Consider the following 144179-nt stretch of genomic DNA (forward strand, 5'->3'; position numbering starts at 1 on the left):
GGGCTGAGGAGTGGCAGATGGAGTTCAACCCTGCCAAGTGTGAAGTTGTCCATTTTGGAAGAACAAATAAGAATGCGGAATACAGGGTTAATGGTAGGGTTCTTGGTCAGGTGGAGGAACAGAGGGATCTTGGGGTCTATGTACATAGATCTTTGAAGGTTGCCACTCAGGTGGATAGAGTTTGTAAGAAGGCCTATGGAGTATTATCGTTCATTAGCAGAGGGATTGAATTCAAGAGTCGTGAGGTGATGTTGCAGCTGTACAGGACTTTGGTTAGGCCACATTTGGAGTACTGTGTGCAGTTCTGGTCGCCTCACTTTAGGAAAGATGTGGAAGCTTTGGAGAGGGTGCAGAGAAGATTTACCAGGATATTGCCTGGAATGGAGAGTAGGTCGTACGAGGATAGGTTGAGAGTTCTCGGCCTTTTCTCGTTGGAACGGCGAAGGATGAGGGGTGACTTGATAGAGGTTTATAAGATGATCAGAGGAATAGATAGAGTAGACAGTCAGAAACTTTTTCCCCGGGTACAACAGAGTGTTACAAGGGGACATAAATTTAAGGTGAAGGGTGGAAGGTATAGGGGAGATGTCAGGGGTGGGTTCTTCACCCAGAGAGTGGTGGGGGCATGGAATGCGCTGCCCGTGGGAGTGGTAGAGTCAGATTCATTGGCGACCTTTAAGCGGCATTTGGATAGGTACATGGATGGGTGCTTAATCTAGGATAGAAGTTCGGCACAACATCGTGGGCCGAAGGGCCTGTTCTGTGCTGTATTGTTCTATGTTCTATGTTCTATGTAATATAACACAAAATGCTACAGAACAGAGCCTGGATGGAAGATTGATTCAGACCATTGTTTCATTAAGCTTTCTGACCATGGAACGGATGAAGTGAGCTCACATTCATGGATTTGTTGCAGTTATGTGGAAAATTACATTTTCTGATACAACTGATATTTGTTTTATCTCCCTGTTGATATAATGTGAATTACTTGGACCTAGTATTTATAGAAAGGATGTTATCAAGCTGAATCAGATTCAGAAGAGCTTTACCTAGATGTTGCTGGGGATGGAAGGTTTGTGTTACACAAAGGCTTGGACCTTTTTCACTGGAGTGTAGGAGGTTGAGAAGCGACCCGATAGGAGTTTATAAAGTAATGAGAGGTACAGATAGAGTTAATGGTGGTTGTCTTTTCCCTAGGATGGGGGATGTCAAGAGGAGGGGGCATTTTTTTAAGGTGAGAGGAGACAGTTTTAAAAAAGACATGAGCAGCAATTTTTTTTACACAGGGTGATTCGCATGTGGAATGAACTGCCTGAGGAAGTGGTGGATGCAGGTACAGTTACAACATTTAAAATACATTTGGACAGATACATGAATAGAAAAGGTTTAGATGGATTAGTTCAGTTTGGGATTATATTGGGCATGGACTGGTTGGATCAAAGGGTCTGTTTCCGTGCTGTATGACTCTTTAGCTCTATAATATTATCACATGGAGAGCAGAACAAGGGTAAATTGTCCAACCTGTGTTCCTTTGCTCCCTCTCCCCTTAAATGTACATTTTGTGCCTCAGTATTTACTGGTTTCATTTTCCATGACTCAAAAAAAATACTATAATGTTTTGACTTTGAACTGGTAAAATCTCATTGCTTACTTATTTTGCATAACTTGACTGCTACATTAGCAGCAGAAAATCAGTATAAGGTCTACAAAACAACCATATTCATTCTGAAGCATCAAAGTTCATTTCCAAAGGCAAATTCTTCCTGTCAATAAAAACAATGAAACAATGCAGATTGCACAAAATCTGGTCAATACTTCTTCTATTCCCTCACCTCTAAAATTGAGTCAGTCTTTGTAATATGAAGTGATATTAACTTAATAGAAATGCACACAAAATATCTAAATATAGAGTGTACAATATTTTGCTGTAGTCATGTTATTAGCAACCACACCAATGGCTTCAGTCCTTGTGTGCTATAAGAGGAATGAAACATGTAGTAAACAAACCAGAACCCACTTTCTCTGGGATGTCTCCTTAGTATTTCTGTATGTTTTCAGTGTCAAGCTTACCTAGTACAGGTACACCACCCCAAATCCAACTGTCCATAAACCAGAATTGTCCAATAACTGGACTGCACAGTGGCTCAATGGCTGACACTACTGCCTCACAGCACCAGTGACCTTGGTTCATTTCCACCTTCAGGCAACTGGCTGTGTGGAGTTTGCAAGTCCTCCCTGTATCTGCATGGGTTTCCTCCCACAATCAAAAGATGTGCAGACTAGGTGGATTAGCCATGGAAAATGTGGAGTTACAGGGATATGGTAGTGGGGGTGAGTCTGGGTGGGATGCTCTTTGGACGTTCAGAGTGGACTGCATGGGCTGAATGGCCTGTTTCCACACTGGTAGATCTATTCTAAGACTTTCCCCTCGTGTATTGCTCAATATTTACAGCATTTATGATTTGCCCAGTCCAAACGTGTTCATCATTTGCATTTAGCACTTTTCATGATCCGATGCAGTCATGGAGTGGCAGATTGCACCTTTCACTGAAAACGCATGATTGTATACAGACTTAGAATCTATTGGGCATTTACACAAACTGGGTAATCCAAAATCTAGGAAAGTCCGAAATCTGGCACAGTATCAATGCTGAGTGATGTCGGATTTGAGACAGTGTACCTGTAGATTGTGTAGAATCCCAATAAAAATGGTACTTTCGTAAGTGCTGCAGGCTGAAATTTTAAATTCTTCATTAATGAAGCAAGGCAAGTAGAAAGCAGTCTGTTCATCACTCGTCAATTTGGTATTCCTTCATGTATAATGGAAGACAGCTGCAGACATAATAACTGAAGTAAAAGCCTGACTGGCAGTGCTTCACTTGAGTTCTGCAAGGCAATCTGTAGCACCTTTTATTTTGTAGGGGGAAAGAAAAAGAGAAAACAAAATTACACATTTTGCACAGGAGGCAAACATGTTCATAGAATACCTAGTGTGGAAGCAGGCCATTTGGTCCAACAGGTCCACACTGACCTTCTGAAGAGTAACGTCCCTACCTTATTACTCTACATTTACCCGTGACTAATACACCTAACCTACGTATCCCTGAACACTATGGGCAATTTAGTGTGGCCAATTCACCTAACCGCCACATCCTTAGACTGTGGGAGGAAACTGGAGTACCTGGAAGAAACCCACGCAGCTATCAGGAGAATGTGCAAACACCACACACTCAGTCACCTGAGGCTGGAATCAAACCTGGGTCCCAGCCAGCAGCACTAACCACTGAGCCACCATGCCACCTCATTCTTCAAGCCAATCCCTGGAATTAACTTGAGACTAAAATATTTGATCCCAATAATTTTAAATCTGTTCTTTTGATTTGTTTAAAATATAATTTTATCTACATGACCTGATTTTTCTCTCAATTATTCCCTTTTGCTGTCTCTATTATTACTTGTAGGCTATATCACCTATCCTTCATGTTTTGAAACTAAGCTTTCATGAAAATTGTTGTCTATAATTTTCTTTTGTGTAAAATTCTTCATAGATAGCAAAAGTGCACCTCTACTTTGGTGTAACTTGTGAACTTGTCATCACTAGTATTTATTGTCTGTCTGACTGAACCCATAGTTTAGAATAACTCACTTTATAAGAATACAGCAGACTGATCAGATTCTATGATACAGTAGCCTTGTATCTTTATAGCTAAATGATCAGGAGTATGCAGATCTGGGTGTTTGTATTAATGGAAAACACTGTAAATACATCTGTGCAAATCAGCTGTTTTAGTACCGCATTTTTAATCATCTTTGGAACTTAGATGCTTAAATGCATCATGTGGAAGGATTACAGCTGCCTAGCACTTCTGTTAGGGCACCCTCAAGATGGTGGCTGCTCCAGGACAGAGCATCAAGTGGACAAAATGACAATTAACCCTGGGTCTACTCTGGAGAAACTTGGAATTGGTATAATGGGTAACACTCTGTCTTTTGCACTTTGTCTCCCTAGCTTTCCTCAATGTTTACAATGTAATTAAATACATTACACCAAAATTATCTCCTTTCATGAGTGATCATCAGAAATCTTAAAATATGACTGCAATGGTAGCCATAGGGGAGGGAGGTTGATTTAGTGTAATTAATGCATCTTAAAAATGCTTTTGATTTGAAGCTTGCCCTTGAGAGCTAATTTCACAGGATATTGGGGTGATGAGAGATGAATTTTGGGTGAGATGACTGAACTAAACTACTGAAGTTAGTTTGATCATTTCAGTGAATGTTCATACTTACAACAAATGGTTCTGCTCCTAATACTGGTGTGTTTAAGTCAAAAAAAAGGTGAATTCAAGTTCCAGAACAGGACTTGAGCACAAATTAAGGTCAACACTCCAGTGTAATACTAAATGAGTGTTGCACTGTTGAAATGCCAACTTTCAAAGGAGACATAAAACTGAGACTCCATTTGCCCTATCAAAAATCCAAAGGCATTATTTCAAACAAGTGTAGAAAAGTTCCTCATGTTATCCTGGCTAATATTTCTCCTGGAATCAACATCAGAAAATCAGATGACCTAGTCTTCATTGCACTGTTGTTTGTGAAAGCTTTCTGTGTTCAAATTAGCTGCTGCATTACTGACATCCTGTTCACATTCACAATAAAGGTAGATAAATTAACAACATAAATTGTTGTAAATGAGTTCACCATTGGCCTCCAAACTGTACTGGTGAAGTAGGGGTGGCATTGAGCAGGAAATCAGAGATGTAGCAAAAGGTGCTACTGTCAACATGATGATTTTAAATATTTTATAGACAGGGTAAATCATGTTAGTGATAACACTGTGGCACATGAACCCCTGGATAGGGAAAAAATCGGTACATTGAGGAACCAACCCCAGGGTTAGGCTATCCTAGATTTGGTTACATGAAATGAGATGGAGTTAATTAATAGTCTTGTGGGAGATTATTTCAGAAAAAGTGACACTCACATGATAGAGTTCCTTATTGGATAGAATGTGAAATAGTCCAATCTAAAACCAATGTCCTAAATCTTAATAGAGGAATCTACAAAAGTATGAGGAGTAGGTTAGCTGCAAATATAATTAGTAATTTCATTAAAAACATGACAGTGGATAAGCAATGGTTAATATTTAAGGAACAAATGCATGTATCACAGCAGTTATATCTTCCGAGGTATCCTACATGCCAGGAAACTAAAGGAGTCGCCAAGGAAACAGTGGAGACATTGGTTGTCATCTTCCAGAATTTGGTAAATTCTGGAAAATGCCAAGAAAACCCAAATGTCACCCCACTGCTTAAAAAAGGAGGGAGGGAGGGAAAATGAGACCAGTTAGCCTGACTTCCGTAGTACAGAAAATGTTGGGATTTGTTATAAAGAATGTGGCAATGGTAGACTTAAAATATCAACAGTAGTACAGAAAATCAACATGGGTTTATGAAAGGGAAATCATGTTTGACAAACCTACTGGACTTTTTGTAGTAGTATGTAGTAGAATAGATGAAGAGAAACCAGTGGATGTGATATATTTGGATTTTCAGGAAGCTTTTGATGAAGTCCCACATATGTCTATTTTTCTAATCAACCTGTTCAGAGATGTCATCACACACCTGTGGAACAAGTGGAACTTAAACCTTGGCTTCTTGATCGAGGGATAGGGACTCTACAACTGCGCCACAGAGCTCCCTCTTGAAATCCCACATAAGAGATTAGTGTGCAAAGTACACATGAGATTTTGGTGGTGTTATAGTGACATGTATTCAGAATTGGTTAACAAACAGGAAAGACAGAGTAAGAATAAATGGGTTGCTTTTGGAGTGGAAGGTGGTGACAAGTGGGGTACTGCATGGGTGAGTGCTTGGGTCCAGCAGTTCACAATATATATCCACGATTTGGACAAGGAAATCAAGCATAATATTTCCAAGTGTGCTGATGACACAGAAATAGTATGAATGTGATTTGTGAGGAGGACATACAGAAGCTTCAGGTCAATTTAGACTAGTGGAGAAAGTGAGCAAATATATGGTAAATGCAGAATAATGTGGATCACTGGACTCGAGCGGTGAACTCTACTATGTTCCCACAGACACTGCCAGATCTGCAATTTCCATTCTTTTGTTTCAGATCTCCAGCATCTGCAGTTTATTGTTTTATACACAAGTGCAGCAGGTAGTTGGGAAGGCAAATGGTATATTGGCTTTCATTACAAAACAGTTTCAGTACAGGAGCAAGGAAGTCCTATGTGATCATATAGGGTCTTGGTAAGACCACACCTTGAGTATTATGTGCAGTTTTGGTCTGGTTACCAAGGAAATTATATTCTTGCTACAGATAAAGTGCAGTGAAGGTTCACAAGATTAATTCCTGTGATGGCAGGTTTGTTGTCAGTGAAGAAATTGGGCAAATCAGGCTTGTGTTGACTGCATTTTGAAGAAAAAGAGGGGATGTTATTGAAATATATAAAATTCTGAGAGGTCTGGACAGACTAAATGTAGAGGTGATATTTCCCCTGACTGGGTTGGGGGTCAGACTAAGGGTTCACAGTCTCAGAATATAGGGTAGGCCATTTCAGACTGAGAGGAGGAAAGATTTTTTCGCAAAGAAGGTGGTGAACCTGGGGAATTCTGTGCCATTGACAGCTGTGGAGGCCAAGTTAGTGAATATATTTAAGAAAGAAATAGACAGCTTTTTCAAAGCTAAGGGTATCATGTGGTGTGAGGTGGGAATGGAAATGTGACATTGAGATAAAGGATCAGGTATGATTGTGCAGATTGGCAGAGAAGGTTCAATAGGCCAGATGACCTATTCCCCCTCCTATTTTCTGTGTTTTAAATGTTTATTTTATTCTTCCTGGCTGCAATATGCTTTGAGATGTCTAGTGATTGTGAAATACATTATATAAAAACAAGGTTTTCATTCTGGTCAAGTTGACATGATTCGTTTGGTAAAATTCCATCACAAGGTCAGAACTAACAAAAAGTAGGGGAAAACCAGTGCTTAGTACCAGTTATGTCTCACATTTTGTGAAAGTGAGGACTGGTTTATTATGAATTAAGATATGAAAATGTGTTGCTGGAAAAGCGCAGCAGGTCAGGCAGCATCCAAGGAGCAGGAGAATCAACGTTTCGGGCATGAGCCCTTCTTCAGTTTCCTGAAGAAGGGCTCATGCCCGAAACGTCAATTCTCCTGCTCCTTGGACGCTGCCTAACCTGCTGCGCTTTTCCAGCAACACATTTTCAGCTCTAATCTCCAGCATCTGCAGTCCTCACTTTCTCCGATGAATTAAGATATATCAAGTTAATTTTCCAAATTACAGCTGATGCGAAAGGAAAAGGAAAATAAAATAAAAAATATGTTCTCCTGCTGCTATTTAACATATTTTATATTTTGGACAAGGTTGTACGAGAAGCTTTGTAATAATTCAAGATTGTTTAAAGTCATTCTGAAATATGGATTCTACGGGATACAATTTTTTTGTTTAATTATTATGCACTTTGCACTATCAGAATGTTCATTCATTCTGGCTAATTATAACAAGTTTAAAATATAATCAATCATGCATTGAAGGAGTGATTTCCCCATCCTCAAATTGTCCCAATGCATTTCTCAGCCAATGAACAGCTGTGCAGGCAAAATACAGCAGCCATGTTCTGAACAGCCAGTTTCAGATGTATTCAGTTTGTAAGGTGACAGGCACATATTGTTTAAAACTACCCGTTTAGGCTATTGTATAGCTAGATTTTGAGCAGTACTCAACAATTCTACAATGTAAGAGATGTGGGCTTCATTTATAGTGGTGACTGGTGCTTCTGAATCCAAGTAGGTATCTGGACCAGATTTGAAATTTATAAAGTTAAAAATCACACAACACCAGGTTATAGTCCAACAGGTTTAATTGGAAGCACTAACTTTTGGAGCACTACTCCTTCATCAAATGGTTGTCACAACCACCTGATGAAGGAGCAGCGCTCCGAAAGCTAGTGCTTCCGATTAAACCTGTTGGACTATAACCTGGTGTTGTGTGATTTTTAACTTTGTCCACCTCAGTCCAACACCAGCATCTCCAAATCATGAAATTTATAAAGCAGTGACACCCAGAATACATTCACTTAGTCAGAGAATTGTAAGGTCTGTCTGTAGTGCAGAAGCAAAATACATTTTTAAACAATGATGATTATTTCAGTAATTAAGTTTGGAATGAAAACTTAACATTCTGCCCATTTACGTTTGCTTTATTCAGACCTTCTCATGCACTGTTGCTTTCTCCCTCACTATATTAAGCACTATATGAGCTAACATATTCATATCGATTAGGCTGAGATTCTCTGACGCAGTGCTATGCTAAAAGATTTATCATCACCCCCCACTGATGCTCCTTTGTAAGGCAAATCCAATCAGCTGCTGCATAAAGATGTCAGTTGAGTGAAAATCCACTGTGTTTCTTGTTACATAAATGTTACATTGAAAGCAGGTAATACAGATTCGAACCAATGTGATAATGAAGAAATGGTTTGTTAAAATCTGATTACCTGCACGTCTGTGAATCAAACTTCTTCCCTTTGCGAAAGCACGAATGCACTGACTCTGTGCATTCACAGGTGCATTTGCTGCTGTTCAACGGTTGATTCTTTGGGCAGTTCTTGTTGCACACACACTCACAGGCTTCTTCATCCCATTCCTTTGGAGGCTCACAGACACCATGATGTTCTATGTTACTGCAAACACATTTGCAAGTACTTTCATCAAATTCTTTGTTGGGACCACAACTCGATACGGAAAGTCTGTTTGTGCACACACAGCTACATGTGTCTTCATCAAATACCATGTTGGGCCCACAAAAATCATCCATCTCACTTCCACCATCATCTGCTGAGTATGGAGAAGAAATGTCAGCAACATCCAATATCATGGTGTAAACAGCTTTACTTCCTTTTTCCTCCAATTCAATTTTATTTTTATTCTCTGTCAATTTCTGAACAATCCAGAGAGCTGACAATAGTCTACCCCCAGATTTCTACAAAAATCCTTCTTCAGCTGATAGGTCCATGCACTCCTCTAGCCTCTGTTCAGTGATTCTGCCTGTTGGATCTGACCTGCTGTGTTTTTCCAGCACTGCACTCTTGAATGCACAACTCTGAGTTTGGCAACTCAGAGCAATGCTGTCACATTCACTTATCATTTCCTCTATTAGATAGCACCTCACACACAGTTTTACCTATAAAGCCTCATTAACAGGATTCAAGAGGAAAACATCCTCTGCTCTTTTTGCACCATGCCTATATGATGCCTCTTTCACTTAATCATATGGATTGTAGAAGTGTGAGGAAAACCATGTAGATACTACAATGGATTTTCTCACTCATTGTTTAGTTTTAATATAACTTTAATCTTATATCTACAGCTATTTCAAGACAATAAATGACAAAGATACTTGAAGCTTTTCAATATTCTGATTAAGAATAATAATTGTAATGACTACCATAAACCTTATTCTGCTGATATGAAGTTTTGATCAATGGTGTGTTTTTGGGAAGTTTGCTACAATGCTCACTAGGTAACACTGCACTAATCCATTTCTTTTATTGATGCTTATCTTCATTCAATTTTGGGGCAGTAATATCAATGTGTTGCTCTCCTATTTTGACAAAACCTATGTAGTCTGCAAATGGATATACAACAGCTATAAAACAACAAACAGACAAAACTGACTCTATGGGTACAGTTATCTGAATGCTCTGCAAAATAAGCAATTGCAAATTAACATGTTACCCACTTTTCCTTTCCTTAAAGTATAGGTGGCTGATTAGCTCGCATCCCCATCGTTATGCTAACATAACTAACGCTCTCTTCTCTGAAGAATATTTTCATCTCCTATTTTAATAAGTCAGTAACACTACCCTGTGGAACACTACCAACAGAGTGAGCTCAGATCTTCTCCTCTCTTAGCGACACTCTAACAATCAGAAGTGTCCTTACAAATGTTTTCCAAGTAAAGGTTTACCAAAAATTAGAAGAGGTGAAAAGCAAATTGATAACCTGGTTCTGAATTGCTGGCTTCGAAGCTGAAGTCTTCCAGCTCGGTGACACATCTGCAGGACTGAGGATTCCAGGTGAGGCCATGTGGACATGTTTTGTTCTCCATAATGCATCTACAGAGAGGAATGTTTCAAAACTAGCTGTCAGGTCCATCTACTGAGCATCTGATCTCTGTTAGTTTTGCCAACTGTGGGAGCTTACGTTTTGTCCCTCTGCAGCAGCATGGATTCCCAGGCACAGGCACATTAACTTACTCATTATAGTCCAAGCATCTTCTGACTGTATCATTTGCCCATCTACCTTTTCAAGTATGCTACAGCTCCAGTCTCAGTAATTTAGGCGTGAAATTTACATTTTTAGTTACATCAAAATCCTCATTAAAATCAGAATCATCCTCCAAACTACAACATTTCCTTCTTTCTTTGCTGAAGTTTTTCTCTGGTGAAGGTGTAGTGGACAGCGAAGAAGGTTACCTCAGATGACAACGGGGTCTTGATCAGATGGCAAATGGGCTGAGAAGTGGCAGATGGAGTTTAATTTAGATAAATGCGAGGTGCTGCATTTTGGGAAAGCAAATCTTAGCAGGACTTATACACCTAATGGTAAGGTCCTCGGGAGTGTTGCTGAACAAAGAGAACTTGGAGTGCAGATTCATACCTCCTTGGAGTCATAGGTAGATAGGATAGTGAAGAAGGCGTTTGGTATGCTTTCCTTTGTTGGTCAAAGTATTGAGTACAGGAGTTGGGAGGTCACGTTGCAGCTGTACAGGACATTGGTTAGGCCATATTGTGTGCAATTCTGGTCTCCTTCCTATCGGAAAGATGTAGTGAAACTTGAAAGGGTTCAGAAAAGATTTACAAGGATGTTGTCAGGGTTGGAGGATTTGAGCTATAGGGAGAAGTTGAATAGACTCAAGCTGTTTTCCCTGGAGCGTAGGAGACTGAGGGGTAACCTTAGAGGTTTACAAAATCATGAGGGGTATGGATAGGATAAATAGTCAAAGTCTTTTGCCTGGGGTGGGGAAGTCCAGAACTAGAGGGCATAGGTTTAGGGTGAGAGGGGGAAGATATTAAAGAGACCTAAGAGACAACCTTTTCACTCAGAGGGTGGGTACGTGTGTGGAATGAACTGCCAGAGGATGTGGTGGAGGCTGGTAATTGCAACATTTAAGAGGCATTTGGATGGGTATATGAATAGGAAGGGTTTGGTGAGATATGGGCCAGGTGCTGGCAGGTGGGACTAGATTGGGTTGGAATATCTGGTCGGCATGGATGAGTTGGACCGAAGGGTCTCTTTCCGTGCTGTACATCTCTATGACTCTGTGACTCTATGTTGAGTTTTATTTTTGTTTAGTAAGTTAACGTGGTGTTTATTCACCAAAACATATTCGTACAAGGCTACAGATTTTTTTAAATGATGAAACAGAGATTCATTGCACAAAAAACAATTGAAGACAGCTAGCAACTTCTAAAACACACAGCAAAACAAAGTTTCAACATGATTCCCAACTCTATTACAGTGACTGTGCTCCAGGGAAATTATACCTTTGGTATGAACTCTTTAAGGTTCTACTTAACTGAGTCCTGACCATTTATTGGCCTTGGGCTGTGGAGCCAATTCAATGAGTCCTTTCCAAATCTGCCAAAGTGACCTTTTCCACAATTCTGAGTATCTAAACTTTCTCAATTCTAATAATCTGCACACTTCTAACAAAAATATCCTGCTTTAGAAGTTTTACAAACTAAATGCTTATGCTAAGGTAACAAAAACGTAATTTGCAGGAGAAACTTAGAGGTCTGCTTCATCTTATGTTTCTGATCCAGTGACATTTCTTCAGATCTAGGGGCTGAAAATGTATCACTAGACCTGAAACATCAACTCTGTTTCTCTCTCCACATAGGCTGCCAGACCTGCTGAGTTTCTGCAGGAGATTGTGTTTTGTTTAAAATTTCCAGCATCTGGAGTTCTTTGTTTTTAGCTTATGCCAGGTATGATTCTCTGGAAAGCTGTTTCTTGGAGAGAAACTTATCAGTGCTGTTTTCTATATTGATTTGTTTTGTTGAAAAGCTTAATTCAAACTAGATTCTCCTGAACGGAAATCAAAGCTGATGGCCTTACATGTTTACCCGACCTACACCAATAACTGGTGGTGTGGTTCAGAACTTAATATTGATACCACTATTCATCTCAATAAAAAAAGTAAGTTCAGTATTTCAGGCAATAACTTTTTTAAAACATATGAATAATGTACTAAATCAGACACTTGAACTGCACCAATACAAATTGCTATTCACACCTTTAAATAATGAAAATCAATCAAGGCCAGCGCTGTCATTTTGGAAATGTTGCTATTAAATCTGTTAGGTTAGGAGTACATTTATCAGTTAGGAGTAACCAAATGCTTCCAACATCTATATTTCTCAGCTTCTGTCTGTAATACTTAAAGCCTGCACAGCAACTTGGAGCTTCACCGGAAAGCAGGTTATCATGAGTCATCAGATTTATCATGGCATACTTGGCAGACTGGGAGCAACAAGTCAAAGTACTCTAATATACTTTTGTGACAATTTACAATTTGGTTGGACTTTGAACAAAAATCTAGTATGCAGGTGTAATACGTAATCAAGAAGGCCAATAGGACGCTCTTCTTTATTTTGAGAGGAATTGAACATGAAAAGAAAGATGCTACAATTCACTTACACAGGGTATTGGTGAAACCGGAGACTGTGTGGAGCTTTGGCCTTCTTATTTAAGGAAGGTTCACTGGATTGATACTTAGAATGAGTGATTGGTCTTATGATGACAGTTTAGACAGCCTGAGCTTGATTTCATCAGTGATTAGAAGAGTTGGGGTGACATGATTGAAGATTTAGATTTAGATTACTTACATTGTGGAAACAGGCCCTTCAGCCCAACAAGTCCACACTGACCCTCCAAAGAGCAATCCCCCCAGACCCATTCCCCTACATTTACCCCTTCACCTAACACTACAGGCAATTTAGCATGGCCAATTCACCTGACCTGCACATTTTTAGACTGTGGGAGGAAACTGGAGCACCCGGAGGAAACCCATACAGACACGGGGAGTACGTGCAAACTCCACACAGTCAGTCGCCTGAGGCGGGAATTGAACCCGGGTCTCTGGCACTGTGAGGCAGCAGTGCTAACCACTGTGCCACCGTGCCAAAGTACATGAGGTTTTGAATAGTCTTGACAAGGTGACATGGAAAGGAAAATTCCCCATGTGTACAAATCCAGAGCTAGGTGACAATGTTTTACAATAGGGGTTGCCCTTTCAGGGTAGAGATATGGAGGGATTCTCGCTCTCAAAATTATACAACTTTGGAACTCCCTAGCTCAGAAGGTGATGGAGGCAGGGTCATTAAGTTTTCCTAAGACTGAGATAGAGAGATTCCTGTTTGGCATGGATTCAAGGGTCATTGGTGTAGATGGGAATGTGGAATCTGAAGCAAAAACAGATCAGTATTGATTGTACTGAGTCATAAAATAGGCTTAAAAGGCCAATGGATCTACTTCTGCTCATATTTCACATGTTCTTATTTCAAAAACATGAAGGGAATTGCAGCAGCATAAAAGGGCAAGTAGCAAATCTTTGCTGAAGAGCTTGTAGATTTAACTAAAATCTTAGTCTTAAGTCATGTATTTTACATTTAAACACTGTAAAAGCCAAAAGATATGGAAGAGTTTGTGCGGTAGCGACTTCCTATTGAATAAGGTTGAGGTAGCTAAAAGTTCAGGTACTAAGTTAAAGTAGATAAATGTGCAGGTGGCTTTTTTTTCAAGCTGGAAGGTGGATTAAAAATGCAAGACTGGAGAAAGCTGCAGATGATGAGACTGTACAGCAATTTGTAAACCACGATCATTCCAAACATTGGAACAGAAAGACCCAATGTGGGTCAGTGAAGATGGAACTGATAAACAGATTAGCAGAAAAGATGGGAGTCTCTTCAATGCAAGTGAACATTAAGATGGATTCAATTGAAAAGCTGTGCCAAAGTTTTTGGCAAGTGCAGAGTACAATAATTTTAATCTTCTCAATGTTCAGTTAGAGAATGGAACTGATAAAAGATTAGCAGAAAAGATGGGAGTCTCTTCGATGTAAGTGAACATTAAGATGGATTCAATTGAAAACCTGTGCCAGAGTTCTTGGCAAGTGCAGAGTACAGAGTAACTTAAATCTTCTCAATGTTCAGTTAGAGGAAAGTTTGTATTAATAATCAGACAACTTTAGGGAGCACATTAATGCTGTTATGGAATACACTCATTGAGATCATATCGAAGATGAGAAGCTTTGTTATGAAAGGGGATTAGAAATACAAACATGAGTAGACAGTTCAATTCCTTGATCCTTGACTAACAAAACAAAAGGTACTATCTGACATCAGCCTTAAAGGCCCTGTCTTTAAGTTTAAATTATAAACTCCCATCAGAGGAGATAGTTTTTCACTATTTACCTCATCAAATTGTTCAGTTAAATAACCCCCTTAATCTTTCATATGCAAACATTAGCCTAATCTATGCAACCTATTCTGATAATTTAACGATTTACGGATCCAGTACAGAAACTAGGCTTTTTTTCCAGTGAAGTAAAAATGTTTTGGAGGTGAGCTCATTGCTTTGTGGCAATTCAAAAAATTTGAAGAATTAAATTGGGTAAAACTAATTTCAACTACTTATGCATCAATCACTAAGTAACCATTAAAATCATGATCAAAAGAGAGAAATGGAGGTTTAGAAAAATAATTCCGGTCTCTGAGAATAACTGAATTCAAAACCATGTTTAAAATGAAAGTCAACAAACTTTTGGAGAAACAGGTGGATGAAAATAAGGGAAATACTTAAATTAATAGTTCTATCCAGAGGCAGGCTGAGTCACATATTCTAAGCAACTATCGCAAAAGCTTATGGCTGAGAGACTTGGGCACGCTCCATTACCTGGACGCAATTTTCCAAGTTTTTTCAGATTATTGGATCTATGTAATGTTATATTTTTCCATTGTTTTACTTCAAAATAACTCTGAGAATGTGTTTAACAAGTAAACAGCATTTTAGCAGGACCTATTTGCAACAAATTGGCTCAGAACCATATCAGTTCCTGGTCTCTAAACATTCTAACATATTTATAATTCCAAAAGGGAGTTTCCATCAAGGAAACAATTGTATTAATAAATAGTATAATTAGAAGTAAGCACAGAATTCCATGACAATTAAGATTCACATAAGGTTAGAGTCAGAATAGAGAATTTGGACTGAACAAACACATTTAAAATCGATTCCACTGGCTTAACATGCAGGGCTTAGTCATTGATATCACTGCTGTCTTTTTTGAAGGTTTTAGTTTGGACATTGTCTTTTGAGCAAGCAATAAAGACATCTGTTAGAAAGCAGTGTGAGCCATGTGGGACCTGGAGGACCCCTCTTGCTTCTCCAGCCTGCTATGAAAACCACATCTCCATTCCCCGTCCAGTAAACCCAGGTTAAAATGACAAATAGTTACCCAGTTGGTCATGATTGACATATTTAAAGAAGAATTCCACTGGCTGCAGGTGGGAGGGTGTGGCACCTTTGAAAGGAGCAGGAAGGCTGCTGGGTAATTCTTCCACTCACTTCTTAGCTGCTCTCCCTCCCTCGTCTTTTGCAACAGAACTGCCAGTAATGAATCTACCGTTTTGTTACTCTGTCCAGTGTCACTTGGCACCAAAAAGTAAAAATTCCTAAGGATGAGATTTAACATTATTTTCCTCCTCCTAACTTCACTCCCCAACCCTCATATCCCATTAACCTTCGTCACATATAGAGGTTGATTCCCACAAAAGGAATAGCTTAGTTTGGATTTCACTCCCACCACTAGTGTAACTCCCTGAGTGGTTACTGCTCGAACTGAATTCCAGTCCAAGAGTTATTGTCCCTTGAATGTGAAATTCTGGAACTTGACCGGGACAGGATGTGAGCATACTGATTCTTACCCGGTTTGTGAAATGTGAAAAGAACGTCTGATAATCGAGTGGGACTGTCCAAAGGTATCTCGCTTGGTCTGACACGTACATGCAGTATGATTGATGAAGCTGATCATGACTAGTTTGGAGAATCCAACTCGTGGTAGTGTGATCTCGAACAACTGGAAAAATAAAACACAAACTGCTTCTATATGATGAAATCAATTTTAATACAGAAAACAGCTAAGTAGTACAAAGAATTTGGTAAAACAACTGCATTTGTACTGATGAAAGGAGGGTAATGCTGTAAATTTCTCTGGATGAGCTCCGTACGGCTGAGATCTTTGTGCAGATTTGCAATTTTCTGTTTGTCCCTTGTCCTTTCTCATGCTCCTGCCATGCCTTTCATTGCCCAGAAGTTTTCTTTCTAACTCACAATTTGCATGGGTGAATTCTCATTTTTAAAGAAATCAACTGAACATTTGCATAGCACTTTTCATGATCAGACAATTAGCAATTTTTTGAAGTGTAGTCATTGTTGTAGTGTGGGAAAAAATATCTCCCTCTTTGTTTGCTTCAATCTCCATATCCTGTATTCCTTGATTACTTTGATTTGTTGACCTTATGTCTAGCTTTCTTTCAATTTGCTCACAGTTCTGTATCTCTAATGTTGATCCTTATCATACTGTGACACTTGCATTACTATTTAACAATAAATCTATGTATTGTCTGTCCCATATATCTTTCATTCCTATATTTCTGTGCATTTGTCATTTGATACATGTATTTAAGCCATAGCTATTGCTTCAGCTCCATTGCAATGTTTATGTTTTTGAATGTTTTACCCAGCTGAACATGGTACTTCTCCCCCATAGGCCGATTTCTCTCTTCCCTCATCTGCCTTCCAATATCTCCATCTCTTTCCTATCAAGTGCAATACTTCTGTAAATGCAGGTTGAGCACATTGGGAAAGGCTGAAAACAAAATGGTACTTTCAGGATTGATTGAATGAGAAGGATAATTATCAATCATTCAAGGAATGTGTATGTCGGTGGCCTGGCCAGCATTTATTGTCATCCCTAATTCACCTGGAAAAGGTGATGATGAGCTGACTTACTCAAACTTATTCACAAACGTTGAAGCGTAGGAACACCACAATGCTGTTAGGCAGGGAGCTCTAGGATTTTGAGCCAGCAACAGTGAAGGAATGGAATATTGCTCCAATTAAATGGTTGTGTTGCCTGGGGTGCGGGTGTGCTTGCAGTTGTTCCCATGTATTTATTGCCCTTGCCCTTTTCGATGGTCTAGGTTGTGGTTTGGAAGGTGTTACAGGAGCCATGGTGGTTGATACAGAACAGGGAGAGGTGTAGTTGAAAGGATTACTGATCCACCTTCATTGCTTCCCAAGAGGCATCACAGATACAAGTCTTCAATCAATTTGATTCACTCCATGTGATATATAATTCAACTCAGTGTTAATGACGAATGCAATGGGCCTGACAATAATAATACTGAAGATTCATGCTTCTGAAACAGCCAAGCTGCTGGCCAGGTTGTACCAGTACAATTACAACACTGGCACCTACCTGGAAATATGGAAGATTATCCAGCAAAAGAAATACAATCTGGCCACTTATTGCCTCATCAATCTATTTTCAAGCTATGATCAACTCTGCTCTTAAGTTGCACGAATTCAGCAATAACCTCCTCCCTGATACTCTGTTTGGGTTCAGCAAGGCCATTCATCATTACAGCTTTGGTCCATACAAAGACAAAAGGGCTGAATTCCAGAGGTGAAGTGTAAGTCATTACCTTTGACATCAAGACAGCATTTGGTCCAAGTGTGACATAAAGGAGCCCGAACAAAAATGATGTCGATGGGAATCAAAGTGAAACCTCTCTACTGGTTGGAGTCATATCTAAAACAATGGAAGTTGGTTGTCAATGTTTGAGACCATAGGTTTTAAGTTGTGAGACATTGCAGGAGGAGTTCCTTGGGATAGTGCCCTAGATACAATCATCAATTAACTTCTCTCCAACATAAGATTAGATTCTGCGATGTGCACTGATGATCGCACCGTGTTCAGTACCATTTGCAATTTGTTGGATGTTGAAGCAGCCCATGTCTGAGATAATATTCAACTTAGGTTGATAAGTGGCAAGTACAAAAGGTACTGGTATTGGCCATCTCTAACAGCAGCGAATTTAATTATCTCCCATTGACATTGGATGACATGAACACCAGTGTACCATTACCATCAACCTCTTAGGGTTATAACTGAGCAGAAACTGAACAGGACCCGCCATATAAACAAAATGGCGACAGAAGCAGGTCAGAGGCTGGGAATTCTACTCCAGGTAATTTACCTCTTGATTCCCCAGAGTCTGCTGAACACCCACAAGGCAAAAATCTGGACTGTGGTGGAGTTCTCTCCATTTGGCTGGATGGATGCAAGTTCAACAACAGTGAAGAAGCCTAGCTCCATTTAAGGCAAAAGAACTCTTTTGATTGACACGCCATCCGCAACCTTAAATATTCACTTGTTCCACTGCAGTTGCACATTAGCAGCAGTGTTTATCGTATACAAGTAGCACCGTAGCAACTTGCCAAGTTTCCTTCAACAGCACCATCCAAACCTAGGGTCTCTGTCATCTGGAAGGAAAAGATGTAAGACACATGGAAGTACCATCACGTGCAAGTTCTCCTCCATGCTACACATCATCCTGAGTTGAAACAATATAATTTCTTCACAGTCACTGGATTAAAGTCTCTAAACTCTCTTCTGAACAGCAGTGTGGGTGCACCTACCTATATGGGATGCAAAATTGAATAAGATGGATCAGCACCTCTTTCTCGAGGGCAATGAGGATTGGTCAATAACTATTGCCCTTGACCTTGACAGTCATCTTCGAAGAAGAAATTGTATAAAACATGTGTGTGACTGGAGGTTGCCAACATCATTGGTTTGATTGCTGCATCTCTCACACGTCAACAGAGAATAAAAATTTCAGACAAGCAAGTCGAGCTAGACGAGATTTCAAAGTGAATTGATAGGAAAAATTACTTACTGTCTTACTCACGTATGAAGTGCTGATGTTAACACACTGTAGTCCCTCCCTATTGCAGCAGCCTCCACATCTGTGGATAGACACACAGGGAGGTTTGTAGAACTTGTTTGTGGCAGTCCCAAGCTCTTTCCCCACATCCAAGCACACTTCTCTAGGCTTACACTGAGTCTTTTCCCATTCAAGTTCAACATCTGTCAAATGATTTGGTTTAGTTATTAGTAGCTTATTATGAAACATGTATTTAAATAAACTACTTAGAACAGTTTGCAGGATTTTTCACAGGGAAAGGCAAAGGCTATGAGTCAGGCCTTTATGTCTCATCTCTAAAAGAAGTGATTTTAAAGTAATCCCTTCCTACTATTGCAAGTTATTTCAATTTATATGCAAATTCTGACACCAGATGCCATTTCCTTCGGAAAGGGTAGAGAGGTGATTTGGAAGTAGCTATTCTCATCATCATCTTTCCATTAGAAATGCTCTAGATAATTAGTGTGTCTCTGCTGATGGTTTCAGAGAAAGCAACTTGCATTTATACAGCTCCTGCCAGCATGACTTGCACATAAGCTGCTGTGTGAGGAACTGACAGCAGTGGGAAGGACATGAATCACACTATGTGAAGGTGAATATTGACACTGTGTACAAATAGGAGTTGGCCATTTCCCCCCACCTTAAGCTTGTTTCAGCATTCATTAAGATCATAACTGATTTGCAGACAGATTCCAAAACCTTTGCTACACGGATTGGGACACTTAAAGTCGGATGCCAGATGAGTAGGGGGCCACGTGTGTAGGATGACAAGCAGTAAGTGGGTAACTGTGCAGAGTGGTGAGGTGCCAGGATGTAAGATAAGCAGTGCATTGTTTAAGGCAAGTCAGGGAAGATGGCAAAAATTGGGTCCAGTGGCGTGGGGGTTAAATGCTGGGTGTTGGACCTGGAGAGTTTGGGTCCAGAGGTTGTCAGGTCAGGTCCAACGTTTGGGGAGATGAAAGGGCTGGGGTGGGAAAAAACGTTGAGTCATGGACCATGTGTTACATGTGGTTGGGTGGAGATGTAGCTGGAACTGGACTGTTAAACCAATGTTCTGGGAACTGTGTTTGAATCCTGCTACGGCAGATGGTGGAATTTGAATTCAATAAAAATCTGCAATTAAGAGTCGAGTTATGACGATGAATCCAATGTCGATTGTCAGAAAAGCTCAGCTGGCTCACTCAGGTCCTTTAGGGAAGGAAAATGCCATCATTATCTGGTCTGGCCTACATATGATTCCAGACCCACAACAATACAGAAGGCTCTTAACTGCCTTCTGGGAAATTAGGGATGGGCAATAAATGCTGGCCTTGCCAGTGACACCCTCATCCCATGAATGAATTTTAAAAATTCAGAGGTTAGACTCTATACTTAATAGTCTAATTTTTCCAAAGTAATTATTTTACTTAAGTTCATCAAAACTATCCAAAGTCTTCAATTTAAATGAGGCCTTTGGAAGATGCCAGGCACAGGGCAATGACCCAGAAGTCACAGCTTCTTTGGTAATGCCTTTGACTGTGCTACAATGGGGATTCCGCAGGGTCCCTGTTTGCAACTCCCATTTATCTTGAAATAGTGACCGCCTGGCCTTCGGAACATCTGGGCCCTTCTCTATATTTCAACAGTGTCGGTGCTGCAAAAGTATTTTAATGACTACTTCTGGGAGATCCTGAGTTTGATAAAGGCCATATAAAAGTGCAAAACATGCAACAAATTTGCTCAGGTTTTTTTTTTGTTCACCACCCAACAACAAATGAAGCATTAATGTGGCTCACTTTTTATGTCCTCATCTTGCCATGACAGTGTAAACGCTGCTGCCTCCTTCCATTCTTTTTCCTCAGCCTCTGACATTGCCCGCTGGACTACGTGAACTCTCCTTTGCAGACATTCATGAATCTTCCTGTATTCTGGATAGAAAATGTCCATCAGCTCCGTGACGCTTGAGGCAGACCTCAGTTGGTCCTCCAATTCGCTGCTAGCCTGGCCCTGGAATGAGAAGAATTCAATGAATCTACCACAGCGAACAGGAAGCACAGAGTCAGCAGCCTGCTCAGTTGGGAACCAACTGATCAACCTTGGGATAATACTGTCACTGTCAAGACAACCCTTCCTGCGCCACTGAAGCCTTTCAATCGCAAACAAGTTCACAAGAAGCATTTCACTTCCAACAAGAAAAACAAAAACACCATCAGCCCAGAAGATATTATTAGGGGACAGAGTTCAGGCAAAGTTGAAAAGGAAACATGTGAAATGAAACATTAGACGGTTAAGTGATGATTAAATGGTACTGGCATATTAGAATGAAAGAGTCAGGGTAAGATGAATATTTAAGTATTAGTCAAAAAGGGTGAATGAATAGCTATCAGGGCATCAAGGATCACAGGGAAAAGACAGGAGAATGGGGCTGAGAAACATATCGGCCATGATAAAATGGCAGACCAAAACAATGGGCCGAATAGCCTAATTCTGCTCCTACATCTTATGGTCTTACCTGTAATGAACAGGATATAGAATCATACACTGTGGAAACGGGCCATTTGGTCCAAACTTACCCTCCAAAAAGCATCCCACCCAGACCCAACCACCCTACCCTACACCTGTAACCCAGGGCAAATTCACCTAGCCTGCACACCCTTGGACACTCTGGGCAATTTACCTGCAAACCTTTGGACTGTGGGAGGAAACTGGAGCACCCAGAGGAAATCCATGCAGACACGGGGAGAATGTGCAAACTCCAGACAGACAAGTGGAATTAAACACAGATCCCTGGTGCTATGCAGTGACAACCACTGAGCCATTGTGCCACCCTAAGGTAGGGAGAATAACTAACACAGGGAACTTATCAAAAAAATAATGTTAACCTCACAGTGTTTTTGCACCTTTTATTCTGTCTCAAAGAGCTTTTCAATGATGTGGCAGATATAAGAGGAAGAACAGTGGATTGGGGCCAACTGGACAGGCCTTCTGAAGAGCTGGCACAGGCAGAATGGGCCAGATGGCCTCCTTCCATGCTGTAATACACTGTGATTTTTCGATGGCTGACCTGCAGAAATATTTTTAATGTTGATCAGGGAACAAAATTTCATTTGATGGTTTTCTAGTCTCTATGGAAGGACAGCCCTAATATACGGTTACCATGGTTATACAATTCTGTTAATTTGTGACTAATTGTGCACATAATTATGTGTCTCTAAGGCTGTGTGACTGACACCACAGTTGGGCATCTCTATTTGTGTATGAACAACTGCTATATGATGATGCATCTCTATTCATTTGATTGATTGTTCCTTGATTGTGCCCTGTGACTGTATAGTCAATTGTCCCATTTTGATGCACCCTCTAGTTTCTGTCTTAATCCTTTTACACTACTGCAGCCAATGTAGCTAATTGACAGATATGATGGTGCTATCCTTTAAGTTGTGGCTGACTAATAGTAGGATGGGTACTTATATCACTGAGTGACTGGCTAACATTGCAGTTCTACTCCTATTGGGCTAACTGATATGAGATTACAGCAGCACTGGGTTTTAGGGTCATATATCGGGTAAGTCACTTCCCTACGGTGGATGTTAACCAAAATGCAATTCTCATGAATGGGTATCATTGTCAGAATTGGATATTACGTAATGTGTGTGGGTGCTTAAATCAGAATCTCTCCCCCCATTTTAGAATCTCCTATGAAGAAGCAATTGAGTTGGTTTAAAAAGAAATGGAATTACAGTATTTGTTGCCCTCCACATTATTTGGATATTGGATAGAAGATGGTTTGGGAACCATTTGGCATCACCAATAAGAAATAGAGGGGACAGTGGTCATTCATGTTTGTAGCTGTGATGGAGCTCATGTTCAACAGCATAATCCCAGTGCCAAACGGATTCCCAGCCTGCACTCCCGATGCTCACTTTGATGATCTGATCGCAAGTGGGCCACTCTCTTTCCATTCCACCTTTCTTAAGGTGCCAACAAAATGTAAACTCCAATCTCTTGTTTCCAGCCCTATCACTGTTTGACTAACTGACACCATAACAGTTTGTTTTTTTGACCAGATGCTTTTGGAAATTGTAATTGATAGAAAAAAGTGGTACTGCTTTATTTAACCACATTTTGTAACTATTTATGAAATGATCCCACTATCATCAATCAGTTTGATTCAGTTATTTATCACCTCTGAAGAGAAAACGTAAGTGGCACAGGAGTGCTGTGTTATCTGACTTGCTGTCTCACGGATAAACCAACCTCAAGTGCCAAGTGCCAATTAATGATTACACACATTTATTCCATTGTTTTTAACTGCAGCTTGCTTATGTACAAATTGTTTGCTATGTACCCTGTATAGCAACAGTGAATGCACTTCTACTCACTAGAAGTATAGGGCAATAGGAGTATATGGAGCAGGGAAACCAGGAGGGCAAAAAGGGGACATGAGATAGCTTTGGCAATTAAGGCTAAGGAGAATACAAAGAGATTCTACAGATTCATTAAGGACAAAAGAGTAACCAGGGAGAAAACAGGGTCCCTTAAAGATCAACAAGGCCATCTATGGGTGAAAATACAGGTTTGGGTGAAATGCTAAATGGATGTTTCGTGTCAGTATTTACTGTGAAGAAGGGCATGGAAGCTAGAGAACCTGGGGAAATAAATAATGATGTTTTGAAAAGTGTCTATATTACAGTAAAGGTGGTGCTGGAGATCTGAAAATGCATAAAGGTAGATAAATCCCCACGTCCTGATGAAGTGTACCCCAGAACTTTGTGGGAAGCTAAGGAAGAGACTGCTGGGTCCCTTGCTGAGATTTTTTTTCATCATTGACAGCCACAGTGTCAGAAGGTGCCAGAAAGCTGGAAGGTGGCTAATGTGCTGCCCTTATTTAGGACAGGTGTTAAGGAGAAGCCAGGGAATTATAGACTGGTCAGTCTGATGTCAGTGGTGGATACGTTGTTGGGGATTCTGAGGGACAGGATTTAGATGCATTTGGAAAGGCAAGAACTGGTTATAAATAGTCCATATGGCTTTGCGTTTGGGGCATTGTGTCTCACAAACTTAACTAAGTTTTTTGAAGTGACAAAGAAAATTCATGAAGGCAGGGCAGTGGACGGAGTCTATCTCGACTTCAGCAAGGTGTTCAACAAGGTAGACTGGTTGCCAAGTTTAGATCAAATGGAATCCAGAGGGAGCTAGTGAAGCAAACACAAAATGGCTTGAAGGTAGGAGACTGAGGGTGGTGGTAGTGCGTTGTGTTTCAGACTGAAGGCTTGTGACCAGCAGTGTGCCACAAGGATTGGTGCTGGGTCACTTTTTAGTAATACAAATCATATGGATGCGAATATAAGAGGTATGGTTAGTAAGTTTACAGATGACACCAAAATTGATGTAGTGGACAATGAAGTAGGTTATCTCAGAGTACAATGGGACCTTGATCAGATGGGCCAATGGGCCAAGGAGTGGCAGATGGTTTAGATAAATGTGAAGTGCTGCATTTTGGTATAGCAAACCAGGGCAGGATTTATACACTTAATGGCAGGGCCCTGGGGAGTACTGCTGAACAAAGAGACCTAGGGGTGCAGGTACACTGTTCTTTTAAAGTACAGTTGCAGGCAGATAGGGTGGTGAAGAAGGAATTTGACAGGCTTGCCTTCATTGATCAGTGCATTGAATATAGGAGGTAGTAAGTCATGTTGTGGCTGTACATGACATTGGTGGTCACTTTTAGAATACACTGTTTAATTATGGTTTCACTGCTATAGGAAGATTGTTGTTAAACTTGAAAGGGTTCATAAAAGATTTACAAGGATGATGCCAAGGTTGCTATCAGGAAAGGTTGAATAAGCTGGGGTTATTTTCTCTGTGGCTTTGGTGGCTGAGGGGTGACCTTATAGAGGTTTATAGAATCGTGAGGGGTATGGATAACGTGAATAGTCAAGGTCTTTTTCCCCCAGCATTGTGAATTCCAAAACTAGAGGGCATAGATTAAAGGTGAGAGGGCAAAGAGTTAAAAAGGGACCTGAAGGGTTAGGAAGAGGGTGGTGAGTGAATGGAATGAACTGCCAGAGCAAGTGGAGGAGGCTGGTACAATATCAACATTTAAAAGGTATCTGGATGGGTTTATGAATAGGAATGGGTTAAATGCATATTAGCCAAGTGCTGGCAAAGGGGATTAGATCAGTTTTGGATATCTGGTTGGCATGGACAAGTCAGACAAAAAGATCTGTTTCTGTCCTGTATAACTGAATAATTTTATAAATGTACTTCACTGGAATGTAAAGCATTTTGAGACATACTGAGAAAAGCATAAGACCAATGTAAGATTATTCTTTCTTTATCAAGCTCAAATCTTTTGGTTAAGTCAATAATAACTTGTCAAGGTATGAAAAGTGCAGTCAAGGCAATTTTAGCTTCAACTAAAAAGTTTAGTTGGGTGGAGATGAAATGCCGAAATAGTCCTGTCAACATAATCATTAAACCTAATTTCTTGATTACTGGGCCTCTTGCTGAGATACTTGCATCATTGATAGTCACAGGTGAGGTACCGGAAGACTGGAGGTTGGCTAATGTGGTGCCACTGTTTAAGAAAGGTGGTAAGGAGAAGCCAGGGAACTATAGACCAATCAGGCTCACATCGATGCTGGGCAAGTTATTGGAGGGAATCCTGAGGGACAGAATATACATGTATTTGGAAAGGCAAGGACTGATTAGGGATAGTCAACATGACTTTGTGCGTGGGAAATCATGTCTCACAAACTTGAGTGAGTGTTTTGAAGAAGTAACAAAGAGGATTGATGAGTGAAGAGCCATGGTCGTGATCCAAATGGACTTCAGTAAGGTGTTTGACAAAGTTTCCATTGGGAAATTGGTTAGCAACGTTAGATCTAATGGAATACAGGGAGAACATTTGGATACAGAACTGGCTCAAAGATAGAAGACAAGAGGGTGGTGGTGGAGGGATGTTTTTTAGATTGGAGGCCTATGACCAGTGGAGTGCTACAAGGATCAGTGCTGGGTCCACTACTTTTCATCATTTATATAAATGATTTGGATGTGAGCATAAAAGGTATAATTAGTAAGTTTGCAGATGACACCAAAATTAGTGGACAGTGAAGAATGTTAACTCAGATTACAATGGGATCTTGATCAGATGGGCCAATGGACTGAGGAGTGGCAGATGGAGTTCAATTCAGATAAATGTGAAGTGCTGCATTTTGGGAAAACAATTCTTAGCAGGACTTATACAATTAATGGTAAGGTCCTAAGGAGTGTTGCTGAGCAAAGAGACCTTGGAGTGCAGGTTCATAGCTCCTTGAAATTGGAGTCGTAGATAGATAGGATAGTGAAGAGGGCATTTGGTATGCTGTCCCTTATTGGTCAGAGTACTAAGTACAGGAGTTGGGTAGTCATGTTGCGGCTGTATAGGACATTAGTTAGGCCACTTTTGGAATATTGCATGCAATTCTGGTCGCCTTCCTATCCGAAGGACGGTGTGAAACTTGAAAGGGTTGAGAAAATATTTACAAGGATATTGCCAGAGTTGGAGGATTTGAGCTATATGGAGAGGTTGAATAGGCTGGGGCTGTTTTCCCTGCAGTGTCAGAGGCTGAGGGGTGACGTTGTAGAGGTTTACAAAATCATGAAGGGCATGGATAGGATAAATAGACAAAGTCTTTTCCCTGGGGTGGGGGAATCCAGAATAAAAAGGCATAGGTTTAGGGTGAGAAGGGAAAGGTATAAAAGAGACTTTATGGGCAAAGTTTCCATGCAGAGGGTGCTGTGTGTATGGAATGGGCTGCCAGAGGAAGTGGTGGAGGCTCGTACAATTGTAACATTTAAAAGGCATGTGGATGGCTATATGAATAGGAAGGGTTTGGAGGGAATATGGGCCGGGTGCTGGCAGGTGGGACTAGATTGGGGTGGGGTCGGCATGGATGAGTTGGACCAAAGGGTCTGTTTCTGTGCCATACATCTGTACGACTCTATGACTTTAAAGTGTTATTTTGTGTGCATGGTGGTGATGTGACATCTCTCCTTTTTAATAGGCTAAACATAAACAGAGAGACCTATTCTGTCAGGCAGCAGATACAGAAATTTGAACACATGCACCAACAGGCTGAAGAACAGCTTTCTCCCTGCCGTTATTTGACTGATGAATGCACTCTCTAAATTCAAATAATGTTGATTTTGCCTTGTGCACCTCCTGTGCAGGGTAACCTGTATGCCTCACTCTAAGCACCCTATGATCTGTGTGTCCTTGTTGCTATGATCTGCTGTGCTGCTCACAAAACAAAGCTTTTCACTATACTTAGGTACATATGACTACAATAAATCAAACTAAATCAAATAAGGTGACCAAGAACATGAACAGCAAAGGCAGCAGCGAGGTATCAGTGTCGAAAAGTGTGGCATTGGAAAAGCACAACAGGTCAGACAGCATCCAAGGAGCAGGCAAGACAGTGTCGCGGGTGTACACCCTTCAGCTTATGCCCAAAACACTGTCTCTCCTGTTCCTCAGATGCTGCCTGACTTGCTGTGCTTTCAACTCTTGATCTCCAACATCTGCAGTTCTCACTTTCTCCCAGCAGCGAGGCATCAAACAGTTTGCCTTGAAACACAGAAAAAGATATTCAGTACTGAAGTAGAAGTGAAATGAACACCAAAAGCTCTCTACTGACTCATGTAATCCCAATGCTGCAGCAGTGCATTTGATTAAATTGCACAATATCTGTCTGAAAGCGGAAAGCAGGACATGAAAATTTATAGTGTATTTCACAACCTCAGACTATCCAAAAACATCTTCCAACTAATGAAATACTTTTGAATGTAGGTTTAATACAAGAAACACAACTAGCAAACGTCTCTGATCGTCATTTCCGGGTCCTTAAGGGGGAGGAGGAGCAGCCCAAAGTCGTAGTCCACATTGGCACCAACGACATAGGTAGGAAGAGGGCTGAGGATGTTAGGCAGGCTTTCAGGGAGCTAGGTTGGAAGCTCAGAGTTAGAACAAACAGAGTTGTTGTCTCTGGTTTGTTACCCGTGCCACGTGATAGAGAGTCGAGGAATAGGGAGAGAGAACAGTTAAATGCGTGGCTACAGGGATGGTGCAGGAGGGAGGGATTCCAGTATCTGGATAACTGGGGTTCTTTCTGGGGAAAGTGGGACCTCTATAAACAGGATGGTCTACACCTGAACCTGAGGGGCACCAGTATCCTTGGGGGGAGGTTTCCTAGTGCTCTTTGGGGGGGGTTAAACTAACTCTGCAGGGGCATGGGAACCTAGACTGTAGCTCTAGGGTGCAGGACCTGGAGTGTAGGGAGGTTAGGAACATGGCATCAATCTCAAAGGAGGGTGCCTGTAAACAGGAAAGTGGCTTGAAGTGTGTATACTTCAATGCAAGAAGTATACGAAATAAGGTAGGTGAACTTGCAGCGTGGGTTGGTACCTGGGATTTCGATGTTGTGGCTATTACGGAGACATGGGTAGAACAGGGACAGGATTGGCTGTTGCAGGTTCCAGGGTTTAAATGTTTTAGTAGGGTCAGAGGTGGGGGTAAAAGAGGGGGAGGTGTGGCATTGCTTGTCAAAGATAGTATTACAGCGGTGGAAAGGACGATGGATGAAGACTCGCTTTCTGAGGTAGTTTGGGCTGAGGTTAGAAATAGGAAAGGTGAGGTCACCCTGTTAGGAGTTTTCTACAGGCCTCCTAATAGTCCTAGAGATGTAGAAGAAAGGATTTAGAGGTTGATTCAGGAGAAGAGTGAAAGTAATAGGGTGGTTGTTATGGGGGCTTTAACTTTCCAGATATTGACTGGGAAAGCTATAGCTCGAGTGCGTATGGGTTGGTGTTTGTCCAATGTGTGCAGGAGGGTTTCCTGACACAATATGTAGACAGGCCAACAAGAGGTGAGGCCATACTGGATTTGGTTCTAGGTAACGAACCAGGCCAGGTGTTAGAATTGGAGGTAGGTGAGCACTTTGGGGACAGTGACCACAATTCGATGACTTTTACTCTAGTGATGGAGAGGGATAAGTGTGCACTGCAGGGCAAGAGTTATAGCTGGGGTCAGGGAAATTATGATGCGGTGAGGCATGACTTAAGATGCGTGGCTATGAAAAGTAGGCTTCAAGGGAATGGCGCAATCGATATGTGGAGCTTGTTCAAGGAGCAACTATTGAGTGTCCTTGATAAGAATGTACCTGTCAGGCAGGGAGGAAAGGGTCGTGTGAGGGAGCCGTGGTTTAATAAGGAATTGGAATCCCTTGTTAAAGGGAAGATGGCGGCCTATGTAAAGATGAGGTGTGAAGTTTCAATTGGGGTGATTGAGAGTTATAAGGTAGCCAGGAAGGATCTGAAGAGAGAACTAAGAGCAGCAAGGAGGGGACATGAAAAGTCCTTAGTTGGTAGGACTAGGGAAAACCCAAAGGCTTTCTATCGGTATGTCAGGAATAAAAGAATGACTAGGGTAGGAATAGGTCCAGTCAAGGATAATAGTGGGAAGTTGCGTGTGGAGGCTGAAAAGATTGGGGAGACACTGAATGAATACTTTTCTTCAGTATTCACTCAGGAACAGGACATTGTTGCCGATGTGAACATCGAGTCACAATTAATTAGAATGGATGGGCTTTGAGGTATGTAGGGAAGAGGTGTTGGAAATTCTGGAAAGGATGAAAATAGATAAGTCCCCTGGGCCTGATGGCATTTATCCTAGGATTCTCTGGGAAGCAAGGGAGGAGATTGCAGAGCCATTGGCCTTGATTTTTATGTCCTCGTTGTCTACAGAAATAGTGCTAGAAGACTGGAGGATAGCAAATGCGGTTCCCTTGTTCAAGAAGGGGAGTAGGGATAACCCTAGTAACTATAGGCCGGTGAGTCTCACTTCTGTTGTGGGCAAAGTCTTAGAGAGAATTGTAAGGGATAGGATTTATCAACATCTGCATAGGAATAATGTGATCAAGGATAGTCAGCATGTTTTGGGAAGGGCAGGTCATGCCTCACAAACCTTATTGAATTCTTTGAGAAGGTGACTAAGGAGGTGGACGAGGGTAAAGTGGTAGATGTGGTGTATATGGATTTTAGTAAGGCGTTTGATAAGGTTCCCCATGGTAGGCTACTGCAAAAAATACGGAGGTATGGCATTGAGGGTGCATTAGAGATTTGGATTAGGAATTGGCTGGCTGGAAGAAGACAGAGGGTAGTAGTTGATGGTAAAGGTTCATCTTGGAGTGCAGTTACTAGCGGTGTTCCGCAAGGATCTGTTTTGGGACCATTGCTGTTTGTCATTTTTATAAATGACCTGGAGGAGGGGCTAGAAGTTGGGTCAGCAAGTTTGCGGATGATATGAAAATCGGTGGAGTTGTTGACAGTGAGGAAAGATGTGTCAGGTTACAGCGGGATATAGATAAGCTGCAGAGCTGGGCAGAAAGGTGGCAAATGGAGTTCAATGTAGCTAAGTGTGAAGTGATTCACTTTGGTAAGAGTAACAAGAAGATGGGGTGCTGGGCTAATGGTCGGATACTTGGTAGTGTGGATGAGCAGAGGGATCTTGGTGTCCATGTACATAGATCTCTGAAAGTTGCCACCCAGGTAAATAGTGCGGTGAAGAAGGCATATGGCGTACTGGCTTTTATTGGTAGAGGAATTGAGTTCCGGAGTCCTGAGGTCATGTTGCAGTTGTATATGACTCTGTTGTGGCCGTATCTGGAGTATTGTGTGCAGTTTTGGTCGCCATACTATAGGAGGGATGTGGAGGCACTGGAACGGGTGCAGAGGAGGTTTACCAGGATGTTGCCTGGTATGGTAGGAAGATCGTATGAGGAAAGGCTGAGGCACTTGGGGCTGTTTTCATTGGAGAAAAGAAGGTTTAGGGGTGACTTGATAGAGGTGTACAAGATGATTACAGGTTTTGATAGGGTTGCCCATGAGAACCTTTTTCCACGTACGGAGTCAGCTATTACGAGGGGTCACAAATTAAGGGGTGGTAGGTATAGGACAGATGTTAGGGGTAGATTTTTTACTCAGCGGGTTGTGAGTTCATGGAATGCCCTGCCAGTAGCAATGGTGGACTCTCCCTCTTTATGGGCATTTAAATGGGCATTGGATAGGCATATGGAGAATAGTGGGCTAGTGTAGGTTAGGTGGGCTTGGATCGGCGCAACATCGAGAGCCAAAGGGCCTGTACTGTGCTGTATTTTTCTACGTTCTATGACAACCCTGGTAATTATAGACCAGTGAGCCTTACTCCAGTTGTTGATAAAGTGTGGAAAAGGTTAGAAGAGATAAGATTTATAATCATCTAGAAAATAATAATTTGATTAGGGATAGTCAGCACAGTTTTGTGAAGGGTAGGTCGTGCCTCACAAACCTTATTGAGTTCTTTCAGAAGGTGACCAAACAGGTGGATGAGAGTAAACTGTTTGATGTGGTGTATATGGATTTCAGCACGGCATTTGATAATGTTCCCCACAGTAGGCTATTGTACAAAATACGGAGGAATGTGATTGTGAGAGATTTAGCAGTTTGGATCAGTAATTGGCTTGCTGAGAGAAGACAGAGGGTGGTGGTTGATGGGAAATGTTCATCCTGGAGTCCAGTTACCAGTGGTGTACCGCAAGGGTCGGTGTTGGGTCCACTGCTGTTCATCATTTTTATAAACGACCTGGATTAGGGCGTAGAAGGGTGGGTTAGTAAATTTGCAGACGACACTAAGGTCGGTGGATTTGTGGATAGTGATGAATGATGTTGTAGGTTACAGAGGGACTTAGATAAGCTGCAGCGCTGGGCTGAGAGGTGGCGAATGGAATTTAATGCAGACTAGTGTGAGGCGATTCACTTTGGTCAGAGTAACCGGAATGCAAAGTACTGGGCTAATGGTAAGTTTCTTGGTCGTGTAGATGAGCAGAGAGATCTCGGTGTCCAGGTGCACAAATCCTTGAAAGTTGTCACCCAGGTTGACAGGTGTGTTAAGAAGGCTTACAGTTTTCTAGCTTTTTTTAAAGAGAGGGATCAAGTTCCGGAACCATGAGGTTATGCTACAGCTGTACAAAACTCTGGTGCGACCGCACTTGGAGTATTGTGTACAGTTCTGGTCACCGCATTATAAGAAGGATGTGGAAGCTTTGGAAAGGAAATTTACTAGGATGTTGTCTGGTATGGAAGGAAGCTCTTACGAGGAAAGGCTGGTGGACTTGAGGCTGTTTTCGTTAGGGAGAAGAAGGTTGAGAGGTGACTTAATTGAGACATATAAGATAATCAGAGGATTAGATAGGGGGGACAGGGAGAGCATTTTTCCAAGTATGGTGACAGCAAGCACGAGGGGGCATAGCTTTAAATTGAGGGGTGATAGATACAGGAAAGATGTCTGAGGTAGTTTCTTTACTCAGAGAGTAGTAAGGGTATGGAATGCTTTGCCTGCAAGATAGCAGATTTGCCAACTTTAAGTACATTTAAGTCGTCATTGGACTAGCATATGGACGTACATGAAATAGTGTAGGTTAGATGGGCTTCAGATTAGTATGACAGGTTGGTGCAACATTGAGGGCCGAAGGACCTGTACTGCACTGTAATGTTCTATGTTCTACACTTAATTTAGCAACTGCCATGAAATTCTAATTTTTTTATTCACTTGTGGAATGAGAGCATCGCTGGCTGGCCAGCATTTATTGTCACACGCTAGTTGTCCATGAGAAGATGGTGGTGAGCTGCCTTCTTGAATTGTCTACATTCTGTAGGTTGACCCACTAAAAAAGGTCCTTAGGGAGGTAATTCCAGGTTTTTGAGCCAGCAACAGTGAAAGAACAGCGCTATATTTCCAAGTCAGGATGGTGAATGGTTCAGAGGGGAACTGGTAGATAGTGTTTCCACCCTTGATGCTGCCCTTGTTCTTCTAGATAGAAATGTTGTGGGTTTGGAAGGTGTTATCTGAGGATCTTCAGTGAATTTCTCCAATGCATCTTGTAGATAGAACACACTACTATCACTGAGTGTTAGTGATGCAGGGAGTGAATCTTGTGAATGTGGTGTCAATCAAGCGAGCTGCTTTGTATTGGATGGTGTCAAGCTTCTTGAGTATGTTGGAGGTGCACCCATCTAGGCAAGTGGGGAATATATCATCACACTCCTGACTTGTGCCTTGTACATGATAGACAGGCTTTAGTGAATCAGGAGGTAAGTTACTTGTCGCTATATTCCTAGCCACTGACTTGTCCTTGTAGCCACAGTGTTTGTGTGGCAAGTCTTGTTGATATTCTGGTCAATGGTAACCCCCAGAATGTTTATAGTGGGGAATTCAGTGATGGTAACACCATTGAATGTCAATTGGCGATGGTTAGTTTGGCTCTTATTGGGATGGTCATTGCCTGGCATTTGCGTTGCAAGTATGTTACTTGCCACTTGTCAGCCTAAGCCTGGATACTGTCCAGATCTTGTTGCATTTGGCCATGGACTGCTTCAGTATCTGAGGAGTTCTGAATTGTGCTGAGCATTATGCAATCATTGGCGAACATCCCCAATTTGGATCTCATGATGGAGAGAAGGTTACTGGTAAAGAAACTGTAGATGGTTAAGCCTCAGACACTACTGAAGGGATATCCTGGAGCTGAAATGACTGACCTCCAACAATCACAACCATCTTCCTATGTATCAGGTGTGACCAGCAGAGAGTTTGCCCCCCATGCCCATTGATTCCATATTTGCTAGGGCTCCTTGATGACACACTCAGTTGAATGTGGCCTTGATGTCACTCCCACCTCACCTCTGAATTTCAGCTCATTTGTCCATGTATGAATTAAGGCTGGAATGAGGTCAGGAACTGAGTGGTCCTGGTGGTACCCAAACTGGGCGTCACTGAGCAGGTAAGTGCTGAGCAGGGGCTGCTGGGTAGCATTATTAATTATATCTTCCATCACTTTACCGATGATCCAGAGAAACGGTGGGCCGGTAACTGGTTTTGTCCTGCTTTTTGTCTACAGGACAGATGTGGGCAATTTTCCACATTGTTACAAAGATGCCAGTGTTGTAAGTTTACTGGAGGAGCTTGGCTAAGGGAGGAGCAAGTTCTAGAGCACAATTCTTCTGTACTAATGTTGGAATATTGTCAAGGCGAAGAGCCTTTGCAGTATCCAGTGCCTCCAACCGTTCTTGATATCACACAGAGTGAATTGAATTGACTGAAGACATTATTACACATCTCTGGAGCAGGTGGAACTTGAACCCCAGCTTCCTGGCTCAGGAGGTAGGGATGTTACCATTACATTACAACAGCTCTCTGGTATCGATCTTGATGTATTCAATGGCACAGTGCAAATGACTGGGGCTGGTTGTTGAATCTCCAATCATTCCAAGAAGCCACAGCCATAAACGAATAGTTAATAATCATGAACATTCCCTACCACAATTTATTACAGAGATTTTGAATGGATTTCAGTGGCTAATAAGAGTAGATTATATTTCACTGAAAATTATTTTTGGTAACATATCGTAGTGACCAACATCTGGTCTCGCTTTATCACAGGAGTCTTCGAAAGAATGTGAGTAACTCAGCACGTGTGACTTTAGCCCTCAGATTTAATTTAAAGCATGAGGCCTGTTTGTGTCATTAATAGAACAAATCATCGCTGAACAGACCCACTTGCAACTCTAACTGCCAACAGATCCAGTAACATTAACTAAATGCAGACTTTTGGTTCATCATACAGCTCCTTTGGAACAAAACTCTTGCACACAGGATAACAAATGCAGGCAACAGAAATATCAAAAAAGCAACAGAGGTTGGAGGTTGCTCTTCTAATGCAGTTTTGATCAGACCAGAGGGACATTTAATTTATGGAGTATCTGATCTGAGAGTGTCTTAAGGACAAAAGAGCAGCTAGGGAGAGAATAGGGCCCCTTAAAGATCAATATGACAGTCTATGTATGGAACCACAGGAGATGGGTATTTTGCATCACTATTTACTATGGAGAAAGACATGGAAGCTAGGGAGCTTGGGGAAATAAATAGTGATATCTTGAAAAGAGTTCATATTAAAGAAGAGATAGTACTGGACATCTTAAAACGCACAAAGATAGATAAATCTCCAGGAGCTGATCATGTAATTCCCAGACATTTGTGAGAAGCTAGGGCTCCTTGCTGAGATATTTGTGTCATCAACAGCTACAGGTGAAGTGCTGAAAGACTGGCTAATATGGTAGATCATGTGACAAGGGCTGCAAGGAAAAGCAAGTGAACTATAGACCGGTGAGCCTGATGTCAGTGGTGGATAGGCTGTTGGAGGGATTTCTGAGGGACTGGATTTAGACACACTTGGAGAGGTAAGGACTGATTAAGGATAGTCAATATGGTTTTGCGCATGGCAAATCGTATCTCATTAACTTGAGATTTTTTGAAGAGGTAACAAAGGATATACATGAAAGCAGAGTGGTAGGTGTTGTCTGTATGGACTTCAGCAAAGCAATAGACAAGGTTGTGTAGTGTAGACTGGTTAGTAAGGTTAGATCACATGGGATCCAGGGGGATCAAGCCAATTAGATACAAAATTGACTTGAAAGTAGGAGACAGTGTGGTGGTAGAGGGTTGGTTTTTGGACTGGAGGCCTGTGACCAGTGGTGTACCATAAGGATCAGTACAGGGTTCATTGCTTTTGACAATTATACCAATGATTTGGATGGGAATATAGGAGGCATGGTGAGTAAGTTTGCAGATAACACCAAAATAGTTGGTGGAGTGGACAGTGAAGAAGGTTATCTCAGAGTACAACAGGACCTTGATCAATAAGCCAATGGGCCCAGGGGTGGCAGATCAAATTTAGATAAATGTGAGGTGTTACATTTTGGTACAAGACAGGGCAGAACTTACACACTTAAGGTAGGCTCCTGGGGACTGGTGCTGAACAAGAGACCTTGGGATGCAGGTGCACAGTTCCTTGAAAATGGAGTCACAGGTGGACAAAGATAGTGAAGAAAGCATTGGGTATGCTTGCCTTTATTGTTCAGTGCATTGAGTATAGCAGTGTACATGTTGTGGCTGTACAGGACACTGGTGAGGCCACTTTTCAGAATACTGTGTGCAATCTGGTCACCATTCTATCAGAAAGTTGTTGCTAAACTTGAGAGGGTTCTGAAAAACATTGAAAGGATGTTGCCAGGATTGGAGGGTTTGAGTTATAAGGAGAGGTTGAATAGGCTGAGGCTATTTTCCCTACAGTATTGGAAGCTGGGGGGAGAGGTGGTGACCATTATAGAATTTTATAAAATATGAGGGGCATGCATGGGGTAAATAGACAAAGTCTTTTTCCTAGGGTGGGGAGTCCAAAGCTAGAGGGCATAGGTTTAAGATGAGAGGGAAAGGATTTAAAAAGGACATGAGGGGTAACTTTCATGCAGAGGGTGTTGTGTGCATGGAACGAGCTGCCAAAGAAAGTAATGGCAGTGGGTAGTTACAAAATGGCAGTTACAAAATTTACATGGGTAATGGCAGTTACAAAATTTACATGGCTGGGAGAGTCGGCATGGACATGTTGGACCGAAGGTTCTGCTTCCATGATGTAATGACTTGATGATTTTTAACTTTTCATCAACATTACTTGTTTGGCATTGAAAAGACAGAAAATGCAAAGGAAGGAATTGGCGATATCACTAAGTCTCGCAATAACTGCAAAGTTACCAGTCGCCCCCTTGACTGTTCAGCACAACTGTAATGACAAAGCTATAACAGTTATTGAGGGTCCGAACTCCAGCATTATCAATTGTCTTATAACAACTTTCGAGAGCTGTGGGTCAACCCAGAGTAACCCCAAATGGTTGCAAGTTCTTTCAAGCCTTTTACTGCCTTTGATCTAACTCCAATTGACCCTAATGCTCAGAACTGTATTACATTCAAACCCATGTGTACGTTCTAGATGACTCTGTGTATTTTAGGCAACATGACAGACACCACGAACAGCCATTCTGGGAAATCAAAACGGACTTATAATGCAGGAAACACTCCAAGCCTAAACAAACAGTTGTATTGAGATTTGGGATTTAAATGAGATATAAAATCTCTGTTAATTGATTATGTGACTACTTTGTAAAGCATAAAATAGACAATCTAAGCAGCATAATACCAATAATACATATAAAAAACATTGCGTATTACAGAGAAAACTGAAGAAGGGAAGCACTGAATCATCCCTTAGACCAGATTGTTTTGCAGTAGATGTGTCAGCCACACCAGATGGCTGAAGGACAATCATTGTAAATTCTACATCAAGCTTGTTAAAGAATACCGAGCCTGGAGCCAATGTACCCTGCTTACAAATTTGACTGAGATTCATGGTGTGTATTGCTATCCATCCTATTGAATCAGGGGCTATCCACGCATGTCAGTCAGACCATACAGTGTGATCCAATTTCTCAGCCAAATTATACCTCTCCAACCAGTTCGCAACTGGATCCAAAAGAAAACCCAGACTCTCTGAGAAAGAATGTCTAGTTAGCCCTCAGGATGATGTAGCATTGCAAAGATCGCCTCCAGTATGAACATAAAGGTCAACACGCTGGATAGTTTTTGAAAATTAATCAGAACTTTACATGGGTGTTATTCCTGACTATGGGCCTTCTTGAGATTGAGAAAGAGTGAGTGATGTGTTTTCTATTTGAACAGCGAAAGTGAATGAGAAAAAATTGATCTGTTAGATGCATTGATCAGCACTCTGTTTAGATCCATACACATTTGATCTTTTCAATGAAAAATAATCTCTCCTTGCTCCTGATATTGACCTCTGTTAGCTACCTGGAATGAACTACTAATTAGCACATTTTAGTTTGTACACTTTTTTATAGTGCATTAACCATTTGGGGCTGCACAGTGGCTCAGTGGTTAGCACTGCTGCCTTACAGTGCTAGTGACCTGGGTTCAATTCCAGCCTTGGGCGACTGTCTTTTTGGAGTTTGTACGTTCTCTCTATGTCTGCGTGGGTTTTCTCCCACAATGCAAAGATGTGCAGTTTAGGTAAATCGGTCATTCTAAATTACCCATAGTGTTCAGGGATTTGTATTAATCAGAGGAAATATCAGTAAGAGGTCTGGGTGGGATGGTCTTTGGAGGGTCAGTGTGAACTTGTGGCCTGTTTCCATACTGTAGGGATTCTACAACAATGGAGATAATAAAGCCTTATAAATATTTTGCATTAACTTGCACCATCATAACATCCATACAATGCAGTAAGAGGCCATTTGGCCCATCAAGTCTGCACTGACCTTCTGAGGAACATTCCATCCAGATCCACTCCCCTGACCCATAAGCCCACATTTCCCGTGGTTAATCCACCTAGCCTGCACATCTCTGAATATTACAGGCAGTTTAGTGTGGTCACTCCATTTCACCTGCTCATCTTTGGACTGGGGGGAGGAAACTACAGCATCTGGCAGACACCCATGCGCAAGCTCCATACAGGCAGTCACCCAAGACTGAAATCAAGCCTGCATCCTTGGTACAGTAAGGCAGCAGTGCTAAGCACTGAGCCACAGTTCAGACTTCCTACTTTTTTAGTCAGAAGAACATGCAAGTTACTTGGTGTCTGGCCCTAGCTGTGTTGACAGACTCTTGTAAAAACTGACAAAACTGCAGATGCTGTAAATCAGAAATGAAAACAGAAATTGCAGGAAAAGCTCAGCAGGTCTGGCAGCATCTGTGGAGAGAAATCAGAGTTAACGTTTCAAGTCGAATGAGGAAGGGTCACTCAATCTGAAATGTTAACTCTGATTTCTCTCATCAGGTGGTGCCAGACCTGCTGAGCTTTTGCAGTAACTCTTGTATCACTTTTCAAAGAGATTAACTTCCATTTCCTTTGTATCCCCCACCATTTGGGGAGTGGTTAGGTAATGTCTGCCTGACATCTAGTCTCCCCAAAAACATGACCAAAACTCAAAATTCCCAGTGAAGGGAATTACTCATTTCTGTAGAGTGAGCAGTATTTTAGTACAAAGATGTCGCTGCCCAGTAATTTTGTAGAACAATTGTTTTAAGTATGTCTTTGTGTTTGACACATTGAATTAATTCTCAGGGCTTGAATTCAATTTTTGAAGTAAAATCCTTTATATAACTGGCAAAGCACGTAGAGCAAAAAGTTTTTTTTAACTATTGAATTATGATGATCGATGTAGTGTCTGAAAAGGTGATAGAGCAAGAATTGAACAGTAATTGGCAATAGATATAATCTTGAAAGAGACACATTTAAAGGGATTTGGTATTAGAATGGATGAGTGAGATAAATTGCATAGCTCTTTCAAAAGAGCCAGTACAGAAACGATAGATTTAAATACTGAGGACTTCTGAGTTCTGAGGAAGGGGCACTTGACCCAAAATGTTTACTCCGACTTCTCTCCACAGATGCTGCCAGACCTGCTGAACTGTTCCAGCAATTTTTGTTTTTGTTTCTGATTTACAGCATCCTCGGTTCTTTTGGTTTTTAGACTTAATACTTCCTCAATGTTGAATTGAGCAAGGTGCTCCAACTCTGCAGTTGCCTTGAATAAATAATTTACTCAAAAACAGAATATAGGGAGCGAGGTTGGAAGCAAGAAGGCAGGATGATCAGAGTAGTAATCTGAGGATTACTACAGGTACCACAGGCCAATGAGGCGAGGAACAGAGAGGGATTGCAGATAAAAATGTGGCTGCAGGGCTGGCATAGGATGGAGTGTTTCAGATATGTGGTTCATTGGGATACCTTCTGGGAAGGTGGGACCTGTACAAGGAGGACGGGTTGCACCTGAACTGGAGGGGCACCAATATCCTGGACGGGAGGTTTGCTGGAGCACTTTGGGAGGGTTTAAACCAGATTGACAGGGGATGGAGTAGGTAATGTACAGCCAGATACAGTGTCCAGAGAGTCTATGAGAAGGGATAGGCACTTGATAGGGCAAAGGTACAGTCAGTGTGATGGGTTGAAGTGTCTCTATTTTAATGCAACAAATATCAGGAAAAAGGTTGACGAACTCAGAGCATGAATCAATACTTGGAACTATGTGCTGTGGCCATTATGGATACATGGATATCACAGGGACAGGAATGGTTGTTGGATATTCCGAAGGTTTAAGATGTTTCAAAAGAAATTGTGGGGGAGAGGGGAGTAAAGGAAGTGGAGGAGTGGCATTGTTAATCAGGGATAGTATCACTGCTGCAGAAAGGGAGGTCATCAAGATCGGTCTGTCTAAAGAGTCAGTACGGGTGGAAGTCAGAAACAGGAAAAGAGCAGGTCACATTATTGGAAGGTTTCTACAGATCCCCCAATAGTAATGGAGACCCAGAGGAACAGATTAGGAAGCAGTTTTTGGAAAGGTGAAGAAGTAACAGGGTTGTTGTCATAGATGACTTCTACTTCCCTAATATTGATTGGAACCGCCTTGGTTCAAGTAGTTTGGATGGAGCAGTTTTTGTCAGGTGAGTCTAGGAAGGCTTCTTGACTCAATATGTTGATAGACCAACTAAGACAGAGGGCATATTGGATTTGGTGCTTGGCAACGAACCATGTCAGGTGTCAGATCTCTCAGTGGGAGAGCAATTCGGTGAGCAATCACAATTCCCTGATCTTTACTATAGTCATGGAGAGGGGTAGTATTTAATGGGGGGGCGGGGGGGGGGGGGGAGGGGAAATTATAATGCTATGAGACAGGAACTGGGGCGCTTAAATTGGGAACAGATGTTCTCAAGAAAACACGGACAGAAATGTGGAGATTGTTTAGGAAGCACATCCTGATAGTGCTGGACAGATCTGTCCCACTGAGGCAAGGAAAGGATGGTAGATTGAAAGAATCATGGGGGATAAGACATGTGGAACATCTAGTCATGAGGAAGAGGAAGCTTACTTAAGGTTGAGGAGGCAAGGATCAGACAGGGCTTTAGACGGTTACAAGGTAGCCAGGAAGGAACTGAAGAATTGGCTTAGGAGAGCTAGAAGGGGGCACGAAAAAGCTTTAGTGGGTAGGATTAAGGAAAACCTTAAGGCATTCTACACTTATGTCAGGAAGAAGAGGATGGCCAGACTGAGGATAGGGCTGATCAGGGTTAGTGGAGGCAACTTGTACCTGGAGTCAAAGCAGGTAGGGGAGGTCCTTAATGAATATTTTGCTTCAGTATTTACTACTAAGAGGGACCTTGACATTTCTGAGGATGGCATGCAACTGACTGATATGCTCAAACAGGTTAATGTTAAGAAGGAGGATGTGCTGCAAATTTTGAAAAACATAAGGATGAATAAATCCCTGGGCTATATATACGGGATATATCCAAGGTTACTACAGGAAGCAAGGGCAGAGATTGCTGTGCCTTTGGTGATGATTTTTGCATCCTCACTGTCCACTGGAGTAATGCCAGATGATTGGAGGGTGGCAAACATTATTTCCTTGTTCAAGAAAGGAAGTAGGGAAAATCCTGGGAACTACAGACCAGTCAGTCTTACGTCTGTGGTGGGAAAAGTATTGGAGAGGATTCTGTGAGACAGGATTTATGTTTACTAGGAAAACTATGGTTTGATTAGAGATAGTTAGCATGGCTTTGTGAAGCTTAGTTATGCCTCACAATCCTTATTGAATTCTTTGAGGATGTGACAAAACACATTGATGAAGGTAGAGCAGCGGACGTGGCATACATGGATTGTAGCAAGGCATTTGATAAGGTTGCCTGTGGTAGGCTAATTAAGAACGTAAGAAGGCATGGGATACAGGGAAATTCGGCTGTCTGGATGCAGAATTAGCTGGCCCATAGAAGACAGAGAGTGGTGGTAGATGGAAAATATTCAGCTGAGAGCTTGGTGACCAGTGGTGTTCTGAAGGGATCCGTTCTGGGACCTCTGCTCTTTGTGAGTTTTATAAACGACTTGGATGAGGAAGTGGAGGAGTGGGTTAATAAGTTTGCTGATGACATAAAGGTTGGTAGAGTTGTGAACAGTGTGGAGGACTGCTGTAGGTTGTAATGGGACATTGACAGGATGCAGAACTGGGCTGATAAGTGTCAGATGGAGTTCAACCTGGAAAAGTGCAAAGTGATTCACTTAGAAGGTCAAATTTGAATGAAGAAACGAGGGCTAAAGACAGGATTCTTGGCAGTGTGGAGGAACAGAGGGATCTTTGGGTCCATGTCCATAGATCCCTCAAAGTTATCATCCAGGTTGATGAAGTTGTTAAGAAGGCATATGGTGTGTTGGCTTTTATTAATAGGATTGAGTTTAAGAGCTACGAAGTTATGCTGCAGCTCGATAGATCCTTGGTTAGACCACACTTTGAATATTGTGTTCAGTTCTGGTTGCCTCATTATAAGAAAGATGTGGAAGCTTTAGAGAGGTTGCAGACGAGATTTACCCGGATGCTGCCTGGACTGGAGGACATGTGTTATGAAGGAATTTTGAGGGAGCTAGGGCTTTTCTCATTGGAGTGAAGAAGGACGAGAAGTGACTTGATAAAGGTGTACAAGATAGAAATACACATAGAGTGGGTAGCCAGAGAATTTTCCCATGGTGGAAATGTCTATCACAAGGGGGCATAATTTTGTGGCGATTGGAGGAAGGTTTAGGGTAGATGTCAGAGATAGGTTCTTTACTCGGAGAGTAGTGGGTGCATGAAATGCACTGCCAGCAGTGGCCGTAGAATCAGATACATTAGGGACATTTAATTGACTCTTGGACAGGCACATGGAAGATAGTACAATGAAGGGTATTTAGGTTAGTTTGATCTTAGAGTAGGATAAAAGGCTGGCACAACATTGAGGGCCGAAGGGCCTGTACTGTGCTGTACTTTCTATGTTCTAAATTATAATACTGTATACTCTTTAAAACAGACATGAATTTATGATTTGCACAGATTTTAAAAGGTATTCATGCATATGTGTAACATATCCACAGCTAATGAACATTACATATTTCATCTCTGTTTCTTGTGCTCTATGTTGTATTATTTTAATGATTTATTCATACATGTATTCTCATCACCACGAAAGAAACACTCCCACTGACACAGGACCTCACTCCATGCAATCATCCTAAATCCCATGGTGTCTACTGGCATGGGTTTCACAGCCTGCAATACCTCTCTAATGTCCTTTGCACAATGCTTTAGGATCTTTCCATCCACCAGAGACAGAACTGGGGCTGCAGTTTAACTTCTCACGTAACAGGGCAACAATTCCCTTGGTTCCACACTGAAACCTTCTTCAGGAAGAACGTAAAGAGACAACTTGTGACTGGGGGTTGAGGATCAGTTTTAGTTTTAGTGAAGCACCCAATTGTGGAATCAACTGTAATAATCAGGGAACTATTATGGTGCAGCAAGAGGCCATTCAGCCCATCATGCCCAAACCAGCATCATGACCTAATGCCATTCTCCTGACATTTCCCCATACATTTGTGTATTGTTTCTAGTCAAATAATCATCCAATGCTCTCTTGAATTCAATCTACCTCCATTATATTTCCAGGCAGTGCATTCAAAGACTCATGTCATCTCACTGTGTGAAGAAGTTCTTTTGTCTCACATCCGCTTCCTCTCTTTTTCAAATCAGTTTAAATCTGTCTAAGTGGGAATATTGTCTTCCCACCCACTCAAACTAAACCCCTCTGATTTTGAAAACCTCTATTAAAATCTACTTTCAGTGTGTTCCTCTCCAAGAAGAACAGTCCCATCTTCTCCAATCTATACTCGTGAAACAATCGTCATAAGTTTCTCATTCTGAAATCATCCTTATAAATTGCTTCTACACACTCCCTAATCCAGTCACATCCTTCCTACAAAAGATGGCGCCCAGAACTGTACACAGCATTCCAGCAGACCTCGAACAAGTGTCTTATATAATTTCAGCATCACCTCTTTGTTCTTGTACACTATGCCCCTAATAATAAAGCTTGTCCACCCACTCTATCAATGTCTTTTTGAAATGGTACACTGTTCTCTTCACAGTTTCCAGTGCTTCCAAGACTCATGTTATCTGCAAGCTTTGAAACTATCCCCTGCACACCAAGATCTAGATCATTTATAGCAGGAAACTCAAAGGGTCACAATGCTCAGGAACTCCAAACCAAATCATCCTCGAACCCAAAAAATATCCGTGGACCATAAAACAGGAAACGCTGGAGAAACTCAGCAGCTTATAGCAGGCTCGAAACATTAACTCTGTTTCTCTCTTCACAGATGCAACCAGACCTGCTGTGTTTCTACAACTGTTTGCTTCAGATTTCCAATATCCACAGTAGTTTGCCTTTATCCATGAAACATTACTCTGTTTCCTATCACTCAAGTCAATTTTCTATCCATGTTGCTACAAAGGCTCTTATTCCATGTGCTATAACTTTCCTCACAAATCTGTTGTGTGGCACTGTATTGAACACCTTTAGAAAGTCCTTGTAAATCTCACCAACAAATCTTTGTAAACCCCTCATCAAAACCAATTTCCAAAAATCTCCAGCAAGCTAGGTAAACACAATTTCCCCTTAGGGATCTAGGTTGGCTCTTTCTCATCAATCTTCTTTTTATCATGTGACTCCTAATTCTACCCTGAACAAAGAATCAAAATAGGTTGGGAAAGCTCATCAAGTCAAGCAACATCTGTAGGTAGAGACAGAGTTGGTGTCTTGTTTGATCAATTTGGTCATCAGGACTGAAAAGAAATAAAAGTATGAAAGTGTTTTTTGTCTCCAATGGATGGGGATAGGGGACAGGAAGAACATAGAAGATCAGTGTAGAGTCCAGACGACATTAAATACCAAATGATTTAATGATACCATAGCTAGAATAAAGTGGTCATTAACATAGTGAAAAAAGCTAAGCTTGTGTCGAAATGAGACACAAATTCATAAAAAGCAAATAGGAACCGAATAATCTCTTCAGAAATGAATCCACAATAGCCTCAGTGGCATGCAGCTTGCAGAAACAATAAACTTTGGGTCCTTTGCCAACTTTTATTCCAAATCCTATATTCTTAAACTGTGAACAAGTCTCAATGAGATTGCGCATTGTAATGACCATCAAGAATTCCTCCTTCTATATTTATATTAGTTGAATGCCTCAATTAGATTCTATTCCTTTAATTATTCCTGGATAGCCATGATTATGTAAACTATCTGAACATTACTTGACGCAACTGGGTGGAGTAGTTTGTAAATCAGACATTGTGAGAACTAAGGATAATACAGCTGATGGAACCATCTAGATCAATAACTGTTTCGAACTCCACAACAACCGTATTGAATTCCACTCTTTTCTCATGTGGTCAGCCTCAGAAAAGGTCCCAAGTAAATTTATCTTAGTGATATTAACTAGAACTTTACTGTTTAAAGGAAAATAACATAATAATGATTTGAGAATCAATCATTCTTTTTAAAATTCTATTTCTTTTCTTTTTTCCAGTACTACCCTAAATCATTGACACCTTCTGACTTTCTCTTGTGTTGATCTGTGGTCAGGCATTGGGAAAGGCACGATACTGGAGTAACACTTCCTTTGACTTGTTCTCAGTTTGACCACCCTTCAATGGGGTCAATTTTCATGTGGAACATGTAGGAAGAGAGTTGTTGGTTAGAGAGAGTTTGGTCCAAATGCCCGATGGTATGAGTGGGAGACCACACCAGGTTTTGTGCTTGTGCTCAAAGTAAAAACAATGGGTGCACCAGTCACACAGATTGTAGAACTCCCAGAATGATAGGACAGGAAATTGGTCAGGTGGTTGCCACAGGAATGTGGACAGAAGCTGTCTAAAGTTGTCAGCAAATGAGGAATTGTTGAAAATATAATGTAATTGTAATGTCATCCAGCCTTCCCCTCCTCCCCCACTTCTCCAGCACTGAACCATATGGTGTGCTTATGCAGCAAGTGAAGAACAGGGAATAAATGCTATTTCCCTCTGAATCTAGAAATCTTCTACTTCTTTGCCTTGATTAAGCTGACACATGGATAGGGACTTCAGTTGCATGACTAATGTCTTCTGGTCTGCTCTTTCACCGATCAATGTGAATGCTGAGCCAGAGCCCAGAACAGGGTCAGTTGTACAATGGGACAGTTTTCCAAATGGACAGTGTATTGAAACACTTACCCAGCCAAGAAATGCCCACCCTGAGGTCATATTGTTAGCAGGCCCCTACTGCCCTGGCAACCAATGAGTTGCTGCTGTTTACATCTCAAGAGATTCTGTCTGGGCTTAATCTAACAGCCATATTTGAAACCACATGGGGAACACTTCTCTTAGTATCGTTAAAAAGTTCCTAAGACAGATGCTATGGACAAGCTAAAAATGTCCACAGTACTTCAGGGTTCTGACCCATGGCAATGATACAGTTCATCAAAGTTCATCTGAATATCAGTTTCTGAAAGGATTCATAAAACAAGTGGGCCAGGAACAGCCCTTGTCCGAAACAGTCAAATTCTCACATGCTGTGTGGGATTATACAATGGGGAAATGAGGGATATAGCAATGTAGAAGTATCATTTGCACTTTCTGTAACATTCCAATATTCTGTAAAATTGGGCCCTTGAAGACAGAAACAGGGTAATATATTACGGGGAACAAAGAAATGGCAGAAGAATTGAATTGGTACTTCAGATCTGTGTTCACTGGGGAAGACACAAGCAATCTCCCAGAAGTAACAGTGGCTGAAGGACCTGAATTTAAGGGAATTTATATTTGCCAGGAATTGATGTTGGAGAGACTGTTAGGTCTGAAGGTTGATAAGTCCCTGGGGCCTGATGGTCTGCATCCCTGGGTACTGAAGGAGATGGCTCAAGAAACCGTGGATGCGTTGGTGATTATTTTCCAGAGTTCGATAGATTCGGGATCAGTTCCTACGGATTGGACGGTGGCTAATGCTGTACCACTTTTTAAGAAAGGAGCGAGAGAGAAAGCAGGAAATTATAGACCAGTTAGTCTGACCTCAGTGGTGGGAAAGATGCTGGAGTCTATTATAAAGGATGAAATTACGACACATCTGGATAGTAGTAACAGGATAGGTCAGAGTCAGCATGGCTTTATGAAGGGGAAATCATGCTTGACTAATCTTCTGGAATCTTTTGAGGATGTAACTCTGAGGATGGACAAGGGAGATCCAGTGGATGTAGTGTACCTGGACTTTCAGAAAGCTTTTGATAAAGTCCCACATAGGAGGTTAGTGAGCAAAATTAGGCGCATGGTATTGGGGGGCAAAGTACTAACTTGGAATGAAAGTTGGTTGGCTGACAGGAAACAAAGAGTAGTGATAAACGGCTCCATTTCGGAATGGCAGGCAGTAACCAGTGGGGTACCACAGGGATCAGTGCTGGGACCGCAGCTTTTTACAATACATATTAATGATATAGAAGATGGTATTAGTAATAACATTAGCAAATTTGCTGATGATACTAAACTGGGTGGCAGGGTGAAATGTGAGGAGGATGTTAGGAGATTACAGGGTGACCTGGACAGATTAGGTGAGTGGTCAGATACAGTTTAATGTGGATAAATGTATGGTTACCCACTTTGGTGGCAAGAACAGGAAGGCAGATTACTACCTAAATGGAATCAATTTAGGTAAAGGGGCAGTACAAAGAGATCTGGGTGTTCTTGTACACCAGTCAATGAAGGTAAGCATGCAGGTACAGCAGGTAGTGAAGAAGGCTAATAGCATGCTGGCCTTCATAACAAGAGGGATTGAGTATAGAAGCAAAGAGGTTCTTCTGCAGGTGTGCAGGGCCCTGGTGAGACCACACCTGGAGTACTGTGTGCAGTTCTGGTCTCCAAATTTGAGGAAAGACATTCTGGCTATTGAGGGAGTGCAGCGTAGGTTCACAAGGTCAATTCCTGGAATGGCGGGACTACCTTACGCTGAAAGACTGGAGCGACTGGGCTTGTATACCCTTGAGTTTAGAAGATTGAGAGGGGATCTGATTGAGACATATAAGATTATTAAAGGATTGGACACTCTGGAGGCAGGAAACATGTTTCCGCTGATGGGTGAGTGCCGAACCAGAGGACACAGCTTAAAAATACGGGGTAGGACAGAGATGAGGTGAAATTTCTTCACCCAGTGAGTGGTGGCTGTGTGGAATGCTCTGCCCCAGAGGGCAGTGGAGGCCCAGTCTCTGGATTCATTTAAGAAAGAGTTGGATAGAGCTCTCAAGGATAGTGGAATCAAGGGTTATGGAGATAAGGCAGGAACAGGATACTGAGTAAGGATGATCAGCCATGATCATATTGAATGGTCGTGCAGGCTTGAAGGGCAGAATGGCCAATTCTTGCCCCTATTGTCTATTGTCTATTGTTTTGCCCTCAGGCTGTTTGCCTGTAGTGAAAAATACTTTGTAAACATTAAGATATTACAATTATATCAAGGCACATTGGAACATCTTGTATGGCGACATACATGTTGAATTTTATTGCACTATGATTGTAAACTCCCTACTTTATAAATGTAGTTTTGCAAACTTTATGAAACAAATACATTTGTAAAAGCTAGAATTGTAAAGAGGTGCTATTAGTATGATGTGTATGCGAACAATGAGGCCCTGGACTTGGAGAAGTCTGCAATGTGCCAGCCCCAGGACTCTACCCTACTCCACAAACACCTGCTTATTAAAAGCATCAACTGCAGACTAACAAGCATTATTGATTTCCCTCCAACAGCACAGGGAAGTCGAAAGGAACTGCGACAATCAATTCAGTGCTACCTGATGCAGATCTTGGTGTCGTTGACAAACTTAGGCTCATCCTCCTCATGCAGTATTTTTTCAAGAACTGCAGGTACAGCAGTTCTCGGGAAATACCAGTGGAAGAAGAAACATTAAGAGAGCACACCTCAGTTTGCTAGTTTTTCCCCAGTGTTGCTCCTCCTCTTTATTGTTATATTACCAGAGCAGAACTGCTGGAAAGATTGTTGAACTGTGCTGTCGGAGAAACATAATTGTTCAGAACACTTTATATCCACAACCATCATTTTGACATTGTCTAAAAAAAACTACGAGCAAAGCATCTCATAAATCTTCATAGTGAGTTAGCAGAGAGCAACATTTACCTGTCCCCGAATAAAGCTGCCTTCTGATCTATACCAGCAGACTATGATGGCCTTGAAGACATACTGGGGAGAACTTGGGCAGAGGTAAGAATTACTAACTTGCTCCTGATTTCAGTACACTTATGAGGTGTGTTTCTGGTGCTTGGTCAGTCTGTCGAAACAGAGGCCTATCAGAAAATTGTAATAACTAATTTCCTTCTGCAATTCTGGTCCCACGTCCACCTAATTTTTTTAAACATACATATGTAATTTAAACAAGCATATGTAATTGCATATAAATTAGTCCCTTCAAAGTTATGACCATGAATACCACAACTTAGGCCTAAACTTTCAACAACTTCAGCAGAATGACGCCTTGAATGCAAAGGTCCCTCCCCGCCGATCCCAGCAGGCCCGGCCTTCACCAGGGGTGGAAAGGAGATGGGATGCTTTGCACATGTCAGTGAGAGGCAGCTGCACACTTCAACAGAGCAGTTGGCTTCAAACAGAAGCAATTTTCATCAGCCAGCTTCCTCAAATACAATTTTTAGGCTTAAGATATTTGAAGGAAATATCTACGTCTAGTAGAGTACTTTGGATCACTCCTTTGAAGAACTATGGTACTCCTTTTGGGAGAAATTGGATGGGGCAGGTACCCCTTACTTTTTGTTAACAGCATATGTACATAAAAAGTGGATGATGCATTAAGCTTTCATGTCATTTGAATGTTCTAAAAAACATCCTGCCAATCTGCAGTTGAAAACGAAATCAGCTTTTGTAATCTCGACAGTTACTTGCTGACATAAACCTGAAGGCTGTCATTTTAGGATTAGTGTCCCTTGACTACTTCCGCAACCTGCTCATTATAATGAGGAGCGGAAATGTTCACAGATTTATGGACAGCTCAGAGAGTTTATATAGTTAAAAAATCACACCACACCAGGTTATAGTCCAATGGGTTTATTTGGACACACTAGCTCTTGGAGCACAGCTCCTTCATTAGGTGGTTGTGGAGTATAAACTTGACAGTCCACAACCACCTGATGAAGGAGCAGCGCTCCGAAAGCTAGTGCTTCCAAATAAACCTGTTGAGACTATAACCTGATGTTGTGTGATTTTTAACTTTATCCACCCCAGTCCAATATCGGCACCTCCACATCAGAGTTTATATAGCATTAGCTGCCTTTGTTGTGAGGCGATGATTACAGTTGTTTGTATATTTTTCTCAATGACGGACTGAGTAAGCGATTTACATTTATTAAATTGACCTTAAATCGATGAGAGCTTTTATTTTAACATGGTGAAATTATAGAATCAATATTTAAGATTTTATTTGATTTCACCCATAATGGGTGGTAGCTGAGTTGACATTAAGGGTATAAAGTCAAGAGGTACTGTGGAGGGAAGATAGATTGGTATGAGTTGGCATCAAGTTGATATTGGATTATATAAAGGGCTCTGGGATGAGCCAGGGTGACTTGGTTTGGCATGACAGAACTAAGCTGTCATGGAAGGCATGCAGGCCTGGAAAGGTGGGTAGAGATACACTTATTAAATAGATGCAGGCTATTCAGCTACCATGTCCTTGTTGTTCAACAAAGATCTGATCACACTAATCCATTTTCCATTTCCTGTAGCCCCAGAAGCTATTGCAATGCAAACAGTGATCTAAATACTGCTTTAAATATTACGAGGCCTTGACTCAACCATCCTGTCAGGAAGTGACTTCCTGACTCCGACCACTATCTGGGTGAAAAAACATTCTCCTGAACTCTTAGCCTTCTACGTCTTATCTAAAATCTATGACCCTTCTACTAATGGAAAAAGCACCTGCCTCTCAATCTTATATGGCTCGATCTATTCCCCTCTTCAACCTTCACTGCTCCAAGAAAAACAAACCCAACTGATACCATCTATTTTCATTGCTAAGTTTCTCCAGTCCAGGCATTTTCCTGATAAGTCTCCTCAGCTTCTTTCCTTATGCAATCATATCCTTCCTCTAACGTGGTCACCAGAGTTGCATAATGTACTCCCATTGTAGCCTAACCTGTAATTTATACATGATATACCTCGGATTACAGACCTTTACTAATAAAAGCATATATCCCATATGCCTTTCTAACCACCTTCTCCACTTGCCTTGTTATCTTCAAAAATGTATGCACTTTAAAGTACCTCTGATCTTCAGTACTTTCCAGGATCTTGCTATTTATATTGTAATTCCTTACATTGTTTGCTCTTCCCAAGTGTATTACCTCACTTTTCTGGATTGAATTCTGTTGCCACTGTACTGCCCATCTGAGCACTCTGTTGATATTGTCTTGCAGTACAGCTACTCTCCTCATAACACACCACCCTAACATTTCTTGTGTCATTCGCAAACTTTTTCCCTCCATTCACACTTAAGTCTAAACTATTAATGAACAATAAAGGGCTCCAGCAACAAGTTCTGAGGAACCGCATTGGAATCAGACTTCCAATCATAGAAACATTCATCTGACATTACCCCCTGCTTCCTGCTTTTCTGACATTGTTGAATCCAATGTGCCTTGGATCCCATGGGCTTTTACTTGCTTGACCAACTTGCTGTGAGGGACCATATCAAAAGCCTTGCTAAAGGACAAGTCAACCACAATTAATTGCATTATCTTCATCAACCTATTCTCAAAAATATTCAATCTCATTTGCAAAACATCATCTTTTTACAAATTCATGCTAACTGTCCCTGATTAATTTTTGTCCTTCCAAGTGCAAATAGGTTGTGTCTACCAAAACTCTTTCTAATAAACTTCCCCACCGTTGAGGTTATAGGCTAACTGGCCTGAAACTTCCTAGTCTATCCTTTCCTCCATTTTCTGAAGAAGTACTCAATGCAGTGATTATCACAAGGTCAGCCAAGTGGTCCTCATAGAATATGAGTCCCTGATTAGGGCTGTTCATCTGGTCCAATCAGGGAGCCCTTCCTGACAGATATAATCTGGAGTGTCAGAGATTCTGTTCTGTCTGAGAGCTGGCTCTGAGGGAGCTGGATCAGCTACAATTCTCCACGAATAATAAAGGGAGACTTGGTGGCAGGATACCAGCCTCTGTGGAGTTATTTCACTCGGGAACCTCAACTGCTGTCAGAGAGGATTTGAAAATTGCTGTTAGAACCCTTGATATCGCCTCTCTTGCCTCCCTCTACAGCCCAAGATACATCTCATCTGCACCTGCAGCTTATCTACTTTTAAGGTTGCTAAACCAAAATACCTCTTGCCTCTCTCCATGTTAAACTCTACTAATACTTTACAGTCTTCGATCATGATGTTTAAACCTGTGTTATCACTTCCCATTTTGAAGACCAATACAAAATATGCACTGAGGACTGTGCCCATATATTTCTGGACCACACACAGATTACCTCCATGGTCTCCACTTTTCCCCGTGACATTCAGGACTTTAATCTGTCAGGAGAAGTTTCAAGCCTGGTAATAATTAGAGTCCTCTCATTTTGGAAAATAACATCATTCCTTTTCTGTGCACAGCAATAACAGAAGGATCAGTAACAATTCCAGTTTGCATATCAAAAGCATCAAGCAAAATCAAGGAATTGAATTTCAATTTTGTCATTGCCTTTTCAGCATGCCCCTCATTTATTGTAATTTAATCTCCCGGCAAGGCGGTAGTGAATTAAATTAAGGATTAAACTGATCTAAAAATCACAAAAAGTTAATTTACAACAGTAAGGACAATTCGTTCCATACTTTGGAGGTCAGCTGTCCAGCAGAAACCTGAAACGACTGTCTTTGTTGTACTTTAAAGCAGAAGATGGGGGCTGTCAAGGGTTCAGCTGGTTTTGGTCTCTCTCCTTGACAACAAGTCATTCTTCAATGAGCATGGCTTGCAAGTCCTTTTGACCGGAAATAATCACTATGTCAAAGGGACTGAATCAAAGCAGATGTCCACTCCAATGAGTGCCATTAGTCTCAGCAAACTGGGAAAATCTGATGATAAATAAAACAAAGCAAGTGCTCACTGGTGCTTATTTAGTTAATCTTCAATTCTGGCAATGATGAAAGACAATTGCTCTCCTATCGGACTTACAGGGAGCAAAGGGAGATCAAACTTTCATAAATGCACCTCTATCAGCAACATTGGCCGAGGCATCCAGGAGCATCTTTGCCATCTCCCCTGTTAAGTGGAAAATGAAACGTGGCACGCGGCAAACTAAAGGATAATCCAAACAAAGTGAAATAATTTGAAACACATCCAGAGAGTGAATTGTTACAACATCATACAAATATCCAAGAAATGCTAAAGGCACAAGCTAGGTCTCTATGGGGAGGCAGATGCACAATGTTTTTTGGATTGCTTCTAAAAGCTGCTTAAATGCAAGCAAATCTCTTGATTTGCTATAGTATCAGATTCCTGCTCATTGCTGTACTGCATTCAAAGAGGGAATTCAAAAGAGGAAATTCTTCCGATGGTGTCCTCTAACAGTCATTGGGTTACTTACAAAATAGATCTTTCTTCTTTAAACACTAAATTATTTTAATCTGGTAATGTTGATCATAGGATTAAAGATATCGATCTAGTTTATTAATTTCACAATTTTAAAAAATCCTTTCTAACTTAGGTTCAATTTTATATATCTAGAATGTGTTGCTAGAAAAGCACAGCAGGTCAGGCAGCATCCGAGGAGCAGGAGAGTCAACATTTCGGGCAAAAGCCCTTCTTCAGGAAATGTTGACAGTCCTGCTCCTCGGAGGCTGCCTGACCTGCTGTGCTTTTCCAGCACCACACTCTGGACCTTAATCTCCAGCATCTGCAGTCCTCACTTTCTTCAATGTTATATGTTTCAAGGCAAGAAATTTCTGCAATGGATATTTAATTGCTTGATTGTGCAGAACTTAAACCACTGTGTAAAGGCGACATGGTGTTCATATTTTGCTCATCAGGACGAGGATAGAAGCATAAAGAAAAAAACAAGCTAGAAACAGGAGTGTGCTATTCAGCCTTTCAGCCCACACAGAGATGGGGCCTTAACAAAATGGTTCAAATAGATAGGTTTGATTTCTTGCCTCTGTTTTCACCCTCAGCTACTTTCACAAGGGAAGGGGAGGTAGAGGGAGCATGGAGCCTTCATTATTAAGGAGGCAATTGACATAGTCTTATGGGATTATTGAGAGGTCACTCCAGGCAAGGCTTTTTTGAAACATTTTCATGGAAGTCTCTAGGTTCCCCAGCTGCATGGGAAAGTGAAGAGTTTAGATGTTAGGTGAAATAGGTTTTTATCCTTTATACAACTCTTCACGAAATGCTATAACAGGGGTTGGATCTCTGTCCAATGAGGCAAATTATGCCAGAAATAAAATGTAACTATCCGTTAAACAGTGTTTTTGCCAGATTGTTACTTCTTCCAATGGAAAGTTGTCAAGTAAATTATCAACATCGTAAACTTGAAAAAATCTTCAGAAGTTAAAGAAAATTCATATAATGGATAAAAACATTGAGTTAAATTCACACTATTAAAAGGTAGACTACTGTGACAACTGTCAGGAACCTAGCAGTTGCTATTACTGGATAAATCAGATCCCAGACTGTAATCCATTGCACAAAAATAAAAATTAGTTTTAACAAGATGCTCTTGTACTGCTGCAGATTTGGATTTAATGATAAAACAGATGTACATAATGCAGAAGAAATGAAGGTAACTTAGAATAAACTAAACTATTTGCAACTAACACAAGCTTAAAGATTTTGAAATACATTGTAAAACACTATTTCATTAATCCCAACAGCACTTCTTTAGAGAGAGGGAGAATTCCTTTCCCTAGAACATCTGTAGGGCTTAAATTAGCTGAATTAAATTTCAGTCCTAGTTTTAAGAATCTGGCAGCCTCTTTCTTGAGTTGTCATACAGCTGATCTTAGACTCTCTCAGATTTAAATAACCCTTTAAGGATTTTAGGCAAACACTTCTGGTCTGCAACTTTCAATCTCAAACACCTTACACTGAGAGAGCTTAAAATTGTTAAGAAATAGGTTAACCTACTTTCCTCAGAAGAAACTGCTTTACATACCAGCTTCAAACAGGATTTCTAAAAACTTAACTGAAACCAGATACAACAACACATTCTACATTGCATTACTAGGTGTAAGTGATTCATCTTTTCCAGTTGCTTGATGCATTCAGTCTAGACTTCTGTTCAATTTTAGTCTGTTTGTTTACTCGTGGAGTGTTATGGCATTTGGCTGAGGGCTCATAATATATTTACTATCAGTGAATGTCTGTTCTAAAGTGGAATAAAAAAATGTATTGTGGCTTTTAGTTCCTTAGAGGTCAGAAACTGACTTTGAACAGTGAGCTTAAAAAAAAGCATTTCCAAGACATCATGTGACCTTAGATAAGTGAACAGCAGCCGATATGGGAGCACTTGCTGGTGAGTTTGCTAACTCGAGTTTTACAACCCAGACAGACAGAGAAAGGGAATGAAAGAAAAGTTGACCCAGAAGTAGATTCATTCAGACAGAAGGTAGATTTGAGCAAAAGAGGTCCTTAACAGCAGGTATGATGTTATGAACTGCTCAAGCAGACAGGACTCGGGAGAAAGTCCTGAGTTATTTACAAGAATTCCATAAAGGCTGTGGAGTTGTCAGAGAGGAAGCAACAATGTGAGAGGTGGTGGTAAAAGGTTGTAAGTGGGTGAGGGGCTGGAATTGGTGGTGGGTGTGGGAAATTAAAATGGTCAGACGTTGCAATTGTATACAAATGAGTTGCTGCTTGACATTGGAGCAATAAGCCTGTGTTTTCTGGGAATGTTGGGCTTTTAATCTGACTGGTGAATTCAGCCTTCCTTCACTCTGGATGCAAGCCTGCCTTTCTTTCCATGGTGACAGGCCCACATCCAATCCTCAGGAAAGATCCTGCCTGTTGGAAGTCTCAAGATTGTTGAATCGCAGCAGGAGGTTTATTCCCACCTTGAACATGAAAATCTACCTCCCACAGTTTGATTCATAGACATACATCAAGGAATGTTGCAGTATATCACATATTAGACTGAAGCACTATTATGTTATGCAGAGATGTAATAAAGAGGCATCCAACTGATATCTTCATCAGTATCATTGCATTGATTTGGATTTTGGAATGCACAAAGTATTAGTCTTGGCTCAGTGACTGAAGTCTTAGCTGTGACTCAGAAATTTACATGTTCTAATCACATTCCAGTGATGTGAGCACAAAATCTAGATTGACATGTGAGTTCTGAGTGAGTGAGAGTGTTCCATCATTCTGATAAGACATGACCAGGCTCTAGAACATAGAAACATAGAACATAGAAAAAATACAGCGCAGTACAGGCCCTTTGGCCCTCGATGTTGTGCCGATCCAAGCCCACCTAACCTACACTAGCCCACTATCCTCCATATGCCTATCCAATGCCCGTTTAAATGCCCATAAAGAGGGAGAGTCCACCACTGCTACTGGCAGGGCATTCCATGAACTCACGACTCGCTGAGTATATCAGCTCCTGTGGTATGATTTAGAAGAAAATAAAATATTCAACCCTTATCCAATCTTACTATACAAAAAGATGGCCATTATCATCTTACCACTCATGAAACCAAGTCTGCCGAGTGATGTCTGTAATTCTTACAACAGTGACAACACAACGATTTGATTAGTTATAAGATACTTTGAAACATTACGAGGTTGTGAAGTGTACTACATAAATGCACTGAAAACAAAAAGTGGTAGAAATCACAGTGGGTCCGGCAGCATCTATGGAGAGAGAGCAAGCTAACGTTTCGAGTCTAGATGACTCTTCGTCAGAGCCGATGTGTTTACGATTCCGGCATCTGCAGTAATTTGCTCTTACATAAATGACTGTGTCTTCTGCTTTCTTTCCTTTTCCTCGATTACATTTACAGATAATGCCCCATTTAGTTTGTCAATGGCTGCATTTTTCATTCGTGTAATAGACTACACATGGAGCAGATCAAATCTTTTGGGAATGTGATCATTTCAAAATGGTACACATTTGCCAATGAATGAAGAGACAACTCTGAGAGAGGCAGGTTCTGCCTTAAGTGGTCCATATAAAGTGGTTTTGGAGGTGTCATTGTGGGTTGCTGATCTCACTGTTGCCACTTTTTTGCAGGCCACCTGAGCAACTAATTTGTCACGGTTGCACATGATGACCCAGAGGTGATATCACTATTTTCCTGTTGTTGGCTTGTGTCCTCCAGATGGGAAAATCAATATTTACAGTCTTCATGACATTCCTGTGAGCACCTTTTAAGTGATGTTTTCAGCATCTTACTGGTCCTTCTGGTTCCAGTTGCTGTGTCATGTACAATCCTTGATAATACATCTTCGTAAAATGGGCCCAAGCCAGGCAAGTTCCCTATTCATAGCAATAGTTGATAGAAGACTAATTTACTAATTAGTAACCTGGATTTCTCTCCCTTTATTGTGAATAGGTGAAAAAGTAATCCAGGTCTGTTTTAAGGTTTAAAGGAAGTATAGGTCTGTTTTAAGGTTTAAAGGAAGATTATCTTCATTGGAAAGTTAGGACAATAATTTTCTAGATGGATCCATCAGTATCCAGCACAGTGACATTATTAGTGCAGCAAGGTAACTGGAGGAGGACAGTGTTTAGTTTAGCGATGACAGGCGTAAGGCATTTTGCGTTTTTTAATTAACATTGTCATTACTAGCAGTTTAGATATTTCTTATCCATACGTATGATGTAGACATTGCTGACAAGGTCAACATTTACTGCTTCTTCCTAATTTCCCTAGAGAATGTGGTGTTGGGCTGAAGGGACACCCACAAGAAGGGAATTCCAGGATTTTCACCCAGTGACGGTGAAGTGATTATGGCTGACCTGATTGTAAAATCCAATCTCAACAGGGAGGCAACAAAAACAGGAACTGCTGGAAAAGCTCAGCAAGTCTGGCAGCACGTGTGGAGGGAGAAACAGTTTTAACACTTTGAGTCCAATGACCCTTCTTCAGAACTCTCTGAATTCCAGAATTCAGATTTCTTTGGTTTCTTTTGCCACATGGGGAGGCAATGGCCTCATGGTATTATCGCTGGGCTGTTAATCCAGAGACCCAGGTAATGTTCCGGGGACCTGGGCTCAAATCCTGCCATTGCAGATGGTGGAGTTTTAATTCAATAAACAATCTACAATTAAGAGTCTAATAATCACCACAAATCCATTGTCGATTGACTTAAAACCCATCTGATTTACTAATGTCTATTATGGTAAGAAACTGCTATCTTTAACTGGTCTGGCCTACATGTGACTCTAGACCCACAGCAATGTGGTTGATTCTTAACTGTTCTCTGGGCAATTAGGGGTGGACAATAAATGCTGGTCTGCCCAGCAATGAATAAAAAAAATCTGCCTACCACTGATAATTAATCTTCACCTTCACACACTCACACACATGCACTCTCTCTCCCTCCCTCTCTCTCAGACACATATAAATCTATGGGTGAAATTGCATTTACAGATTTGAATTTGCAGGTACATGCTATTTTGTTCAAAAAGCACACAATCCATAGTCAGTCCGTCAATGTGGCATATTATAAATTCCTACTTTGGAAATAAAACTAGTCTAGTTCCAGGATGAGAATGCAAACAGATTTGAGATATGGCCTCACACTGAAGGTGTCACCATTATTCTGATAAAACCTGAAGCTATCTTGGAATAGGGATTTACATATTAATCAATTGAAACTTGCACCTCCATTCTCACTGATTAAAGACTTAATAGCCATCTAGGTTTATTCAATACACTTGCATAAGTTGTATGACCCTTTGATCTTTTACTATAACTTCTGTGTCCGATGTATTCTCTCTCACTAACTGCCTGAGGAAGGAGTGAGGGCTCCGAAAGCTTGCGGTTTCAAATAAAACTGTTGGACTATAACCAACTATCGTATGGTTTTTGATTTTGTTCACCCCAGTCCAATAGTGGCACCTCCACGTCTTAAAAATATTCATAGAATTCTGCTTGCACTACATTTTTTAGAAAGAGAGTTGCAAAGACTCAACAGTCTGAGGGAAAAAAAACTCCTCATCTTTGTTGTAAATGGGCTTGTTTTTATACTTATCCCAAGTTCCAGAAGAAGAAATATCCTGTCCATACCTTTCAGGATCTTAGATAATCCAAACAAGTCACATCTAACTCTTTGAAACTCCAGCAGCTACAAACCAACCTCTCCAACATTTTCTCAGAAGAAAGATAATGGTTCAACTATTTAATACAGAGAAAGGAGGCATTTCTTCTCTCAAGGGGGGAGTGAATCTGTAGAATCCTTTGCTTCAGAGGGCTGTAAATGTTGGGTGGTCAAGTATATTCAAGACTGAGATGGACAAAATTTTAAGCAGTAAAGGAATTAATGATTATGGAGAAAAGGCAGGAAGTTGAAATTGAGATTTATCAGTTCAATCATGGTCTTACGGAGGGGTGAAGCAGCCTCTTGTGTCGATTTTCCTGCTTCTCGGATGCTGCCTGACCTGCTGTGCTTTTCCAGCACCACTCTAATCTAGACTCTGGTTTCTAGCATCTGCAGTCCTTGTTTTTACCGAACCAATGGCTGAATTGTCTACCTTTGTTCCTATGACTTCTGGTTTTACAAACTGCTTTCAACTCATTTGCATCCATCCTTAAATAAGATATCGTACTCGTTATTTCAGATGTGATCTCACCAATGCCCTGTATAACTGAAGCAAAATGTTTTTATTTTTGCACTCAATTCTACTCACCATAAACATTATATTCTATTACCTTTGGAGAAAGAAAAGAGTAAATAGCTCAAGCTTGTGATTCTTAAGATAGGGTAAGTGCTGAGAGAATGTTCCTCTCATGGAAGAGTCTTAGACCAGAGGGTATAGTCTCAGAGTAAAGGGAGACCAATTTAAGACTGAGATGAGGAAGAGTTTCTTTCTTCAGGGTGTTGAGAGTCTTTGGAACTCCTTGCCACAGAGAGCTGTGGGGGCAGGGTGCCTGTGTATCTTTAAAGTTGTGATAGATAGTCTTCATCAGGAGGTAAATCAAAGATTATGGAAAAGGACAGGAATGTGGACATGTGGAATGTCGGATCAGCCATGATCCTCACAAATGGTGAAGCAGGCATAAGCATGAGCAAGAAATGTTCCTATTTCTTACGGTCTTCCACCCTCAAGATTGACTGTAAAGTAGTCTGAGACACACCATTTATTCCAATAAACTGAATATAAAAAATTCAATCATTTTATGATTGCTGCTGCCTAAAGCTGCCTTGAATTGGAATGAGACTTGTAGTCATGGTTTTAGCAGGATGTTGCTTCTCTTGACCTTCTAGGGGATAGAGATTACTGGTTTGGGAGGAACTGTCAAAAAGAAACCTGGGTGAATTCCTGTGGTGTATATTAGATAAAGATCCTAAAGATCCAGCTTAAAATCACAAAGTCTGAACAAATTTCTTGGAATCTGTAATATATCAGCATTAGAGGTGGAGCATAGGAGCCTCAGCTTTGAACTCCTCCAACAGGTCTGAGATTCTTGCTCCCTGTGTGGATGAGGAAAAGGACTGCGGGGAGGATGAGCCAACTGATGATGGCACCATGGTGCAGAAGGCCATGCAAGAGTGGTAGTTATAGGTGATTCTATAATTAGGGGGACAGATAGTATCGTTTACAAGCCGGATCAGGAGTCCTGGATGGTGTTGTTGCCTGCCTGGTGCCAGGGGGCAGGACATCTCTAACCGGCTTGAAAGGAAACTGGAGCAGGAGGAGCAGGATCCAGTTGTTCTGGTCCATGTTGGGACTAACAACATAGGCAAGAGTAGGATGGAGGACCTAAGCACTAGGAACAAAATTAAGGAACAGGTCCCCAAGGGTCATAATCTCCGGATTACTGTCAGAGAGCCATGTGCAAATTGGCTTAGGGACAAGAAAAGTAAGGAAGAAAACAACAACATGGCCAATGGAATGGTGTGGGAAATAGGGGTTCTATTTCATGGGGCATTGGCATCAGTTTTGGAACCTGGGGGATCTGTATCGATGGGACGGTCTCCACCTGAAACAACCTGGAACCAGTGTTCTAGCGAAAAGGGTAAATAGGGTGGTCACTAGGACTTTGAACTTGTGAGTTGGGGGAAGGGAAAGGGAAGGCAACAGGAAGTATTGTGATAAATGGAGAGATAAGCAGCATGTTAGTATGTGTGGTGGAGGGTTTAAGTTCAAGGCAGACTATAAAAGAAGCAAAAATGGAAGGATAACTCAGCAGATATTAGAGATGTTCTGAATCATGATGGTAAGAAAGCTAGCATAAAGGCAATTTACCTGAATGCTTGTAGCATCCCTAACAAGGTTGATGAGTTAACAGCACAAATCATTGTGAATGAATATGGTTTTGATAACCATCACAAAGACATGGTTGCAGAATGGTCATACCTGGGAATTAAATACCCAGGAATACCAGACTATTTGGAAGGACAGACAGGAATGTAAGGGAGGTGGTGTAGCTCTGATATTCAAAGACAACATCACAGCCGTGCTGAGAGATGATATAGGTTCTATGGAGCATGAGGTTGAATCCATTTGGGTGAAAATTAGGAATTCCAAGAAGCAAAAGTCATTGATAGGCGTAGTCTATAGGCCACCAAATAATAACATCACATTGCAGTGGGCAACAAACAAGGAAATAACTAATGCCTGTAAAAATGGTACGGCTATTATCATGAGGGATTTTAATCTACATGTAGGTTGGTTGAACCAGTTTGGTCAGGGTAGCCTTGAGGAGGAGTTCATTGAAGGTATCTGTGGTAGTTTTCTTGAACAGCATGTAACGGAACCGACAAAGAAGCAAGCTATCTTAGATCTGGTCCTGTGTAATGAGACTGGAATAATTAATGACCTCATAGACAGGGATCCTCTTGGAAGGAGTGATTACTGTATGGTTGAATTTAAAATACAGCTGGATAGTGTGAACATAAAATCCAATACCAGGGTCCGATGCTTGAATAAGGGTTCTATGATAGAACGAGGGAGGACCTGGCTAAAGTAGATTGGAAACAGAGACTTTATGGTGTGACAGTTAATGAGCAGTGGAGGACCTTCAAAGAAATTTTTCAAAGTGCTCACAAAAGTATATTCCGGTGAGAAGGAAGGTCTGTCTAAGAGGAGGGATAATCTGCCATGTGTGACAAAGGAAATAAGGCAGGCTATCAAAGTGAAAGAAGGCATACAAAATAGCCAAAAACAGCAGGAATCTAGAAGACTGGGAAAACTTTAAAGGTCAACGGAAAGCCACAAGTAGAGCTAAAAAGAAAAATGAGATACAATATGAGAGAAAATCAGCACAGAATACAAAGACAGATAGCAAAGGTTTCTATAAATATATAAAATGAAGATGAGTAGCTAAAGTAAATGTTAGTCCTTTAGAGGATGAGAAGGGGCAATTAGTTATGGGGATATGATGAAATGGCTGAGGCAGTGAACAGGTACTTTGCATCGGTCTTCACAGCAGAGGATACTAATAACAGGCCAGGAAGTGACAAAGATAGGTGAGGACCTGGAAACAATTATTATTACGGAAGTGTTAGTGTTGGGTAAGCAAATGGAGGTAAGGATAGATAAGTCTCCTGGCCCTGATGGAATGCATCCCTGGGTACTAAAAAAGAGATGGCGAGAGAAAGAGCAAGTAGACTGGTGGTAATTTTCCAAAATTCACTGGACTCTGGAGCAGTCCCAGCAGATTGGAAAATGGCAAGTGTGATGCCACTGTTTAAAAAAAGGGAAGTAGACAAAATAAGGGGAATTGCAGACCAGTGAGCTTAACCTCAGTAATGGGGAGGATGCTAGAGTCTATTAGCAAGGAAGAAATAACACAGCATCTCAAAAGAAATTGTCCCATTGTACAGATGGAGCATGGGTTAATGATGGGCAGGTCATGCTTCACAAATCTTTTGGAATTCTATGAAGACATTTCAAGCGAGGTGGACAATGGGGACCCAGTGGATGTGGTGTACCTAGATTTCCAAAAGGCCTTTGACAAGGTGCCACACATGAGGCTGCTGCATAAGATAAGGATGCATGGTGTTAGGGGTATAATATTAGGATAGAGGATTGGTTGAGTGACAGGAAGCATACAGTGGGTTTAAATGGGTGCTATTCTGGTTGGCAATCAGTGACTAGTGGTGTGCCTCAGGGATCGGTGTTAGGATCACAATTACTTACAATTTAATTAGATGACTTGGAGTTAGGGACCACGTGTACGGTGTCAACATTTGCTGATGACACTAAGATCAGTGGCAAAGTGTGCAGAGGACTGTGAACCTTTGCAGAGGAACATAGATACTTTGAGTGAGTGGGCAAAGGTCTGGCAGATGGAATACAATGTTAGTAAATGTGAAGTCATACTTTTTGGTTGGAGTAACAGCAAAATAGATTATTATTTGAATGGTTAAAAAGTTGCAGCATGCTGATTTGCAGAGGGACCTCGGTGTCCTTGTGCATGAATCACAGATTGATCTGTAGATACAACAGGTAATTAGGAAGGCAAATGGAATTTTGCCCTTGATTGCTAAGGGGGTTGAGTTAAAAAGCAGAGAGGTAATGCTACAGTTGTACAAGGTGCTGGTGAGGCCACACCTGGAGTACTGAGTTCAGATTTGGTCTCCTCACTTAAGAAAGTGCAAGAGAAATTCAGCCCAATGAATCAGACCACAAAACGAGGATCGCGGTGAAATTGACAAGTGGTTTATTGAACAAAGTGATATCGCAGAAAAGAAATTGACCAGGCTGAAACAGAACTGACAGAAAAGGCAACTAGCATCAACGCTATCTATACTTTTCATTTATTTTAAATTTCTGTCAGGTCGCCTCTCAACTTCCTCAGCTCCAGTGAAAAAAGTTCCAGCTTTTCTTTATAACTCAAACTTTCTATACCTGGCAACATCCTGATAAATCTCTTTTAAACTTCTCCAGCTTGATAATACCCTTCCTAAGGTCACCATGCCTCAGATGCGGGGATAGTTTGGCAAGGTGGAACCTTCATGATAAGCCCAACCAGGATGGCAACTATGCCACGCTATTGGCCTTACGCTGCATCACAAATCAGTCATCTAACCAACTGAACTAGCCGACATCCATAACAATATGCAGGGACACAGGCTCAAACACAGTGGCTATTAACTGGTGAAAGTCCTTCCATATTTTCTCAAAATAACCTCAAGAGTTATTAAAGGAAATGAAGTGCTTTTGAAGTGGAAATATTAGTCTAAAGGGGCAATGCAACAAGCTATTTGCATATATTCGGCACATGAAATGTCAAATGAATAGGAAAATCTATTCTTGGTCATTTTGCTTGAAAATATTGCTAGGACATCAGTAGAATTTCTCCTCACTCTGCCTTTACTTTCAAACAGTGCCACATGATCTTTCACAGGCACCTCAGAGGGACTGATGAGGAATTAATGTAATATTTTATCAGAAAAGGCGGGAACCCCAAGAACGCAGCACTCCCTCAGTACTGCAATCTACTGTCAGCCTAGTTTATGATTTAAGCTTTTGGATAAGGCTTTGACTTTCTTACATAGGATACAGACTAACCTTGAGCCAACGGTGTCAAAATAATTACTGGGGCAGTATCTGGAATACTTTGTAGATAATGGCTCAATTAAACATCAATTCTGAGAAGGAGCATGACCATTTATAGAGTCATAGTTGATTCCCTCCAGTTTTGGGCTCCCCTACCTTTTGAAAAAGAATTTAGCTATTCACCCTATCCATGATCCCCAGGAGTTAATAAACCTCTAAAAGGTCACCCCTCAGCCTCTGATGCTCCAGAGAAAAAAGCCCCAGACAATTCAGCCTCTCCCTGTAACTCAAACCCGCCAGTCTCGGCAACTTCTTTGTATATCTTTTCTGCACCCTCTCAAGTTTAACAACACAGCCGTCAGTTGGAAATCAGACTATATGTCAGGAAGAGAGGAGGTGAAACTTTATGAGAGGAAGACAATTTTAAAAGCATCTTATGACTGAACTTGCTGATATTAATATAATGTAAACTGCCGAGTCAATTTATAAGGTCATGCTTATTTTATATCTGCTATTTAATATTTTAATTTATAGTTTATAACAAATTGCAAATGCGCCTAATGTACAAGTTGTTACAATTCTGGATATCACAATATACAATTTTTTCTTTGTGTTTGCTTTGCTTAAATCTTGTTAAGTGAATCTTCTTGTTTTAAATGTGGAATCTTCATTGTTTTAGTAATAACTGGAATTTTGATTTTTTTTAAAAAGATGGTCTTGATCTCAGAGAAGAAAAAAAACTGGAGCACAGAATGCTGCACGGGCAGTTAGACAGCAGCAATAACGACATGCATTCATATACTATTTTAAACAAAGTGAAATATCCTAGGTGCTTCAGCAGAGTATTATTAAGGAAAAATTGTCACTGAGTCACATGTGACCAGAAGCTTAGTCAAACAGCTAAGTGTTAAGAGAAATTTAAATGGAAATTTTAGCGTGAAATTGAGGGACAAGGAGGTTTAGAAAGACAATTCTAGAGCTTTGGATCTAGGCACCAAAGACACAATTCTAGATCCTGACAGGCAAAAGTTTTCTTTGGAAGGAATGGGTTCTATTGAATGAACTGCCTCTTTTTGTTCTCTGCATTCTTCTATTCTTAATTTTAAAAGGGTACTTAATAAGAATGGAGCCTGCAGGTTTCTGGCTATTTGTCACCATCTATCATTTAAAAAAAATCAAACAATATAAAAAAAAACTTTAACTCCATGAGAGAAAACACAAGGTATGTCAAGAATACTCAAAAAGTCTGAACATCATGAATCATTTACTTTAGGTGGCCAGTTTACAATTATTAAATGAAAATTGACATAGAATGATCATAAGTAATTAAAATTAACACACTTTAAAATATCAAAGGAGAAAAGATTCGAAAATGAATCAAATTAAAAAATAAGTTGGTAATTTGAAATGACAGCAAGATAAAAAGTATCAAGGAATATTGGAAACAATAAGAGTTGTGGGGGTGTTTTACTGTAGGTGGACTACTAAAGGAGTAAGAGAAGGAAATGAGAAGTTAAGAATTTTATGATTTTGTTCTCCATAGTTTTCTCTGTAGAAACGACCAGTGTTCCTTCTGGTAATTGAAAGAAACCAGATGCTTCAAATTCATGCAGGAAATGGAAGGCAGTAATGAAATGGTCACTCAAAAGTTAGCGTGCTGGAATATCAATAAGGCAAATGAGCCAAGTAAAACGCATCCAAGAATATTTTGGAGGGGAAAAATATCTTTGGCTAAAAGTCTTCTGCAGCTTGATAAACCCAGAGATAGTACTTCAAGATTGGATAGTAGCTCAAGTTATTCCAATATACTTTAAAGAAAAAGGTCATGACCATGTTCCAAGGAATGATGGGCTGGTTAACTTGACATTAGCATGCTAAAGCAAACAGTTCAAGTTCATTTAAAAGTAAAATATGGGTTCTACATTTAACAGATTGATCAGAATATTCTGAGGAGCAATGGAATCGAGGGGTGTTACATATCTGCCCCTTGAGAAGGCAATCAGTGAGGCAGGTGGGATACAGAATGAAGGTGTAAACTTAAAAGCAACTGATTACATAACAGGAGACAAAGAGTAATGACCACTAATAACGATTATAACATTAGACAGGCATAGCAAGCAAAGTAAGGCATAGACCAGTCGATGCAAATATTTCATCTCACTCCATGGGTTGAATTTTCTCCTCTCTAGAGGTGTGAGAAGGGGAAGTAACTGGGCAAGTTGGCCTTGGAGAGATAATTGTCCATTTCGCATTCCCTGTTTCCTCGTAGTTGGGAAAGGAGGTCAGTTTCCTGACTGGAATACCAGAGTGACCAGCCTACTGGTAATGGAGTCGCCAATTGCCAAAACTTTCTGCTATCAGAGGCAAGGATGGGAGACAAAGAGTGATCCCTGAAAGCCACCTACCTGTTTGTACCTCCAATCTCTCCACACTATCTCCCCACAATCCCACCCCACAATAAAGAAGAAAACAAATTACATATCCCACCTTTGGATCCCCAAAAGAGATGGTCTTGATTGATGGTCTTTAGGATCCAGAAACTGCTGGCCTTTGATTAGTAGCAGCTTCCAGCAATCTGGGACATTAATGTCAAGGCCCGAGAAACTGAGCTGAGCTCTGCCTGGCAGCTGTTACTGAGCTGATTGGTGGACAGTAGGTCAGGTAGCTCAGTGGTGGGGAATGTCATATTTGTCACCCCCACATGTCGTTGATAAAAAATAAAGTCACAATCTACTATCATGGAGAAATGTTTATTGAAAAACTTTATGCGTGACAATTTAAAGGTCTGAATTCTTGCAGACTTTCTCCTATCACAGGATGGTGATGATCTGCGGCCCCCTCAATGTATTCAAAAGTAAGACAACCAAATAAACTGTTTTTTGGTAGTCTGAGGGAGGAATGCAAGCTAGAATGCCTAAAAAGCCATCCATCTCTATTTGAAAAGGATCTTTAATGTCCTCCAGGACAGGTGCATAAGGCCTTCAGACATGAGAGCAGAATTGGGCCATTAGGCCCATCGAGTCTGCCCCGCATTCAATTATGGCTGATAGGTTTCTCAACCCTATTCTCTTGCCTTCTCCCAGTAATGCTTGATCCCTTTGGCAATCAAGAACCTATCTCTGACTTAAATACATTAAATGACTGCCCTCCACAGTCCTCTACAGCAATAAGTTCCACACATTCACCAACCTCTGGCTGGAAAAATTCCTCCTCATCTCAGTTCTAAAGGGTTGTCCCTTCACTCCAAGGATGTGCCCTCAGATCCTAGTCTCTCTGATTTGTGGAAACATCTTCTCCATGTCTAACCTAATGATGGCTCACAGTATTCTGTAAGTTTCAATAAGATCATCCCTCATCCTTCTAAACTCCATTGAGTACAAACCCAGAGTCCTCATCCACTCCTCATATGACAAGCCCTTCATTCTTGGATCATTCTTGTGTAATTCCTCTAACCCCTCCAATGCTAGCGCATCCTTCCTTGATCTGGGGCCCAAAACTTCTCACGATATTCCAGAGCCTTATACAGCCTCAGCAGTATGCCTCTGCTCCTGAAATGAATGTTAACATTGCCTATGCCTTCCTAACTGCCAACTGAACATGCATGTTAACCTTTGAGAGAATCCTAAACTAGGATTCTGAGTGCTTTTTATTTAGAAAATAGTCTCTGCCTCGATTCTTCCTACCAAAGTCATAAGCACACATTTTCCTATTTTGTATTCCAATTGCCCCTTTTGGCCCACTTCCTTAGCTTGTCCAAGTCCTTCTGCAACCTCCCCACTTCCTCAACATTACTTGTCCTACAGGCTCTCTTTGTGTCATTTGTAAATTTAGCAAGCTAGCAATTACTTCCTTCATCCAGGTCATTAACGTACAAGGTAAATATTATGGTCCCAATATTGACCTCTGCAGAACTCCACCAGTCACTGGTTTCATCATAAAAAAGAACATTTTCACTTATTCTTTGCCTTCTGCCAGTCAGCCAATCCTCTATCCATGCCAGTATTTTGCCCCTAACACTATGGAATCATCTTATTGAGCAGTCTCATGTGCCACACCTTGTCAAATATCTTCTGGAAATCTAAATAGTTCACACCCACTGGCTCTCCTTTGTCTAACTTGCTCTTTACCTCCTCAAGAATTCTAACAGTTTGTTAGGGATGGCCTCCCCTTGACTAAGCCACGCTGACTCAGTGCTATTTCACCATGCACTACCAAGTATTCCACAAATCTCATCCTTAATCACGGACTCTCAAAATCATACCAATGACCAAGGTCAGGCTAACTGGCCCATAGTTTCCTATCTTCTGCCTCCTTCGGTTCTTAAATAGGGATGTTACATTTGCCAATTTCCAGACCTTCTCTGACTCAAGAGACTTAATCCATCTCATCTGAAAGACAACTCCTCTAATAATGTTGGAAAACATAAAACAGGATAATGAGTAGTTAGACAGTAGGAACAACAATAACTTGCATTTACATAGCACATTTAGTTCAGTATTCTATCTGAAGGAGCTCCACAGAAGCTAATCGAGCAAAATTTGATACTAAGCAAAATAAGAAGAAGATATTGTAGGATAGATGACCAGATGCTTTCAACAGTATCAATCTGTAGTTTTAAATCCACAAGTATCTGATTCAGGGTCAAGGTGTTACCAAATAAGATTAATAAGAGTGCACACTACAACATTTGAAGAGTCAATGACATTCGTAATCTTTTGAAGACAAAATGAATATAAAATTAATACTTCTTCAAAAAGGGATTACAAGGCATTCACATAAATGTGAATAGAAGCCTCATGAGTAATTTTGAGGAGCTCACTTCACTAAAATGATGAAATACAAATAATCCTTGAAGTTGCTGTATAATATCATTTTAAGAATTGAGTCAAATTCCTCTCACTACCATCTTTCAAAAAAAATTAATCATTGGATTAATGGATCTGATGGTCTAACAGAGAAAGAAATTTGAAGACACAAAACATTTGAAAGACACAACCATTTCCAGATTTAAGCAGTTAAAAATCACACAACACCAGATTATAGTCCAGCAGGTTTATTTGGACTGTAACTTGGTGTTGTGCGAATTTTAACTTTGTACACCCCAGTCCAACACCAGCACCCCCAAATCAAATTTAAACAAAAATCACTTAGATTTCCATTTTATACCATTTTGTGACACAAATCACAGAAGCAACCTTAGAAATTAATACGCAATTTGGGAAATTAATATGCCAAACTATTTAGTGGGGTTATGCTAATCAGGGAAAACATGAGATATCTGTGTGCAAAATTAATCATTATGTCGAAGATATAGCACAGCTTCTTTCATTCTGTCACTAGGCAGGAGTTAACATACATATGCATACACAGAATGACAATCCTGTTCAAATTTCTAAGTCTGTCTGGCACTTTTGTTGAAATATGCTAAGGACATGACACTTGTGTCCTTATAGTTCACAATATGAACTATATATTATTCTTGATTATATAAGACACTACCTAAGCTTCACAATCACTGTAAAAATATCTTATATTCCATCTACTTTTCATTAGTGAAAATCGAGTGCAATATGATTCTGCTGCTTTCCAAAGAATAAGATATAGCAAAACTAATAGTTGAACAATGTTGCAGTTAGTTCCCTGGTTTATTCATGGGCATGCCACAAAATGTATTAACCAATAAGAACACATGGGTTTATCTATAACAATTGTCAGACAGGACTAAAGAAGCTCCAAGGAGAACTTTATTCTTTAATAAAATTATACTTGACGAAAATAATACATGCAAAAAAGAAAACACTCAAACATCACTAATTTAGATAAGCATTGAGTAATTAATCAAAACCAAAACAAAAGTCAAAGGCAAAGGCAGTAAACAGAATATTTGTTTCATACATCTTCGCAGCTATTGAAGATGGATTATAATGAAAATAATTGTTGGTGCACATTCTGATTGGACTTTTGATAATAGTCCTCTTGGCATTCTAAAGTATAAATCAATATATTTTGTACCCACACTAATAGTTTTTCATTGATTTAAACTGATTTAAAAGAGACAAAGATCATTATAATTACATGTCCCTGAAATAAAGTGCACTTTAGTGTGACCCCTTCTACTTGTAATCAAGAGTTGGACGCAAGATAAATTAAACATTTTTAGTAATGATATTTCCAGGTTTACAAAATACCCATCTGTCTCTGAAATCACCAAGAATCCCTACATGGTGAGCTTCTGACATTTGTGTTATTGCCTGCGCGAGACCAGAGACCAGGAAAAATGTAATGAATGTTATATCTAATACTTTATTGAACCTCAGAACAGTATAGTCAAGATACACGTGCTTAAAGATATTTCTTGCAATTTTCCTCACCACATAAGTTTCCATAACCAAAAGAGAAATTGCTGGAAAATCTCAGCAGGTCTGGCAGCATCTGTAAGGAGAGAAAAGAGCTGACGTTTTGAGTCGAACTGACCCTTTGTCAAAGCTGCAAATTTGCTTTTATACGTAAGTCTCCATTGCTGCTATGCATGTATCTTTCTCTAATTTGCCTTGCAACCTTAAATATTTTGCACTTTTCTGCTTTTTGGTGAAATTGGTAGGCAGCAGTTTTTCCTTTTGGAGTAGCATGAGTAATGAGGTGTTAATTTCTAGTGCATAACTTTGGCACCTGGTTTCACAGTGGAGGTATGGTGGCATACAAGAAACAAATGTCGATTACACATGCTGTCCCATACACAGTATAGGTGTTAGGAAAATGGTTGCAAAGATTTTAAGCAGAATATGGATGAAACCGATAAGTCAATCACAGCTCAGTTAGCATCCCTAAGCCAAAACGTTAGGGGTTCAAATATCTGAGTAATGTATTTAGGCCACACAATCTTTCAACTGGGTAACTAAATCAAACCATCCAGTTGCATGAACACAAAATATCCATGGCAAAGTTTGAACAAGAACTGAGGAGCTCGCCCAGTGTCTAGCCAAAGTTATTCCTCAACCAACAGCACATTTAAAAACTAAGAACATCTGGTCATCATCATGCTGCTGTTTGTTGAATCTTGTTGCACTCAAATTGGCTGTCACATTTCCTACATCAGTAAGTATTCATCAAAAATACTTAATTAGGTGTGAAATGCTTTTTGACATCCTGAGGTTGTGAAAAGCTTTACATGGAGGGGGGGAAAGAAAGTACATGAAACTTTGTATGAAATCAACCAACCTCTCCATTTATACTTAAAAATCCTGAAATTCTTTCCTTACATTATCTACTAGCAGCATGTAAATAGACAAAACAAATTTTACATACAAATTAACTGACACACAGAGGAAACTGAAGGATATGCACATGTTAAAAAGGCACAGTACTGTACATATATGGACAAGAAACATTATACAGTCAATCAAACTCCACAGATAGAATAGTTTAAAGCCTTAATGTTTTGAGCTAAAAATCACACAACACCAGGTTATAGTCCAATAGGTTTATTTGGAAGCACTAGCTTTCGGAGCGCTGCTCCTTCATAAGATGGTTGTGCAGTATAAGATCGTAAGACACAGAATTTATAGCGAAAAGTTTACATTGTGATGCAACTGAAATTATATATTGAAAAAGACCTGAATTGTTTGTTAAGTCTCTCATCTTTTAGAACGATCATGTTGGTTTCAGTTCTTTCATATGTAAATCCAAGAACTTTTTTAAAAGTTACATTCTCAAATGAACTTTATCAATAACTGCCATGTCAGCCCAGAAAATGCATTGAAGGTGCGAGGTGCCCTGTGTGAGGCAGTGTGTGCCCCAATGTTCAGACTAATTCTAATCGAAGAAAGGGATTTACAGAATCTCACATGGATTCATGCAGTTTTTGAGCAAAATAAAATGTAATTCTGCAAGTACAAACTCACTCCACAAACTTGTGTGTGTGTGTGTGTATGTGGGTTTATATGTGGAGGGCTATGAGTGTCTGTGAGAGAGTGTGTGTATGTATCTGAGTGTGAGTGTAAAGGGTTATAAGTCTGTGAGAGGGTGCGTGTGTGGGTGTCAGTGTGGTTGTATATGTGTGAGCGAATGAGAGAGAGCTTGTGTGTGCACAAGAGGGTCTTCGTGAATGTAAAAGTGTGTGTGTGTATATATAGTGCAGTGGAGTCACCTGTAGTGCGACATGATCCCAATGGGTACCGAATTTGGCTCCCAACCTTGCTCAGCCACTTTGGGTTGTTGCTTGTCCTGAAGTCTGCCTTGCAGGACTTTCACCCAAAGGTCCAAGGTCAAATGACCTGGACTACTAAAGTGTTCTCCGACTGGGAGATAACCCTCCTGTCTGGTGATTGTTGTGCGGTGTCCATTCATCCATTGCCGTAGCCTCGGCTCAGTCTCGCCAATGAACCATGCCTCAGGGCATCCTTGACTGCAGCGTATGAGATAGACAACATTGACTGAGTTGCATGAATACCTGCCGCATGCATGGTGGGTGCTGTCCCCACGTGTGATGGTAGTATCCATGTTGACATTCTGACACGTCTTGCAGCCGTGACAAGGTTGTATGGTGTCGTCCTGAAAGCCGGGCAGTTTGCTGCAATGATCTGTTCAAGGTTTGGTGGTTATTTAAAGGCAAGAAGTGGAGGCATAGGGAAGGTCTGGGTGAGGTGCTCATCCTCATTGATAATGTGTTGCAGGTCACGAAGAACATGGGGTAGTTTTTCAGCTCCTGGGAAGTACAGGACAACAAAGGGTACCCTGTCGGTCGCAGCTCATGTCTGTCTCCTGAGGAGTTCATTACAGTTTCTCACTGTGGCACATCGGAACTGGAGGTCGATGAGTTGAGCATCATACCCCATTCTTATGAGGACATTCTTGAGTACTTCCAAGTGCCCATCACATTCCTCCTCATCTGATCAGATCCGGTGTACGCATAGGGCTAATCCGTAAGGGATGGCTGTTTTAATATGTTTTGGGTGGAAGCTGGAGAAGTATAACATCATGAGATTATCCGTGGGTTTGCGGGAGAGTGTGGTGCTGAGGTGCCCATCCTTGATAGAGATGCATGTGTCCAAGAATGAGACAGATACTAGAGCATAGTGCATGGTGGGTTTGATGGTAGGATGAAACTCGCTGATATCACAGTGTAGATGTTTCACTGTTTCCTCGGCCTGCGTCCAGAGGAACAAAGAGGTGTTAATATACTTGATGTATAGTGTTAGTTGGAGGTCCTGCGTAAAGAAGAAGTCTTGTTCGAACATGAAAATGTTGGCATTTTGGGGTGCAAATTTGGTCCCCATGGCTGTTCAGTGTGTCTGAATGAAGAATTGGTTGTCAAAGGCGAAAACATTGTGGTCGAGGATGCAGCAAATGAGTTGTAGGATGGCAGTTGTTGGTGTTGAGTACTGAGGCTGTTGCTGCGATGCCATCATTGTGGGGGATGTTGGTATAGAGTGCTAAAAACATCCAATCTGACAAGGAATGTTCCCGGTTCGATTGGTCCATGGGTGCTGAGTTTCTGCAAGAAATCTGTAGTGTCGCGATAGAAGCTGGCGGTTTTCTGTACAATGCGTTTTAAGGTGCCCTCGACATAGCCAGAGAGGTCCTCACACAGGCTCCCACAGCCTGATATGATGGGACATCCTGGTGTGTTGGCTTTGTGCATCTTCAGAAGGCAGTAGAAGTCACCTACGCGAGAAGTACATGGGATGAAGACATGTAGGGATATCTGAAGGACTGGAATCCAATGTCCTGATCAATGTGTTTAGTTCACGGGTGTGCTCTTTGGTCGGATTGGCCAGTAGTTGCCTGTAGTGTTCCTGGTTGTTCAGTTGTCGGTACACTTCCTTGCAATAATTTATTCTATTCTGAAAGACGATGGCTACTCCTTTATCTGTTGGTTTGATGACAACATTATGATTGGTTTTGAGAGCATGGATGGCATTACATTGTGATTAGGTGATGTTCTGCTCTACCTTGTGAGTGCAGCTGATGAATCTGGCAGTTATATAGTTCCTGACGGTTTGAGCATACATGTCAGACCCAGGGCAGTAGCCTTCTAGTGGGGTCAAGTTGACTCCTTCTTTGGTTGTCCCTCGACGCACCCCTGTGATGACTATTCCAATTCCTCAGTGGGCTCACTGCTTGCATCTTGAAAGAATTCCCGGAGTCTCATTGGTCTGATGAATTCCTCTGTGTCTGCTGCAAGAACCATGGGGTCCATTTTGGTGGTGGGGCAGGAAATAAAACCCCTGCTAAGAACTTCAATCTCTTCTGGTTGAAGGGTGTGGTCCGATAAGTTGACGATCGACTTCCCCGTGGTGAAAATGCTTTCCACTGTGGTGCCAGGGTGCTTGGCTACTGCTGGTGGTGATGCCCAGTTACTCCACTTGTTTTTTTGTTCTTGTTGTGCATATACGTGGTGTAGTTTTGTTGCCTTATTTAACAATGTCCCGTAACTGTACTGCTATATCCTGAATGCAGGCTGAGAGTGTGGAGTCCATCTTAATTTCAAAGCTGTGGCACCTACTGTAGGGTTGGTCATTGAGATGATTGAGGAGTTTGCGAGAGGTGCATTGGGAAAGTTTCTTAGCGTAGTCTGTGTTGTAGGTCGGCTTGAATGGGTTCATGATTCGTAATCCTTTTTGGATCTTTCCTGCATTTTTGCAGAAACTTGATATCTGTGTCGATATGTGCGATCTTCACAGAATTCCTCTCCACTTTGAGCTGGCAATTAGTAGTGTCAATAGTAGTCATGATGTGGAGGTGCCAGTGTTGGACTGGGGTGGACAAAGTTAAAAATCACACAACACCAGGTTATAGTCCAGCAGGTTTATTCAGATGCACTAGCCTTCAAAGTGCTGCTCCACATCAGGTGGTTGTGTAGTATAAGATTGTCAGCTCACACATATACACCCACACTCACACTCAAACACATACACATACTCTCATTCCCCCCCCCCCCCCCCCCCCCCATCCCTCCCCCCACCGCCCGACACACACACACAAGTTTGTGGGGTGAATTTGTACTTGCAGAATTACATTTTATTTTGCTCAAAAACTGCATGAATCCATGTAAGATTCTGTAAATCCCTTTTTTTTTAGAAATAGAATTAGTCTGAACATTGGGGTACAGACAGCCTCACACAGGGCACCTCACTCCTTCAATGCACTATCTGGGCTGACATGGCACTTACTGTTAAAGTTCACTGGAGAATGTAACTTTTTTAAAAAGTTCTTGCATTTCCATATGAAAGAATTGAAACCAACATGGTCATTCTAAAAGATGAGGGACTTAACAAACAATCCAAGTCTTTTTCAATATATAATTTCAGTTGCATCACAATGTAAACTTTTGCTATGAACTCTGCGTCATACGATCTTATACTCCACAACCACTTGATGAAGGAGCAGCACTCTGAAAGCTAGTGCTTCCAAATAAACCTGTTGGACTATAACCTGGTGTTGCGTGATTTTTAAACTTTGTACACCCCAGTCCAACACCAGCATCTCCAAATCCTTAATGTTTTGAAGCAAGTTTATAAAGAAGAAATACTGCAATAGCCAAATAGCCATGTCCAAACAGGAAATGCAAATATAAAAATGATCAGTAATACGTAAATACCTTCCGAAGTAGAAAGAGACACAAAAATAGAATGAACCTGCATTAATAAAGCCCACTTATGACCTCAGTATACCACAAATTGCTTTGCCAATGGAGTACTGTTGGACAGTTACAATTGTAATGTCAGGAAGCATTAAATTAAAATAAAAGTTTTAAAAGGTTATATGAAGGATAATTACAGAAATAGAGCAAAAGCGAAGAAAACAGTAAGAACCAAAGTCAAATATGGAATGGAGGAAACAGAAAAGTATTTATCACCCAAGATTTTCCTGTATCACCCATTCTCCTTCATAGTATATAAAACAAGTACAGCTATCAAATCCAAAAATCAACATGCTACAAATTATTTAACCCAAAATCCTTCAGTTATAACTTTACAAATCATTCAGAAAAATTGAACTCTCAATTCTGTAAATGGCTACCTCTGTAACTCGGACATTTGACAGTTCATTTGAATGAAAAGTTGTTAAACTGGGTAAAGTTGGCAACATCCAATTGGATCTGAAAATAAATTGTATCTTATAATTTTAAATTTCTCTCTTATAAACATTCAAACACTTGCCCCTGTCTTCTGACTGCTGTGCACTATTTCCTGTTCAAAGCATGTTGACAATCTTCGGATGTCACTGAATTCTGCCAACACATATATTCCAGTTCAGTAAAAATCTTGCTCTTGCCTCCCAAAGGTAAATTGAAACTTTATTTGAACAGAACTCGAGAGAACTAAATTGCATACCAAGATTCAGACTCCACAATTTGGCCTCATACATTAAGTACACAAAGACACAATTGCAGACTGTGAAAAGGACTTGCAACTGTCCAAAAATGATAGACAGGAAAGTTTGGTCATTAGTCTATAAGCTTGTATCATACTGTCATGGAGAATATTAGTATCCACTAGGAGCCACATAATCTTTTAAGAGACAAAAACACAGAAAGAAATTTGTCCAGTTTAGGGCAGAACAATTTGAAAATTAGGATTTTGACCCCACAATGAATGGAAAACACAGTAAAGGCATCACTCAGTATCTCATCAACTTCTGTATACTGCAACAGACGCCACTGTTAAGGACACATCCAATTCCCTTTGGAATGCTTAAAATAAATCTTTTGACAAGTCTAAAACTTATGACAGTGATGAATGATCCTTTGTGAAAATAGAAACCTAGTTTTTGACGCAACTTTTCCCCACGTCTCGATTCCCTCTACTTTTTCCAATTTACTCAATTTGTAAAGATTACATTTAATATATTTAATACTTTCAAGACATTTGCCTGATGTCTACAACTTCCAAGAATAAAAATACATAGCTCTCTAAATTTATTCTGGGAATTAGTTTCAAATAAAGTGACAGTCTCCTCTGTACTTTCACTCGAGCATCTCTATTGGCCACAGTAGAAGTGGAAAAAACTGAAAATATTCCATAAATCTGTCAGCTGCTGTGGAGAGAGCCAGAGCTAACATTTTAGGTTGATGGCCTTTCAACAGATCAACTCTTACACTTGTCACACGAGGGGAACAAAAACTACCTGTGACCAAATTAAATTTTGACATTAGGACAGCATTTTGTTAGGTATTATCTTGTCTTAACAAACAGCTTTCGATGTAACTTCATAGCACTGACCATAAACCTTTAACAGTTCATGGACGCTTAAATCTTTTTCTACTTTTTGCTTTAAATTCAAATCCTGGATTTTGTACACGTTCCTAGCATTAGCCCAATTCAGCCACATAACCCTCCATTTAGTCATATTAAGTTACACATGTTAGACACAGGCTGATTTCCTGATTGTAATCTGGTTGTAATTTATTTTTCTCACAACAGGTCCTGACACCCACACAAATCTTTGTATCATTCATCAGCTTACATACAGTTCCTCCCAAGCCTTTATCCTGATCATTAGTACAGATTGTGAAGAGTTATAGCCTCAGACTAACTCTTGCTTATGCAACCCCTCCAAATCAACCCCATGTGTCACTACAATTAATAACATCCTTCCATGACGATGCATGGCCAATTCCCCCTTCAACCTAAAGTTGTACATTAATCCTGCAGGATTTTAATTTTATTTAATACCCTATTGTGTGTACCTTGACAAATTGGCCAAACAACGGATACTGATAACAATCCCACAGAGAACAAAATAGCTGATATGCTCATCTTTAGGTATTTTAATGAAAATAAAAATATCAAAATACAAATTGTGCAACACTATCAGAAATTCTTATTATTGCTTACTAATAACGCAATCTGTGTCATTCTAAACTTCCTCTGAAGCAGCAGATTAGATTACTTACAGTGTGGAAACAGGCTCTTCGGCCCAACAAATCCACACCAACCCGCAACCCACCCCTTCCCCTACATTTACCCCTTTACCCAACACTACGGGCAATTTAGCATGGCCAATTCACCTGACCTGCACATCTTTGGACTGTGGGAGGAAACCGGAGCACCCGGAGAAAACCCACACAGACACGGGGAGAATGTGCAAACTCCACACAGTCAGTCACCTGAGTCAGGAATTGAACCCAGGTCTCTGGCGCTGTTCCACTGTACTGCCAACGAAGCAATGCCGAATGTTTAATGATATTAAAAATGCAATACAAACGCAAGTTGTTATTGCTGTAGTTGTAAACCAGAGGTCCCAAGCATCAAATGCAAAGGGAGAATAAGAATGTAACATGAGAATCCTTGGACATTAAAATTCAAGTATATTGAAATAAATATTTCCATTAAGGATTGTTTTAGATTTCCTATGTTCCATTACTGTACCAGGACTAAAAGAAAGTTAGTAACAAATTTGGAAAGCGAGGACTGCAGATGCTGGAGATTAGAGTCTATAGTGCGGTGCTATAAAAACACAGCAGGACAGGCAGCATCTGAGGAACAGGAGAATCGACGTTTCAGGCAAAAGCCCCTCATCAGTCTTGAACTACCTGAACATTATGCAAGTTTGAGAAGGGAGCCAGCTAAAAATATGTACACAATCCAATGATACAATACTTATTTGAGGAAAACTGTAGGCTTGCCTAATCATCATTCTGACTGTTAAGTCTGCAATCTGTCACACAGCCTCCACACCATCAGGTAACTGTCAACTGGAGCCATTTTATCCCTGGTTATTCTTCAACAGGGTAGTCAGAGAATGGTTAGTGATTCCTGCATTTCTGTCCCAGTAGTGGGAATTTTGCTTCAGATTATCCAAATTGGGTATACATTTCCAGAAGAGATATTTGCAGGATTCACAAAGGAAGATTAGATGGAATAGGACAAATAGAATTAGTTTATTAAAGAGTGGCTGAAAGGTTTCTCTCTGGGCTTTGTGACTCTGCACGCAAGACAGGATGGAGAATGATGCCTCGGTTTTACTGTAGACAGGCAGGAGGCTGGAAGAACAGATCAAGCCAAGCGGCATCAGGAGGTGCAGAAGTCAATGTTTTGGGTGTAACCCTTCTTCAGGACTGGGGGTGGGTGTGGGGGGAGCTGCAGATAAAGGGGGATGCAAGGGCAGGGTGGTGAAGTAGGGACAGGTGACATCGTGTGGCCAAATTTGAGGGAGGCAGAGAACTACTTCAGAGTGGGCATCATTTGAAGAGACTTTGCAGTGAGACAAACTTGGTTAGAGATTGTGACAGTCAGCCCCCACAGCAGACAGACAGGTGGCGACAGAGCTGAGAATAGCCAAACCTACTATAATCACCGTGTATCTGTTAACGAAATCAATGCTTCAACCGCAGTTCTTAAACCTCTACCCAGTTGCAAAACAAAATCCTTCGGCGCCACGAGCAACATTATCTGAAGTTCTGCATAGACAGCGTCCTGAATAAACACAATTCCAGCAAGATACAAATTACAATTCCAGCCAGCTGGAAAGATGTCACGTCAAAATGTAATGGGCTTCACCTTTACCTCTCCTTCTTCCTCCTCCTGATACTGGTCATAGTAATCCTGGCTGGACTCGTAGGCAGAGTTGGGTCCCAACAGCAGGACCTGCATGAAGCACAGAGACACGAACAGCCGTGACAGGCTCCAAACTCGGCCAGATTTCTGACAACTCCGGAAAAGCAACTCGCTGCAGCAAACGTGCATTTTCCTTTTGTTTTGGCTTTGTTTTCCCTCTCTCAAAATAAAAGTTGCATGAACACAAAACTCTTTAACAAGTCGAAGACCAAACTTCCCAGTTTTCTGGAAATATGGAGAGAAAAGTCGTTGAGACAGCAAAACGTCCTTTTTGACTTTTTTGTAGTACCAATGCGCTTTCTGCTCCCTCAGCTCCCCGGGATCAAAAAAAGAACCCTGCGTCTTTTGAATGTGGAGCTACTTGAGGATGAGAGTGATCGCAGATTCGGAAGTGCAATTAAAAAGGTGGTTGATGCCTAGAGGCGGTCTCTCTACGCTCACTGCCTGTCAACATACTTTCCCCGACATAAAACAATAAGTTAAAGCATGTTGGTGCAGCGAGATATAAAACCGAAATCTGATCCCTGCCCTTCGCCAACTGCACGCCTACATTAACCCTTTCGACCCCTGCCACATCCCATGTCGACTAATTAAACAGAGGATAGGCCATTCAGCCCTTTATTTGACTCCTGATGCTGCGCGAAATGCTTTTAAACCTGGTGTTGAGGCGGGGAGGGGACAGGGGAAAAATTGACAGTGTTCATGACAGTGTGTGGGGGTTAGTAGTATCTTTGGCTGAGATCACTTTGTCACAAACTCCTGGATGGATTTCTCATGGCTGTTGGAGAATTTAGCCCAAATTAATCAGAGATCACAAACACACAGATCGGACTGAGAACTGACAAGGATTTATTTAACAAACATGGAAGAGACTTGACCCCACTGAAACAGTTACTGACAGGCTGTTAAGAAGGAACCACAGCTTCTTCCCCGAACAGAGAATACAGTGGAGATTTATACCCTTACAACAATGAAGGGTGAGTTATGAGAGAATGGTGTGAGTTGTACAACAACGAGAAATAAAGGTCATTCATTGAAAAGGTGCAAGTGTTCGGTGTCTGACAATGGGTTTCTTAGTTAACTCAGGGGTTTCCGATCCTTGGCTGGAGTAGGTGTTAGTAGGTTTCATCGTGGTATCAATGTGTTCGTATTGTTGAGGGGGCAAGTGAAATACCTTTGGTGTCAAGATTAGAGTGGTGCTGGAAAAGCACAGCAGGTCAGGCAGCTTCCGAGGAGCAGGAAAATCAACGTTTCGGGCCTTCATCATTCCGGATGAAGGGCTTTTGTCCAAAACGTCAATTTTCCTGCTCCTGGGAAACTGCCTGACCTGCTGTGCTTTTCCAGCACCACTCTAATCTTGACTTTGATCTCCAGCATTTGCAGTTCTCACTTTCACCAAGTACCTTTGGTGCCTCCTTGTCTGGGTATCCTTTGTATTGGTAAAAACAATGACTGCAGATGCTGGAAACCAGATTCTGGAGTAGAGTGGTGCTGGAAAAGCACAGCAGTTCAGGCAGCATCTGAGGAGCAGTAAAATCGATGTTTCGAGCAAAATCCCTTCATCAGGAATAGAGGCAGAGTGCCTGAAGGGTGGAGAGATAAATGAGACGAAGGTGGGGGTGGGGAGAAAGTAACATAGAGGACAATAGGTGAGTGGGGGTGGGGATGAAGGTGATAGGTCAGGGAGGAGGGTGAGGGAAGGTAACAAAGAGTACAATGGTTGTGTGGGGATGGGATGAAGGTGATAGGTCAGGGAGGAGGGTGGAGTGGATAGGTGAAAAAGGAGGTAGGCCGGTAGGACAGGTCATGGGGACGGTGCTGAGCTGGAAGTTTGGAACTGGGGTGAGATGGGGGAAGGGGAAATGAGGAAACTGTTGAAGTCCACATTGATGCCCTGGGGTTGAAGTGTTCCGAGGCGGAAGATGAGGCATTCTTCCTCCAGGCATCTGGTGGTGAGGGAGCGGCAGTGAAGGAGGCCCAGGACCTCCATGTCCTCAGCAGAGTGGGAGGGGGAGTTGAAATGTTGGGCCACAGGGCTGTGTGGTTGATTGGTGCGGGTGTCCCAGAGATGTTCCCTAAAGCGCTCTGCTAGGAGATGTCCAGTCTCCCCAATGTAGAGGAGACTGCATTGGGAGCAACAGATACAACAAATGATATTGGTGGATGTGCAGGTAAAACTTTGATGGATGTGGAAGGCTCCTTTAGGGCCTTGGATGGAGGTGAGGGAGGAGGTGTGGACGCAGGTTTTGCAATTCCTGTGGTGGCAGGGGAAGGATGGGAGGGTGGGTTGTAGGAGGGCATGGCCCTGACCAGGTAGTCACAGAGGGAACAGTCTTTGCGGAAGGCGGAAAGGGGTGGGGAGGGAAATATATCCCTGGTGGTGCGGTCTGTTTGGAGGTGGTGGAAATGTCAGCAGATGATTTGGTTTATGCGAAGGTTGGTAGGGTGGAAGGTGAGCACCAGGGGGTTCTGTCCTTGCTATGGTTGGAGGGGTGGGGTCTGAGGGCGGAGGTGCGAGATGTGGATGAGATGAGTTGGAGGGCATCTTTAATACCCTTTGTATAGGCTTGACTCCTAGTGGGAGCAGCTGTGCCCTAAGGACTGTGCTGGGCAACTGTGGAGTGTGAGACTCATTATCAGTTAATCTGAAGAAGTATATTCTCTTGGTCTGGGGCTGGATGAGTCTTCTCCTGAGGTATCTGTGATATCTGGGGCAGTTGGTTCAGCCAATTTGAGGCATTGTGGGTCGGCTAAGTGCAGACATTTTGTGTTGTCTGTTTTGTGGCCATGTTATGGGGAGGCCAGGGTATTTTTTCCCATAATGGCATAAAACTGACATTGCCCTAAATCACCCAGACGTCCTAGGCAAAAGCACAATTTACTCTTCCAACCAGGAATTGTTTACATGCCAACCATCTTTTATGCCAGAGGTTGCACCTTGCAAAACTTCAGCCTAACTCTTAGACAACTAATAACCTTAGCCTGGAATACTAACCCATAATTCCTTTTGCCCATGTTATGCCAATCAGGGCCATCTCTATTGTGTTATAAAATGCTGGAACTCTTCCCTTAGTAGCACTGTGGATGCACTCACAATGACTGCTGCAATTCAAGAAGCCAATTCACCACTGCCTTCTCAAGGACAGTTTGGGATGAGTAATAAATGTTAGACTTGCTGGAAATACCTGAATCCTATAGAATCCCTACAGTGTGGAAGTAGGCTATTAAGCCCATTGAGTCCACACCCACCCTCTGAAGAGCATTCCACCCAGATCTACTCCCCTACCCTTTCCTTGTAGCTCTGCATTTCCCCTGGCTAACACATCTAAGCCCCAAATCCCGAGAAATTACGAGGTAATTTAACATGGCCAACCCATCAAACTTGCTCATCTTTGGACTGTGGCAGGAAACCAGAGGCAATCACATAGGCACAAGGAGAATGTACAAACCCTACACAGGCAGTTGCCCAAGGGTGAAATTGAACCCAGGTCACTGACGCTGTGAGACAGCAGTGCTAATAAGTGAACCACCATGAATTTGAATTTGAATTGAATTTATTGTCACCTGTACCGAGGCACAGTGAAAAGCTTTGTCTTGTGAGCAATAAGGCAGATCACAAAGTTAAGTAGCATAGATAGTAAATAATGCATAAACAGTGGCAAAACAAAAAACACAGGTACAGGTGAATGTTAAGAGTTTGAGAGTTCATTCAGTATTCTAACAATAGTAGGGTAGAAACTGTTACAAAACCGGCTGGTGCGTGTGTTCAGGCTTCTGTACCTTCTCCCCATGCCACCCAGTGACAATATAGAACAATTTTTTTTAAAGAAAGAAGCATTTACTGTTAAAATGCACAATAGTCCAGAGGTAAAAATGATCTATTTGCAGCATTTCCCTGAGTGCAGCTAAAGAAATTGTGCTGGGAGCCCATTTCCGAACCCATGGGCTACAGACAGGTTGGGAAAGCAGAGCCAGACATGATCTAAAAGTACAGTTGCTGTCATTATTTAAATGAGTGTGTTTATCTCTACATTTTGTCACGAAATATGGAGTTGTGGGTTCTTGTTTGGGATTGGTTAGCTCAGTTAGCTGGACAGCTGGTTTGAAATGTAATTATACAAGCAACGTAGGTTCAATTCCTGTAAGTGGCTGAGGTTGCTGTGAAGTTCCCAACTTCTCAATCTCACCTGAGGTGTGATGACCCTCAGATTAAGCCACCTTTGCTGCTGTCTATCTCTAATAAGCAGACTTCTGAAACCACAGTGACTCTAGCTTTACTGATGTAGATCTGGGTACAGGTTGCTAAAGTTAATGTCTGTTTGAAAACCAAATCAAGTGAGCATTCTACTGTAAATCTTTCTTCTTAAGTATATTCAATCGCCACCTTTTATGAATGATAGTCACTGAATTACTCTTTTTATCAATCTCTAAGGCAATGCGTAATGCTAGTGTTCATGTGGCACACGCAGGAATAGGCTTGTTTCCATTATGGACAGTTTTCTTCAATATTACCTAAATCTTGAAAAATGGTTCCCACAACTTCCAAACATCAATTGCACAGATGAAGCAGTTAGTGTGGAAAAAAAACAATTTTTTTCTTGAAAAACAATAAATAAGAACAACTGAAAGGCAGGTAAATGTCAAGTTTGTAATTTAACCTGAAAGCTTGCTTTACATGTTTAAGCACACAATGCTTCACTCTTGCTACATGGTTTGAAACCCCCATTGAGTGGCAGTTTTCCCATCACTACCAACCACCCACTATTCTGTATTAATCACAAAGATGTTGCCACTAGATGGCTGACAAGTTACAGTCTATTTCAATGGAATCCCAAGACCTAAACAGAAATAATTGCATACATAATGCATGCCTGTGGCATAGAGAATCATATAACATGAACTGTTGGAGTCACAAAGCCTTTAGATCCTTTCCTGCGTAGGTTACCAATTTCAATGCCGTTCACCACTTCAGATGTTATCACAGCTGGGGTATGCTGTTTTCTATTCCTTCCCCATTCTGTCACACAATCCTCAGCTGAGTGGGTGGCAGGTGATGTTCTTGTGACCCTCCTTATAACATCACCTTTTGACCCGCTGCTGGGAGAATGACGGCTGCCTCAGCACGACCATACCTTGGATTCAACCTCCTTTGCTTTCTTTGGAGAAGCTGTCCACTGCTCACTGCTCTGAACCATCCATTGTAGTTTGGTTTAGATAAGGGATTTGCCGTCAGACACAAATCGCACGTACAATGTGTTAGGTAAACTGATGATCTGTGCTACAAAGGTTTCTCTCAGGAAAAGATATAGTAAGGGTGAATATGTGTATTCCAAATGTGAAACAATGTTCGACATAGGTAGGAAGAGGGGTGAGGATGTTAGACAGGCTTTCAGGGAGCTAGGTTGGAAGCTCAGAGCTAGAACGAAAAGAGTCGTTGTCTCTGGTTTGTTACCCGTGCCACGTGATAGAGAGTCGAGGAATAGGGAGAGAGAAGAGTTAAATGCGTGGCTACAGGGATGGTGCAGGAGGGAGGGATTCCGGTTTCTGGACAACTGGGGTTCTTTCTGGGGAAGGTGGGACCTCTATAAACAGGATGGTCTACACCTGAACCTGAGGGGCACCAGTATCCTTGGGGGGAGGTTTGCTAGTGCTCTTTGGGAGGGTTTAAACTAACTCTGCAGGGGCATGGGAACCTGGACTGTAGCTTTAGGGTACAGGACCTTGAGTGTAGGGAGGTTAGGAACATGGCATCGATCTCAAAAGAGGGTGCCTGTAAACAGGAAGGTGGCTTGAAGTGTGTATACTTCAATGCCAGAAGTATAAGAAATAAGGTAGGTTAGCTTGCAGCATGGGTTGGTACCTGGGACTTTGATGTTGTGGCCATTACAGAGACGTGGGTAGAACAGGGACAGGAATGGCTGTTGCAGGTTCCAGGGTTTAAATGTTTTAGTAGGGTCAGAGATGGCGGTGAAAGAGGGGGAGATGTGGCATTGCTTGTCAAGGATAGTATTACAGCAGTAGAAAGGGTGATGGAGGAAGACTTGCCATCTGAGGTAGTGTGGGCGGAGGTTAGAAATAGGAAAGGTGAGGTCACCCTGTTAGGAGTTTTCTACAGGCCTCCTAATAGTCCGAGGGAAGTAGAGGAAAGTATTGCGAGGATGATTCAGGAGAAGAGTGAAAGTAGCAGGGTGGTTGTTATGGGGGACTTTAACTTCCCAGATATTGACTGGGAAAGCTATAGCTCGAGTTCGTTAGATGGGTCGGTGTTTGTCCAATGTGTGCAGGAGGGTTTCCTGACACAATATGTAGACAGGCCAACAAGAGGTGAGGCTATACTAGATTTGGTTCTAGGTAATGAACCAGGCCAGGTGTTAGACTTGAAGGTAGGTGAGCACTTCGGGAGCAGTGACCACAACTCGGTGACTTTACTCTAGTGATGGAGAGGGATAAGTGTGCACTGCAGGGCAAGAGTTATAGCTGGGGGCAGGGAAATTATGATGCGGTGAGGCATGACTTAGGATGTGTGGATTGGAAAAATAGGCTTCAAGGGAAGAACACAAATGATATGTGGAGATTGTTCAAGGAACAGCTAATGGGTGTCCTTGATAAGTATGTACCAGTCAGGCAGGGAGTAAAGGGTCTTGTGAGGGAGCCGTGGTTTAATAAGGAATTGGAATCCCTTGTGAAAGGGAAAAGGGCGGCCTATGTAAAGATGAGGCGTGAAGGTTCAGTTGGGGCGATTGAGAGTTATAAGGTAGCCAGGAAGGATCTAAAGAGAGAGCTAAGAGCAGCGAGAAGGGGACATGAAAAATCCTTAGTTGGTAGGATTAGGGAAAACCCAAAGGCTTTCTATAGATACGTCAGGAATAAAAGGATGACTAGGGTAGGTATCGGTCCAGTCAAGGATAGTAGTGGGAAGTTGTGTGTGGAGGCGGAGGAGATCGGTGAGACACTAAATCAATACTTTTCGTCAGTATTCACTCAGGAACAGGACACTGTTGCTGATGTGAATATTGAGTCACAAGTGATTAGAATGGATGGCCTTGAGGTAAGTAGGGAAGAGGTCTGGGGAATACTGGAAAGGATGAAAATAGATAAGTCCCCTGGGCCTGATGGCATTTATCCTAGGATCCTCTGGGAAGCTAGGGAGGAGATTGCAGAGCCATTGGCCTTGATTTTTATGTCGTCGTTGTCTACGGGAATAGTGCCAGAAGACTGGAGGATAGCGAATGTGGTCCCCTTGTTCAAGAAGGGGAGCAGGGATAGCCCGAGTAACTGTAGGCCAGTGAGTCTCACTTCTGTTGTGGGCAAAGTCTTAGAGAGAATTGTAAGGGATAGGATTTATGAACATCTGGATAGGAATAATGTGATCAAGGATAGTCAGCATGGTTTTGTGAAGGGCAGGTCATGCCTCACAAACCTTATTGAATTCTTTGAGAAGGTGACCAAGGAAGTGGACGAGGGTAAAGCAGTAGATGTGGTCTATATGGATTTTAGCAAGGCGTTCGATAAGGTACCCCATGGTAGGCTACTGCAAAAATTACGGAGGTATGGCATTGAGGGTGCATGAGAGGTTTGGATTAGGAATTGGCTGGCTGGAAGGAGACAGAGGGTAGTAGTTGATGGTATAGGTTCATCTTGGAGCGCAGTTACTAGCGGTGTTCCACAAGGATCTGTTTTGGGACCATTGCTGTTTGTCATTTTTATAAATGACCTGGAGGAGGGTCTTGAAGGCTGGGTGAGCAAGTTTGCGGATGACATGAAAGTCGGTGGAGTTGTGGACAGCGAAGAAGGATGTGGCAGGTTACAGCGTGATATAGATAAGTTGCAGAGCTGGGCAGTAAGGTGGCAAATGGAATTCAATGTAGCTAAGTGTGAAGTCATTCACTTTGGTAGGAGTAACAAGAAGATGGATTACTGGGCTAATGGTAGACTACTTGGTAGTGTGGATGAGCAGAGGGATCTTGGTGTCCATGTACACAGATCTTTGAAAGTTGCCACCCACATAAATAGTGCTGTGAAGAAGGCATATTGTGTACTGGGCTTTATTGGTAGAGGAATTGAGTTCCGGAGTCCTGAGGTCATGTTGCAGTTGTATAAGACTCTGGTGCGGCCTCATCTGGAGTATTGTGTGCAGTTTTGGTCGCCATACTATAGGAAGGATGTGGAGGCATTGGAACGAGTGCAGAGGAGGTTTACCAGTATGTTGCCTGGCATGGTAGGAAGATCGTATGAGGAAAGGCTGAGGCACTTGGGACTTTTCTCATTGGAGAAAAGAAGGTTTAGGGGAGATTTGATAGAGGTGTACAAGATGATTAGGGGTTTAGATAGGGTTGACAGTGAGAACCTTTTTCCGCGTATGGAGTCAGCTGTTACTAGGGGACACAGCTTTAAATTAAGGGGTGGTAGGTATAGGACAGATGTTAGGGGTAGATTTTTTACTCAGCGGGTTGTGAGTTCATGGAATGCCCTGCCAGTAGCAGTGGTGGACTCTCCCTCTTTATGGTCATTTAAGCGGGCATTGGACAAGCATATGGAGGTTATTGGGCTAGTGTAGGTTAGGTTGGCTTCGGTCGGCGCAACATCAAGTGCCGAAGGGCCTGTACTGCGCTATATTTTTCTATGTTCTATGTTCAATAATCTAGGTATTTGGACGAGAAAAACAATAAATAGGTTTATAATTGGTGTTATTTACTAATCCTTGTTAATCTCTCTCTTCCTCCTCACTTGTAGCACTGAATCTAATGCTTTATCAGCCCTTCGGTATTCCATTATTTATTCTTCAAATGTAAGTCCAGACAATGATAGTGCATTGATTAAAATGGAATATCCTGCCATATTAGTCATAACTGAAACAAAACCCTAACTGGATTTCACAAACTTTGCGTAATAAGACCTTTAGAAAAGATGAAGCATGGGTAATGAATGGAAAGCTCTTAATTAGATAAAATATCATAGCCTCAAAAGGTTTGAATTAACACTAAGGAGTGGCCAAAATAAAAATACTTTGGGATTGAACTATTTTGACAATATTATTTTCTTCAATGTACAAATAGTACTGGAAAGAAAGAACTCAAAGACTGGAAAATAAATAAAACAAAATTAAGATTAATCCAGTTCTGATGAAGAGTTACTGGACTAGAAATGTTACTTCTGCTTTCTCCCCATAGAAGCTGCCAGACTGCTGAGTTTCACCAACATTTTCTGTTTTTCTCTCAGATCTCCAGCATCTGCAGTTCCTGTTTCATATTAAAATTAATCTTTCCCAGAATAAATAGAAGATAACATTGTCGTATTGAGTCTTGGAATTAAAACTATTAAAGGAGATAAAGGGTTTGGGTAAGGGCAGTGTACAACCAGAACTTTCTGTGTATTTTGGGGACAGGCTAGGAAATATTGGAGGAATGCTCGGTACCTTCCTGCAGCCAATGGCTGGAAAGATCTCAGGTGATTTGCCAATGGGGAGACTATTTGCACCAATGAAGAGGTCAATTGAGGGCCACTTGCTGCCTCCATTATACCCCCAACATGAGGTCCCACCATTGCATGGGAAAATGAAACCAATAGGTGAAAAAAGGCTGCAACTTTGAATATGAAGGGGCATTTGAAGTGGGAAGCAGAGGGGGGTCAGGTGCACTGAAGTGAGGAGCATAGGGTGTTTTTTTATGTGCACCACCTAGCAAACACCACCCTTGTGCACCATGACTGGGGCTCTGGATCCTACCTAATAATTGCCTGTTCATGGGAAAATGGTGCAGTCAGGCCTTGGACACCTCAGGTCGGGACTTGATTATGCCCTTATTGCCAAGGCTTCCTTACTCTTGCTGGAATAGTCAACTTCGAACATTTCTGAATTTGATGGAATATCTAAGAGGTCCCCAAAAAGACACAGAGTTGGTGAACAAGCTGCCTTATCCCATGAATGAGCTCCAGGGCAGAGCCGCCATAGCATGCTGAGCATCTACGGGCAAGGGAGTGTCTGAACATATGGAAGAGAACAGAGACGCAGCAAGTTCTGAAAGCAGAAAAACTTAAAGAGAAAGAAGCCGCTGCCCCTGCTGGAGGAGGAGTGGGTTTGGTTCACCAGCACCTTTGTTCTGACCTTCGCAGGAGAGCAGGGAACTTGCTTGATAGTACGGGAGGTGCTTCATCTCATTGAAGAGTTGCAGAAGCTAGGCACCTAAATGACAGAATGAGATAGGATGGGAATGCACCCACCTCAGAGGAATACAACAGATCAAGTTAGTACCTCTGAAATTCCACCATGTCTGTGACTATCACAAGCAAAATGCAAGTGCAAGTCAAACAGATTAAACACAGAGCCCTGCCAACCAATGAGCGTCTGCCAGAATGTGGATACCTCTGAGAGCAGCCAGGGGAAATCAATTGAGAAGGAGGAACTGGAGGTTTCCCCAGTTCCAGGCTGCCAGACGGAGTTGAAAAGTGTGGCGCTGGAAAAGCACTGCCATTCAGGCAACATCTGAGGAGCAGGAGAGTCGATGTTTCGAGGATAAGCTCTTCATCAGGAATTTGGAGGGGGGGGGACATGGGGGCTGAGAGTTTAACGGGAGGGGGATGGGGCTGGGAGGAAGGTAGCTGGGAATGCGATAGGTAGATGAAGATGGGGTTTGATGGTGATAGGTCGGAGTGGAGGGTGCGTGATATTGTGGAGAACATTTAGCATTGCATGATGGGAAAAATATGGCCAATTCTTGAATTATAAATCAGCAAATTATACAGGACTGTCACAAAAGGTCAGAAACAGCTTTCAGGCTGAATATAAGCAAATTCTACAAACTTGATAAAACTTCAGTAATCTTCTTCACGGCTCCTTGCATATTGTGAACTGCAGATTTTAGTCTAAACAAAACAGCTGTAAAACAGAAATAGAGATATGGAACGACGCGAATAATTAATGTTTTGAAAAACCATTAAGGCAAAGGTTCAGTGCTATAGATGACGTACATTTCATGATAATCTATAATTTCTCAGCATATTTTAAAGTAGATGATGTTACTGTTTTCTTTGCAAAGGTGTGAAAAATTTGGAGAATGCTGGGATCCTTTGGTTTCTCCCTCTCTTCTGTTTTTTGGCCAGAAAGGCTGCCTGTGGTACTTCTTTTAGTAAAGACTGAGTGTTCCTCAGTTCAAGGTTGTTTTTGAAGTGTTGAGTTTGGTCTCACAGATTCCTGCTAATTAAAATCCGATTCGACAGTTAGAGCGGATAGGTGGGAAGGCAGATCGATAGGTAGGACAGTTCAAGAGGGCGGTGTCGAATTTGAGGGTTAGATCTGGGATGAGCTGGGGGGAGGGGAGATGAGGAAACTGGTGAAATCGATATTGATCCCGTGTGGTTGGAGGGTCCTAAAGCAGAAGATGAGGCGTTCTTCCTCCAGGCATCATTGGCAGTGGAGGAGGCCCAGGACCTCACTTGCAGTCCTCACTTTCTCCGGGCTGGCAGACACGGGATTCCTCCCCTTAAATGCCTGGTTAGCACTCATTGCCACTCAGCAGTGGGATAATGTGGAACCCAGATCAGCAAATGTAAAGAATTCCATGGGGATTAACTGGAGTGGATGTCACTAGCATTCCATGTTGCTAGTTAAAAATCACACAATACCAGGTTATAGACCAACATGCTTAATTGAAAGCACTAGCTTTCGGAGCGCTGCTCCTTCATCAGGTGGTTGTGGAGTACACAACTATAAGACACAGAATTTATAGCAAAAATTTACAGTGTGATGTAACTGAAATTATACATTGAAAAATACCTTGATTGTTTGTTAAGTCTCTCATCTGTTAGAATGACCATGTTAGTTTCACTTTTTTCATATGTAAATCACAAAACCTTTTTAAAAGTGGGCTAACACCTTCAACACATGATCTGGGCTGACACCAGTTGTTAAAGTTAACCTGAGAGTGTAACTTTTAAAAATGTTTTGTGATTTACATATGAACGAAGTGAAACTAACATGGTCATTCTAACATATGAAAGGCTTAACAAACAATCAAGGTATTTTTCAATGTATAATTTCAGTTACATTACACTGTAGACTTTTGCTATAAATTCTGTGTCTTACAATTGCGTACTCCACAACCACCTGATGAAGGAGCAACGCTCCGAAAGCTAGTACTTCCAATTAAGCCTGTTGGACTATAACTTGGTATTGTGTGATTTTTAACTTTGTCCACCCCAGTCCAATACCAGCATCTCCAAATCATTCTATGTTGTAGATGTGACAGAACACCCCCAACTCTACTCCAGCTGAGCCCTGACAAACCAGCTTAGGTCAGGCAGGAAACACAATGCATATTGGACAACATATAACTGGACCTAGCCACAGCAGCTGGTTTCTCCATTGCACTAGCCCCAAAGTGAGATGGGTCAAAACACCCCTTTATTTCCTCCTGCTATGTGACCAGAACAGCTTCATTCCCAATCCCACACTTTAGAGATTTTAGAGTCCAGGTGGGCCACGTGGGCTCCTTCAGTAATACCAGCCTTTTAAAAAGGTACTAGTATGACTGCACAACCAAAGAATGAGAGAAAACCCAACCACTGTCATCCCTGATGGCTAATATTAGAGCAAAGTCAAGAACATTGTTTTTAAAAATGCCCTGGCAACCTTTCAGCGATTAATGTTTAGAGGCTGGGTGGCACGGTGGCACAGTGGTTAGCACTGCTGCCTCACAGCGCCAGAGACCTGGGTTCAATTCTCACCTCAGGCGACTGTCTGTGTGGAGTTTGCACATTCGCCCCGTGTCTGCGTGGGTGTGCTCCGGTTTCCTCCCACAGTCCAAAGATGTGCGGGTCAGGTGAATTGGCCATGCTAAATTGCCTGTAGTGTTAGGTAAGGGGTAGATGTAGGGGAATGGGTGGGTTGCGCTTCGGCGGGGCGGTGTGGACTTGTTGGGCCAAAGGGCCTGTTTCTACACTGTGAGTAATCTAATATCAGGATGTGGTTAATTTTGTTCAGCAATTGTACAGTGTACCTACATAATTATATCATGTACAACAACACCTAGAGTCACCACAGACCTGAAGCAGTTCGAAATGACCAGGGCCAGGTTAATAAAATAAACTAATCCAAATGATCTCTCTCCCCAGCCTGTAACAGAAATGGCAATCAGACCATTTAAGCACTTAGCATAAACCGCTATTTAGGAATGATTTAAAACAGAAATTTTACAACCATTCCCATAATTTGAAAAAGACATGATAAATACTAGATGTGAGAAAGCTGCACCATTCAAATTGTGAGGCAATGCAGTAGAAAAAATATGCCTTTGACATAAGATCAAGGCAGTTGTGACACTAATATTAGTAAGTCAGAAGGTCTGGAATCAAATTCTATCATGGTTCTCTATATGTGGACTAAATTTGGGCAACGTGGACTGAAACACAACAGCTTTGTCACCAGAAATTGAAGCTGCTACTCTGCCAACTGACCTATTTGTTCATGGGATTTATTTTCTGTCCCTAGCTGGCTGCCCTGATAAAGAGATGGAGGCTTTCTATTTGCAGTACTGTTGTTGTTATGGTAAAAGTGCTCCCACAGTGGTTTACAGACAGAGAGTTCCATCAATCTGACACACGACAAGGAAAGAATGCAATACATTTCCAAATCAGGATGATATGGGACTTGGAAATAATGTTCTTCCCATTGCTGTTGTTGGTCTTAGTGTTTAGGTTCACAGGTGAATGGAGTTTCCATCAAAGTTTTGTGAGGTGATATGGGACATTGAGTCAATTTTAGATTCAGCCACAAAGTGCAAATGATAGAGAAATCCCGTAGTATGTCCAATGTCGGGACATTGATCAAAAGAAATGCATGTAACTATTCAATTAGCCATTGAGCTCAGCAAGCTATATTTTCTCAAGGCTACTCAGAATGAGCAATGTTTGTGGATATGTTAGAAAAAATATTAAAAATGAGATTCGTTTTGCAATAAGAGAAATTATATTATGACAAGGTTGTAAGATTTTACTCTTGATCTGTGATGTCTTTTGTATTTCTTGATTGTACTATGCCCTATAGTTTATTCTTAAGTGTCTGTTTCCTTCTACATAATAAATGTTGCTGAAACCTTTAATCTCCATCTTTTTAGCAGTGGCTAGACTATAAAGCTTTGTATCTTTATGTGATAGTGAGGCCAATTTGCCTTCACAGTGGCACATAAACAACCAGATGGCACTAAATAGAACAGAGAGATCTCCTATATCTTCATCAACCGTTACTTTTTAACTAACACTATCAAAAGGAATGTTATCTGGTTATTTATGCGCTTGCATTTGGGGGGATCTGCTTGACCTCCATTTGTGCTTGCTGTCTGTGAATATCTTGCCTGCACTTTGAAAGATGTCCATTGGCTTTAAAAAATTACGGTGACATAATAAAGAATGATAGAAATGAAAATGCTTTCTATTTAAGTCATTACCCTTTTTCAGACATCTATTATTATAGATAAACTACTTGGCTCCTCAATTACATCACAGTTTTTATCTCATTCCCAAGTATCAATTGTTCCATGAAAGGCTTGTCTTTGTGAAGAAAGATTGTACAGTTTCGGCCGACACTCTCACTGGTCTTAAAGAATTAGAGGAAATCTATTTGGACAATGGGGCAAGAATTTGGGTGTGGTGCTGGAGGACCGGAGAACTGTAAACGTTGTGCCTTTGTTAATAATGTTTACGTAGATTCAACAACACAGACTTTAATAGTTTAAAAACATAGTTTAATTTCTATGATGGGTCAACTTCTAGATACAACGATTTGGGTTACACTTAATAGTGACATGGAAAATGAGGACTCGTTGACCTTCCAACTTCTAATTCTATGCTGCCAAGGATCCAAACATTTCTAATTTGCTAATCAACCTGCTAAGTGGCATCATGTTAAATATTTTCTGAAGTCCAGTTTTACAATATCCACTGCATGAGTCACCACATCAAAGAACTCAATCAAATTGGTCAGATATGACTTGTCCTTGACAAAGCTATGTTGACTGTCAAGTATGAATGTATTTTTATCTAAGTGCATATTGACTCTATTCTGTATTATGGCCTTCATAATTTTTCCTGCTCTTGACCAAGCTGACATGTTCGTCATTTCCTGGGTTATCCCTTGCCCCTTTCTTAAACATTGATGTCAGATTTGCAATCTTCCAGGCCCTCAAGACTGACTCAGTGTTCAGAGAGACTGAGAAAATTTCAGTCAATTGCTCCAAAATTTGTTCCTTTACCTGACTCAGCAATCCAGGATGCATTCTATCCAGGCCTGGTGACTGCTCTACCTGGAATGCTGCCAGCCCCTTTAGCATCTTGGAAAGCTTGTGCTTCCAAATACACCTGTTAGACTATAACCTGGCGTTGTGTGATTTTGTTTTTGTAAATATATTTATTAGCAATTTTTTTTAACTTTACAAACATACAAAATTATTGAAAAATAAAATCAATAACAAATATCAGTAGAATAAAGAGAAAAAAACCCACAAATTGCAATGCAACTACTATCTACTAACTACTAACCTACCCTACAATACAAAATAAACCCTAACACTGTATAAAGCAACACCAGTAAATAATTACATAACTAATAGATCAAAAAAAAGAAAGAAAAGCAGAAAGAAAACACAAAAAAACCCCCACAAAATACAAAGCAGCTATGCTCAGCACAAATCTCCCAAACAAAAGAACGGGAGCATTGTACATGCATCCGTACTAACTCAGGAGTCCCCCCTCCAGGGCCCAGGGCTCGAAAAAAAACCTAACCTTCCTTGTTAAACAAATGCCCTAGTTAAGATAACTGACAAATCTACATCCAACTAACTCGAGAAGGGCTGCCATATCTTATAAAAATGGTCTGTTGTGTGGTTGACCATGTTTGTAAAAACATCCAAGGGAATGCCCTCCAAAATTAAATCCTGCCATCTCAGCAAGCCCGGTGGGTTCTCAGACACCCAGTTCATCAGAATATTCTTCCGTGCACAGTATGCAAGAATATTAAATAGTTTCTTCCCATGCCCGTCTAAAGATGATAAAATTGATAGACCTAAGAGGAGAGATATCGGGTCTACTTGGACTTCAGTCCTCAATACCCTCCATATCTCTCTTGCCACAGAGCCTGTGGCATGTCCAGAAGCATTGGGTAAGAGTACTACACTTATTTTACAGTTGGGGCACATTGGAGATGCCCCTTTTTTAAACTTCACCAGACAGCCCGGTGCCAGATGAACCCTGTGCAGGACTTCTAACTGCGTAGTGCATGTCCTATTACAGATTGAGATCTTTCGAACATTCTCCCATATGTTCTCCCATGTTTCAGAAGAGATCTCCACTCCTAGCTCTTGCTGCCAGACCTCACATAACTGGTTACTATCCTGCCAGTCCCTGCCACATAGCAGGCGATAGACGGCACTAACTGAAAGGATGCTTGTGGAATGTAGCAATAACCTCTCTGTATCGGGCTTATAGGGCTTAGTGAGAAGTGTAGTCTTCTTCTGGATTCCTAACCTGAAAAAAACAGAAAAAATCTCTACTAGGCAACCCCTATTTGTGGTTCAGTTGCTCAAAAGACATTATAACCTCCCCCTCAAACAAATCTCCCAAACTGGAAACTCCTCTCACTGCCCATATTTTGAACCCTGATATCATCATCCCTGGTCGGAACCCTGGCATACCAATTATAGGCATAAGTGACAAAGTCTTGGATAAACAACCCTCACTCTGACGCATCACCCTCCAAGCCCTGACTGTACTAATGACAATGGGGTTCTGGCAGTGGTCCATAACTGTCCTCATCTTATTCATGAACAACAGGTTAATAAGAGGGCACTTTGCCTGGGAGGCCTTGATATCCAGCCATATTGAGTTTGGATCGTTACCAACCCAATTGCAGACAAACGACAGTAGGGAACTCAATTGATTCCTTCTGATGTCTGGGAAATCAACTCCTCCCCCTCCTTGAGACAACTGCAATTTTGTGAGTTTGATGAAGAGCCTCCCACGATGCCAGACAAAGGAACCAAACGATTCCATAAGTTTCCGCAGCATTGACCTGGGAAACATTATAGGGAGCATGCACATGGGATAAAGTAAGCGAGGAAGAGCATTCATCTTAATGATTTTAAGATCTTCTTAAATCATCTTAATGAGAGATATTTGGCCCAACCATGAAATTGGAAGAGCCTCCCAGCTCTGGAGATCTCGCCTAATATTGTCCAATAAGTAAGCAAAGTTAGTCCGAAATAACTGATCAAACATGGGGGTAATAAAAATGCCTAGGTATTGGAACCCTGCCCGTGACCACTTAAAAGGGAGGGCCACCTTCAACTTCTGGCACATCCTTAAGCTTCTCCAAAGGCATAGCCTTCGATTTTGCAAAGTTGACCTTATATCCTGAAATAACCCCAAATGAATTGACATATTGTACCAAATGGGGAATGGAGGTCATCGGGTTCGATAAAAACAGAAGGACGTCATCCTCATTCAATGTAATCTTGCCCTCAATCCCACTTATGGAGCGGTTACGTGGACATTCTGATGAATGGCCTCTGCTAATGGTTCTATCACCAACGTAAACAACAATGGTGAAAGGAGGCAGCCTTGAAGATTACCCCTACCAATCCTAAAATTCCAAGACTTCACCCCATTGGTGATGACTGCGGCCAGAGGGTGGGGATATAAAACCTCTACCCACCTAGCAAAGACCCCACCCAACCCAAACTATGCTAAGACATAAAAAAGATTCCACCCAGCCAAATGCTTTCTCTGCATCTAAGGAAATCAACAACCCCTGAATTGATCATTGCTGACAAATTCAAGGCAGCCCAGAGGGCCTGATCCACTGTAGCTTAGTGACCGTGCAAAATGTGCCACCCCGGCGGCTTTCAACCGCGTCTCAAGAAGATACTGCTGTTCCCCCTTCTGTCGTTTCCGACTAGCTGAAAAGAAACTAGCTAATCCCCTAGCAAAAGCCTTAGTGGTCTCCCATAGTATAGATGGCCTACTAGCCATGCCTGAATTAATAGTCAAGAATTACTGAAACTCCTTCAAAATGTATTCCACAAATTTGGAATCCATAAGGAGGAAAGGGCTCAAACGCCAGTGCCACAAACCTAGCCCCTCACTCTTGGCCTTAACTTCCAACTATATCACCATGTGATCAGGGATAGCTCTATTCCCAATTTTACAACCCATAATTGAATCCAAAGGGCCAAGGGAGTCAGAAAGAGATCAATCCTTGTGTGTCCTCAGTAGGGTGACGACGTCTCCAAATGTCCACCAGGCCCAATGCCTCGCATAAGTCAGCCACCTGCTTGGCTTGCAAAGGAATAGTTGGGAGGCCACTAGGTAACCTGACCACTGTTGGATCCAAAAGACAATTAAAATCCCCCCCCTATAATAATGTGCTGTGTTTCAAGGGCACTCAGCTTAGAGAAAGCAATAATCAAAAATTTGAGGGGATGTGCTGGAGGACAGTAAACATTTAAAATGCCAAATTCCTTGCCAGGTGTCAGGGCTTTAAGTATCACAAAATGTCCCTGCTCATCTTTCAACTTGCTCTAATAATGTGAATGGAAGATTTTTCTGGATAAGCACTGCCACTCCCCTACTTTTAGAAGTAAGTGTTGAAAAGAATACCCGTTCATAACACCCCTGTATTAGCTTCAAGTGTTCTTCATCATCCAAATGGGTTTCCTGCAACAAAGCGATATCGACCCTTTCCCTCTTAAGGCTAGAAAGCACTTTTTCTTTTTAACAGGCGAATGACTTTGCTTGATGTTCCAAGTGACCATTTAATAAGACACTTAGCTATATCCCCTTTCAGAGACCCTTGAACTCCCGTGAGGGAGAACCCTGCTGACAAAGTGCCGAGCACAAGTAATTAGAGATTCATAGAGTTGAAGAATTATGTATACAAAAACTACTCTATGATAAATAAAAACAACTAATACTACCAAAAACTACAAAGCAAACCAATTATAAAAGCTTGAACAGAAGACTCTTCCTCCTGCCCATACAGAGCACTCACAGTACCCATCCCCTCCTTCACAGCTCCTTCAAGCCTGAACTGTGATCCAGCCTTAGGCAAATAATAACAAGGAGAGGATCCTTAAATCAACAGAGCAAAAGACAAGGTCAGGATGAGCACTCCACCCATCCCTGGATTCATGTCACCCCCTATTTGTGACCAAAAAAGAAAGAGAGCAAACAAGAAAAAGCATGAGACAACAAAGAGCACCCACACAATCTCACATTATAAAATCCAGTTATTAAAAAAAGGAACAACATATTCCAAGTTTCTTTTCCAAAAAAAATAAATTATTAGGGAGCAAGAAAGGAAAAAAGAAAGGGAAAACATGGGGCAAGAAGGAAAAGAAAAGAACATTAACTGTATTCTTCAGGCCAGTCCATCTATTTTAAAGTGTCTACAAAGATTTTAGCTTTATCCGCTGAGTCAAATGTATAGACTGAGTCCTTGTGGCTGAAATGTAGCATTGTGGGGCACCTCATGGAGTACTGGATACCCAGGTTCCTCAGCAGCATTTTATCTTCATCTCTTCCCCTGTACACTTTTCAGAATAATATTCTGAATTAGAACATTTTTACTGTCTTTCCATATTCTATATCTCAAGTTGTGTCACCTCACACTCATTTGCATTGAACTTCATCTGCCACCTACTTGCCCACTTCTAAGTCCTTCACAAGTTTTGCACTGTGTTACTTTCAGTTTACAATTCACAGTTTTGTGTCGTTGCTAACTTTGAAACTGTCCCCTGCACATCAAAATCAAGATTATTTGTACATGTCAGGAAATGCAAGAGTCCCAGTGCAGACTCATGGGAAACTCTGTTATGAACTTCCTACAGTCTAAAAAATATCCATCAACCATTACTCCGATTTCTATCAATCAGCTAATTTTGTATCCACATTACTGCTCTCTTTTTTATTCCATGAACTGTAACTTCCCACATAAGTCTGTTTGTAGCATTGTCTTGAACAACGTGGAGAGAGCTATGCTGGATCTGGTTCAATGAAGTAAAGCAGGCCAAGTGGAGAACATCAGAATGGGGGAGCATTTGGAAATAATCGATCATGATATAATCAACGTCAATATTAAATTGGAAGAGGATAAAAATCAGTCAATGATTAAGATCAAATATCTCTTTATGTGACTTGGTATCACATTTTACCTGGCGCCACTCAAGTGAAGAACCTTGGGTTTTTCTATAGACGCTGTATAAATGCAAGTTATTGTCAAACTGCCAACATCCCATACTCCTGTTTATCTCTGGTGTCAGACTTAAATTAAAATTGGGTTCTCTGCTTTCTATCATCACCCTGCTGAATGAAATCTACAAGCCTTAAAGTGTTTGTTGCATCCAAACTAATAAATTTCTTCCAGCAGCAGTATCAATACTGGCTAGAATGTCAAATTACCTTTAATTTGACCCATATGCCATGTCAAATGCCCCTTCTGAACTTTCATCTCGATAACAGCTCAGCAGTTTTCTGATTTTAAACACTTACCATTGAGTGTAGTTCTATTGTACATGTTTTAAACTCAATCACAGCTACCCCAGAAGGAAAAATAGTCAAACTTGTGAATGATACAAACTTGAGAACAATTCATCTTGTATACCTCAAACTGGAGTTCCAGTATGACCAGTACATTCATGCCCATGCATTACTGCCTTATTTTTAAATGTATTTTGCCTATGGGAAAGCTTCCTGTGACAGTGGCTCAGTGGTTAGCACTGTTACCACACAGTGCCAGGAACCTAAATTTGATTGCCCCTTGGGTGACTACCTGTGTAACGTTTACACTTTTTCCCTTGCATGGGTTTCCTCCGGGTGTTCTGGTTTCCTCCCACAGTCCAAAGATGTGCAGGTTAGGTGGATTGGCCATGCTAAATTTCCTGAGTATCCAGGGATGTGAGGCTAGGTGGATTAACCATGGGAAATGCAGGGATAGAGGGATAGGGTAGAAGTCTGGGTGGAATACTCTTCAGAAGGTCAGTGTGATTTGATGGGTTGAATAGCCTGATCCACACCGTAAAGATTCAATATTTTTGACATATTCAAAAATTTCTGAATATTTAAACAGTATGTGTAATTATTGATGATTGAGATAGCTACATGCTCCAACTGTCTTCACTTCTTTCTGGTTCTCTCCCTTGTATCACCACATCTCAAATGCTGTGAGCACTCAGACCTTATCACCTTTCAGCTTTTCCTTCTTTCCCATACTATTTCTTGTTCCAGCAAGCAATAAATACCTGAAAGGATTAAGTGCCATTATGTGATCATCCCCACCAACCAGAATATAATGGACTCTTCCTGGGAGAAGTTGAACAGTTTTAGTTGGTGTTCAGTGGTATTCAGGTTGCATGCCAGAATGTTTTAGTAACAGTAATGTGCACTTACTCTTCAATACAGCCTGAGGACCTTCCATGAAGTCTCATGTATCTCAAGTGTAATGTAATTAGCTATCAAAGACTATGCAATCAAACTATTATGATTATCATGTCTTTGTCCATCTTTATGAGGAGATCCATCCCCATTTGATATCAATAGCTGAAAGTAAGACCAAAAATAAAGATTGGTGGCAGTGAATCTCCCCAATACATCCTAGTATTAGTGGACAAGACCACAACAAATATCATACTGGCATAGGTGGTATCTGAACACACATAATCTCCTTCTTTCCCTTCACCAGCAGAAAATATGTACAGGACGCAGAAAGTAAAAGGCACCACAGTTTGACCTTTAGCTCCAAATGAATTGTATACAGAACTCAGTGGGACGCATAGGTAAATAGATACTGATTAGCAAAGGGGTGAAAGGTAATTGGGGGATGCAGAAATGGAGAGTTGAGGTTAAAATCAGATCAGTCACAATCCTATCCAATGGTAGAGCAGGTTCAAAAGGTTGAACTCCTGTTTCTCATTCATAAGAAGCTGACCCAGCTCCTGATATGTATGACAGTTTGCAGCAAGAAGAAAGATGCTCTGTGATAGACACTATGGCTGCTGGCCAGTGCAATACATCAACATGAAGTCTGCTGTATTTGATTGCCCACCTCTTATTGCCAAATGGCTGCAAACTCCTGAAACCAAATAAGTGGCTGTTGCAGCTGACTTGGGAAAGGTCAATGCTTACCAGGTAGCCTGGACGTTAGCCTGGCTAGCAACTACCACACCTGAGGATGGGATTTAGGAACATTTAATGGAGGAAGGAACGTCAATCTTCCAACCACTGGCTTTATTCTTTGAGAGGCCCAGAGCTATGGGCCCGAAAAAATAATCAATGACTTATCTATTGGGTTATGTACCTTGGAGTCTAAAAGAGTAAGAGGAGACTTTAATGAAATACTTAAGATTCATAGGGGACTTGACAGGACATGTGTGGGGAGGTTCCCTTGTTGGGAAGTCTGGGACTAGATGACATAATCTCAGAGTATGGAGTTACCGATTTAAGGCAGAAAGGTGGAGCATTTTTTTTTGTTTCAGTGGGTGGTGAATCAACGCAATTCTTAACTGCAGAGAGGGAAATGATTGCTGGGCCCGTTGCTGAGATATTTGTATCATCGGTAGTTACAGGTGAGGTGGCGGAATACTAGAGGTTGGCTAACATGGCGCCATTATATGAGAAAGGAGGTAAGGAGAAGTCAGGGAACTATAGACCAGTGAGCCTGACGTTGGTGGTGGACAAGTTGTTGGAGGGAATCCTGAGGGACAGGACGTATATGCATTTGGAAAGGCAAGGACTGATAAGGAATCGTCAACATGGCTTTGTGCATGAAAAATCATGTCTCATGAAACTTGATTGATTTTTTGAAAAAGTAACAAAGAGGTTTGATGAGGACAGAGCGATGGATGTGATTTATATGGACTTCAGTAAGGCATTCAACAAGGTTCCCCGTAGGAGACTGGATAGCAAGGTTAAATCTCATGGAATCCCGAGAGAACTAGCTATTTGGATACAGACCTGGCTCAAAGGTAGAAGACAGAAGGTGGTGGTGGAAGGTTGTTTTTCAGACTGGAGGCCTGTGACCAGTGGAGTGCCACAAGGATCGGTGTTGAGTCCACTACCTTTCGTCATTTATATAAATGATTTGAATATGAACATAGGAGGCATAGTTAGTAACTTTGCAGATGACGCCAAAATTGGAGGTGTAGTGGATAATGAAGAAGGTTACCTCAGATTACAATAGGATCTTGATCAGATGCGCCAATGGGTTGGGGAATGGGAGATGGAGTTTAATTCAGATAAATGCGAGGTTTGCATTTTGGGAAAGCAAATCTTAAAAGGACTCATAAGCTTAATGGTAAGGTCCTAGGGAGTGTTGCTGAACAAAGAGACCTTGGAGTGCAGGTTCATAACTCCTTGAAAGTGGAGTCGCAGGTAGATAGGATTGTAAAGAAGGTGTTTGGTATGCTTTCCTTTATTGGTCAGTGTATTGAGTACAGGAGTTGGGAGGTCATGTTGCGGCTGTACAGGACATTGATTAGGCCACTTTTGGAATAGTGCGTGCAATTCTGGTCTCCTTCCTATCAGAAGGTGGTTGTAAAACTTGAAAGGGTTCAGAAAATATTTACGAAGATGTTGCCAGAGTTGGAGGATTTGAGCTATAGGAACAGGCTGAATAGGCTGGGGCTGTTTTTCCTGGGGCGTCAGACGCTGAGGTGTGACTTCATAGAGGTTTATAAAATCATGAGGGGCATGGTTAGGATAAATAGACAAAATGTTTTCCCTGGGGTGGGGAGTCCAGAACGAGAGGGCATAGGTTTAAGGTGAGAATGGGAAGATATAAAAAGAATCTAAGGGGCAACTTTTTCACGCAGATCAGAGTGCATGTACGGAATGAGCTGCCAGAGGAAGTGGTGGAGGCTGGTGCAATCGCAACATTTAAAAGGCATCTAGATGGGTATTTGAATAGGAAGGGTTGAGAGGGATATGGGCCAAGGGCTGGCAAATGGGACTAGATTAGGTTGAGATGTCAGGTTGACATGCCTGTCTTGGACCGAAGAGTCTGTTTCTGTGCTGTATATCTCTATGACTCTATGGCTGTCAAGGTTGGGTCATTATATATGGATCAAGGGTAAGATAGACAGATTTTTAATCAGTAAGGGAATCAAGAGTTAAGGAGAAATAGCAGGAGAGTGGAGTTGAGGATTATCAGATCAACCATGGTCTCAATGAATGGCACCTTGGACTCGATGGGCCAAATGGCCTACTTCTGTTCCTACATCTTGTGGTCTTATGGTCTTTCCATCAACTCGGCCATCAGACTTATATTCAATTCGGTTATGTCCTAAAATGGTAACTGTGGTCTTATCAACATGCTAAGAATCTAATTGCATTAGTAACAGGGATTATCAAATATTAGGCATATTGGCAAACAAGATGTAGGACTTACCAAAAATGTTGTTAGATCAGGAGTGATGAAGGGGTGACAGTACCATCTTTGTTCTACCCAGAAATGTCGTGAAAATTTCTCCACCCAGCCACTCACACTTTTGGTTAGCTCAGGTGGCTGGAAGGCTGGTTTGCAATGCAGATTGATGCCAATTGCGTGGGTTCAATTGCTGCACTGGCTGAGGTTACCATGGAAGACTGTCCTTCTCAAACTCTCTCCTCACCTGAGGTGAAGTGACCTTCAGATTGAATGACCACCTGTCGGCTCTCTCTCTAGTGAGAGAGCCACCTGTGGTCCTTCAGGGCTATGGTGACTTCACGCTTTATCTGTTACTTGTTGATTGATACATCAAGGTTTGGAAATGTTACATCTCACTTTCTTTCCCTTTTAAGTGAAACAGAACAAGATGGAGCCAAATAGTGTTAAGAGAGATAGTGACAAGTAAAGCTGAATAATATTTTCTCACTATTCATTGAGCTAAGGTAAAAACAGTGCTGCAGAATCCTTGGTTTTCCTGCTCTGTATCCACTCATACCATCAATCAGTTCAGTGTCAGATAAAGAGAGTGTCGAATAAATATACAGTTCCTTGAGCCTCAGCTCAAAACAGGCAGCAGAGCATGAGAATGTCATTCCCACCAGTACCACAGCCTCCTGTTCTTGTGGACTCTCAGCGTGCGTTTACTCCATAAAATCAGCATTAATGGCAGGTTTGAGCTGCATGTGGAACTCCATGAGGTCTGCAGGGAGCTAGTTTGAGAACAAGCCTGCCCAAACTCATTCAGCTTGTGACCTGGAACAGCTGTCAAAAAGAGAATACTTTCAATCCATCTGGCTGATCAAGCCAGGGTTCCGCAGATGAATGAACATTATTGTGAAGCACAAAGTGTCCGTAACATGGCTGATCCTGAAGACTAGGTTGTTTATTTATCTCTTTCACTTCCCTATTTTTGAGGTCCCTATTTTACTGTCAACTCCTGCAACTTCCCAGTTCCATGGCTATACACAAAGTCAGTTTTCTCCAGGTTGATTCAGTAATCAGATGTTGGTCCTTCATTTGATGGTTCCTTTGAAGGTTCGGCTGAGACTAGAATATCACTGTGGTGATCATTAGAGAAAACAAACTAGAGAACTAGGAATCTGTAACACAGCAGGTCATTTTAATGTCCCACTGTCAAATTGGAAAGGTTGAACTGTATGTACAACATAAGAAATCTTCTTTTTCTCAGAAATCCTTTCTCTTCTTAACCTGTATGCACTGACACCTGCAGGGATTGCCTTTGGGTTCATAAGCAAACATCCAACAATGATGATCTGTCACCTAATGATCCTGGATACTGAGTGTTGGATTTTCCATGATCAGCCAACTGTCACTATCCTGACGTCTCTATGAACCAGATCCAGGAGTTGGAGTTGACTTTCAAATTAAGAAAGCCTTGCATCTATATAGCACCATTTACATTCTCAAGGTATCTCAAAATACTTTACAACCAATGAAGTGCAGTCATTATTGTAAAACAACAGCCAATTGTCACACAGTAAGCTCCTACTGGCAGCATTGTAGTAATTGATGAGATGCAGGTATCCCTTGATTTTCGAATGTCTGCTTTACGCAGTTTTGCTTTTACGAAAGAGCTATATTAATACCTGTTATGGGGAATCCAAATGGGATTTTTGCTTTTACAAAAAATTGTGATACCATTTCCCACATAAATCATACATCTTCACTTTACATCATTTTTGGCTTGCGAAAGATTTCCTGGGAACGCTCTACTTTCGGATAGCGGGGGCTACCTGTAACCTGTTATTGGGATTTTTTTTGGGAATTAATTATTGGCCAGGACACTTTCTTTATTTTAAAGTCATTTCCAACTCCTGGATCTGGTTCATAGACGTCAGGATAGTGACAGTTGGCTGGGCATGAAAAATCCAACACTCGGTATCCAGGAGGAACTGTCTTATTCTTCTTCCAAATGGTACCTTGGCAATTGTTTAGGTCCACCTGAAAGTGCAGGAATGGCTTTGGATAAACAACACATCTGAAGTGGCAAAAAACAGAAGTTGCTGGAAAAGCTCAGCAGGTTTTGCAGCACGTGTGTCTTTTGTGAATTGATTCTAGACCCAGAAGCCAGTCTATTTGATAAACCTAAGTAGAAAGTGCCCTTGGCCCAAGAACAGTTAAGTTTCTGCTACCGGAGATAGAGATTGCGGTCATTAGAGAATGTTGGGAGTGGCTTAAGGAGACTGATCAATTGCAGTGATGAGTCAGTAACCCATTCAATCAGTTCAATCAGTCAAGCAGCTCTGCTGGAGAGTCATCTAGACTCAAAACTTTAGCTTGCTTTCTTGCCATAGATGCTGTCAGACTCACAGTGATCTCCAGCATTTGTTGTTTTCAGTCAAGCAGAGAAGTGCGTGGAGTACAATTATGTTAGAATTGGAGGCACAGGGAAAGCAGGAAAAGCTCTGACAAGACAATATAAAAGTTCTTGTCTCTTTTATATTGGAAATCTGGCCTGTCAGCATGAACATATATAAAATCTTAGACATCCAGCATTATTAAAACAATGCGAAGAAAGATTAAAGTTAATGTTTCAGGTCCAGTAACCCTTCCTCAGAACATCTGAAGAGGCCTTTTACAGCATAACATTGTCGGTGTCGCTCAGGGCTATGTTGTAATATCAATACAGATACTTTTGTTGATAGACTCTGAAAGAGGATTTGAACTCACATTGTCCAGTCTGGAGAGAAGAGCATAGGAACATAAAATGTTCGTGATTTAAGCTGCACAATCACCAAAAGTGTTCTCGCCACTTCTGGAGGGAGACACTGTGGCACTGTTGTAAGATGACCAGTTACAACACTTATTGAAAAGGGGGAAAGTAAAAGGGCTGAAGATGTTTGAAGACTAACCTGGAATTTTTCATTTAGATTTTGGGCTAGCCCTTCTAACCACAAACTTAGCTGCATGTTTCTGCTTTTACCAGAGAAACTGGTGGCTCACCTGTCTGTTTTAATAATGCTGGATGTCTAAAATTTTATATATGTTACTGCTGACAGGCCAGATTTCAAATATAAAGAGAGACAAGAACTACTATGAGGAACAGGTCAGTGCTTTTCCTGCTTTCCCTGTGCCTCCAATTCTAACATAATTGTGCTCCACGCACTTCTCTGCTTGACTGAAAACAACAAATGCTGAAGATCACTATGAGAGAGACAGCATCTATGGCGAGAGAGCAAGCTAAAGCTTTGAGTCGAGATGATTCTTCAGCAGAGCTGCTTGACTGATTGAACACTCAATGGGTTACTGACTCATCATTGCAATTGATCAGTCTCCTTACCACGCTCCCAATAATGACCGCAATCTTTATCTCCGGTAGCAGAAACGTAACTGTTCTTGGGCCAAGGGCACTTTCTAGTTAGGTTTATCAAATAGGCTGGCTTTTGGGTCTAGAATCAATTCACAAGAGACACACATGCCACAGTATTAAGACACCTGCAATTTCTGAGCAAAACACACCCTGCCACTTGGAAATGCTACTCCAAAAATGTCAATGTCTTTATACCTGTGACTTTTAGTTTATTTGCCAGTAACAGGTTAACAATATGATCTAGACAGCTCTTTATCTCAGTTCATAAGCATTAGATCATTTCAAATAGAATCTATCTCTATTGCTAGATGTGCAAAGATTGCTTCAAGGACCATAGTGCTAGAGTTCAATTCAAGACATGTTTCTGACCTATTCAAAGGGACTTGTCATTCTATTAGAGGATGGTGTTATTTCTCATCATACACAAAAAGCACAATGATTAAAAGATAACAAAGAAAGAGCCTGTCTGAAGTGGCAATGATGCTCTTTGAAATAAAGATTTTTTATTCCACATTAAGATCATTTTCGTCATTGAAAAATCTTGCTGACAAATCTGTTTTCAAATCTATGACATATCATTACCAGTCTTCAGCCAATTTGATTCACTCCACGTGATATCAAGAAACAATTGGAAGCATTGGATACTGCAGAGACTGTGCATTTTAAATAACACTCCAGCAATTGTACTGAATACTTGTGCTCCAGGAGTTGCTGCTCCCCTAGCCAAACTCTTCCAGTACAGTTACAACACCAGAAAATGTGGAAATTTCTCAGGTACAGTATGTCCTGTACACAAAAGCAAAACAAATTCAACCTGGCCAATTACTGTCCCATCAGTCTCTCAATCATCACTAAATTGATGGAAGGTGTTATGATCAATGCTTTCAAGCAACTCCTACTCAGCAATAAATTTGCTCAGTGACTCCCAGTTTGGATTCCACCAGGGATACTCAGCTCCTGACCTGTTTAAACATAGACAAAAGAGCTGAATTCCAGAGGTAAGGTGAGAGTGACAGCTCCTGACATCAAGGCTGCATTCAACCTAGTGTGGTGTCAAGGATCCTTTGCAAAACTGGAATTGATAGGCATCGGGGGCATACCCTTGGCTGGTTTGAGTCATACCTAGCACATTGGAAGGTGGTTGTGATTGTTTGAGATCAGTCATCTAAGCTCCATGACATCTCTGCAGGACTTCTTTAGGGTTCTGCCCTAGGCCCAATCATCTTCAGCTGCTTCCTCAATGACCTTCTCTCCATCATAAGGTCAGAAGTGGGGATGTTTGCTAATGACTGCACAATGTTCAGCCCCATTTGCAACTTCTCAGATATTGAAGCAGTCCTTGCTCAAATGCAACAAGGTCTAGAGAATTTGAGACTTGGGCTGACACGTGGCAAGTAACATTTGTGCCACACAAATGCCGAGATATGAACATCATTGATAAGAGAAAACCTAACCACGGTCCCTTGACATTCAATAGCGTTGCCATCACGGAATGCCCCCAGTACTAACATACTGGGGTCTACCATTAATGAGAAACTCAACTGGACTCACCACATAATCACAATGGTGAATGCTGTGCATGAAGCCATGGTTGAATTTAACTTACGGAAATAACTATGTTACACTTGACTCAAAATTTACATGAACTGAATTTGACTTGGCCTTTTTAAACATTCCACTCAGAGCAATCTAAAAGGAAGCTGAAACAAAAACATTATATATTGAAATTAATCTTCACCATTGTAGTTTTGAATCAGATGAGATTTGGCCACATAATGACTGTTGTGGATTGGAAATGGGCAAATTGGCAATACTTTCTGCTTAGCTGAGAGTTCATACAAAGATTGTCCTTGGATCAGGGGCTGCAAGCAATGAGAATGGATGGGAAAGTTGTTTCTTCTCTTGGAATTTGCTTTTTGTATTGAGTTATCCTTGGAAAAGGAAAGGTATTTGTCTGGAATTAGTCATGTAGCTCTTCTAAGGGATAAGTGCTCAAGATCACAAAGGCAGTAATCTCAGGCTCTCCACAGACATCTTACCATTTATCAAGGTGGAGATATTGGAGCACCGTGTGCAATCCTGGTCTCTGCACTACAGCAATATAATGATTACCTATGGGGGTGACACAGTGGCTCAGTGGCCAGCACTGCGGTCTCACAGCACTAGGGACTTGGGTTTGATTCCTTTTTTTTCTCTGGAGCAGCACAGGCTGAGGGGTGACCTTACAGCTGTCGATAAAATCATGAGAGGCATGGATAGGGTGAATAGTCATGGTCTTTTCCCCTTTGTAGGGAGTCCAAAACTAGAGGGTGTAGGTTTAAGTTGAGAGGTGAAAGATTTAAAAGCGGCCTAACAGGCAACCTTTTCATGTAGAGGGTGGTGCATGTATGGAATGAACTGCCAGAAGAAGTGGTGAGGTTGGTACAATTACAATATTTAAAAGGCATCTGGGATGGGTACATGAATATGAAAGGTTTGGAGAGATATGAGCCAAATACTGGCAAATAGGATTACATTAATTTAGGATATCTGGTCAGCATGGGCTAAAGTGTCTATTTCCATGTTGTACATCTCTATGACTCGAAATGTATTCCAAGAGATTCAATAGATTTATTTTAAAATATGGAGATCTGTTTAACTGATTGCTATTGAAAATACAAGGGAATTATGAGGAGATGGTGGAAAGGAATGAACAATTAGACACATTTTAATAATTTTTCATATGGACTGTCTGGTGTTTGCTGTTCAATAAATGTGACAGGAGATGGAAAATGTTTCTGATGTTGTTGAAGTGAGACAGTTGCTGGGATGTAGCTGAAAAAAGTAGAAAGAGAGAGAGAGAGAGTTAGAGAAAAGGATACAGTTTTCTATTATGGGACTGATTCAAAGAAAAGGAATTAATGCTACTATTTGCTTTTATATAATGCTTTTCACAACTTCAGGGTGTCCTAAGATGCTTTGTAACAGTAAGGCACATTTACTCATGACATGCAGTTACTTTTGCAATGTAGGAAATGTAACAACCAGCTTAGCAGACAGGACCCTCTCAGGAGTAGCAATTTGATGATTACCAGGTTATTTGGTGAGAGATGAATATTATGCAGGACATTTCTTCTGTTCAAATAGTTTCATGGGACAATTTACAACCAACTGTATGAGGGTTTCTGTTTAACATTTCATCCAAAAGACAGCAGCTCCAGCAGTGTGACATACTTCCAGTATTGTGCTGGAATATGAGCCTGGGTGTTTGTACCTTGAACACACTGTTTCCTGCCTCAGAAGCAAGGAACTGAGCCACAGTGGATGCACACACTGGAGGAGGGCAGAGGTTGGAAAATATGGCGCTCCATTCGCCACTCCTGATCCCTTTTGGTTTAGATCTCTACATTAGGATGAATTAAAAATGCCAATTGGAATGCCATTGAGTATCCTGTGAAATCTATTCCAGCAGTGTTTTTGGCCCAGCGCATGGTGTGCTGTGAGAATGGAACAGAGGATGTTTTGCTTTTCCTTTTTTTTTTCCAAAACACTCAGGATTATCTTGATGATATTTCCAACATAGAATTTGACTACCATTTACTCAAAAATGTAACAAATCATTTTAAGGAACATTCCATCAGATTACCAACCATGTAAATGCATCTAAAAATGAAATACAGATGTTTTACAGACTTCCACTTGTCTAAATCCACAGAAGTATTTCAGTTGAAAACAGAAGATTATTTTAACACTCAAACATTCCTAATTTTCAAACAGTTTAAATTTTATTTTGATTTGACCGAGTTGGAGAGAGTCCAGGAAGAAATGCTCAGTGGAGTTGGCAACCAGATGTGATCTGATGAATAATATTTTGTGGCATATTGATATAATGCAATCTGACATGGCTTTTTACCTTCCACTGGGTATGAGCTGACCACCCACCCCTATCACAATCAATTCTCCCTCTAGATACAAATCCCAACCTTCCAATCCATTGCTGGGCCCTATTCTCCTCGCCTACCTACCCTAAACATTGTACCTTTTCCATCTTTTACCTGATATCTTTCCCACTTGGTAAAACTTTTGGCATTCTATCCACCTGGCACCCTATCCATGTAACAATGCAGCAATATGAAAATAGCAGTTTAAAATAGAAAATATAAGGCTAAAGAAATTGCCATAGTGCCATTATTGGATTAATGGTGCTGGAAGAGCACAGCAGTTCAGGCAGCATCCAACGAGCAGCAAAATCGACGTTTCGGGCAAAAGCCCTTGATTTCTCTGCTCGTTGGATGCTGCCTGAACTGCTGTGCTCTTCCAGCACCTTTAATCCAGTATTTGCTTTCCAGCATCTGCAGTCATTGTTTTTACCATAGTGCCATTATTCCCCAGTCTCCAACCCTACTGCTCCTGAAAACATTATCTTGTCTTGTTGACTTCTTTGTAACACAGTAGGTAGATTAGTGAATATATTTTAAATTCAGGAAGTAAGAAACTTAAAAAAAAGATTTACTTGCCCTTTTGTGTGATTGTGATGCTTAAAGCGAGTTGAATTGGTGATGATATACCTGTGTTTAAAAGTGGTTCAAGAATAATTTCACTGGATTGGAGCTAGGTTTAAAGTAACACTTTAAAATTGCAAACTTTTTAAAGAAATGTAAAACAATTTCTTAAAATACACATTCCGTGTTAAGATTTCCAAGTTTGGTAATGAATGAAGCATGGAATAGTGATAGTAATGAATGTTATGTCTCCAGCTGCTAAAAATTCTATCAGTAGTTTTATTTTGAAAGCTCACTTCAAATACAGACGTTAATTTTCAAAATCAAGTTCTTTTTAAAGTTCTGCTATCATGATGTTGCTTTACAGCAAATCTGTCGCCAGTCTGACATAGATAAGACAAGCAGACTACACAAATCACCGAATTCAATTTCCTGTTCTTTCTTTCCTTTATTTTATTAGTTTTATGATTCTTCCTGCTGTAAACTTTCTTCTCGTTTTCTTTGTCACTCTACATATCTTTGTTCTCCTTGCATTGCCACAATGTTGAAAACAATAGAACACAGAACATAGAACATTACAGCGCAGTACAGGCCCTTCAGCCTGTGGAACCAATCTGAAGCTCATCTAACCTACGCTAGTCCATTTCCATCCATATGTCTATCCAATGACCATTTAAATGCTCTTAAAGTTGAAGAGTCTACTACTGTTGCAGGTAGTGCGTTCCAAGCCCCTACTACACTCTGAGTAAAGCAACTACCTCTGATATCTGTCCTATATCTATCATCCCTTAATTTAAAGCTATGTCCCCTCATGCTAGCCATTGACATCCGAGGAAAAAGACTTTCACTGTCCACCCTATCTAACCCTCTAATTACCTTATATGTCTTAATTAAGTCATCTCTCAACTTTCTCCTCTCTAACGAAAACAGCCTCAAGTCCTTCAGCCTTTCCTCATAAGACTTACCCTCCAGACCAGGCAACATCCTAGTAAATCTCCTCTGAACCCTTTCCAAAGCTTCAACATCCTTCCTATAATGTGGTGACCAGAACTGTACGCAATACTCCAAGTTTTGTATAGCTGCAGCATAACCTCGTGGCTCTGAAACCCAATTCCTCTACCAATAAAAGTGAACACACCATATGTCTTCTTAATGATGCTATCATCCTAGGTAGCAAATTTCTGGGATGTATGCACATGGATACCAAGATCTCTCTGCTCGTCTACACTATCAAGAATCTTACCATTAGCCCAGTATGCTTTATTCCTGCTGTTCCTTCCAAAGTGAATCACCTCACACTTTTCTGCATTAAACTCCATTTGTATTTGCTTTCCAGCATCTGCAGTAATTGTTTTTACCTCCATTTGCTACCTCTCAGCCCAGCTCTGCAGCTTATCCATGTCCCTCTGTAACCTGCAACTTCCTTCAACACTATCCACAACTCCACCGACCTTAGTGTCATTCACAAATTTACTAACACATCATTCTACACCCTCATCTAAGTCATTTATAAAAATGACAAACAGCAGTGGCCCCAAAACAGGTCCTTGCAGTACACCATTAGAAACTGAACTCCAGGATGAACATTTCCAATTAACCACCACCCTCTAGTCTTATTTCAGCCAGCCAACATCTGATCCAAACTGTTAAATCATCCTCAACCCCAAGCCTCCATATTTTGTGCAATAGCCTACCATGGGGGACCTTATTAAACACCTTACAGAAATCTATATGCACCACATCAACTGCTTTACCCTCATCTACCTGAAAACAAAGCTCTTCACATACAATTTTCGTTGAATGACGTTCCAGGAACTCCAGAGTTAACATTTCTGAGGAAGGGTCACTGGACCAGAAATGTTAAGATTGATTTCTCTTCATAAGATGCTGCCAGACCTGCTGAGCTTTTCCAGCAACTTCTATTTTTATGCCAATTTTACAGTCTTTTGACTGAAATTCATGGATTTATGACTTGTATGATCACCAGATTTAATATTTTCAGGACACTCTATGAGATGGATCTGAAGTCCTCAAAGTGGATGGATAAATCCCTTGCTTGAATATAATAGGATTTGATGTCATCAGGTTGGCTATAGAACATCACCAGCCAATCACCTCAACTACAGAAGGTGAGAATGGGTGTGGAAACTGGAATCCAGCCAGCCACTTTTAAATTACTGCCTGACAAGCAACTGAGCTTGTTAATGGCCCATCTATTTGCAAGGGTTGTTGCCCACTGTGTATTTTAGGTTTCAGATTGGCCCAGATTAACAACCCTGGGCAGTATGGTGGCTCAGTGGTTAGCACTGCTGCCTCACAGCACCAGGGACCTGGGTTCGATTCCTGCCTCAGGCAACTGCCTGTGTGGGGTTTGTACGTTGTCTGCGTGGGTTTCTTCCAGGTACTCTGGCTTTTCTCCCACAATCCACAAGATTTGCTGGTGAGGTGAATTGCCATGTTAAATTGTCCACAGTGTGAGGTACATTAGTCAGGGGTAAATATAGGGTCTGGGACTTGTTGGGCCGAACGGCCTGTTTCCACACTGTAGGGAATCTAATCTAAAAACCCCAAACAAGAACCTTGTAGTCAACGAGGTCCATATTTTCCCAATCGCTACAATATTAAAAGAGGGATTTCTTCCCAGATTATTAAAAGGCAGGGATATGCGGTTCAGGCACAGATCAGCCATGTCTTCATTGAATGGTGGAACAGCCTCAGGGGCATTCTTGCCTCCCTATAAGGGGTTGAGGAGCCTTATTTAGTAATAAAGAGTAAATGCCTCAAGAACAGTATATGCGCAGACACCCGTAGTTCTAGACTGGTATCTCAATGTGAGTAATGGCTTAAAGCACAGGTAAAGCACACTAGCTAAGACATGCTATTTGTGGTGGGCGGACTCCAATTTTCTATTTGAGGTTTTGGTGGAATTCTGCACCTTTTATGTGAATTCTTTTTGTTTAAACATGTACTTTGATGACATTATTCAGGAACCTCCTCCAAGTAGTTATCGAATTCCACAGTGCATAATTGTTTCAAAACATAATTCGCTGATAATGTGTGTGTGTATATATCTTTGTCATTTAACTCTCTCACATCACATCAGACTGTCTGATGACATTGTCTGCAACTCATTCGTTAAAATAAATATTGAATAAATTCCAGAAAGGGACAGAGAATAACTGACCTCATAATTGCAATTCTTCTTATCTATTATTTAAAAGATGTCTGAATGATAATGGCATTTTTATGGAAAGCAATTAAATGTAATTACTCTGCCATTCCACTTAAATTACTTTTAACTCAAACAGTGTGACTATTTCTAAGAACTGTGGTCACCGAAGATCTTTTTTCTAAACACTTGATAATCATGTGATTTCAAGATGAAGTACAAAATATAGCGTAATTCATTTATCTCAGGATAAAAACTCAGGCCTTGGAGAGGGAGCATGCAGAGTTCACTGACGTGTCAGAAGAACAGGTGACCTGTTCATCATCAGTTTCGGAAGGGATATTTTAATTTAGTTTTGATAAGTTTCCATTATGTTTCCATTGACCATTTAATTTTTGTTTTTGTTACTGTGCCTCTCCAGGGAGGCTAACTTTCTCGTTCAATGCTTATTTAAAAAGAATAGAGACGCAGGGCATGAGTGAGATCGTCAGCACATTATGTTTTCACCTCCAAACTGATAGGTTAGAAGCCCTTTCTCTAGAGGGTTTGAAACATTTGGAATGTATTTTATAGTGTCATAGAAACAGTCCTTCAGCCCACCATCGCTACTGACCAACAAACAGCAAACCATTTGTTAAACCTAACCCTGTTCAAAGAGATACAAGCCCATAGCACAAAGTTGGTCATAGTTTGCTCAAATTATGCCCACACTGACAGAGGGTCTCGAATAGAATGGTCAAATTGACATTGATATGATGAGGTGGAAACAGCCTCCAGCTTCAGTAGATACCAAACTAGTTCATTTCTGAAAATAGGATTAAAAGCAAGTTATTGGGCAAAAGGGGGAAAACAACATTGACTAAACTCTCTGCTTCTGGTTTTGCTGCATTTATCTGGGAGGGTTTAAATTTGAATCAGGTTCAAAAATGTTTTATTCATCGCCAGTGATAACCTGAATTTAGATGGGAACATAATTCCCTTCTCTCCTTTCCAGGAAAGAGTTAAAAAGAGCAATAGATATGGAAAACACAGCCTGCACATCAGCAATTGCTAATTTTAAAAGTCTTCAAAGTTTATAAAATCCATAATTAAAGACTGGCCCAGACAGGTTTGAGGATTCTGATGCTTGTGTAAGCTGTTTCACCATTATTTTGCAACTTCTCAACAAACTCCTGGCATTAGTTTATAATCAGTGCATTTATCTAACAGGAGAGGGGAATGAACAGCATTAGACCTAAGGTCTGGGTTGAAATAACTCCACAGAGGCTCGTAGCCAGTCACCAAGTCAGCCCTTATTTAGACTTGGAAAGTCCTTGACAACGATGCAGCTTCCTCAGTGCCAGGTCTCAGAGTGATCAGAACCGCTGACACTCCTGTTTATGTATAACATCCCTAATGAAGAGCTTATTCCCGAAATATTAACTCTCCTGCTTCTTGAATGCTGCCTGCCTGGCTGTGCTTTTCCAGCACCACACGTTTTGACTCTGACCTCCAGCATCTGCAGTCCTCCCTTTCTCTTGTTTATATTGGTCATCCAGGACTCCCTGAGTGGATCAGATTAACAGTCCCAACCAATGAACTCATATTCAACAAGGTCCACCTGGCTGACTTTATTACAATCACGAAAAAGCACCTCTACATTGTTGTGGTTCTGTTCGCCGAATTTGTCTCAAATTTGTCTTGCAAGACAAATTCCCAGCTCGGCGAACAGAACCACAACAATGAGCACCCGAGCTACAAATCTTCTCCCAAATTTTGAAGCACCTCTACAGTCCTGGAATTCAGAACAAATATCTAATAAAATCCACTTCTACCAATATATCGCATGCGTCAATACAGACCTAACTTCCGCATGGAATTTCAATTTCCCATTTTCATTTATTCTCATCAAGTACCAGACCTAATCTTAAAAACAATCCTAATCCAGGCAATATGATTGCTTGACAAAATTGTTATGGATTTATCAAGATTCCACTGATCGGGGATTTACTTGAAGAATTTGGAAGAGCTATCTCACAGATTAGTCAAGCAGCAGCCTAATACAAGCTCACAGATTCATACCTTTTAGACACCACCGTCACCATCTCTGGATATGATCTGTCCCACCAGCAAGACAGACCCAGCAGGGATGGTGGCACAATAGTGTATAGTCGGGAGGGAGTTGCTCTGGGAGTCCTCAACTTCGACTCTAGGCCACATGAAGTCTTGTGGCTTCAGGATAAACATGGGCAAGGAAATCTCCTGCTGATTTCCACCTACCGTCCTGCCTCTGCTGATGAATCGATACTCCACTGTGTTGAACAACACTTGGAGGATGTACTCTGGTTGAGTAATTTCTGTGTCCACCACTGAGAGTGGTTCAGCAGCAGCACTACTGATCTAGCTGGTCAAGTTCTAAAGGACATAATTGTGAGACTGGGTCTGTGGCAGGTGGTGAGGAAACCAACAAGTGGGAAAACCATACTTGACCTCATCTTTACCAATCTGCCAGCTGCAGATGTATCTGTCCTTGACAGTATCGGTAAGAATGACCACTGCATAGTCCTTGTGGAGACAAAGTCCAACCTTCACATTGAGAATGTCCTCCATCATGTTGTGTAGCACTATCACCGTGCTAAATGGGACAGACTTTGAACAGATCCAGCAACTCAAGACTGGGCATCCATGAGGCACTGTGGGCCATTAACAGCAGCAGAATTGTACTCATCTATAACCTCATGGCCCGGCATCTCCCCCACTTAACCCTGGTTCAATGGAGAATGGAGAAGGGCATTACCAGGAACAACATCAGGCATACCTAAAAATGTGTCTTCAACTTGGTGAAGCTACTAAATTGTACATACTTTTGTGCCAAACAGCATAAACAGCAAGTGATAGACAGAGCTAAGGGATCCCACAACCAGTTTTGCCATATCCAGTTGTGAATAATCATGGATAATTAAACAACTCACTGCAGGAGGCAGGCCCACAAATATTCTCATCCTCAATAATGGGAGAGCCCAAAATGTCAGTACAAAAGATAAGGTTGAAGCATTTGCAGAAAACTTCAGCCAGAAATGCCAAGTGGATGCTCCATCTCTGCCTCCTCCACTGGTCCCCAGCATCACAGAAATCATTCTTCAACCAATTTGATTCACTCCGTGTGATATCAAGAAATGGAAGCACTGGACTCCAATAACATTCCAGCAATAGGACTGAAGGCTTGGGTTTCAGACTTGCTACTCCCCCAACCAAACTCATCCCATACAGTTTCAACACTGGCACCTGCCTGACAATGTGGAAAATTGCACGGGATTGTCGTGTACATAAAATATACTGCCTCATCAGTTTCTTCTCAATCATCAGTAAAGTGATGGAAGGTGTCATCAACAGTGCTATTAAGCAGCACCTGCTTAGAAATAATCTGCTCAGCGATGCCCAGTTTGGGTTCCGCCAAGTCCACCCAGTTCCTGACCTCATTACAGCCTTGGTGCAAACATGGACAAAAGAGCTGAACTCCAGAGGTGAGATGAGAGTGTCAGCCCTTGACATCAAGGCTGCATTTGACTGAGTGTGTCATCAAAGAGCCCTAGTAAAACTCTCTGCTGCTTGGAGTCAGACTTCCACATGGGAAAATGGTCATGTTGTTGAAGGTCAGTCATCTCAGATTCAGAACATCTCTGCAGGAGTTCCTCAGGATAGTGTCTTAGGCCCAAATATCTTCAGCTACTTCATCAATAACCTTCCCTCCATCCTTAGGTCAGAAGTGGGATGTTCACTGATGATTGCACAACATTCAGCATCATTCATGACTCCTCAGATACTGAAGCAGCCCATATTCAATATCCAGACTTGGGCTGATAAGTGGAAAATGCCATGCAATGATCAAATTCAACAATAGACAATCTAACCACTGACCCTTGACATTCAATTATGTCACCATCACTGAATCCCCACGATCAACATTCTGGGAGTTAGCATTGATCAGAAACTCAACTGGACTCACCACAAAAATACAATGGTTTCAGAGCAGGTCAGAGGCTAGGAATACTGTGGCAAGTAACTAATTTCTTGACTCCTAAAGTTTGTCTATCATCTACAAGGCATAAGTCAGGAGTGTGATGGAATATTCCACACTGGCCTGGATAGGTGCAGCTCCAACAATGCTCAAGAAGCTTGACACCATTCAGAACAAAACAGCCTGCTTGATTGGCGCTACATCTGCAATATCCAATTTGTGACACTCAGTAGCAGCAGTGTATACCATCTACAAGATGCACTGCAGAAATCCACCACGATCCTCAAGCTGCACCTTTCAAATCTATGACCACATCCATCTAGAAGGATATACAGGAATACCACCACTGCATGTTCTCCTCCAAGTCATTCATTATCTTAGATTTTCAATGTCACTGGGTAAAAGCCCTGGAATTCCCTCCCTAAGGACATTGTGGGTCAATCTACAGAATGTGGACTGCAGTGGTTCAAAATGGTAACTCATCACTACATTCTTTAGGGCGACCTAGGAACAGGCAATAAATGCTAGTCCAGAGTAAGAAAAAAATTATGATATTATGATATGATGGCAAAACATGAGATTATATTTTGACTGTTCATCATTTTGGAGGACCTATCGGGGGCTTCCAATGTGAAAGGCACAGCAGAATGTAGTGGAAGGGAAGTTTGAGAGAGGGCACTTTAAAATGGAGGCAACTTTATAAAATATAAGTTCAGTAGCTAGGCCACCACAGAGGAAGGGCAAGGATCTTGGAGCGAGATCCCACAATAGGTTTTGCTCATGCAAGATTCTCAACTTGCTTGGAGTTCTTTTCCTCTTTTCCTGTATACCTGCTTCACAGTAAAAACATTATTCCCTGTGAGACATATTACGACATTCTTTGGGTGAAGGTGAGACTTGAATTCCAGCCCTCTGTCTCAAAGATAGGGTCACTACCACTCTGCCACTAGAGGCTGCCTATTGCTGTGGGAAGTTGAGGGCTCACAGAAAAATTCCTGTCAGCCTCTTTAATTGGCCTCAATTATTCTGAATTTGAGCCTGATTGGCTACTCACCACATGTGGATAGCTAGCCCTATTTGCTCCTGATACTACAAAGTGGGCCCAGAGTTGGGTTGGCACAAAAGGGAATGGCCTGCTGGGAAACATGGCTATTTTCAATTCTTCAGCTTTCGATGTTGTGATAATTCTCTTTATGAGCATGTTCAATCATGTTCCTGCATGCCAGTGTGGAGCAGAAATATGAGAAATGAGCAAACTGATGGGTTTATGTTGGCAGAACACCCTTTTGCAAGATTTAGTACATATGATAGAATTGAAGTCTTTTCATCTGAAGTAAATTCTGCATAGAGAGGTCTCACTCCAGTTCCCTGTGGGTATGACAAAGATAAGAATAAGATTATGACAAGAATATGACTATGATAAGAATAAGATTTGCTTTAATGGTTCACGTCCTGTAGCCACCTCCCCACAAAACCTCCACCTACCCTTCAAAACTGTCTGTGGTTGCTTTGCAAATGCAGTGTCAGGAATCTGACAAAGAAAGCGAGTGTAAGTAGATCATCTAGTGAGGACCAGGGTGAGTTAGCCAGTTCTTAAATGGTCATTGTCTCTGTCCCATCACCAGCTGAGAGTGAAGCAAACAGTACCGATGGGAACTTGATAGCTCACAAAAACATTGGATGCTCCCTGCCCGCCCTGAATTCTGATCTCCCATTCACTCCTGCCCCTCAATGATCACCACATAACTGTAGTGATTGTAACATGCTCAGCCAGCGGGACCTCAGTGAATATCAGTTCTCTGGTTGGGACTGTTAATCTGGTCCAATCAGGAAGCCCTGACTGACAGATAAAAAGGGGGGTGTCAGGGATTCTGACACTTTGAGAACTGACTCTGAAAAGGTAGTAGTAAAATCAAGGACAGTTCATATATAGATAAAGGGTGACTTGGTAACAGGATACCGGCTGATAACTATCTGCAAAATTCCCTCTTGTCCATCACCTCTTTCCTAAGTCTCACCTTGGACTCTCAAGCTGTTGTGCCTTTCTTTTTTCTGCAGCTGTTTCAAGGTGCTGTGATTATGAACACTGTAGAAATGCTGTGCTTTCTCTAAAAACAATGTATTCCTGCTTTGTGCACTACCTCTGTCAGTGAGCATGGGTAATGATGATTGATGTGAAAGAAAATAACAAACAAATTCACAGAAATGTCAGAGAAACCTTTTGAAATCAGGAAACCCTGTGTTCAATCTGAAGTAGGATTAGAATTTCCTGCTTATGTTAGAAACAAAAATACAAGAAGTGTAATACCACAGCATGGTAAAAAGGGTCAATGTTTTGTCAGGGAAGTAGTGAAACAAATTTCCTTGCATGGTTTCAGATCCCTAAATGGTTATGAGTCTATCCAGAAATCAATGTGTTAGTTAATTAAAACCATATCTTACAAAGAGAAAAATCTGGCTACAATTATATCATGTTCTGAGAGACATGCCAAAGCATATCTCTCTTATGCCTCTCTCCCCATGAATTCTCCTTTAAAGTTCTCTCTGTGCTTACACAACTCCTCCTTTTTAGTTGCCATTCATTTAGCACACTATGGGATAAATTTTCATTGGATAGCAAAGGTGAGACCAGAGGCAGACAGTTGGTAATATTGTGCTACTGACTAGCATGTTGGTCTGCAGAAATGTTCCAGCCTCAAGCAGTAGATTAGATTACTTAGATTAGATTAGATTACTTACAGTGTGGAAACAGGCCCTTCGGCCCAACAAGTCCACACCGCCCCGCCGAAGCGTAACCCACCCATACCCCTACATCTACATTTACCCCTTACCTAACACTTTGGACTGTGGGAGGAAACCGGAGCACCCGGAGGAAACCCACGCAGACACGGGGAGAACGAGCAAACTCCACACAGTCACTCGCCTGAGGCGGGAATTGAACCCGGGTCTCAGGCGCTGTGAGGCAGCAGTGCTAACCACCGTGCCGCCCACAAGTACTATCATGGAGGCTGCCTTGTGGAGAAGGCTACCTCCCCAGTAGAGGTGGCTATTTTCAATATGGAAGTTTAAGCAGGTTCATCATTACAGATTGGACCTCAGAAGAATTAGATGTGACGCTGTTGTAAGAGAAAGATTCTGAAGGAGCCTGTAAAGGGTGCTTGCTGAGTCGATATTTCCCCTTGTTAGGGATTCTAGAACTGGGGGAAAAAGAGTTTTAACATGAATGACGTTCCATTTATGACTGAGTAAAGGAGGTAGAATTTCTTTTACCAGAGAGTTGTTAATTTTGGAATTCTATACCCAAGGTGGGGACATCGGTTATATTCAAGCCTGAGTTTGACAGATTCTTGATTAATAAAGGAGTGAATGGTGTAGGCAAGAATTCGGAGTCAAGGCCACAAACAGATCAACCATAGTCTGAGTGAATGATAGCAGACTCGAGAAGCTGGATAGGTTACTTCTGCAATTATTTCTGTTGTACTTATATAGGGAGCTAACAAATTAGGCCAACTAAAGTGAATGTTAAGGGCACGGATCACACACTAGCTGTGGAGAATGGTATGGGGGTTGTTGAGGCCTGGAGTAGCAGCATTGGAGGAAATGGAGTGATGAGACCTTGGAAGAACATAGGGACAGTGGAGATAGAGGAGCTACTGACAAGGTTGGAAGTGTGGTATGGGGGAATAGGAGTGTGAGAACATAAACATCAAGGGAACAACCTGCCTAGCATCAAATAGGTCAAGGTGTCCCAAAATAGTTGCTAAGATAAAACACTTCTATCATTCATAACATTCTACATTTAACACACTTTATTTAAAAGCTACCTCCTTGACCCCAACAATATTCCACCACACATCTCTAGCTGCTTCTAACTGCATCCCAGCATACAGATGCACCACCATCTTCAAGTACCTCTCCAAATTACACAGCATCCTAATTTGGATCTATATCACTGTTCCTTTGCTAACACTGGGTCCTGGAACTCTCTTCCTACAAGCACTGTGGATGTACCTACACCAGGTGAACAGCACTGGTTCAGGAACACAGTTCGTCATCACACTCCCAAAGGCAATTATCCCAAAGATGAAAAACACTTTCCTAGTCAGTGACATATCCCATGAAGGAATAAATGAAAATAAACACATATACAACTCCTCTCACCAAGAAGACACAGGCAGAAACCCCTCCAAAACATATCTCCCACATGTTAGCCAACTGCCTCCTAACCTCTTTGATCCTGTCTGGAACTCCTCCCCCTTGTTGAATTTGCCCTTCCCCTTGGGCTTGTTTGGATCTCTTCCTTCTTACATCTGCTGGAACATTCTACCATCTTGGGCCTGTTGCAGTAACTTCCATGCTTTAGCCTTGCCAAGAATGCCCTTGTCCCTCAGGCCTGCTGGTCTCCCTCCCACTCAGGCTTGTGTTTGACTCTGGTAACCGGATTTAGGCTTTGGACTGTGATACCCTATGAACCTTTCCCTATGCCTGATATTGGTGCCATGTAGCTGGACCCTGTTCTGGATACTGCAACACCCCCACACCTCCAGATGCAGAGGCTGGATACATCTGAGAGTAAAGTACTGACTAGTGCTTCCTCTGTTCCCTCTCGCTGTGTGGTCATGCCTTGAGTCTTTGCATGTACACTGTGCTATCTCTGGTCTGTCGATGCATAGGAGTGTAATGTGAATGCACAAACATCAAAGTTACCTGGGCAGTGACAGGTGCAGACCTTAAGCTGTCTCCTCAGTAGTTGCCTGGAAGAATCTTGGACAAATAGCATCCAGCAATACACAAGCCCCTGAATGAGAAGCCAAATTCCTGGATAATCCTAGAAAGTCGAGGATGGTAGAACATGCAGTGGATGGAACATGAGGAGTGGGCGTGGTATTCAGTATATGGGAGGAATGAAGGCTAAAGGGCCTAACAGCTTCTTAAACAACTGTGGTGTGTGTCGAGAGAATCAAATTCAGCCTTTTAATTAATTATCTCAGTGCTCTCCTGACCCCATGACTGCTGCAGGGTGAGGTGGTCAAACTCACCTAACCTGCCGGCATGAAAATAGGGTGTAACAGAGCACTTTAAAATGAGGCAGTCTGTAATATTAGGAAATTTCTCTGCTTGAGCTACTTGCCAGGTAGTGAAAGTCCAAATACCCAACTTTACTCTCCAAACTCCTTAGCCTTTCTATATTACTTTTGCTTTTCAAGAATCTCTTTGAATCCAAGTTTTCTGAAATCTTTTTAGCTCCTTTCCGTTCTTGGTCTTCACTTCCCTCTCCTCTAACAATGAAACATCTTGGGATGTATGATACTGTAGTGAGTACAAATAAATGCTTGTTGTCCTATCTTTTCTAATCAATCTGTTCAGATACATTATTATACACCTCTGAAGCAGGTAGGACTTGAACCCAGGCCAGATTCCTGCTTTTGCCCGAAACATCGATTTTCCTGCTCCTCGGTGCTGCCTGACCTGCTGTGCTTTTCCAGCATCACACTCTCGATTTGAACCTAGGCTTCCTGGCTTGGAGGTACTACCACATTACAAGAACCCTCCCTGTCCTACATTTTAGAATTACCTTAACATTAGCTACTTTAATCATTTTCCTTTGTCTGCTTATCTTGTCTTTGATTCCATTTTCTCACCTAAAAGAAATGTTTTAACATAAAACCATAAGAGAAAGGAGCAGAATTAGCCCATTTGGCCCACTGAGTCCGCTCTGTCATTCAATCCTGATCAATTTGTTTCATAACTTCATTCTCCTGCCTTTTCCCCATAACCCTTAATACCCTTACCAATCAAGAACCTATCTATCTCTATCTTAAATACATCCGATGACTTGGCTTCCGCAGCCTTCTGCAGCAATGAGCTCCACAGATTCAACACCTGCTGGTTGAAGAAATTACTCCTCATCTTCACTCTGAGGCTGTATCCTTGGGTCTCAGTCTCTTCTACTTCTCCATGTCCACTCTATCCAGTCCTCTCAGTATTCTGTAAGTTTCAATCAGATACCCCCTCATCCTTCTAAACTCTGTCAAGTATAGACTCATAGTTGACAATCTCTCCTCTTTATGACAAGCTCTGCATCCCTGGGATCATATTGTAAATGTCATACCCACCCCCTCCAATGCCAGCACATCCGCCCTTAGATGCAAGGTCCAAAACAGCTAACAATATTCCAACTGCAATCTGACCAGAGCCTTATAAAGCCTCAGCAGTACATCTCTGCTCTTGTATTCTCGGCCTCTTGAAATGAATGTTAACATTGCATTTGTCTTCCTAACTGCCAACTGGACTTGCATGTTAATCTTAAGAGAATCCTGAACTGGGATCCACAAGTCCTCACATTCCCAAATCACTTCAACTCCCTCTCCCACTCCACCAAGGACGTGTAAATCCTGGGACCCCTCTACTGCCACATCTTAGCCACCCAATGACTGGAGGAAGAACACCTCATCTCCTGCCTTCAGACCATCCAACTACACGGGATCAATGTCGATTTCACAGTTTGCTCATCCCCCTCCCCCCACCTTACCCCAGATCCAACCCTCCAACCCAGCTCTGCCCTCTTGAACTGTCCTACTTGTCCATTTTCCTCTTCACCTATTTGCTCCACCCTTCACTCTGACCTATCGCCATCATCCCCCACTTTCATTCACCTATCACATTCCTAGCTACCTTCCCCCCCAGCTTCCCCCCCACCCCATTTATCTCTCAGCCTCCTTGGGCTACCACTACATTCCTGATGAAGACCTTATGCTTGATATGTCAACTCTCCTGCTCCTTAGATGCTGCCTGACCGGCTGTGCTTTTCCAGCACCACACCTTTTGACTCTGATCTCCTGCATCTGCAGTCCTCAATTTCTCCTAGCATTCTCGGGACAGGAAGGTAACTTTTCAATTTGGCGCAGAGTAGAAGGCTTTCATTGTGGATTATCTATTGGTTATAGCATTTCTTCATTTTCATTTCCACCCATCTATTAGCAGCAAGTTGGAAATCTACTGAACTATAATCTTCATGCCTGTATCTCTGTTACTTTGCCGGGGAGGCAATAACTGGTGGTATTGTTGCTGGACTGTTAATCCAGAGACTGGATTAGAGTGGTGCTGGAAAAGCACAGTGGGCCAGGCAGCACCCAAGACGCAGGAGACCCAAGTTGTGTCCTGGGGACCTGAGTTCAAAGTCTGCCATAAAGGATGGTGGAATTTGAATTCAATAAAAATATGGAATTAAGAGTTTAATGATGACCCATGAAACAAATGTCAGGAAAAACCTGATACGAACAAAATCACTAATGTCCTTTATGGAAGGAAACTGCCATTCTTATGTGTTCTGGCCTATGTGACTCCAATGTCATTGACTCTTAACTACCTCTCTAGGAATGCCATTAAATGCTGGGCTCACCACCCTCATCCCGTGAATGAATTTTTAAAAAAATTCTAGAGATGTTGTCACCTGAAGCTAGAACTTGGGCTGTTTGATGCATGTCTTACAGAGGGCAGGTTTAAACCCCTTTCCTATGAATCCAAACATAAAGTCCTTCAATCCCTTATAGATGCGTACACCACTTTAAAGAAAGCTCTGTTGCAAATGTCTTTGTGGCTACAGAACAGCATGTATTGTCGGGTCAATGGTACAGCAGTAATGAATATGGGGCAAGATATTCAATGCTTTTAAATGTCACTGTGTCCTTTGTAAATACAGAACAAATTTGTACTCCGATTTTTCTAAAAGAATGAGTTTCATAATGGTTAGTGGCAGTCTCTCAAGTTTTTGTGATCTAAATTAAAACATTAAAGAATTGCTGTTGTTCTTTGTTCTGTTTGTTGCTGCCCAAGTTTTCTAACAAAATAGAAGATTGTACTGCCACTCGATTCCATTTGTTTTGTGCTAAGATTGAAGCTGATAAGTTGTGCTTCTGGAATGGTAGGGACATGTTTGATAGTGGCTATATGGCTATCATATTTGGATATGTTAAACTCTGCACTGGCATTGCTGAGCATACCCAGCCCTAAGAAATTCATTGTGTGATTGGCCAAAAGTCAAAGGAGAAGAGTGCAGTTTCTTTTTGAACTCTTTTTCAACCTTTTTTTTAGGACCGAATCAACTTTACAGCACTTGCCCATTTATGGAAGCACAGGAACTGCAAGGCAGCCGAGACAATCACACATGCGGCTTGTCTTCTTTTGCAGCTTCTGCCGCTTTAACACACCTCCTTGTTCCCTGGCCAATGTCCCTGTCTCGGGCTTGCTGCAGTGCTCCAGCAAACCTCAGCACAAGCTGGAAGTACAGCACCTCATTTTTCACTTGGGTACTCCGCAGCCTTCTGGACTCGATATCGAGTTCAATAATTCTAGGGCTCGAGCACCTTACTCACACTTTCCCCTATCCCCCACACACCACGCCTTATTATCACATTCCTGATGAAGGGCTTTTGCCCAAAACATCAATTTTCCTGCTCCTCAGATGCTGCCTGACCTGCTGTGCTTTTCCAGCACCACTCTGATCTAAACTCTGGTTTCCAGCATCTGCAGTCCTCACTTTTGCCTTGTTATCACATGGTTTGCTATTAAACACCACCCACTAATAGCCCCCACTAGCAGCTGTTCATTCTCCAAGGCTGACTGTTATCCACTCCTTTGTCTGTCTAACTGTTTTTCTCTCTCTTTGGGTTCTATATCCACCCATCGTTTACTCCTTATCCCTCACCCCCACTTTATCTTCTGCATAAAATAACAACCTTTCCTGAGCTACCATCAGTTCTGAAGAAAGGTCACTGGAGCTGAAACGTTAACTCTGATTTCTCATCACAGATGCTGCCAGACCTACTGAGTTTTTCCAGCAACTTCTGTTTCTGAAACCAATGAGAAGAAAGCTAGGTAGAAACATGGGAACAGAAGTAGACCAATCAGCCCTTTGAGACTGATATACCATTCTAAATCTTGGCATATCAAGTATTAACAAGGCAACAAATCCATTTTAAAATTAATCATTTTGCTACCAATTAAGGGGTGGGTGAATAAAGACTGAAAGTCAGTACACTCACTGCCCCTCCTCCTTTCGGGAAGAAAGTGAGGACTGCAGATGCTGGAGATCAGCTGCGCTTTTCCAGATGCTGCCTGACCTGCTGCACTTTTCCAGCAACACATTTTCAGCCCCTCCTCCTTTCCCCCAGGAACCTAATGGGTTGAGTTATCCAATTACAAAACTGTAACAAATTGAAGAATCCCACTTTGGGAATGGACTGATTGGCCTGTTCCCACTTTGTAAATCCCATAGAATATCTATTTTGAAAATTTTCCTCTATTTTTAAATGACCATTTGTGAACTGGATAAAAGTGACTGAATGTGACTGCTGTGATCTGTAATACAATATCATTGTGCTAATGACAGTTATTTCCTCTCAACTCTTAGGCATATCACCAGTCTTCATTTGCGCAGAAGCTTAGCAATACTCACCTATGCATCGGCTCGCGTAAAATGCAGAGATGTACAGTGCTGACTAAGACAAATCAAAATGGCTCTTTTGAGTTCTGTAGAGTTTATTACTTGTGTTGGTTTAAGAAATTCCATTCTGGTGGGGTCCCGAGCAGGCTCAGTATGCATTGGTTTTCTGTTGCATTGACTTCAACTGTCAGGCAGCACAAGCTGAGGTGTATAACAGTTCTGAAGAAGGGCCACTGTACTCAAAATGTTGACTCTGCTTTCTGTCATATGCTGCCAGGCCTTCAACAATTTCTCTTTTTGTTTCAGTTTTCCAGCATCCATAGTTCTTTGTTTCATTTTGGTGTATAACCGCATGTCCAAATCAATACTTGCAGAATACACCCTGTGCTTTGGTTTGACTATCACCACTGTCCATCTCTACTCATTTCTTCTGAACATACTGCTAAAGCATCTCATATTTACCGCTGCAGTCACAATGCTTTTCCTTTGCTTGTTTTAGCCCCTCTTCTACCCTCATATTTTGGTAATCTGTTAACTGGTTGTTGGTCCATAGTGCTAACTGGAGTTTCTCACTCGAGTAGTCATTACTCTCATGTGAGCCCAAACAGTGACAACTGTGTCTTACTATATTGAATGGGCATGCATCAAAAGTCAAGTGTAGTCTTCTTGTCAGTTAATAAGTATGCAGTCTGGAAGAGGGGCTGAACACATTTTTCTCCTTACTAAATCAGCCCTGAAGCTCAATGAAAGCCTTTCACTACCTTGGTAAAGGACAGCTAACTTAATGTAGAAAAGTTATGAGATACTTTGGTTGTTTTTATCTCAGCAATTTATTGGATAAAAGCATGTGCTCACTGCAGCCACATTGCTTACTGTATTTAAAATGTGTATATTTCCCTGAAGATCCAGTTAGAAAGCGCAATGCACATTAGTTGATCTGATTCAATTTTGCTTTTCTTATTTTAGTTTAATGTTCATAAATTTTTGATTGCCTTTGCCCATAAAGTCCACATTATGATGCAGAAGTGTTAAATTTAATACATTGTAAACAAATGTAAGCATTAAAAGCTTTCCACAATAGTTTCACGCCAAATCACTGTCAGTATTCATTTTAATATATATTCCCATCATGGTTTTTAATATAACATTTGCAATTTTCAAGAAATTTTATATTATTTTCACCTATTTAAATTATATTTGCAAACTTATTTCCACTTGAATTTAATGGTTAAGCCCATGATGCTTGTTTTTATTTATCTATGCGCTGTGTAAGTCCCTGGCTAGGTCAGCACTTATTGCCCATCTCTGATTGCCTTCGTGCTGAGGTACTTACTGCAGTCCTCAACAACATAAAAACGAAGAGCAGAAGTCAGCAATTCAGCCCCTGCTCCACAATTTAAGACAATTATGGCTGATCTCATCTTGGCTTCAGCTCCATTTTCCTGCCTGCTCCACATAACCCTTTTGTCCATGGCTAATTAAAAATCTATCTATTTTCTTCTTAAAGTTATTCAGTGTCCCAGCGTTCTCTGGGGTAAGGCATTCCACAGGTTTGAGAGAAGTAATTCCTCATTTCTGTTTTAAATCTGATATCCCTTATCTTAAAATCTGCTGTACAACTCCTTTATCAATCTCTTTCATCACCTTTTATACCTCATTAGATATCCTCTTCACCCTTCTAACCTCTACTGGGTACAGATCTAAACTTCTTATGAGGTTCATCTCTGAAATTAATCTAATGAGTTCTATGAACGGTCTCCAAAGGAATTGCATGCATCCTCTACTAAGGGGATCAAAACTGAATGCAATGTTCCAGATGTGGTCTTGAATATCTTCTATAATTGCAACAGTACTTCTCTACTTTCATACTTCATTCCTTTTGTAATATGTCAAAATTCCATTTGCTCTCCTTATTACCTGCCATATCTATTTACTAGTCTTCTGCAAATTGTGTACGAGAACACCCAGATTGCTCTGCACTGAAGCAATTTGACATTCCTTTACATGTACATAACAAGTTGCCTTTATATTCTTCTGACCACAATAGATAACCTCACATTTATCCATGTTTAGATCCATCTGCCAAATTTTGATCTATTCACCCAATCTATCCATATCCATTTGTAAATTTATTATCCTCCTTTGCAAAATATTTTCCTAGCTGTTTTAGTGTTATCTGCTCTTTGGCTAATGTATATTTTATCACTGCATCAAAGTCATTGCTCCAGAATGTAAATAGTTGGGACCCTGAAACCTGTGGCACACTACAAATTACATCTTGCCAACCAGAAAGAGATGCATTTATTCTGACCCACTGTTTACTGTTGATTAGTCAATCTTTTATTCAAATTAATGTATTAGCTCAGTGAGAAAATCTATTTCCAGAACCTCAACTTGTGTTACATATCTTCTCAAAACTGACTAATATATTAGCTAACCAACTAACTTGTGTGTAACTTGTGCGGCAGCTTATCGGCAAGTCCAAATATAGTGCATCTACAGGACGTCCATTATCTACTTTGCTTGTAACAACCTTGAAGAACTCTAGTAAATTAATCAAACATGATTTATCCTTCATAAAATCATGCCAACTCTGATGGATTATCTTTTGACTTTCCACATGTTTCTTTACTACTTCTTTAATAATGGACTCCAACAATTTTCTAACAGCGGATGTTAAACTAACTGGTTTGTAAGGTTTCCTACTTTCTGTCTCATTCCCTTTTAGAATTAGGGAATTATATTTGCATTTTTCCAATCTACTAGACCCTTTCCAGAATCCAGGGAATTTTGGAATATTATGACCAATGTATTGAGTATCTCTGTTGTCACTTTCTTTAAGAGTCTAAAAAGAACTATGACTCACCCTTCAATAACGATACACAATCATACTCGTTTAATTGACACAATTGATATTAGAACAACAAATACATTACAAACCAATGATAAACACTACCATCTATCTTATGCTTTATCTTAACTTTGTATGATTGTATACCACCAACACTAGGACTTGGCTGAGTTCCATGTGGTGATGTTGTCTGGTCTTCTCCCAAGGGTCTCAGGGTCTCACATTCGCTTTCAGTAGTTATTCTCCAGTTACTGCCCTGACCAGGGTTTTGCAGCAATTTTTATTCTTCACAGTCTTTGTGCCCTTTTGAGAGGGTCTTGAAGATCTGCCAATAGATTGAGCAAGTTTGATTATCCTGATTGATTGGACCCAACCAGTTGTTGGTACATTGATGGCTGGGTGGCCCTTAGGTGTCCATTGCGCTAGGTGCTGGGTGCATGTATCCTCATCCAAATAAGGGTACAGGGTGCCTCAGTGTCCTGCGGATGACTTGATGTTCCTGATTGTCCCCAGGATTACATTTCCATTGTCCCATTCATTTCCAACTTTAAGTGCGTATTACAGACTCTGCAGCTTTCAGGTTTGTTTGCAAACCATCTGTGGGCAGATGCAGCCTGTCTGGATTCTGCAGCGTGTCGATTGACACAATTACTTTAGTCATGGCTGGCTTCCATTTCCCAGCATGCTTTAACTTATGGCCACTTTATTGAAGTTCATCAGAAATCAATTATTTTGGGTGACTTGTCTGGCCACATTGTATTCTCCTGTGTCTGCTGTCCTAGTCCTTCCAGATGACTTAGAATGTGCAATGGAAGGACCCTAGATGAGTCACTATGATGCTTTTTGTAGATGGTATGCTCTCCTGTCACTATGCATCAGTCATGTCAGGAGCTAATAGTTGAGGTGCTGGATGAGGTGTCAGTCAGGCAGGCTACTTTGTCCTGGATGCTGTCAAGTTTCTTGACTGTTGTTGGAATTGCACTCATCTAAGTAAGTGTGGAGTACTCCATCACACTCCTGACTATACCTTGTAGAAGGTGGCTAGGTATTGAGACAAGTGGTGATCACTGTGTATGATTGGTCAAGTTAAATTTCTAGAAAATTGTAACCTCCAGGATGTGGAAAGTGGGATATTCAGGGGTGGTAGAGCTTTTGAACATAAAGTGTCTTGACTTATATTATTTGGGCATGCATTCAGGAGTTCTTGAATTTTCCAGAATCAATTTTACAGTAACAATGTTTTATTGAAATCAGATATAAAAGATTCTCAAATACAGCTTTCTAGTGTAGGATCTACAACCCTTCTACATGTTCATTCCACACTGGTGTCTTCTCTCCTACTGATATCAGAGTCTTTTCATTAGTTATGTCACCAAAATGTACATGAATCTCATGGTACCACATCTCCTTCCAAGTTTTAACCCTTGCACTCTTCCGACATTTTGTGCTGTAGCTTCGAATTGTTTTACATTCTCCCACTTTTGAGAGGTAACGTTTGGCTGGAGACTATGTTGTAAAACTGGCCCATTTGTTTTAACCTCCTCCCCATTAACAATTCCACAAGCATATACCCATTATTAATGGTGTTTCTCTGCTATTGTGTTGAGCTAATTCCCACTCTACATTCTTCTGGAGCGATAACTTTACAATCTTGACTGCTCTTTCCACCTCTCCACTTAACTGAAGATGGAGTGGTGAACCTATCGTTTGGCTAAAAGCTTCCTGCAAATTCAACTTATGGAAATCCCAACTCATGAATTGAGCTCCTTTCTCCAAGAATAATTCTTCCAAGAAACTGTGTGTCTCCAAGGTTTTTGTCAATGTTCTCAACACTGAGTTTGCATTGGATGCATGCGATCTTGTCAGTAGTTCTTTGAATTTTGCATCTGTATTTATGACAGTAAATTGTAATACGCTGAAACATCAGTAGAAAGTAATTTCACTTTAATCTTTCTAAAATCTGCAGTCTTTTCCTGACTCCTGACTCCTGTACAATTGCTAACTTGTTTTTCAAAAGCTCTCTTATGGATTAAGACTTGGTTAATTTTCCCAATTGATTCATCAGGTTCAAGAACCATTGTGCTTTATGTACTTGGGCTGCTGAAATTCACTGGCTCTTGTCTTCTTTGGATCAACCGTGATTCCTCATTCGTCAGCAAGATACCCTAAAAATGTAAACCATTGTTCCAGAGAATTAGCACTGCTCAATTTGTGTAAAGCATCATGATCATAGGTCAGAATCAATCCCCATGTACTGCGGACATTGTTTTTGCAAAGATTTGTTTTAAAAAGAAAGGTGGCACAGTCCAATACTGGCTGTGAATATAATTTGGCTGTTTGGAGAAAAGGACGCATTGAATATCGAACCTATGGATGTCAAACCAAGTTCAACAATAGCTCTCCAAGCAGAGAGAATGAGGCAGGTTGCAACAGATTGAGTGACCACATTGACTGCAGGGTTCAAGAATGGCATCACGACCTTCTCAAGGGCAAACAGGGATAGGCAGAAAATCCAGCATGGCCATAACTAAATATTTTAAAAGAGATGAATATGGATCAAGGACTTTGAGATCCTGAGTACATCTCCTGTTACTTCATTACATTACTGCAGGAGCTTTCCTTGTGCTGCCTTTTAGAAGAACCATTTTAGTCTACCTGTGCAAATGGACATAAAATAATCCTCCAACAATTCTTGGTGAAGAATGGCAAATTTTAATTTTGTCTTCGCTGGCAGCCTTCCTTCAATGACAAACATGAAAAAGTTGAAAACACAACATTGATTTCATTACTAATTAGAGGACCATAACATATGAAGAATTGCTGCTATATTTGTTTTGATAGAAATAGGCACAGCACTTCAGAAAATATTTCACAAATGGTAATTTCAGGCATTTATCAAGGACAAAGTAAGGTGTTATATAAATGTGAAGTCTCTTTTTCCATTGCACACTTTCAGCACCTAATCTGGGATGACATAAAATTTTAACACTGAAACACTGCTACATTAAACTAGGGGAATGTTGTCATCTTCAGTTAGATTAAAAAGTCTTTTGTTCTGTTTGAAGAATAGGAAACTTTCCCTGCGTCATTGCTAACACTATAGCATCAATTAATCTCTCACCTAAAAATAACATAATTAGATAATCATTCATTTCTTCTTTGCTTATCATTGATTGCAGTGTCTTGTTCCATAGCAACAGTGGCTGTAATTGAATAGCAATTCACTGGCTTCAAAATTCTGAGATATTCCGACAATATGATGAAATGCAAGATAGGTGGCACACTCTTTCAAACAAAATGTGTTTAGACTTGTCTGTGAGTGCTCCGCTGTGAACAAAGTGCAATGCAGTCGACAGTGGCCCCTTTATAGCACCTGGAATGTTGTCCTCAACCTCTGTTTCAATTGAAGATTGATTAAAACCACTTGGTGGTGACATGCCAATTCCCCAATCTCATCATTCCTCAGTGTTCTTGGTGATGTGTGGAAAGTTCAATGTTGAGTGAAATATGGTATGCATATAACAGATATTTCTAATTCACAGAGAAAACAGGACATCATTGAACAGAGGATACCTGATAGCTGCTAGGGTAGTAAAGATGAAGCAGTGAACCACAGGAATGAAGCCTGAATAGTTTGTTCAGTCACTGAACCTTGCAATTTTATTACTGCCAATAATTCACAGTACTTGTCTCAAGATTCCAATCTTGCCTCCACTAACTATAACTTTCACAAGCTTTTTCCTGAGCAGTCTGGTTAAACTTTTGTCTAGACTGATTACTGACAGTTTTGTGTTCAGATAGCTCTATGTTGGATCACCATCAGATGTTCCTCAATATTCAACTGCTTTGTTTTCATGTTATAATTCTTGGGTTTTTACCCAATTTCCTTTTTTGTTTAACCACGCTTATATGAAACACATTTTGCACTTGGTGCTAAGTTGCTCAACAGTGAAGATGTCAAATTCAGTAATTGCATTCCAATCCCTGATTCAATCTGAGATTCGATTGGAACCAGATGCAGGTTGCAACCGTTCCTTTGGATGCTGGAGGTCTGAGACAGCCATCTCAAGTCTGAGCAGAGATTTTTAAAAAACACAAGTCTCAGACCAGCTTTCATTCTCTTTCCTGTCTCCAAAATTAAAGTGTCACTTTCCTTTGTTCAAAAATATTGTTGATGTAGGAATAATGTTTTAAATTGCAATAAAGGCCTGTCAAACATAGAGTGCAAACAATAACCCTTGTAGAATCATAGAAATTTACAACGTGGAAAGAGGCCATTTGATTCATCATGTCTGTAGGAGCTCTGAAAACAGTGACCTAACTAGTCCCACGTTCCTGCCCTTTCACCATAGCCCACTAAGTTAATCACTTCTTAATATATATAATGTTAAAAATCACACAACACCAGGCTATAGTCCAACAGGTTTATTTGGAAGTGCGAGCTTTCGAAGCACTGTTCCTTCATCAGGTAGCTGTGGAGCTGGATCATAAGACACAGAACTTATTTTTAACATTGTCCAACCCAATCCAACACCAGCACCTCCACATAATATATGTACAGTTCTCTTTTGAAACCTCTTATGGAATCTGCCTCAAATTTATTGAACACCTCAATAAGGTCAACTCTTAATCTTCTTTGCTTCAAGAAGAATAAGCCCAGTTTCTTTAATCTTTCCTTGCATCTAAAATCCCTCATTACTGATATCATTCTAGTAAAGTTTCTTTGTACTTCCTTCAGGCCTTTAATGCCCTTCCTTAAATAAAGTGCCCAGAACTGAACACAAGATTCCAATATGGTCTGACCAATGATTTGTAGAGGTGCAGCATCACTTCCTTGTTTTTGTACTCAACGTCTCTATTTAATAACCCAAGGATCCTATAAGCCTTCTTTTCAACTGTTTGAACTTGTCTGGCTACCTTCAGAAAAATATGCACATGAACCCGAAGGTCCCTCTGCTCTTGTACTCCCCTACAAAATTGTACCATTGACCTTTTTTCTCTCCATGTTTCTTTTGACAAAATGCATTATCTGGAGTGCTGCTGGGCTTTTTAGCAGCTCTTCTTTATGACTGTACTGCTCACATTTTCAACCAGGCCTTTGTCACTATTTTCTAATTTGTTAACAAAATACTTAGTACTTCCTCCATATCCTTTACTTCAGTGGGCAGCTTACTCTGCTGGTTTCTTATTGACCCCACTCTATCCTTCACTAATCCTTTACTATTAATAAATTTGAAGAATATTTTACTATTTGTTTTAGTGCAGCCTGCCATCCTTTCTTATGCTTCCTGTTGGCCTTCCTTATTGAGGCCTTAGCCTCTTTGTTGCATTTGAGACACTCTTGCTGATTTCTAGTGCTACTATAACTGTGGTATGCATTATATGCCTCCTTTTCCTACTGTCAATATCCTTAATCATCCAAGGTACTCTAGCTTTGGATCCCCCTGATTAATTCTTTTGGGTATGTACCTAGCTTGCACTCTATTCATCTCTCCTTTGAAAGTTTCCCATTTTTCATTTCATTGTTTCATCCATAAAACATATTTGTAATCAACCAGCTCCAGTTCAACTTTTACACCCCCTAATATCTGCCCTTTTCCAGTCTGGGATTTTAATCCTTATCTAATTTAATCTTGAACTTTGTTATTTTCTTGTAGCTATTTCTCAAATGCTCCCCCACTCTGCTGTTCTCCACTTGGCCTAGAGTTCCATATAATTATAGTATGCACAGCATTGAAGGGGGCCATTCTACCCATCAATCCTGGATTATTTAAATAGCTCCTCTGCTCTTTCTGTTTTGACCTTCAATAATAATGTACAATATCATTGCACAATGGTTTGTGATGTGACTGCACTTTTAAAATTTAGAATCTATTGCAGTCACTCCAAGGATACATTCATTACTGGAGAATTCCCAATGCATAATGACATCATTGAAGAAACATTGCTCAATTTGGCAGTGCGATAGGAGATTACATTGAAAGCTCCTGCATCTGCTCCGTGGAAAGCTAGAGCGTAAAATCAAGACTGCCATCCTATCCAGAGCATGGATTGAATGGCAGGCATTTCTCCAAAGACAGAGGACGATGCCCTCAGAACACACAAAGGTGTTTCCTGATCACCAGTACAGAACCTCACTAACAGATGTATGGAGTACAGTCTTTTGGACAGAGAAAGGTACTTACAGAGGGAATTTGTGAAGGGATTAATAAAGTAAGTCTCTTACAAACGCAAAGTAATGAACTTGATAAACCAAGTTAAATAACAAAATCAATTTCTTGCATTTTGCTTAGTTAGAGAACTGAAGGTTGAGGGTAAAATGTTCAATAAGGACCGAGGTAAGGTAGAAAAGCAAATAGAAGAAGCAAAGAGAAATTGAGGGAAAACTGGCAACATTGTGGGATATCTCAAAGTGTAAAAAGCTTTTAAATCGCAAAACAAAGGTAAAAGGCAGAATAGGGCTGAATAGAGACCAGGAAGAAAATTTTCAAATGAAGGCAGTGGATAGGCCTGAGATGATAAATGAATGAATTTAATGAATAAATGAATACCTTGCACCAATCTTTGCCAAAACGAAGAGATGGTACCAAAGCCCTGGTGAATGAGAAGAAAGCTGCCACTAGAAGTGTTCAAAATTGATAAGGAAGAAATAAACAAGACACCAGGACCAGAGGAGAAGAATCCAAGGAGTTTGATGAAAGTGAGAGTGGAGATTGCAGGGGCATAGGACATAATCTTTCAGTCTTCCTTATACCAGAGGGTAGTACTGCAAAAATAGAACATTGCAAAACTTTTGCCCTTGATCAAGAGAGTTGTAGGAATAGGTCCAACAATTACAGACGTCTATGGTGGGAAGGTTCTTACTATTAATCAGGACAGACTTAGTAGTCAAATGGAGGAAGGTAGGTTGATTAGGAAGAGTCTGCATGGATTTCTAGAGGGGAGATTGTGGTCACTAACTAAAAGGTAACAAAGAGGCTTGATGATGGTAGATATGCTATACATGGATTTCTAAAACGTATTTGGTACAGTATCACACAACAGGCTTGAGGAAAGTTAAAGGTCATGGGCTAAAAGAGATAGTAGAGACATGAACACAAAATTGACTGAGTGATAGAGAATGAATACTTGTTGAACAGGAGGAAGGTTTGTGTGGAGTTTCCCAGAGGTCAGTATTGGGATTTTTGCTTTTCTTATTGAATGTTAATGATCTAGATCTTGGTGTGGAGGGAACATTTTCCAAATTTGCAGATGACGCAAACTTGGATGAATCGTAAACTGTGATTAGAGTCAAAAAGTGCTGGAAAAGCACAGCAGGTCAGGCAGCATCCGACTCGTTGGTTCCTGACCTGCTGTGCTTTTCCAGCGTCACACGTTTTGACTGATCTCCAGCATCTGCAGTCCTCACTTTTCCCTGTAAACTGTGATTAGGACAGTATAGAACTCTAAAATTACACAGACAAATTGGTGGAGTGGGCAGATAGGGAGTAAATGAGTTCCAATGCAGCAACTGTGAGGTCCTATGTTTGGTAATAAAAACGTTGAATGACAATATATAATTCGGGATACAATTCTATAGAGAGAGTGGGAACAAATGGACCTGATATTTTATGTGCAAAGATCATTGAAATTGGCAGGACAAGAACTGATTCCTCACATCTGTTGAATCCTGCGTTCTGTTTGGCCCATCTCTGCTGCTTTTGTTTTGCCTAAATGTTATTATTTATTCTTCTTCCTTTTTAAGGTTGCTTTAAATCTACAATATCTCAATGCTGTCTGTAATATTTTTGAAAGACCTTTTTATAGACAGCATGTAGAGAGAATCAACTTCTTTTTTCCTCTAACAATATCTTTTATAGACACTTAACCACAATGAGATATCACTTCTTTCTTCACATTAAAATTTCTTACTCAGCTAAGTAAGGCACAAACATTTCCTTTCAGCAGCCTTCTAGACAGTCATCAAATGCCAGATGGGATACTATTCATCCCTTCCAGAGACACACAGCTACAGGCTACCTCACTGACTTTTCTTACTGAACTCTTAGGAAAATGTCAGAGATTTTTCTAGTCTTGTTTTACTGGATTCGTGGAACAGCTTAAGAGTTCTTTCTGGATTTAGTCTTGGAGACTACCAAATAAACTTGCCTTTTTGATGTTTAACATCTTGTACTTCTTCTGAATTGAAACTTTCACCCCCGGCCACGCTTTCTATTGACTGTGAAATCACTTCAGCATTTATCTCACCACGGAGGTTTTTGACTAATTTGCATGCTTTCCTAATATTTTGAACACTTACTTTTTCGAAAATGACTCTCTGACCTTTTGAGAAAAGTGAAGTGTCTGTTTCCACGCTGTACATCTCTATGACTCTAAAACTAAAGCCAGAAATGCATTTCCATCTACTTTAGAATCCAAGTTCCTAATAGTAATGACATATTATTAATCTTCATCAGTCTACCCTCCTTCAAAGATAGCTTTAAGAGGCATTTTCATTTCCTACCATTATGTATTCTCCTCAATATGTCTAGCTATGACGACAGCAATAATAATACACTTACATTAAGTGTATGACTTCCATAATAATCATATTCTAACAAGTCCATTTTGAGCAGCACATTTAGTCTCTTTCAGATTTTCTAATGGTAAAACATCTGTTATAAAACCTTCTTACAACATGAATGATTTTCAAATTATATGGTTTTGTCATCAACATCCAAAACAGCAGCCTTAAATAGAAATGTTTCAGGAAACTGAGTTTTTGATCCATACAATAAACAATAATGTAGGCTCAGCAGAATTCAAAATGTTGCAGAGTCAATACTAAGCTCAGTGTCTATTTCCTACTATTCAATAGTCTTCTAGGCGTGAGTTTAACTTTCAAGAAAACTGCTTGGTTGTTCCATCCCAATCTCATCCTCCTGCAACAATTCTGCACCAACATCAATGTCGCTGCATCTTAAATGGTTTATCGTAATCCAGTACTTTTAAAACTGGTCTGATGTGCAATATAAATATCAAGTAGTCAAAGGTACTCTGACATTCTTTTTCCAGTTAGATTTATAGAGTCATAGAGTCATAGAGATGTACAGCATGGAAACAGATGCTTCGGTCCAACCTGTCCATGCCAACCAGATAACCCAACTCAATCTAGTTCCCACCTGCCAGCACCCAGCCCACATCCCTCCAAGCCCTTCTTATTGATATACCCATCCAAATGCCTCTTAAATGTTGCAATTGTACCAGCCTCCACCACTTCCTCTGTCAGCTGATTCCATACACGAACCACCCTCTGTGTGAAAAGGTTGCCCCTTAGGTCTCTTCTATACCTTTGCCCTCTCACCCTAAACCTATGCCCTCTAGTTCTTGTCTCCCTGACGCCAGGGAAAAGACCTTGTCTATTTATCCTATACATGCCCCTCATAATTTTGTAAACCTCTGTAGGTCACCCCTCAACCTCCGACACTCCAGGGAAAACAACCTGTTCGGCCTCTCTTGATAGCTCAAATAATCCAACCCACTTCGTTTAAAAAAAACATCAGAATAGTTACATAACTCTCCAGAGATCGGCATCCCATCAGCAATCATCCTTTACTCACAAATACATAGCCTTTCACACGAGCACTGCCTCTCACTGAGTCAGGCATTCATGGGGTTAACTGAAAGAACTGCAGATGCTGTGAATCAGAAACAAAAACAGAAATTTCTGTAAAAATACATCAGATGACCCAACAATAAATAGCCTCTGCAATAATGTAGGCTAAGCAGACTTCAAAATGTTGCAGAGTCAGTACCAAGCTCAGCAATATGAGGTGTCAGTGGGGGAGCACTTTGGGACCAGCGACCATAATTCTATTAGATTTAAAATAGTGATGGAAAAGGATAGATCAGATCTACAAGTTGAAGTTCTAAACTGGGGAAAGGCCAATTTTGACGGTATTAGGCAAGAACTTTCAAAAGCTGATTGGGGGCAGATGTTCGCAGGTAAAGGGACGGCTGGAAAATGGGAAGCCTTCAGAAATGAGATAACGAGAATCCAGAGAAAGTATATTCCTGTCAGGGTGAAAGGGAAGGCTGGTAGGTATAGGGAATGCTGGATAACTAAAGAAATTGAGGGTTTGTTTAAGAAAAAGAAGGAAACATATGTCAGGTATAGTCAGGATAGATCGAGTGAATCCTTAGAAGAGTATAAACGCAGTAGGAGTATATTTAAGAAGGAAATCAGGAGGGGAAATGAGATTGCTTTGGCAAATAGAATCAAAGGAGAATCCAAAGGGTTTTTAACAAATACATTAAGGACAAAAGGGTAACTAGGGAGGGAATAGGGCCCCTCAAAGATCAGCAAGGCGGACTTTGTGTGGAGCTGCAGAAAATTGGGGAGATATTAAACAAGTATTTTGCATCAGTATTTACTGTGGAAAAGGATATGGACGATGTAGAATGTAGGGTAATAGATGGTGACACCTTGAAAAGTGTCCATATTACAGAGGAGGAAGTGTTGGATGTCTTGAAACGCATAAGGTGGATAAATCCCCAGGAACTGATCAGGTGTACCTGAGAACTCTGTGGGAAGCTAGAGAAGTGATTGCTGGGCCTCTTGCTGAGATGTTTGTATCTATGATAGTTACAGGTGAGGTGCCGGAAGACTGGAGGTTGGCTAAAGTGGTGCCACTGTTTAAGAAGGGTGGTAAGGACAAGCCAGGGAACTATAGAGCAGTGAGCCTGATGTTGGTGGTGGGCAAGTTGTTGGAGGGAATCCTGAGGGACAGAATATGCATGTATTTGGAAAGGCAAGGACTGATTAGGGATAGTCAACATGGCTTTGTGCATGGGAAATCATGTCTCACGAACTTGATTGGGTTTTTTGAAGAAATAACAAAGAGGATTGCTGAGGGCAGTGTGATAGATGTGATCTATATGAACTTCAGTAAGGCGTTCAACAAAGTTCCCCATGGGAGACTGGTTTGTATGGTTAGATCTCACGGAATACAGGGAGAACTAGCTATTTGGTTACAGAACTGGCTCAAAGGTAGAAGACAGAGGATGGTGGTGGAGGGTTGTTTTTCCAACTGGAGGCCTGTGACCAGTGGAGTGCCACAAGGATCAGTGCTGGGTCCTCTACTTTTTGTCATTTACATAAATGATTTGGATGCGAGCATAAGAGGTACAGTTAGTAAGTTTGCAGATGACACCAAAATTGGGGTGTAGTTGACTGCGATTACCTCAGGTTACCTCAGATTACAACAGGATCTTGATCAGATGAGCCAATAGGCTGAGAAGTGGCAGATGGAGTTTAATTCAGATAAATGCGAGGTGTTGCATTTTGGGAAAGCAAATCTTAGCAGAACTTATACACTTAATGGTAAGGTCCTAGGGAGTGTTTCTGAACAAAAAGACCTTGAAGTGCAGGTTCATAGTCCTTGGAAGTGGAGTCGCAGGTAGATAGGATAGTGAAGAAGGCGTTTGGTATGCTTTCTTTAATTGGTCAAGGTATTGAGTACAGGAGCTGGGAGGTCATGTTGCAGCTGTACAGGACATTGGTTTGGCCACTGTTGCAATATTGCATGTAATTCTGGTCTCCTACCTATCGGAACGATGTTATGAAACTTGAAAGGGTTCAGAAAATATTTACAAGGATGTTGCCAGGGTTGGAGGATTAGAGTCATAGGGAGAGGCTGAACAGGCTGGGGCCATTTTCCCTTGAGCATCGGAGGCTGAGGGGTGACCTTATAGAGGTTTACAAAATTTTGAGGGGCATGGATAGGATAAATAGACAAAGTCTTTTCTATGGGGAGGGGAGTCCAGAACTAGAGGGCATAGGTTTAGGGTGAGAGGGGAAAGATATAAAAGAGACCTAAGGGGCAACTTTTTCACACAGAGGTTGGTACCCGTGTGGAATGAGCTGCTAGAGGAAGTGGTGGAGGCTGGTACAATTGCAACATTTAAGAGGCATTTGGATGGGTATATGAATAGGAAGGGTTTGGAGGAATATGGGCCGGGTGCTGGCAGGTGGGACTAGTTTGGGTTGGGATATCTGTTCGGCATGGATGGGTTAGGCCGAAGCATCTGTTTCCATGCTGTACATCTCTATGACTCTATGAGATCTGGCAGCATCTGTGAAGAGAAATCAGAGTTAACATTTCTGAGGAAGGATCACTGGACCATAATGTTAACTCTGATTTCTCTTCACAAGATGCTGCCAGACCTGCTGAGCTTTTCCAGCAACTTCTGTTTTTG

At 41.2% G+C, this 144179-nt stretch overlaps 1 protein-coding gene across 5 annotated transcripts; it reads right to left on the reverse strand.

Annotated features, from left to right (window-relative positions):
* Positions 1-770: 770 nt before the first annotated feature.
* Positions 771-80699, reverse strand: LOC140491966 (vascular endothelial growth factor C-like). 5 transcript variants are annotated; one of them, XM_072590494.1, is made up of 7 exons: positions 80155-80699; positions 20879-21089; positions 19077-19267; positions 16038-16189; positions 10051-10163; positions 8544-8880; positions 771-2907 (listed from the first exon to the last, which is right to left on the reverse strand). In XM_072590494.1, exons 1-7 carry the CDS (start codon positions 80332-80334, stop codon positions 2790-2792), a joined length of 1302 nt encoding a protein of 433 aa, XP_072446595.1. In that variant the 5' UTR covers positions 80335-80699; the 3' UTR covers positions 771-2789. The 5 variants fall into 5 exon arrangements, with proteins under 5 accessions (XP_072446595.1, XP_072446594.1, XP_072446596.1 ...); XM_072590493.1 differs by having other exon boundaries at positions 8544-8883; XM_072590495.1 differs by having other exon boundaries at positions 8544-8883; positions 19089-19267; positions 80149-80699.
* Positions 80700-144179: the final 63480 nt, after the last annotated feature.

Source organism: Chiloscyllium punctatum, chromosome 20, assembly GCF_047496795.1.
Source record: "Chiloscyllium punctatum isolate Juve2018m chromosome 20, sChiPun1.3, whole genome shotgun sequence".
Taxonomy (NCBI): Eukaryota; Metazoa; Chordata; class Chondrichthyes; order Orectolobiformes; family Hemiscylliidae; genus Chiloscyllium; species Chiloscyllium punctatum.

Coding starts and splice junctions, on each gene's coding strand:
- LOC140491966 (XM_072590490.1), bottom strand. CDS start 80,334: ATGCACGTTTGCTGCAGCGAGTTGCTTTTCCGGAGTTGTCAGAAATCT. Junction 19,268..20,878: donor GCAAGATGAGGACATAAAAA/GTGAGCCACATT, acceptor ATCATTTGACAG/ATGTTGAACTTGAATGGGAA. Junction 2,908..8,543: donor TTTGATTCACAGACGTGCAG/GTAATCAGATTT, acceptor ACAAAATAAAAG/GTGCTACAGATTGCCTTGCA.